Source organism: Purpureocillium takamizusanense, chromosome 10 (assembly GCF_022605165.1).
Source record: "Purpureocillium takamizusanense chromosome 10, complete sequence".
NCBI classification, from domain to species: Eukaryota; Fungi; Ascomycota; class Sordariomycetes; order Hypocreales; family Ophiocordycipitaceae; genus Purpureocillium; species Purpureocillium takamizusanense.
The window spans coordinates 956,869-1,068,479 of NC_063077.1; the positions used below are offsets into that span (position 1 = coordinate 956,869).

At 60.1% G+C, this 111,611-nt stretch overlaps 39 protein-coding genes across 40 annotated transcripts; 19 read left to right on the forward strand and 20 right to left on the reverse strand.

Annotated features, from left to right (window-relative positions):
• Positions 1 to 246: 246 nt before the first annotated feature.
• Positions 247 to 2,403, forward strand: JDV02_009807 (Homogentisate 1,2-dioxygenase). The gene is made up of 2 exons (XM_047991496.1): positions 247 to 939; positions 1,015 to 2,403. The coding sequence occupies exons 1-2, from the start codon at positions 628 to 630 to the stop codon at positions 2,227 to 2,229; spliced, it is 1,527 nt and encodes a 508-aa protein (XP_047847508.1). The 5' UTR covers positions 247 to 627; the 3' UTR covers positions 2,230 to 2,403.
• Positions 2,404 to 4,904: 2,501 nt separating this feature from the next.
• JDV02_009808 (uncharacterized protein) lies at positions 4,905 to 5,778 on the forward strand (the record flags this gene model as incomplete). Its single annotated transcript, XM_047991497.1, has 1 exon — positions 4,905 to 5,778. The coding sequence occupies one exon, from the start codon at positions 4,905 to 4,907 to the stop codon at positions 5,574 to 5,576; it is 672 nt and encodes a 223-aa protein (XP_047847509.1). The 3' UTR covers positions 5,577 to 5,778.
• Positions 5,779 to 8,447: 2,669 nt separating this feature from the next.
• TUS1 (Rho guanine nucleotide exchange factor) lies at positions 8,448 to 15,242 on the forward strand. Its single transcript, XM_047991498.1, has 3 exons — positions 8,448 to 12,713; positions 12,774 to 13,430; positions 13,482 to 15,242. Exons 1-3 carry the CDS (start codon positions 9,030 to 9,032, stop codon positions 14,457 to 14,459), a joined length of 5,319 nt encoding a protein of 1,772 aa, XP_047847510.1. The 5' UTR covers positions 8,448 to 9,029; the 3' UTR covers positions 14,460 to 15,242.
• Positions 15,243 to 15,435: 193 nt separating this feature from the next.
• On the reverse strand, positions 15,436 to 17,296 carry JDV02_009810 (uncharacterized protein). Its single transcript, XM_047991499.1, has 4 exons — positions 17,132 to 17,296; positions 16,509 to 16,803; positions 16,282 to 16,418; positions 15,436 to 16,159 (listed from the first exon to the last, which is right to left on the reverse strand). Exons 2-4 carry the CDS (start codon positions 16,800 to 16,802, stop codon positions 16,012 to 16,014), a joined length of 579 nt encoding a protein of 192 aa, XP_047847511.1. The 5' UTR covers position 16,803; positions 17,132 to 17,296; the 3' UTR covers positions 15,436 to 16,011.
• Positions 17,297 to 17,737: 441 nt separating this feature from the next.
• JDV02_009811 (uncharacterized protein) lies at positions 17,738 to 18,496 on the forward strand. The gene is made up of 3 exons (XM_047991500.1): positions 17,738 to 17,921; positions 18,130 to 18,236; positions 18,393 to 18,496. The coding sequence occupies exons 1-3, from the start codon at positions 17,836 to 17,838 to the stop codon at positions 18,491 to 18,493; spliced, it is 294 nt and encodes a 97-aa protein (XP_047847512.1). The 5' UTR covers positions 17,738 to 17,835; the 3' UTR covers positions 18,494 to 18,496.
• A 421-nt stretch (positions 18,497 to 18,917) lies between these two features.
• JDV02_009812 (uncharacterized protein) lies at positions 18,918 to 22,727 on the reverse strand (the record flags this gene model as incomplete). Its single annotated transcript, XM_047991501.1, has 3 exons — positions 18,918 to 21,669; positions 21,742 to 22,388; positions 22,488 to 22,727. 3 exons carry the CDS (start codon positions 22,725 to 22,727, stop codon positions 19,281 to 19,283), a joined length of 3,276 nt encoding a protein of 1,091 aa, XP_047847513.1. The 3' UTR covers positions 18,918 to 19,280.
• On the reverse strand, positions 20,971 to 24,777 carry JDV02_009813 (uncharacterized protein). The gene is made up of 5 exons (XM_047991502.1): positions 24,556 to 24,777; positions 23,587 to 24,502; positions 22,488 to 23,536; positions 21,742 to 22,388; positions 20,971 to 21,669 (listed from the first exon to the last, which is right to left on the reverse strand). Exons 2-3 carry the CDS (start codon positions 24,446 to 24,448, stop codon positions 22,770 to 22,772), a joined length of 1,629 nt encoding a protein of 542 aa, XP_047847514.1. The 5' UTR covers positions 24,449 to 24,502; positions 24,556 to 24,777; the 3' UTR covers positions 20,971 to 21,669; positions 21,742 to 22,388; positions 22,488 to 22,769.
• Positions 24,778 to 25,594: 817 nt separating this feature from the next.
• Positions 25,595 to 26,664, reverse strand: JDV02_009814 (uncharacterized protein). Of its 2 annotated transcripts, none has more exons than XM_047991503.1 (2): positions 26,537 to 26,664; positions 25,595 to 26,458 (listed from the first exon to the last, which is right to left on the reverse strand). In XM_047991503.1, the coding sequence occupies exons 1-2, from the start codon at positions 26,546 to 26,548 to the stop codon at positions 25,982 to 25,984; spliced, it is 489 nt and encodes a 162-aa protein (XP_047847515.1). In that variant the 5' UTR covers positions 26,549 to 26,664; the 3' UTR covers positions 25,595 to 25,981. The 2 variants fall into 2 exon arrangements, with proteins under 2 accessions (XP_047847515.1, XP_047847516.1); XM_047991504.1 differs by having other exon boundaries at positions 25,595 to 26,065; positions 26,141 to 26,664.
• Positions 26,665 to 26,897: 233 nt separating this feature from the next.
• Positions 26,898 to 28,688, reverse strand: JDV02_009815 (uncharacterized protein). The gene is made up of 2 exons (XM_047991505.1): positions 27,483 to 28,688; positions 26,898 to 27,417 (listed from the first exon to the last, which is right to left on the reverse strand). The coding sequence occupies exons 1-2, from the start codon at positions 28,548 to 28,550 to the stop codon at positions 27,097 to 27,099; spliced, it is 1,389 nt and encodes a 462-aa protein (XP_047847517.1). The 5' UTR covers positions 28,551 to 28,688; the 3' UTR covers positions 26,898 to 27,096.
• A 1,636-nt stretch (positions 28,689 to 30,324) lies between these two features.
• Positions 30,325 to 31,114, forward strand: JDV02_009816 (uncharacterized protein). Its single transcript, XM_047991506.1, has 4 exons — positions 30,325 to 30,658; positions 30,711 to 30,751; positions 30,815 to 30,877; positions 30,931 to 31,114. The coding sequence occupies exons 1-4, from the start codon at positions 30,349 to 30,351 to the stop codon at positions 31,027 to 31,029; spliced, it is 513 nt and encodes a 170-aa protein (XP_047847518.1). The 5' UTR covers positions 30,325 to 30,348; the 3' UTR covers positions 31,030 to 31,114.
• Positions 31,115 to 31,726: 612 nt separating this feature from the next.
• Positions 31,727 to 32,651, forward strand: JDV02_009817 (uncharacterized protein). Its single transcript, XM_047991507.1, has 3 exons — positions 31,727 to 31,835; positions 31,908 to 32,048; positions 32,124 to 32,651. Exons 2-3 carry the CDS (start codon positions 31,920 to 31,922, stop codon positions 32,436 to 32,438), a joined length of 444 nt encoding a protein of 147 aa, XP_047847519.1. The 5' UTR covers positions 31,727 to 31,835; positions 31,908 to 31,919; the 3' UTR covers positions 32,439 to 32,651.
• Positions 32,652 to 32,893: 242 nt separating this feature from the next.
• On the forward strand, positions 32,894 to 33,984 carry EGD2_1 (GAL4 enhancer protein). Its single transcript, XM_047991508.1, has 3 exons — positions 32,894 to 33,329; positions 33,412 to 33,470; positions 33,536 to 33,984. Exons 1-3 carry the CDS (start codon positions 33,093 to 33,095, stop codon positions 33,849 to 33,851), a joined length of 612 nt encoding a protein of 203 aa, XP_047847520.1. The 5' UTR covers positions 32,894 to 33,092; the 3' UTR covers positions 33,852 to 33,984.
• A 334-nt stretch (positions 33,985 to 34,318) lies between these two features.
• Positions 34,319 to 35,456, forward strand: EGD2_2 (GAL4 enhancer protein). The gene is made up of 4 exons (XM_047991509.1): positions 34,319 to 34,366; positions 34,510 to 34,905; positions 34,965 to 35,051; positions 35,108 to 35,456. The coding sequence occupies exons 1-4, from the start codon at positions 34,358 to 34,360 to the stop codon at positions 35,135 to 35,137; spliced, it is 522 nt and encodes a 173-aa protein (XP_047847521.1). The 5' UTR covers positions 34,319 to 34,357; the 3' UTR covers positions 35,138 to 35,456.
• Positions 35,457 to 35,458: 2 nt separating this feature from the next.
• Positions 35,459 to 36,824, reverse strand: UBC35 (E2 ubiquitin-conjugating enzyme). Its single transcript, XM_047991510.1, has 4 exons — positions 36,320 to 36,824; positions 36,125 to 36,213; positions 35,920 to 36,051; positions 35,459 to 35,849 (listed from the first exon to the last, which is right to left on the reverse strand). Exons 1-4 carry the CDS (start codon positions 36,370 to 36,372, stop codon positions 35,674 to 35,676), a joined length of 450 nt encoding a protein of 149 aa, XP_047847522.1. The 5' UTR covers positions 36,373 to 36,824; the 3' UTR covers positions 35,459 to 35,673.
• A 481-nt stretch (positions 36,825 to 37,305) lies between these two features.
• JDV02_009821 (uncharacterized protein) lies at positions 37,306 to 42,301 on the forward strand. The gene is made up of 2 exons (XM_047991511.1): positions 37,306 to 37,742; positions 37,796 to 42,301. Exons 1-2 carry the CDS (start codon positions 37,576 to 37,578, stop codon positions 42,060 to 42,062), a joined length of 4,434 nt encoding a protein of 1,477 aa, XP_047847523.1. The 5' UTR covers positions 37,306 to 37,575; the 3' UTR covers positions 42,063 to 42,301.
• JDV02_009822 (uncharacterized protein) lies at positions 42,152 to 44,660 on the reverse strand. Its single transcript, XM_047991512.1, has 3 exons — positions 43,682 to 44,660; positions 43,294 to 43,434; positions 42,152 to 43,154 (listed from the first exon to the last, which is right to left on the reverse strand). The coding sequence occupies exons 1-3, from the start codon at positions 44,653 to 44,655 to the stop codon at positions 42,449 to 42,451; spliced, it is 1,821 nt and encodes a 606-aa protein (XP_047847524.1). The 5' UTR covers positions 44,656 to 44,660; the 3' UTR covers positions 42,152 to 42,448.
• Positions 44,661 to 45,679: 1,019 nt separating this feature from the next.
• Positions 45,680 to 47,077, reverse strand: JDV02_009823 (uncharacterized protein; the record flags this gene model as incomplete). The annotated part of the gene is made up of 1 exon (XM_047991513.1): positions 45,680 to 47,077. One exon carries the CDS (start codon positions 47,075 to 47,077, stop codon positions 45,680 to 45,682), a length of 1,398 nt encoding a protein of 465 aa, XP_047847525.1.
• Positions 47,078 to 48,318: 1,241 nt separating this feature from the next.
• Positions 48,319 to 49,362, reverse strand: JDV02_009824 (uncharacterized protein; the record flags this gene model as incomplete). Its single annotated transcript, XM_047991514.1, has 3 exons — positions 48,319 to 48,506; positions 48,605 to 49,188; positions 49,247 to 49,362. The coding sequence occupies 3 exons, from the start codon at positions 49,360 to 49,362 to the stop codon at positions 48,319 to 48,321; spliced, it is 888 nt and encodes a 295-aa protein (XP_047847526.1).
• Positions 49,363 to 50,586: 1,224 nt separating this feature from the next.
• Positions 50,587 to 51,287, reverse strand: JDV02_009825 (uncharacterized protein; the record flags this gene model as incomplete). The annotated part of the gene is made up of 2 exons (XM_047991515.1): positions 50,587 to 50,734; positions 50,803 to 51,287. The coding sequence occupies 2 exons, from the start codon at positions 51,285 to 51,287 to the stop codon at positions 50,587 to 50,589; spliced, it is 633 nt and encodes a 210-aa protein (XP_047847527.1).
• Positions 51,288 to 56,152: 4,865 nt separating this feature from the next.
• On the forward strand, positions 56,153 to 57,756 carry GPI2 (D-stereospecific aminopeptidase; the record flags this gene model as incomplete). Its single annotated transcript, XM_047991516.1, has 2 exons — positions 56,153 to 56,429; positions 56,519 to 57,756. 2 exons carry the CDS (start codon positions 56,153 to 56,155, stop codon positions 57,754 to 57,756), a joined length of 1,515 nt encoding a protein of 504 aa, XP_047847528.1.
• A 1,298-nt stretch (positions 57,757 to 59,054) lies between these two features.
• Positions 59,055 to 59,851, forward strand: JDV02_009827 (uncharacterized protein; the record flags this gene model as incomplete). Its single annotated transcript, XM_047991517.1, has 2 exons — positions 59,055 to 59,287; positions 59,414 to 59,851. The coding sequence occupies exons 1-2, from the start codon at positions 59,204 to 59,206 to the stop codon at positions 59,849 to 59,851; spliced, it is 522 nt and encodes a 173-aa protein (XP_047847529.1). The 5' UTR covers positions 59,055 to 59,203.
• Positions 59,852 to 60,152: 301 nt separating this feature from the next.
• Positions 60,153 to 62,023, reverse strand: JDV02_009828 (uncharacterized protein). The gene has a single exon (XM_047991518.1). It carries the CDS (start codon positions 61,758 to 61,760, stop codon positions 60,456 to 60,458), a length of 1,305 nt encoding a protein of 434 aa, XP_047847530.1. The 5' UTR covers positions 61,761 to 62,023; the 3' UTR covers positions 60,153 to 60,455.
• Positions 62,024 to 62,192: 169 nt separating this feature from the next.
• On the forward strand, positions 62,193 to 63,253 carry soh1 (Mediator of RNA polymerase II transcription subunit 31). Its single transcript, XM_047991519.1, has 2 exons — positions 62,193 to 62,423; positions 62,588 to 63,253. The coding sequence occupies exons 1-2, from the start codon at positions 62,316 to 62,318 to the stop codon at positions 62,858 to 62,860; spliced, it is 381 nt and encodes a 126-aa protein (XP_047847531.1). The 5' UTR covers positions 62,193 to 62,315; the 3' UTR covers positions 62,861 to 63,253.
• Positions 63,050 to 63,876, reverse strand: RPC11 (RNA polymerase III C11 subunit). Its single transcript, XM_047991520.1, has 2 exons — positions 63,699 to 63,876; positions 63,050 to 63,582 (listed from the first exon to the last, which is right to left on the reverse strand). The coding sequence occupies exons 1-2, from the start codon at positions 63,706 to 63,708 to the stop codon at positions 63,260 to 63,262; spliced, it is 333 nt and encodes a 110-aa protein (XP_047847532.1). The 5' UTR covers positions 63,709 to 63,876; the 3' UTR covers positions 63,050 to 63,259.
• Positions 63,877 to 64,182: 306 nt separating this feature from the next.
• JDV02_009831 (uncharacterized protein) lies at positions 64,183 to 65,910 on the forward strand. Its single transcript, XM_047991521.1, has 3 exons — positions 64,183 to 64,644; positions 64,804 to 64,972; positions 65,102 to 65,910. The coding sequence occupies exons 1-3, from the start codon at positions 64,621 to 64,623 to the stop codon at positions 65,581 to 65,583; spliced, it is 675 nt and encodes a 224-aa protein (XP_047847533.1). The 5' UTR covers positions 64,183 to 64,620; the 3' UTR covers positions 65,584 to 65,910.
• JDV02_009832 (uncharacterized protein) lies at positions 65,811 to 67,260 on the reverse strand (the record flags this gene model as incomplete). The annotated part of the gene is made up of 2 exons (XM_047991522.1): positions 65,811 to 66,798; positions 66,856 to 67,260. 2 exons carry the CDS (start codon positions 67,258 to 67,260, stop codon positions 66,004 to 66,006), a joined length of 1,200 nt encoding a protein of 399 aa, XP_047847534.1. The 3' UTR covers positions 65,811 to 66,003.
• A 1,012-nt stretch (positions 67,261 to 68,272) lies between these two features.
• Positions 68,273 to 71,792, reverse strand: JDV02_009833 (uncharacterized protein). The gene is made up of 4 exons (XM_047991523.1): positions 70,473 to 71,792; positions 70,284 to 70,388; positions 68,857 to 70,228; positions 68,273 to 68,805 (listed from the first exon to the last, which is right to left on the reverse strand). Exons 1-4 carry the CDS (start codon positions 71,058 to 71,060, stop codon positions 68,606 to 68,608), a joined length of 2,265 nt encoding a protein of 754 aa, XP_047847535.1. The 5' UTR covers positions 71,061 to 71,792; the 3' UTR covers positions 68,273 to 68,605.
• A 2,094-nt stretch (positions 71,793 to 73,886) lies between these two features.
• JDV02_009834 (uncharacterized protein) lies at positions 73,887 to 75,290 on the forward strand (the record flags this gene model as incomplete). The annotated part of the gene is made up of 3 exons (XM_047991524.1): positions 73,887 to 74,096; positions 74,152 to 75,190; positions 75,250 to 75,290. 3 exons carry the CDS (start codon positions 73,887 to 73,889, stop codon positions 75,288 to 75,290), a joined length of 1,290 nt encoding a protein of 429 aa, XP_047847536.1.
• A 1,372-nt stretch (positions 75,291 to 76,662) lies between these two features.
• Positions 76,663 to 77,214, forward strand: JDV02_009835 (uncharacterized protein; the record flags this gene model as incomplete). The annotated part of the gene is made up of 1 exon (XM_047991525.1): positions 76,663 to 77,214. One exon carries the CDS (start codon positions 76,663 to 76,665, stop codon positions 77,212 to 77,214), a length of 552 nt encoding a protein of 183 aa, XP_047847537.1.
• Positions 77,215 to 77,261: 47 nt separating this feature from the next.
• On the forward strand, positions 77,262 to 78,870 carry GLK1 (Hexokinase; the record flags this gene model as incomplete). Its single annotated transcript, XM_047991526.1, has 3 exons — positions 77,262 to 77,358; positions 77,440 to 77,519; positions 77,593 to 78,870. The coding sequence occupies 3 exons, from the start codon at positions 77,262 to 77,264 to the stop codon at positions 78,868 to 78,870; spliced, it is 1,455 nt and encodes a 484-aa protein (XP_047847538.1).
• Positions 78,871 to 79,451: 581 nt separating this feature from the next.
• JDV02_009837 (uncharacterized protein) lies at positions 79,452 to 81,058 on the reverse strand (the record flags this gene model as incomplete). Its single annotated transcript, XM_047991527.1, has 2 exons — positions 79,452 to 80,636; positions 80,834 to 81,058. The coding sequence occupies 2 exons, from the start codon at positions 81,056 to 81,058 to the stop codon at positions 79,452 to 79,454; spliced, it is 1,410 nt and encodes a 469-aa protein (XP_047847539.1).
• Positions 80,499 to 82,836, reverse strand: JDV02_009838 (N-terminal methionine N(alpha)-acetyltransferase NatE). The gene is made up of 2 exons (XM_047991528.1): positions 80,834 to 82,836; positions 80,499 to 80,636 (listed from the first exon to the last, which is right to left on the reverse strand). The coding sequence occupies exon 1, from the start codon at positions 82,680 to 82,682 to the stop codon at positions 81,546 to 81,548; it is 1,137 nt and encodes a 378-aa protein (XP_047847540.1). The 5' UTR covers positions 82,683 to 82,836; the 3' UTR covers positions 80,499 to 80,636; positions 80,834 to 81,545.
• A 912-nt stretch (positions 82,837 to 83,748) lies between these two features.
• Positions 83,749 to 86,680, forward strand: JDV02_009839 (uncharacterized protein). The gene is made up of 4 exons (XM_047991529.1): positions 83,749 to 84,025; positions 84,200 to 84,309; positions 84,382 to 84,953; positions 85,153 to 86,680. Exons 3-4 carry the CDS (start codon positions 84,885 to 84,887, stop codon positions 86,209 to 86,211), a joined length of 1,128 nt encoding a protein of 375 aa, XP_047847541.1. The 5' UTR covers positions 83,749 to 84,025; positions 84,200 to 84,309; positions 84,382 to 84,884; the 3' UTR covers positions 86,212 to 86,680.
• A 662-nt stretch (positions 86,681 to 87,342) lies between these two features.
• Positions 87,343 to 88,364, reverse strand: cyp1 (Peptidylprolyl isomerase). Its single transcript, XM_047991530.1, has 2 exons — positions 88,222 to 88,364; positions 87,343 to 88,112 (listed from the first exon to the last, which is right to left on the reverse strand). The coding sequence occupies exons 1-2, from the start codon at positions 88,252 to 88,254 to the stop codon at positions 87,657 to 87,659; spliced, it is 489 nt and encodes a 162-aa protein (XP_047847542.1). The 5' UTR covers positions 88,255 to 88,364; the 3' UTR covers positions 87,343 to 87,656.
• Positions 88,365 to 88,848: 484 nt separating this feature from the next.
• JDV02_009841 (uncharacterized protein) lies at positions 88,849 to 91,028 on the forward strand. The gene is made up of 2 exons (XM_047991531.1): positions 88,849 to 90,047; positions 90,105 to 91,028. The coding sequence occupies exons 1-2, from the start codon at positions 89,077 to 89,079 to the stop codon at positions 90,922 to 90,924; spliced, it is 1,791 nt and encodes a 596-aa protein (XP_047847543.1). The 5' UTR covers positions 88,849 to 89,076; the 3' UTR covers positions 90,925 to 91,028.
• Positions 91,029 to 92,611: 1,583 nt separating this feature from the next.
• JDV02_009842 (uncharacterized protein) lies at positions 92,612 to 93,397 on the forward strand (the record flags this gene model as incomplete). Its single annotated transcript, XM_047991532.1, has 2 exons — positions 92,612 to 92,651; positions 92,715 to 93,397. 2 exons carry the CDS (start codon positions 92,612 to 92,614, stop codon positions 93,395 to 93,397), a joined length of 723 nt encoding a protein of 240 aa, XP_047847544.1.
• Positions 93,398 to 94,114: 717 nt separating this feature from the next.
• JDV02_009843 (Carboxymethylenebutenolidase) lies at positions 94,115 to 95,086 on the reverse strand (the record flags this gene model as incomplete). The annotated part of the gene is made up of 4 exons (XM_047991533.1): positions 94,115 to 94,444; positions 94,515 to 94,662; positions 94,716 to 94,887; positions 94,969 to 95,086. 4 exons carry the CDS (start codon positions 95,084 to 95,086, stop codon positions 94,115 to 94,117), a joined length of 768 nt encoding a protein of 255 aa, XP_047847545.1.
• A 1,068-nt stretch (positions 95,087 to 96,154) lies between these two features.
• JDV02_009844 (uncharacterized protein) lies at positions 96,155 to 97,498 on the reverse strand (the record flags this gene model as incomplete). Its single annotated transcript, XM_047991534.1, has 2 exons — positions 96,155 to 97,272; positions 97,447 to 97,498. 2 exons carry the CDS (start codon positions 97,496 to 97,498, stop codon positions 96,155 to 96,157), a joined length of 1,170 nt encoding a protein of 389 aa, XP_047847546.1.
• Positions 97,499 to 97,865: 367 nt separating this feature from the next.
• Positions 97,866 to 99,039, reverse strand: JDV02_009845 (uncharacterized protein; the record flags this gene model as incomplete). The annotated part of the gene is made up of 2 exons (XM_047991535.1): positions 97,866 to 98,517; positions 98,591 to 99,039. 2 exons carry the CDS (start codon positions 99,037 to 99,039, stop codon positions 97,866 to 97,868), a joined length of 1,101 nt encoding a protein of 366 aa, XP_047847547.1.
• Between the last annotated feature and the right edge of the window lie 12,572 nt (positions 99,040 to 111,611).

Genomic DNA, 111,611 nt, shown 5'->3' on the forward strand with positions numbered 1-111,611 from the left:
CGAAGCGAATGGCGATGCAACGTCAGTCACGCAACGCAACGCAACGCAACGCAACACTCGCGCGAGTCTGAGCCGTGGCACTGGGCGGGCCGCTGGGCGGAGGTGGGTAGCGTGTGTGAGTGTGTATGAAGTTTGGTAGCGGTGGATGGATGGATGGAGGGATGGTAATGGGCATGGCATGGATTGGCTTTGGCTTGAGCGACGATGGATACCTACCTACGGGCTACGGCACCAAAGCTGGACAGCGCCCGGCGTCAGCGGCGGCGGCGGCGGTCTCGCGAAGCCAATTCGAACAAAACTATCATCTATCCCCCTCGCCCGCCCCAGCGACAAGGAAAACGTGGGTTTCATTTTCTCGCCGACTCCGTTTCTTGAGCTTCATATGAGGTGCACCGTCGCCGCCGATATTGCTTCTCGTCCAACCTCCCCGTCGCTGCCCACGACTAACTCCTTACTACCGAAAGCAACATCAACAACACCGCCTTCACCACCGCCACCGGACTCTCTCAACTCGCCGCAACCCCGACTGCCCACCTACCTTTCCTTCCGGTCTCGCCCCATTCCTCCCAAGCATACTACCTCACATCATCGTTCGTCCCTCGCATCATCCCCCACCGGGCCTTGAGCATGGCGGCCTCGCGCGCCGCCGCTGCTGCTGCCGCTGCCGCTCCCGCCGCCTTCACCACGACGCCCTCACCCGCCGACCCGCACCGCTATCAGACGGGCTTCGGCAATCGCTTCGCCTCCGAGGCCGTGCCCGGCGTCCTGCCCGTCGGCCGCAACGTCCCGCAAAGGGTCAAGTACGGCCTGTACTCGGAGCAGCTCAACGGCGCCGCCGTCGTGTCCCCGCGCGATGCCATCCAGCACGTCTGGATGTATCGCATGCGGCCCTCGGTCGCCCACGGCCGCGTCTCCCCGGTCCCGGGCCTGAACCCTCACGTACGTCCTTCTCTGCCTCTCTCTCTCTTTCTTTCTTCTGCCGCTGCTCTGACTGACCCCCTTGCTTCTCACCAGATTGAGTCGTGCTTCTCGCGAGCCAACGACAAAGTCGAGTTTGTGGCGTCGCAAGAAGCCTGGGATCCCTTTCCCCTGCTAGAGAAAGCTCACGACGACGATGGGGCCGGCGTCGACTTTGTGTCTGGCATCCGCACCGTCGGCGGGCAGGGCGACCCGACGCTACGCCAGGGCCTCGCCGTCCACATCTACTCGGCCAACGCCTCCATGACGAGGCGCGCCTTCTGCAACAACGACGGCGACCTGCTCGTGCTTCCCCAGCACGGCCGCCTGCACGTCCAGACGGAGCTCGGCTGGCTCATGGTGCGCCCGGGCGAGCTCCTCGTCGTCCAGGCCGGCCTCCGCTTCCGCGTCCTGCTGCCCGACGGGCCGTCGCGCGGCTACATCCAGGAGGTCTTTGGCGCGCACTACCGTCTGCCCGAGCTCGGCCCCGTGGGCTCCAACGGCATGGCCCTGCCGCGCGACTTTGAGCACCCCATGGCCAGCTTCGACCTCGACGACGGCGAGGGCGAGGGCGCTCCGCCCTGGGACATCGTGTATAAGCTGGCCGGGGGCCTGCACTCGTGCCGCCAGGCTCACACGCCCTTTGACGTGGTAGCCTGGCACGGCAACCTAGCGCCCTACAAGTACGCCCTCGACCGCTTCGTCAACCTGGCCAACGCGAACCACGACCAGGCCGACCCGACCATCTACTGCGTGCTGACGGCGGGCGGCGGCGGCGGCGGCGGCCCGTCCCTGACGGACGTGCTCATCTTCACCAAGAAGTGGCTCACGGCCGAGGACACGTTCCGCCCGCCGTACTACCACCGCAACATGAGCACCGAGGTCATGGGCCTGATCCGCGGGCGCTACGGCGGCAGCAGCCACGGGCTCGGCGGAGGGGGCCTGAGCTACGAGGCGAGCTACATGCCGCACGGCGAGGCGTACGCGACGTGGCGCGAGGCGACGACGCGGGCGCTGCGGCCCGAGACGGTGTGCGACGACGCGACGGCCTTTATGTTCCACATCGGCGCGCCGCTCTACCTGACGCGCTGGGCGCTGCGCGGCGAGGGGGCTGCCACCCGGCACGGCGATGGTGAGGAGGCTGCTACTACTACTCACAAGTGGGACGACGTGAGGGCGCACTTTCTCGACCACCTCGACGACGTGGACGCCGACCTGCGCGCTGCTGGCTTACCGTCGCTGGTGCGCCGGAGCCCTGAGAAGCTGAATTGATATTTGGGTGCAGAGAGGGGGGGATTGAGGTGTCTCTGAATCTTGCGCTGTTGTTGCTATATAGGAGTGGTTTGAGCGAGCAGTATATCTAACTTGGCATAAGAGCGGCGTTGGGCACAGGGACAAAACATTATTATCAAGTGGTCTACGTCCATAATTCAACCAGGTTCGTACGGTCTTACACTTTCCCGCTCAAAGCATGCGGCCATGGAAACACTGCAAGTCTTCAGGGCAAGTTCAAAACAGGAGGCTCTGCGCGTTACGCATGCGCGTGCCCACCGTTGTTGGCAGCCGGTCCAACGAACGAGGCTTTGCGGAAGAACCCCATCGTCACCATGTGTTGTAGTATGCAAGTCCGGCCTCCGGAGCCGCAGGAGAAGTCGTCGTCTCCAACATCATCATCATGGCCCCCGAAACAAACGCCGGACGTTGGCCGAATTCAGAGCCTCCCCCCCTCCCCCTGTCCCCGTTTTCCCCCCATTGCTGTTTCGCTCGACTCGACCGCCCGGGCGGGCAGGTGGACCGGCAGGTGGACGAGACAGAGAGCGCAACTCACCGCCTTATTAACTCCCACTGTACACCCCGGGCCTCGGTTGCGACAAGAAAACGCGGCATGCATGCATGCACGCCGCCGCCTCCGCCGCCTTGTCAGGCATGGGTTTTCCGCGGGGGGGCGTGCGTGAGGATCAGATGGATCTGCAGCGCGCCTGGGCGGCGGTGATGCCCTTCCCTGTCACGATGACGATGGTGGGATTGGGTTGGCGAGACATGACTTCTGTGGTGGCTTTCCACATGGTGCTGCGCATGCGAGACCACCTAGTACGGTGACTTGGGCGAGTGTCTGGTTTTTGTCTGTCAGAAAAGCATCGTTCTGCTACTTTGGTGACCGTGCATGTAACAGTAAATCGTATACTGTACATTAGTACTTTGGCCCGGCGTCGTCGACACCCATCGCCTGCCGTTGGGTATTCTACAACTGGAGGTGCAGGGACAGACCGAGGGCGGTAATTACGTAGTAGTATGCAGCGGTGGGCGCAATGTCATCATCATCCAATCCATTTGTTTTGGTGCGCCCCCCCCCCCCCCCCCGTGATTTGGCAGCCATGCGACGGGCTATGCTCGAATTGGGCCTATCCTGCGAGGCTTCATGTTCGGGCTGGAGACGTGGTCAGATGCAACGCATCGCCGTGCCGGTCGTTCGGTGGCTAGCTTGCTTGCTGACTGGGCATTGAAGCTGGGGCCACGTACAAACTACTACTATTACTACAACGCCGCCCATGAATCAGGGTCCATGCATGCATGCATCCATATTCTTCGTATAATAGCTGCAAATATATGGGCATATACGACTGGGGCGACCACTTTCCGTCTTATTGATGTGGGGTACTGTATAGTACCTAAGCATGCCCATACAGTATACATATGTACTTCGTAGGTAGGGTCAATTAATACTCCGTAGGGACGCTGGCCTTGTTAGTCAGTTGCCCTCGACATACTCGTACAACGGCAGGACATATAATAGGGCATAACGACTATGTCTTCAGGCAGCCGTGAGCCCCAAGGGCTGTACGAGCATCGGTCGTCATTCAGCGGCGCATGTCTGGGGCAGACTAACTACAGCATTCATGCTCGCGCCGCGGCATCAACCGGGAGGGAGGAGAATGATGAACAAACAGGTGGATTCAAGAATCAAGAGCCACCCGGCTTGTCGGGCCGTGATGACGGCGGGGGAACCTGGGAGGGGGGCCGCCGCTATGGGGACCCACCATTTGATTCACAAAGGCATGGCTAAGCCCTACCAGCGAGACCCGTGGGGTGTAGGGATGGGCAAGGATGGGGTCAGCTTCACCTCTACCCTCCTGGTATCCATCATCAGGGACCGACCCGACCCTTCCATTGCAGCCCATGGCCGCATTTCGCCCGGTACGTACGGAGTACGAGTTTCGACGTCTGTGTGGATCAACAGGACGGCAGGTGTCTTGTCCGCACGAAATCCAGTGCTGCTCCTGACATGCCATGGACGCTCCAACAGTGAGTGTCTCGGGCCGCTGGTCGTTGTTGCGAATGCTCTTTGCCAAGGCATTGAGACTGGCCACGGGGTCGTGTACCCAAATGGTCAATGTGTATGACTTTGTGTTTATGACTACTATGGAACATATGTATTTGCGCCTTTGCAAAGCAACTGTGGCGGTTTGGGCAATGACTCTCAGCTGGAATGGATAGGCAACTACGATTACCCCAGCCACCGTTTTCTTGCATAAATACCAGCTCTTGACTGGCAAGCCCCGGAATGGATAGGCAAAGGCACCATCTCCCGTAGCTACCGTCCAGTGTCAATACTTACTCTTGACTGGAATCAAGCGCAATGGAGTGACCAATTAGAATGATAAGACCTGCCTTTACGCAGCCCGAAAACAAACTCTCTTGTCCAGCCGTTCCAGACTCAATCAATCATTGCGTTTCTATTTAATCATGTATAAAGAAATGGGTCTTCTTCCTCCTGTGGACATGGAAAAAGAAGTAAACACCATTTTGTCTACGTACATCCTTCGTAACCAAATCTAACTGATAATTTACAACCACTGATCTCCTTTCTTGGTCAAAACATCGAGTATTAACAGCGCCTTCCCCCCGCTTGATGACGACGACCGACTGATATATCTGCATCAACAGAAATGAAGGCCACAATCGCCGTACTTCTCGTCGTCGCAGGGCTGGCGGCGGCAGTACCGACGACTGCAAGACCGGAGAAGCGACAGCGCGAGATCACGGATTATGTTGACCGATGCAAACAAAAGTGCGCGGGCCAACAGGAGCGATCTCCCGGTCGTGACGACCCGGGTCGTGACCGGGGGCGGCTTCCCAGCCGTGACGACCCGGGTCGAGCCCCCCTGAGTCCAGGCCCGGGCTCAAAAGGACTCTGTCTGGAAGGCTGCCTGCAAGGCAACGACAGAGGAGGCAACGGCAGAGGAGGCAACGATAGAGGAGGCAACGACAGAGGGGGCAACGACAGAGGGGGCAACGACAGAGGAGGCAACGACAGAGGAGGCAACGACAGAGGGGGCAACGACAGAGGAGGCAACGACAGAGGAGGCAACGACAGAGGAGGCAACGACAGAGGAGGCAACGACAGAGGGGGCAACGACAGAGGAGGCAACGACAGAGGAGGCAACGACAGAGGAGGCAACGACAGAGGAGGCAACGACAGAGGAGGCAACGACAGAGGAGACAACGGTGGAAGAGACAACGGCGGAGGAGACAACGGCGGAGGAGACAACGGCGAAGGCGGCATCGGTGGAGGCCGCATCGGCGGCGGCGGCCTCGGCGGCAGCGGTGGCAACCTGTGATGCTGGCCCTGCCTGCCCGATTTGAGGGGCTTAGAGTGCCCGTCCGGGTACCTTGTTGGCTTGCGGTCGCTGTATGGAGTCCTCCGCTGGAGTTTAAGCTCGACCGGCCGTAAGCGCGGGCAAGCGAAACTACGATACTGCTCGGGGACTGGCGGGAGGGAGCGATGGCGGCGGCGAGCACCAGACCTTTTTGCGATTAGGGCAAAGGAAGAAAAGAGATACGCCCGCGCAGAGCCATTGACCAGCAAGGGACGCCGCGGGGGATTGGTCATCGTGCTTCAAAGTAAGCTGGTGCCAGTAGCCAGTACTTCACATGTACGTTGTGCCTATGTGTATTGTGTGTGTGTGCTATCCTCCGGGGTCCCAATATAGGGACCTCGTGGTCCTCGAAAAATAGAACCTGCGAGGCCGACCAACTTATCATCCATGGCATCATCCGGCACTGCTCAACACAACGCACTTACTTTTCTTGCCAAGGGTCCGTCCCTCGCCGCCGCAGTCACAACGGCCACGAAAGCCACCCCCAAACGTAGGTAGGGTCCAACGAGCAACGTCCCACCGTGCCGAGCTTTGCTTCCCTGCTTGCTTCCAACCACCCACGAGGTGATCAATGACATAGGGTAGATGCCGTAAGCATATATATAAAAAGTGTGACGCATGCATGTAAATACGTGTATATACGAAGGAGGTAGTAGGCGTAGTTGGTCGATGCCCCCCCGTGTGTGATCCGCCGCCAGGGTTGGGCTCCGTCCCGTCTCCACGGCCTCGTAGCACGTACATCAGACGCAGGGGCCACCGCCGGGCACGCCGACGACGTTGGCAGTGTTTCAAAGGGCTTGTTGACGCGCCACGACGATGTCGCGTGCGTGGCATGTTCCATGCAGGATGGCAGTAGTAGTAATGAGCGCCGCATTCGCCTCGACGCTGAACACATTGGTTCCAATGTTGGTGCTAGCACCCCGTTTGACACCTTGGTAGTTACTACGTACTGCGCTTCTGAACCACTTTCTTGAAGTCTAACCAGCAGGCAGGGAGGGCTCCGGGAGAAATCTTTGTGCGCCGAGGTCCCAAAGGCCCTCCTGCCAGTGCTCAGGTAAGGTGTCAGCACATGTAGCTCGGTAGTAAGGCGACGACGACACGGCGCACTTTGTACGCGTCTTTTAGCCGCGACACGCAGTTGCCGCATGGCCACTGCGGGTATATATGGTCGTTGCTACGAAGCACAAACAACAATATACGCCAAAATGCTGCCTTGTCTGCGCTTTTTTGGGCAAGGCGCGAGGGGCGGCGCACTTGTGCAACCTTAAAGTGTCAGAGTGCACGAGGCGTTCCCCCCCGGTCTGTTGCACCAGACGTGCGTCACATGCTTCCAATGCCCCCAGCGTCCAGAAATCCAGAAATAATGGATAAAACTTGCAGGTGCGGCACGCGTGCGTCTTGGCCTGGAGGGCAGGCAGGAGGAGCTTTTGGAAACAACCAATGCGCCACAGCATGATTGGTTGGTGTCATGAGGTTAGTTAGAGTGCCCCGGGCTGGGGTTCGTGCGGAGCCGGGCGTGGCCAGCCCCTGGAACGCCCCCGTCCCCTACCCTGGCCTGGCCTGCCCTGGCCTGGGGGTCGGTCGGACAGGAATGGATCCCTGGATTTTCGGTAGGTTAGGTTTTAGTACTTGGTAGGATCCCTTCTATTTGAATGGGGGCTTTGTTGGAGGTTTGCAACTGTAACAACTGTAGCCACCCAGAGAGAGCATGCCAGGCCAGAAAGACCTGCTGGTGCTTGTCGGTCGGTGCCAATCTCCTGCGCTTCATCCGTGTGGAGGCGCGCAACTGAGGCGATTGATTGATTGCTGCCGTTGGGAAGCTACCAATGCGACGGTTTCTGCACCGTCAAAACCCGCCACAGCCATCTACTTGTCTACCTGTAGTACCGACCTGTACCAATGATAAGCCCGCGCCCAAGGTACAGCAGGTTAGGTACCTAGGTACCTAGGTACTTTACAGGCCTCCGTCATCACCATCGTCAGCAGCAAGCACCAGCACGCACCAGCACTGGCATCTCGCCCAACACACCAACACACGGGCATTGGATTCCCTACCAAGTTACTTGCTCGCGGGGCCATGATCCCATCATCAGCTTGGCTTGTATTCTTGCTCACTGTTCACGTGCACACCAGCTTACATGGTACCTACGCGAAGATCGACACCGCCACCTCTGGCTGACGACCACGTACCAACGGGCAAGCTGTGATGTCAGTCAGTTCCTTGGTAATATCGAGCCCCCAAGATGCCCGCCCAACCTTTTGCCAACGCAGCCAACCCGCTGGCACACCACCACACTCCCTCGCCCGCCTCTGCCTGTGTCTGTGGCGGAGCTCCCGCAGGCCAAGCCCCAGGCTCTTCGGCTCCTCCGTTCGTCATTGGATTTGGTCGCGTCGCTGCTTCGTACTTCGTACTACCAGCTCTCAGCTTACCTACCCTACCTAGTATTTAGTAGTAGAAGGCGACCCGCCCAGCCTGGACCCTGTACCTGCGCCCGCGCCCGAGTGGAGTAGGTACGTAGTGAAGTACACCCCCGCTGTTCCTTGAGGCTGGGGCTGGATTGACGGACACGAGAGGCCCACGAGCAAAGTGGATGGATGCCACCTCAATCACCACTTGTTCCTCACCTCACTCCACAGTATCCGTCAGGTACCGCACCAAGTGCTAGGGGCCCCCCGTGCTCGCCCACAGCCCGTCTGGGCTCCAGCCGCCTGCCCTCCCGTTCTGTGCTTTTCCCTCAGTGGATGCCCAGGGAGCCCGAGAACTGCTCGGTGCTATGTAGACCCTCCTCGCCAGGCACCCGACACGACGCACTCGACACGCTACACCTCACACTTCGACATCGTCATCCGTTCCGTGCCCGTGGCGCTGCCTCGCCTCGCCCACAGACACCGCAACCCCCTCCGGAGGCCTGCCAGCCCTACCGCCGTCTGCTACCCCCCACGCGGCACTTGGTTATTGTTTTTTTTTTCCTTTTTTGCATCGGGGATTCGACTCGACGGCCTCGAGGCACCCGACCAAGGCGGCGGCAGCAGCAGCAGCAGCAGCCGCGGCAGCAGCAGGTGATTCCTCAGAACCCAGCCTCTGGCCGCCACCTCCACCCGCGTATGGTCGCCACAGACATCTCAACCTGCAGCCTCGCCGCCAACCTCACCTTCGCGATACATGACCAGCCCGCATCGTCGCGCCGCCGCTGTCAATGTGCCCGTCCATCGACCAGCACCCGCCGAGCTGAGCTCTGCCTGTGTCGCGACGACGACGACGACGACGACGACAACGCTTGCGCATAGCGGGGTTTCTTGTCGCCTTGGACCGCCCGCGCCCGCCCCCGTCAGCCGCCGCGCTCACGTCGTCTCCCCAGCGCGCCCAACCGTCCGTCCCTCCGTCGCAATCGCCGTCAACCACCATCGCCCGCCATGTCCTTTCGCGGCGACAACCAGCGCCGCTACGGCAGCGTGCCGCCCGTCCAGTACCCGGTCGCTGGGGACCAGCAAGGCGTCGGCCGGCGCCCCAGCTTCAACACGGGCGACGACTCGGCCTACCTCGCAAGACAGCCCGCCCACGACCCTCCCGTCGCCGTCCCCGCGCCCGTCTCGACTGGCGCCCAGCCGGCCACCGAGGATGAGCTCTTCCTGACCAGCCCGTCCTCCAACTCTGGCTCTTCGTTTGCCCGCTCACAGTTTGGTTCCACCAGCAGCGCATTGTCCGGCTTCCAGCATCACTACCAGCACCAAGACACGACGCCTTCAACTCCGGGCTCACAGACCACCAGCTACAACCCCCAGACCTTTGCCCATCAATCCGCTGCCGGCTTCCAGCGCTCCCAGTCCACCAACCTCCCCTACCATCATGCTGCCACCAGCCCGCGATATTCCAACTCCAACGCCGCCGCCGCCGCTTCCTCCTCCTACAACACGTCCCCCGTCGCCAACTTCACCCCGCAGGCGTACAACCCCGCCGCCTATGCCAGCACGCATGCGCCCCAACGGCACCCTACATATCACGGCTACGGCCAGGAGCACGGATACGGCGCCTCGGTCGGGTCTGGCGCTGCGCCAACCTACAGCCAGTCCCCTGCTGCGACGTACGCAGCGTCCTTCCAGCAGCCCGTGCGCGCGTCCGCCGTCCAGCAGCAGCCCATGCCCACGAGCCCTTCGTCCTACGCTGCTCCCGGCTCCCAGGCTCAGACCCCAACTTACGACCCTTCACATTACGCCGCTGCCCACCGCTCGAGCTACGACGGCCACGTCGACGGCCAGGCTGCCGCTCCGTACCCGACTGCAACATCCCCGGCTCCGTATCCTACCACCACCTCGCATATACCCGTCGGCCCCAACTATCAGCCCAGTGACCACCCTTCTTACTATAACCGCCAGTCTCGCTCGGATTCGCAAACGTCCCCCCGAACTTCGCCTCGGGTCCAGCCTCAATCGCCCTCGTCGGGGCTGCAAAGGCATCCGACGAATGCGCCGCTTCCGCGACGACCGCTGGAGCCCCCACTGCCACCTAGCAGGTCCATGGAGGACGTGCCAGAGGAACCGTTCTGGGACGAAGCCGGACGCCCGTTCCGTGCCGAGTACGGCAACGAACACCTGTCCACGGACAGCATCATGCAGGAAATAGAGGACGAGCTGCGCCGGAGCAGTGGCACCAATCAGGTGCAGTCGGAGCCATCGCCGCATGGCTCACAGGCAACAGCAGACGAGGTTGTGGACCAGCTCCGTCGACACGGCTCAGGAGCGCACGCCCACTCCCCGTCAGGGGCTCGCGTGTCTCCTGGCGCTCCCCGCCGTGCCTTCTACGAAGACTATGATGATGACCCGGAGGGAACTGCTGGCGTGCTGGCCATGCAGCAGGCCGAGCTGGACGACAGGCGCTTCAGTGGAAACACCCTAACATACGGCAGTGACGCGCCTCCGCCGGCTGTCCCGCAACCTCAGCTGCAGTCGCACTCGGAGGAACAGCCATACAGCTCTGGCTCTAGCGACTTTGGCGGTGCCGTCGACTTGGGCATGCTGAGCGGAGGATACGCCGGCAGCTTGACGTACGGGGCCGGCATTGGATCGCCGCCGGAGCAGACAACGCTGGCGGAAGGGGGTCGGCCGCTGCCGACCCCGAGCTACTATAATTCACTAGGTGACGGATACGACAACGCGCAGGCATACAGAGATGCCGAGGTCGACTACGGAGACACTGGCGGGCTACAGGCTCCCACAGAGCATCGCCTCAGCTTCGACGAGGGTAGGGAGGAGCGCGTGTCGGTCCATTCTCGGCAGAGCGGTACCGAGTCTCCGATCAAGGACGACTATCAGGATCTCTTCTACCACCCAGGCCTCACCAACAGGCCGCTGCCGCCGCTGCCACCCCAGGGGGTCGCTTCGGATAGCAGCTCGATGCTCTCGACTCACACCAGCATGCGCTCCCAGCATCCACAGCAGCATCAGCAGCATCAGCAGCATCAGCACACGCTCAGCGCCGAAGTTCGCTACTACCAGGCCGATAACCCAGAAGCGTACTACCAGACGGGGCAGCAAACGCTGCAGCCAGAGAGGTCGATCTCGCTGTCTGGACACAGCAACACACCTCAAGTGCAAGCGCCCGCCAGGTCGAGAACCGATGCCGCCGAAGAGCGTAAGAAGACGAGGAGCCAGCAGGGCCCCCCACAGCCAGGGGCTTTGCCGTTCAGCGACTACGATTCTAACGCAGGCACTGTCGGGGGCGCCTTCGATGGCATCACTCTGCCGAGTGGCGGTCGTAGGAAGAAGTTCGTGCCGTCCAAGCTCACCACCTCTGACTTTCGCAGGTGTGCGGAGCCTTGGGCGCTCAGCAGCATTGAGAATTGGATTCGCTTCATGGGCGAGGGTGAGCCCGATCTGAGGGAGAAGACCATCGAGGAGGCCATTACCAACCTCTTCACACACAAGGTCCCCACCATGAACGTGGCGGACGCCGAGGTCCTCAGCACACAAATCACCAAGCTCATGCTCGCATCCAAGGCGCTGCTCCCGGACGAGGAATGGGTCAAGTTCGGAGACGGCCACATCTCGGGTGTCCTCTGGCAGCTAACGGGCGCAGGCTGCTATGCCCCCAAGTTGCACGAGGTCGATATCATCGGCCGCTGCTACTCCCACCACTGCACGCGTACGCTCAAGAAGGTCGACCTGGACGACCTGCTACCGGAGGATTCCAAGGGCGAGGCGTGGAATGTATTTTACAACCTCAAAAAGGAAGACTGGGAGTCGAAGCCCAAAAAGGAGGTTGAACGCCAGAACATCCTACACGAGATCGTCACTGGAGAGGACAACTACATCAAGCAGCTGGACATTTTCCGCACGCTGTATCGTGACGACTTGCGGACTCCGCGCAACCCGCCGATCATTAAACCTGAGAAGCGGGAAAAGTTCTTGACCACCATGTTCGGCAAGCTCGACACCGTACTGCGCATCAATCGCGAGTTTCTCTTTGCCCAGCTCAAATACCGCCAGAATGAGCAGGGCCCATGGATCGTCGGCTTCAGCGATATCTTCCGAGAGTGGATCAGGAAGGCCAAGTCCGATTACATCGACTATGCTGCAGGCTACCCGTGGGCCACGTACATGGTGCGAAAGGAGGCTGAGAAGAACTTGCTGTTCAAGAAATTTCTTGAGGACAAGCAGAAGCACAAGTCTTCCCTAAAGCAAGACTGGACGCATTTCCTCATCACCCCGCTACAGCGCCTGCAACGCTACATCCTTTTGCTACAGAGCGTCGAGCACAAGATGATTGGTGACAGCGAGGAGAAGACCAACCTACAGAGGGCCATCCAGGAGATCCAAACGGTCACGCTCGAGTGCGACACCAAGGTTGCGGAAACGAACAAGAGGGTTCAGATCCTGGAACTCCAAAAGTCGCTCGTCTTGCGGCAATCCTTCCAGGCGGCCCTGAACCTGGACCACCTGGGCCGCGTCCTGATCATGCAGGGAGAGCTACAAAGAATGGGATCCAAGGGCATGCGCTGGGTAGACACCCACGCACTGCTCTTCGACCATTACCTTATCCTGGCCAAGGTCGTCGTGTCCAAGGACGGCAAGACAAACAAGAGATACGACGTCTCCAGAGAGGTAGTCCCCCTTCCCCCACCCCCTTGGCCTGCCGTTGAATATCGTGGCTGACCCGTCTAGCCCATTCCGATGCCGCTACTATTCCTGGAAAGCATGAACGACGAGCCTGTCACGAAGCAAAAGGGTATCACAGCTCCCCTCGGCCGCGCCACGACCGCTTCGGCTTCCAGCACGGGCCTCAGCAAGGTTGCAACCAACGGCAGTGGACGGCCTGGGCTGGAGCATACCGGCACGAGCTCTTCCATGAATTCCCTTGCGCAGACGTCGTCTAACAACGACGCCGAGGGCAAGGTGCTATATCCGTTCAAGATCAAGCACCTAGGGCACGAGGTGTACACCCTGTATGCGTCTTCTGCGCGCGACCGCCTAGACTGGTGCACGAACATCATCGAGGCCAAGACGAGGCACGCCAAGGCGCTCTTCTCGCAGAATGCAGAGCCCTTCCGTCTTCGTGTCCTTGCCGACGCCTCTTTCCACTACGACGCCACCTCTGCGTACGCCAGGGCGTCTGGCGTACCGGTCAAGGGAACACCCCTCGACCGGGCTATCCAGGACATTGAAAAGGTAATGGGGCCTGCTCACGGCACTCCTCCGGTGTGCCGAGCCCAAGTCAACTGCGCGACCGGGTTCTCTGCGTTTGGTAAACCCGCGATAGCTATTGGCACGGACTATGGAGTCTTTGTCTCTGACCCCTCGGACCCTCGAGGCTGGCGTCGAGTAAGCTCTCGGATTGACCCAAATCATTTTACAAGCAGCTAATGTGTGCAGACTGTCCCAATCACACGAGTCACGCAGATTGCCGTCCTCGAAGAATTTTCTGTATGCTTGATCGTTGCCGACAAGTCACTCATCTCCTACCCGTTGGATACGATCGCTCCCTTTTCCGACTTTGCGCCGCCAGTCAACGACAGCGCGCGCCGGGCGCCTCAGAGGTTGGCCAAGGACGTCACGTATTTCGCGACAGCCCGGATGAAGGACAGGATGCTGGTGTTTTATAAGCGCAAGGAAGGTCTTCACACGTCCTTCAAGGTCCTGGAGCCGATCCTGCACAAGGGTGGGGAGAAGAAATCCCGGCTGTTTGGCGGACGTAAGGCGGCCGCCGGGAGCACCGATACGTTCCGCGACTTTGATGAGTTTTATCTGCCGACTGAGTGCTACTCGCTGAGCCTGTTCCAGACGTACATTGCCGTGTCGACGGCCAAGGGCATCGAGATGCTCACACTGGACAAGAAGCAACCCATGTCCATCCCGGACATCAAGGCGCCGTCGATCGCCAACATCGCGGGCCGCATCCGCGACCAGCACCCGCTGGGTATGTTCCGGCTCAACGAGAACGAGTTCATCCTGACGTACGAGGACTGCGCCGTGTACGTGGACAAGCACGGCGACGTCAGCCGCGCGCTCATCATGGAGTACACGGGCAAGCAGAAGAAGGCGCGCGGGGCCACCATGTACGGGCAATACCTGATTCTCTTCAACGACGACTACGTGGAGGTTCGCAACGCCGAGAACGGACGCCTGCGGCAGATCATCGCGGGGCGCGACGTGCGGGTCATCGACTTTGGCATCCGAGGGCCGACGGGCGGCAACGCGGTGCAGTCCCAGCAGCAGTACGGCCAGAACGGGCAGCTTCAGACGGCGGGCGAGACGTCCAAGGGTACGGTCAAGGTCGCCATGTGCCATCCAGAGCTTCCGGGCCGGCAGATTGTGCTGGAGATGCTTCTCAACGATGGGCACGCCGAATAGGACGGTCAACGGACGCCGTCACGACGACGACGCTGAACCACGACGACGATGGCAACGACGATGACTGAGATGACAAAGCGATGTTACATACGTACATAACATACTTGGTGCACTCACCGACGACGGCGAGGCGTCGAAGAGGTGGGAAACGGCCTCTAGAGACGATTACGACGACGACGAGGCGCGCCCTCCAAGCGCGCCACTTGCTTTCATCCTTTCATTGCCCGGATTTCTCGCGAAGACGAGCGGGATATGCAGGGATCATCCATGTAGTTCCCATCGGGGGCGCAACATGACTATATACCATTTTTGACATTTTCCATGAAGACGCTCTCCTCCCCCTCCCCATATCCCGGAGCTGCTCGTTGTCTCTTTTCCGATTTTCTCACTTGTTGACTTTTGCTTCTCCTCCTTTGATGGCATGTATGGCGTTAGCGGAGGGGCGGCTGCTGTACGCACGCGGCGGCAAGCGGCGAGACGAAAGGTCCCATGTATCGCGGGGCTGGTGTCGCCGGCCGGAAAGGGAGGGCGTGTGACGGTTTTAGGGGGTTGTTGAGTCGAAGTGAAGTGAAGTGCAGTGGCCTTGACTTGAGGGCTAACCATAGTCACCCCTTCTGGGTTTTGGCTGGAAGTTGGACAGATCCCTGTGGCCTCCTTGGCTTGCTTGCCCAGCTACTACTACTATTACATATCTTACTTACTTTGCACCTGAGTGGACTCCGTTTTTCGATTGATGAATGCGCCCCTTCACATACGCGGGCGCGGGCGCACACGCATACACACACGAGCGCAAAGGGGGTCGGGTGTAGTGTCGGTATGAATGCTGATATATACTGCAGCAGCAGGAGCAGCAGCAGCGTTTCGTTTCGTTTCATGACACAAAGACCGGAAAATTTCCAACCGCGTGTGGCGCGTAGTTACATGATTGATCCGCGCCGTTGCTTCCTTGCCCCTTTGCATGCGAAATACGTGACTGTTGTTGGCACGGGTTGACCGCACATGCAATGAAAAATAAAAACATATGAATAGTAGTACCTATACTTGTACAGAGCCCGCGCAGGAGTATAGCCCTACCTGGAGTCGCGCCCCTCCGTGACAGCGCGATCTACAGGGCCCATGTTCTTGTCGTTTCTCTTTTGCGCATAAAAAGGGAAAAGGCCCGTCTGCCAGTCGCTCCGTCCCCCCTCGCAGAAGAGTTCCTTGCTCTACGAGGAAAAACACAAGATTCCATGCCCAAGGAACCAAATCAGGGACGACGGGGTCCGGCTGCTCCTTGTCCGCCACCAGCCCTCCGGTTCCGTTGTGAAGTAGTACGCCCTGGCTCCCAGGCTACGGAGCACCCCGGCCCCCTTCTCCTCCCCGTGCTCGTTTCGCTTAAGGACGACGTTGGGTGTCGGTCCATGTCTCCAACAGAGCAGCAAACCCGTCTCCCCTCTCGCTTCGCTATTTCGTGTGACTTCTTCCCAATCTTTTTCTCGGTTTACTCCTTTCTACTGAGTATGATGTCGTTGATGTTCAATGGTGCAGGGCTGGATAGCAGCGGGTGGAGCATCTACGCCTTGACGGCGTCCTTGACGTCCTGCTTCACGTCCTCGACGACTTCGGCGACGGGGTTGTTCTTCTTGGCGGACTCGTGCATGCCGATGCGAGTGAGCTGGACGATGCCGACGAGACCGAGGAAGAAGTTGACGGCGGCGAGGCTGCGGGTGGGCACAGAAAAGGTTAGTATGACTATTGTTGCAGCTACTGCTTCTGCGTCGAGCCACGGGTGACGACGACGCTGTGGGCACAGAGAGGGAGAGATAACTGGGTTGCAACGTACAGGTAGTTCTTAGGCTTGATGATGAGGCACCACCGGGTCCAGATGAGGCCGGTGCAGGTGAGGGCAAAGTTCTGCGTGAAGGAGAGCTTCTCGACGGGACGAGCAAAGTCGGAGATGCCGGCGAGGACGAGCGCCCACTGGATTGAACGCGAGTGTCAGCATGTACGGGTTTTCCGCGCAAGGAGATGGCGGCATGGTGGTGGTTTGTGTAGGAGAGAAATACGCACCTTCATGACGGGGGCCCAAAAGTGCACCGTCTTGATGCCCACCTCGCTCTCCCACGCGCGCTTGAACCAGCTCTGCTGCTGCTGCTGCTCGGCGCCGGCGCCGCTGGTGCTCTGCCACCGCTTGCCGCCGCCGTTGCTGTAGTTGCTGCTGCGGAAGCGGAACGCCTGTGACTGGAACTGGGGGCGCTGGCGCTGGGCGCCGCGGAGGGCCTGGGCGAGGGCGCTGCTGCCGGGCGTGGCGGCCTGGCGGAGGAACGGCCGCGAGGCGCGCATGACTGTGCTCGAGGGGACCATCCTATAGAGAGAGAGCGCGTCAGCAGGAGGGATTGATTGATCCGGACGGCACGGAGAGGCGCGATGCGTCAGACTGAGGAAACGAAGAAGTGATGCGAGTTATTGTGTATGTATATGTGTGTGTCTGTATGAGTGCGCTCGCGCGCGTTTCCCCCAAGCTCGACTCAACAAAATGCGCGATGTCTCTTGTCCAAGGCCGCCAGGGTCCGACACCCACGGGCCGGTCCGCAGAGAGAGAGAGAGGAAGTGACTTGTATGGAACTGGGGGTCGCGGGGCATGGGGGAGCCGGGGTTTAGCGAAAAGGCAAAGGAACTCGCGCCGTACGTACTTGACCTGAACCTGACGGTGAAGAGGATGCTGTGTATGGATGTTGATACCGTCTGGCGGAGGGCGGTGGGAAGGGTAGGTGGGTAGAAGAGGGAAGTCGTCGTCACACCCAATGACAAAAAAAAAGGCGAGGCAATGTCAGACAGTGGAGGGCAGTCAGTTTGTTGGATGGGATGGATCCAACACTTCCGATACAGGGCGGCGGCGCGCGGCGCGCGAAAAGGGACGACCAGAAGGCGATTATCTCCGGGGATCTGCCGCCGCGGACTTGCGAGACCGGACGCAGGTACCTCCAGGTGGCTACAGGCAGCCTGCTGCTGTCATTCGCCCCAGCGCAGGCGGTTTCAGCGCACTGCAGCTGGCTGGGATGGGGGGTGTTGCTCACTGAGGTGGCTGCAGCTGCAGGCCCTGTGGTCTTCCAGTACAATTAGGTTGGCTGCCCAGGTGCTCGACTGGCTGTGCAGTACGTTAGTGTTGTGTACTTCGTGTACAAGTCGTACCCGCTTTTATTTGTGCAAAGTTGCTCCCGCTTATCCAATCACGCGCGGCCGAAACGAAACCACCATCCATTGACCACTGACTGACCAGTAACGTCCCGGTCGGCCATCACCACCACCACCATCACTTCGCGGCCAAAACTCGAACCTTCCCCGAACCCCTCCCTCTCTGCGCACGCGCATCGCAGTCGCGCAAACCTCGCCCGTCATGTCGAGCAAGTACGCCTTCACCAAGAGCCTCAGGGAGGTGCGCTTCCTGTTCTGCCAGACGTCGGAGCACAGCGCCGCCGTACGGTACGTTCCTCCGCCCGCCCGCAGGACTTTATATACGCCGCAGCGGCCCGCGCAATTCAAAGGCCCGGCCCAGAACAACACACGATCGAGTTTCCCTTGTCGAATCTGCGGCTGTTATCGGGGAGGATGCAATGCGTCCGACATAACGGCAGGCTGGGGACCGCGGGGGACAAGGAGGGAAAGCTAACGCTCGCTCGCTCGCTCGCAGGTCGTTCCTCACGCGCGCCTACCCGACCATGAAGAAGAACAACCCCAACACACCCATCATGATCCGTGAGGCCGCCGGCACCCTGCCCAAGGTCTACGCCCGATACGGTTCGTCGTCCCGCCCGTCCTCCTCCCTCCTCCCTCCTTTCCCCCCGGGGGACAGTACTATCCCCCTTAAGCACAGCAATGTCACTCGGCGAGGGGGAGATACGGACCGGCTAGCTAACCACGGGAGCCCCATCGTCGGGGCAACGGCAAATATAGAGTTCGGCAACGAGAAGCAGCAGTCCCTCGAGGGCCTGAGTGACAAGCAGATCGAGGAGACGGTCACGGGGCTGGTCAAGAACGGCAATGCCGCCGCGTGAAACGCCCGAAGAAAAATACCCCCCGAGAGATGGAGTGAAGGGGAGTGAAGAAAGATGAGGAAGGGAAGGGGGGAGGCGAGGGTGCTGGATGAGGGATGTGGCGAAATAGCCTGTCGTGTGGGTGTGGCCGTGACGAGCGTAGGCGCGAGCGCAACTGGTATGAAGTCACGAGCGCGAGAACGGCGGCCGACTTGTGGGCGGCATGTCGCTGTATATACGGGATAGACTATGCATGTATCACCACCACTACCACCACCATCACCACAAGATACTGAGCATCCGTGCCAAAGTGCGTGACCGAGAATTCGCTCCCTTGGTCCCGTCGAGAACAGTACGGCAGCTAGATAGAGCATTGGGGACTCAATGCGTGTTACTACGGCCCAGGAGACTCAGTGGTTATCACGGCAGATGCGAAAAGCAGATGGACTCAAACAATTTTTTTTCGAGTTACAGTACTCCTCCATCCTATAACACCCACCACCCGCACAAGAGCCAAGGCCGCTCGCGCGAGCATCTCATCTCCACCGTCACCCCGCGTCCACCCGTCTACATCCACCGCGCAACCTCCCACGCCTCACGACCAACATTGACTCAATACACAGACCACCGCCTCTCACTCCGCGCCGTCCTCCACATCAGCTTCTCCAGCCTGGTCCCTGGCCGGCGAGCCATCCGCGCTGACGGGCAGCGCTGGCCACTCTTCCACGCTCAGGTCCTCCTCTGCCATCGTTTTGGGCGGCGATCCAGAAGCCAGGGTCGCGGTAGAGGAAGTCGTGGGGCTCTTTTCCTACTCGTTCTGTGGCTTCGACTCGCCCTCGATCTTTTCTCCTTCGACATGGGCCTCCTTCTTCTCCGCGTCGACGGTCGGCAGGCGCGGAGACACAAATGCCTCGGCGCGGGGGTTCAGCAGGATGACTTTTGCTGGGCTTTCGCCACCAGGGGAGGAGGCGTAGCTCTGCTGCTGTTGTTGTCCGCCGCCTTGCGGGGAGCCGACGCTTTGCTGGGCTTCAGCGTCGAGGCTCTGCGCCGTGGTTGGTGCGTGGGGCGTAGGAGGAGGTTGCGCACCGTCAGTCTGCTCGGCAGTCGGCGGTGCGTCAAAGAGCTGCTGCTGGACACGACCGCGACGGCTCTTGTTCATGCGCAGGGAGCCACCTGCGTCGGAGCGATAGTGGTGCCGGCTCTGCTGGGGCTGCGCCGGGCCGGGATGGCTTCCGCTGGCCTGCCCCTGGCTGTGACTCTCCTGACTGGGACTGGAGATCTGGTCGCCCACGGTGGGAACGTTGCGAGTGCGAATTGGAAGCTTCGTGGGAGGTCCCATCGATCCCGGCAGAGGGCGAGACATAGACTGGGCGGCGACATGAGAAGCCATGTCGTCTCCGCCTTGGTTGATGCCGGCGGCGGCTGGTCCTGGTGCGCCGTCGCCATGTGGCTGATGGGCTTCAGGAGCCTCTTGCATGGGCACGAATGTGGAAGACGCCATACCTCTGCTCTTCTTCTTGGGGTTTCTCTTCTTGCGAATGCTTCCCCGGCCATCAGCAGCACTGTTTCCGCTCTCGGTAATGCCGGGGCCGCTCTGCGACGCCTGACGAGAATGAGCACCTTGAGATTCGCTGTCAAATGCGCCGCTCTGGTTGGAATGGCTGCTCTGACGCGAGGATCTGCCAGACATGGGTTGGGACGGGTGGTGTCGCCGGCCTCGTGACTGCTGCCGGAAGTGACCGCGACCACGGCCAGCAGGTCCATGCGAATGCTGCGACGACATCGGAGCAGAGCTCTGAGCCGTCATGCCGCTGGAATCTCCAAGGTTCTGCGACGAGTGCGAGTCTCTGTGGATGCCGCCGCTGGGCTCTGTCGGATCGAGCTTTTCCCAGTCTGCGGTACTAGATGAGGATGCACGAGCAGGCAAGTTGGGGTTGACCACGTCGGAGCTCTTCACGGGGGCTTCTCCTTCGTCTTTGCCCACCCTGTTAGTAGATCGCACTTCGATCCACCGCACAAACTCTGGCTCACTTCCTGCGGACTCCTGGCCCTTTGCGGTGGCATTTTTCTCAGCGGCTGGAGTTGGCGCCGGGCCGCCGGACGCGTCGACCGGCTTCTTTGCCTTGAGAGGATCCAGCGGCATGGGAATCCTATCCCAAAGTCGCTTCCTGATTTTGATTTGATCTTCCGTGAAAATGCTGGGGGCGCGTCGCGGGGCCGCTGGCTTGGTTTCCTGTTTGTTGCCAACGACATCAGGGGCAGAGTCTTTGGAAGCGCCAGGAGTAGGCGACTGCGCGTCTTTACTATCGGCATTCTCTTTGGAAGGGTCCATCTCAGGCTCCTTGGACCGTTTCTGCTTCGGGGTCGGCGTTCCCGGAGCGGCGTCCCTGGCAGCTCGCTTCGTGTCCTGATAGCCCTGACCGCGTTCAGGTTCTTCGGGCTCTCCATAGTGCTCTTTCGCGCGCTCACTTCGACCACCCTTTGTCGCCATGGTTGGGGTTGTAGGTGCCGGCAGCACCACCCGAGCCTTGCTGGGAGATGCAGTGGCCCCTGCAGACTCGGGGGTCGTCACGGACGGATTGCCCTGGCGGTTAAGGTCATCCAAGGCTTCCTCGCAGGGCGGCTTGGATTGAGCCGTGGCCGTTTCCGAGACACCCTGATGTTGCTTGGTCGAAGTCAGGGCATAAGGCACCTGATGCTCAAAAGCGGACTGCGCGAGGTTCGGGCGATGCTCGGTAGCCTTGTTCGCATGGTGAAGCTGTGTGTCGTAGCTCGTGACGGCAACAGCAGGGGCATGCTGCGGACCGCTCGCGAAAGGATCGGCCACGACGGGAGCCTGAAGCGGAACTGGATAGACAGGGTAAGCGGGGAGCGGAAACATGCCAGCGTGCTCATAGATGGGCACGAAGGGAGGCTGAGGCTGCGTCCTACCGAAATCGGGCATCGTGGGATACGGGGCGTGAGAGGGGACCATGTTCTGATAACCGAACGGCATCGGAGGATGATTTGGCATCGGCATCGCCGGCTGATATTGCGCCTGCATGGGCTGATAGCCGGTGTTCTGCACCGCCTGAGGCCACGTCGTGTTGACCCATTTGGACTTCATGGCGGCGCTGATGGCCACAGACATGTTCCAGTGGTGGATCTCGCCGGAGCCAAAGGCCAGGGCATCGGGAACTGACGACTCGTAGCGGAACCTGTAGGGCACGCATAGAGGTCAGCCAAGGTCTTGTTCATATCAGGGATGGAACTGTGCAGGGTTGACTTACCGGACAAGGAAGCCAATGCCGTCTTGGAGCTCAGTCGGAAACACGGCGTCGACCTCGCCAAAGCGCTCCCCCAGGCCGTATTTGATCCTGGACTGGACTTCCATGATGGGAGTATCGGGCCTCTCATCGACGCGTACCATGACGCTCCGGTTGTTGACGTTGCACTTATAGCAGCTGCAAGGCTTGTAGCTGAACCTTCCGCCACCGGCGTTCTCGTTCCGGCATCCCGCCTGCGCATGGGCTTCGTTCTGCGGACCAGACTGCAGCTGCGCCTGCGCGCGGCCCTCGAAGCCACTGTACTCGTACGGATTTCCGCCGTATGGAGGCATGTAGTTGGAAGAAGAGCCTCGATGGCCCGAGTAGCCCCCGCGGTGTCGTCCCCTGCCGCGGCCGCCAGCCCACGAGCCGCCAATACGGGGCGGGGACATCAACTGTGCCGACTGATTCATGGACGAGTTCCTGGAGTGGACATGGCCCCGTCTGCCGTAGCTTCCATTGTTTGAGGCTCCTCGAGCTCCTCGCTGATACTCCGGGGCCGTATAGTTGCGCTGAAGTGCTCCAACGTGCTCACCTCGCGCAGACGACTGAGAGCCGTGGAACCTGGCCGCCGTGGCTCCTGGTCCTACATTGATCGCCGGGACCGGGTTCTGCAATTCCGGGCTGTTAGTACCGTAACGAGATCCGGTGCGGTCCTCCCAAGTCTCAAAGGAATAGAAGGAGTCATCCGCGCTCGAAGGAGTACCGACCGTGTTCCTGGCAGAAGTCTGCCTCGATGAGTCTGGCGACTCCTCCTTACCGACCATCGTGTCCCCTTGGCGAAACATCTGAGGTGCGAGGTGAGAAAGTCGTCGCCGGCCACTCTGCTGAGAACGCAGACGCTCGGTCGACCGCGCATAGCTTGGCGGAAGGCCACTCACCACTGCCTGGCCACTCTCATAGATCATCATCTGCTCAGTATTCATAGCACCGTGGATGTTCCCAGCCATGTTTTGCTGAGAATCTTGCTGCTGCTCAGATGCGCCAGATTGCTAGTCCGGCTGCATCTCCGCGACAGGCACCACAGATGACTGAGGCTGTACAACGGTAGGAGAGTCAGTCTTCCCATGCTCAGTGGCGGTCGAAGTACTGGCTGTTTCGGTGATGACCACGGGCCTGGTAACCGCATTCTCATCTGCACTTGCCTGGTCGTGGGTCACCTGTCCATGATGAACAGCCATCTCTTCGGGATTTTGCACTTCGTCATGGGCGCCAACGGCTTCTTTCTTCTTGTCCGTTGACCATAAGCTGGCGTCTTTGAGATCTGGTGAGCTTGCGGACGCTCGTGGCGTCTTGAGTACAGGAGCAATGCTGTTGTCATCACCAAGGGTATGGCAAACCGGCAGAGCGTCGGTCGCAGCCTGGCACTCTTGCGTCGTCGCCTGAGATGTAGTCGTCTCATCCGCGCTCTGGGCTGCTTCGGTGGCAACAAATCTTGCTACCGTTTCTGCAACTCTCTCGTCCCATCGGGGTGGGAGTTTGCTGCTTCCCATTGCAATGACCACACCGCTCTCTGTCACGACACCGGTAGGTGGCATCTTCTTCGTCTTCCTGGGAACCTCCAATTCGGAGGACTCACGGAGGGCCTCCACCGCACTCACTTTGGGTGGCTCGGCCACCGGGGCATTCTGGCCCAGTGGGTGGTAATAGTGGTTACCGTCTTGAACAAAGCAGGGCACTATCGGGTTCATTGTCGACTGGTGAGCTTCTGCAACTGGAGGCGAGGGCAATCCATTCTCTCCCAAGACCTGTGTGTCTGCTATTCGAGTGTTAGCAACATGCCCTCAGATGTGGTGTCAAGAAACTTACCGAGCCAGTTGACAACGGCACCGCTGTTCACGGCACTCACAAGGTCCTGGGGTGGCACAATATACTGCTTGAGACCACCGGAGAGGAGTAGGTCGCGACGGTAGTGAAGAGCGCACTTCAATAGACCCATTTCGTCGTCTTGAATGTCGCCAATCTCCTGCCAGTCTTCGGAAGCAAGAACGCAAACGATGCCACCCTTGAGACTGTTCCACTCGGCAAGCTTGTTGCGGTTCTCCTCTTTCTTGAGCCATTGATCGGCAAAGCGGCCAATCTCCATCATGGCCTCACCATTCCACTCATTGCCGATGAGCTTATTCTCGTCATACAAAGTGTTGATGACGTTCCAGAGGTTGAGCGCACCATAGTGGTAGAGGTCATGGGCATCAAAAAACTCCCAGAGGTCGTCCCACCGGTACGGGCGCGTCAGGCGCTTCATGTCCGCCCAAAAGATGACACGGAGCGAATTGCAAACGGACTGTATCTCGTCGCGGTTCCAGAGATGTACGCGGCGCTCCGGGAGGAGGTCGCCCGTCTTGCGAAAGGCCTGTTGGCCATACATGGTCGAAAACTTGCCTTGAGCTGTGGCTGGCGGGTGCGTGTAGAAGCGCACAGGCAGGTGGTTCTCAATGTATTGATTCGGCACACCGCCAGAGTCTCGTCCGTGAACCATGTTGTACGTCACCGGGAGCCCATTTGGGTAGAACGCGGCGAACGCCGCCTGGGTTCCAAGAGGCTGGTTGCAGGCGTAAGTCTTTGGGACACCGGCGGCGTCGAGCACGACGTGAGGAGCGTCCAAAGACATATAAGCGTCGGTCGCTCTAGAGGCAGAACCACCTCCACTATTGGTAGAGGTGTCGGCCATCGCGAGTTCGAGAGCACGCGAATTCAGACTAGTCAGGATGGACTTGCTGTAGACCTAACAACAGGTGTCAGCCTTGATCGTTGTTTCGATGGGGAGACCTTACAAACCGCGTCTTGAGACTCGAGATCGTCGATGATCTCGGGTATTTGAAGAGAAGACAGTAACAATCGTCACTTTCGGCAGGCGTCTACTGAAACAGTAGACTGATAACGAACGAGTGTTCGGTAGACAGCGTCGACTCAAATGTTGTCGTACAATATCAAAGCGACGTGACAATGAGCTGCCTCTTTGCTTTGGGCAGTAAATTCGCAGCGACGAGGAAGCCGGGCTGCTGTCTTTAGTTTTTCGGGTTTTTTCCAGTGTTTTTCGTGTTTTTTGTTTTCGAGTTTTTGTTGTTTCGACACAAGCTCTGGTGGTGACTTGTGTACGTCAAAAAGTCGGCTGCTGGGAACCGTCGAGACCTCAGTGCAGAAGAGCACTGATCGTGACAGGGAAGCAGCCAAGGCCGATCCGACGATGGTTCGCAAAAACCGATAGAAAGAAACAAGGAAAGAAACGACTTCAAAACAGGAATGACGCCCGGGCGGTCTTGTGAAGCAACCGCAGGCGTTTGGTAGAAACGAAAGGCGGAGAGGAGAGTCTGCAAGGAGCCGTTTATCACGCCAAACGCGCCACTCCTGTTTCGCGACCAGCTTCACAGCAAAATGCTATGAAAAACCGATCACTATCCAGGCGATGACACGCCGGCCTGCTTCGGACGCGATGCACAAAGCGATGAGAGGGGAGCAGTGTTTTTGATACAGGTGATAGGGGTTTGTGAGGTTGTGGCAACGCGGAAGTTTGGAGGGTGATGGTGAGGGTAGCGTGAGTGAAGGTGTGTGAGAGGAAGAGAAGAAGAGAAGAAGGAGATGCGTGAACAAGAGAGAGAAGTACGCGTCTTTGAACAGCGGTCGGCTGCCAGCTGTTCACTCGTGGCCGCGCACCCGTCGCAGGGCACGTCGCCACGGCCGTTTGAACAGGCGAGCCTCAAGCTACCGAGCAACGCAGCTGCGCTTCGAGCCGCGTTCAGGTGGCCCTCCTTTCAAGCACGACGTCCGTCACATTGGTAACGGGCAGCTGCGCCAGACGAGCGTTCAGGTCGATACCCCGACACATTGGAAGACGGCTGTGGCTCCGATATACATTTGTGGCTAAAGCTGGCCTTCCAGGCTTGTTTCAATGGCTCTGCGACCTGTAAATCAGTCTCTCGGAGGGGTTGCAGTACTAGCTTTGACTTGACCGTCTTGCATTCGCGCGATCAGCGCCCGGGCAAATCGGCCAAAACATTGAGCCCGTTTGCCTGGCAAGTCCTTGCCAACTTCATAACTCCTGACAAGTTTCACAGAGCACACGTGAGAAAATAGCAATTGAGAGTCATTTCATATCCGAAAACACCATCGCCACATATGGGGAGACAGTATGAGAGAGCGTGCAAAGCAGAGAGATGGGTATATGTACATATGGGATTTTACAGCGTCGGTGTCGACATCCAGACTATAGCTTCGTCGCGTTGACAAGCTTGAGAATCTCCGAATCGTTGGCGCCGGCAATGGCCTTGCCGTTGTTCCAGTCCACAGTCTGCAGCGCGTTAGCCAGCGTCCCGGCCGCCGGGAGGGGGTATCGATGCAGGCGCATAGGCCGAGCCACACTCACCACGGGCCGCACAAAGTTCTCCTTGCTCTCCTTGAACTTGCGCAGCGCATCTTTCTCGTCGCGGGCGCCCTTGATGATCTGCGAGATGTTGTCCTTGCCGACGTACTCGAGGATCGTCTGAACTTGCTCGGGCGTGGGCGGCTCCTCGGTGATGTTGAGGTCGAAGGGGTCGCGCTTGGGCAGCGTGTAGTTGCTGGCTTGGTCCATCGTCGCGCCCGTCTGCAGGTTGACCGAAATCTCCTTGAGCAAGTTGGCGACCCGGGTCGAGGCCGGGGATCCCGCCTTGTGGAAGACGGTGATGATGTCGAGGGTTTTGCGCTGCTTAGGGTGTTAGCCTCTTTCGCGGGATTCGGCGCTCGTGGGGGGGGACTATATCGCTGGGACTTTGGGACTTACGAATCCGAACATGTTGGCGGTCACTGGAAGGTCGTGCGCGGGAGACAATGCGATTGAGCTGATTGATGGCGAAGTTGTGAACGGATGAGGTTCTCGTCGGATTTCTCCAATCGGAACCAGGCTTTGGCCAAGCTCCACCGAGCTTCCCGAGCTGTGCTGCAGCCGTGGGCAGGCAGTGACGTCGTGCCTTTATGCTAGCGGGCGTGCCTGCCGTTTGCGTGTGGGTGGTCTGTGCGCCTACCCCCCCAAATCCCGATCAGCAGGGCGGCTTCTCGAAGTTCCAGCACGCATGCCAGCTTCACGACAGTTCCTTCCTGGCCGTACCATCTTATCAGATATGAATCGATATTGTCAGGCCAATCGTGCCAACTCTATTTCTCAAAGATTCCGCTGGTGTATGCGTTTGTGATGCCCGTCTACGAAACCCGTCCCATGCATGCATGCATTTATGATACAGTCTACGAAATATAGCCATGCCAGCAACACCCAGACGCCTGCGCATCGCCGCTCCATGACGGCGCCCCCGACCAGGAACCCTCGCCCACCTACCCTTCCGCGTTTCACGTATTCTTACGAAACTTATCACGAATCTCATCTTCGCTGAATCTCCGCGTCAGCGTCTTCAGCAGAGCGACCCTGCCTTCCATGGTGAGGTCGATCTGCGCGCCCATGGGCACCATGCACCGCGCGAGGTGCTCATAGTCCTTCATCATCAGCCGCGCCGTGATCATGAGGAAATCGATGTTGTGGAAGACGAGCGCCCCCTCTCTGGCGTACGTCGGCTTCTGCTCCAGGAAGGAGATGGGATGATCGCGCCAGTGCCGCAGCGGGTTGAGGTGGTGAGACGTGTGATAGCCGTCGTTGAAGCAGAATCGGTTGCTCTGTGTATGGTCATCAGCACGGACCCTCGAACAAGGGCTCATCTGTGTCGCTTGGCTCGACTTACCGCCACGTCAATGAGCGTTATGCTGGACCGAAAGTCCGAGTCCGGCTCATCTGCGTCCACAAAGGCGTGCTGACCCCAGTTTCCAACCATGAGGCCCAGCCGCAGGATCAGGAACGGCAGCAGGTACACAAACAGCGTCGCCTTGCCGCCGAAGCGCGTCGCCATGATGTAATAGTACAGGTAGGTGAGGAACTCCCAGCCCGCGGCACGCACGGCCATGGAGGGCCTGTTCTTGCGCAAAAAGTACAGCGGCAGGTCGACCCAGACGAGGAAGAAGAAGCGGCCCACGTAACGAACAAAGTCGGCGAGGCTGTCGCGCTGGTAGCGGATCGTCGAGGACAAGTCGTCCGGGCCGTTGCCCTCGACGTGGTGGTGCTTGACGTGATGGTAGTAGTACGTGTTCCAGCTATGGCCCATCAGCGGGTCGAGGATATATGGGAAGAGCTTGTCGAAAATGGCGTATTGCTTCGCCAGGATGCCCCGCTGGTGAATGTGCTGGTGCATCATCAACGTGTAGGTGCCGAGGAAGTAAAAATGCATGGCGACGTGGATGACGCCATGGACGTAGGAGAAGCGGTTGTAGAGCAAGATGGCACTCGGCAGCGAAGTCGTAAAGTACATGATGAGATGCGTGATCATGGCAACGTCGGTCTCGTGCCGCGTGATCCTTCTAGCCCAGGCAATGTACGGTTGCAGGACGTATCTGTTGAACGTCGGTGAGACGTATGAGGCACAATCGTCGACGGTGAGGAGCACTGTTGGCTCAAACTTGTCGCTGGCCGGATCCCTCATGGCCTTGAGGCGAGCAACATCCCCGGCGGTGTCATCGGGTGAGTCCTTCTCACAAGGCGTATTGATGGCTTCGTCCTCGTGGTGGGAGCTCTCCTCAGAGCCGATGCCCGAGTCGTGGTCAATGACATCGTCCACGGGAATGCTGAGCTGCTGCTTGTGCTGCTGGTGCGCAACAGCGGTCGCTGCGTCGGCAGCTGCAACGTCGCGGGCAAGGTTCTTCAGGACCACATGGTCGGCGCGGGTCAGGCCGGTATCGAAGACCAAGTGCTGCTCCATGGCTGGCGACTGCTGCTGGTGTTTCCTAGCAGCACAGCGCGGCAAAGCCAAAGGCAAAAGGGACACCGCGAAACAATAGACTCATGGCAGAGAAAGCCTGGCCTGCCCTGGTTATTATTTCTGGCAGTTGCACGTACGTAGCACACGGTCAGTCCGGCACATCCGCCGCTGGCACGCTCCTTTTAAGAGAAAGCGGTCCCCTTCTCTCCCACCATCCATCCATCCGTCTTTTCCATTTTGGTAAGCTCGCTCGAACCACTGGGTCCCATGCATGTCGCTAACTAGTAAGGGTCGCCGTGCCGGCAATACTAGGCCTAGTATGCTCCCGTCCGCATCCAGAGTTTGGCGGACACATCCGCCCCACGACCCACAAGTAAAGAGATGAGAAGTGATTTCGCTATCGTCGTCTGGAATCCCCATCGACCGGCACTTTCCTTCTCCTTCTGGTCCTAGGTCTGTCGCTCACGGCTAGGGCGGTTGGCAGGCACCAAGATTGGCATCTCTTTTTTTTTTCATTTGCCGTGTCGCTCTGCGCCCCTTCTGGAGACCCATGAAGAACTATTTCTAAATTCTGCCCCTCGTGGACCCTGGGGCGGACACGGCCATGGATCCTATAAGCCTCAAATTGAGTGCTGCCTTTCCTACCCAGTCATTGGTAGTGACCCTTGATGCCTTGGACACTCAGTGGCGGCGGCACCAACAGCACTGCAGATACCCCTGACATAGCTCCGACGCTCAGCACCTCATTCTCCAAGCCGGCAAGCGGGCCGTGTCGTCTTGCCGTGCAGGATAGGGGGACACGACCCCTACTACGCTCGCTCGTACGACTAAACATGAGGCTGAGGTGAGGGCCTGGGTGAGACGAAACTTGAATAGACTGTCCCGGCAATGGCGGAAGGATGGAAGCCATAACGCTCACGGCCGCGTCAGCCTGTGAAACGCGTAGCAGTCAGCCATGAGGAAGGGGCCTCACCCAGGTTGCGAATTCATCCCAGCCCCTTGTGCACCATGGCCAGGCCACTGCCCTGGTGTCACTTCGTGACGCGTACTGCCGCTCGTCACGCGCGAGTTGCGCGGGATCGAAGCTAGTGGGTGCAAGCTCGGCCATAAACGAGCTGCGCCATGTGTCTCGGAAGTTGCTGAAGCACTAGAAAACGAAGAGAAAACGACGTGCAGGCGAATGAGACAGCTTGGGCAACCACACCCCCTTGCCCATCGCGCATGTTACAGGCGCATAACACCAGGCACAGCCAAACAACAGAGGTCAGTATACAACCAGCCAGTGCTAGCTTCTCGTGATACGTTCAAAGTCACATATTTTCACATGTGTTGCATTGGACCTCGTCGGGTTGGGTTGCGCTGGTGGAGTGCAGGCGATGTAGGGTAGCCTACTTTTCATTGAGGGAGGAATCCCAACATGAAGCAACACAACGAGGCGGAACATACTTAATAAAGGTAATGCCCGACGAAGAATTCGTTGCATGCTTTTTTGCGCAATGCTCACGATTGTTTCGCCAAAATGTGCAATGTGCTCAGATTGCGTGGTGTGCTTCTCGAACCAGCCGTCTCTCCGGCTCAGATGTGTGTTCCACCTCAGCCACGGCACATCTCGATGACGGACAAGTCCGCCGTCTCAGTCTGCAAGCCACCGATTGAACGATGGACAGGTCCATAAAAAATTGAGCCGCCCGCCAAAGCGCTGCAATAATCAAATGACGCATCTCTGGTGCGGTTGCTGGAACCCAAGTCTCTGGGCGGCTTGTCGCGATGGGTCATTGTCAAAATCATGACGTAGGTTATGAAGTCAGGCTGTGGAGCAGATGGTCCGGCTTTCAACGCATCGCCGCGCAAACTACAAAAGAGTCTGGCGAGCACTTCCAGAATACCATCAAGACCGTTCTGCAGCAAATCTCGCCTAAATCAGCCATTTACCGTACTACAAGCTCATTTCAACCAAACCACCCAACTCAACATGTCTGGACACTCAAACGTTGGTACTTCGGCCGTGTACGAGGCTGGCGACCAGCGCAACGTGAAGCGCTCTGAGCAAGACACCGCTGTGCCCTACGAAGAGGGCAAGATCAACTCCCACAAGCTCACCGACCCCAGTGAGTGCGAACCGCTTCCCTACGTCCGCAGCCGGCGCTAACATGACTCCAGAGGACGAGAGGTCCATTTCCAACCGACTCGCCGCCGAAGAGGTATGAAGAGTTGGCTCTTATAGCAGGCATGCGAAAATGCATGGTAAGGCTAACTTGGAGTAGCGTCAGGGAGAGAAGCCTGATGACAAGGAGACTGCCATGTCCAAGAAGGACCCTACGCTTCCGGTGAGTGTTGCCGTCCATCACCACGCGCAAGTCCATACATTGACACTTTCCAGGCCAGGATGCACGGCAATGAGCCTTCCAAAGGAGCCAAGATTGACGCTCAGCTGCAGGCAGAGGACGAGCAGAGGCTGCGGGAGAAGCAGGGTAAATAAATGCATTATTATCTATCAAGATCTGCATGGGCGTTAGGTATGCGCCGCGAGCGCACCAGCGCAATCAATTCTCAGTGTTTGTCACTTGACAATGTTTCCAATTCCGCCACGACGTGATGTATGAATCAAGTCATGAGATGCCCCTCAGTATGCATCGATGCGCGTCTGGGTGCACCAAGAATCGACCGATCATGACGTGCAAAATCTGCAGTCATACATAGACGCAATTTGCACGGAGAACATGTCAATCTGCTTTGGCAATGTTAGCCAATTGCTCACCATCCACAAGATAACCAACATTAATGGATGAGAGAGTGCAAGGTTCAGAATATGTAAGAAATTGAATATCACCTATCCTGCCGATACAGCCACTCTGGCGAAGAGAGCCATCGGCAGGAATCAATCGCAAATTACCTCATCATAAAGGTGCAGGGAGCAGGAAGTGTGAAAGGGATGCGAGTGCAGGCTTACCTTGGAGTCTGTTCCCGCTTCAAGCTGCCACCGCTTCTGCGAAAACGCAGGCAGTGGGCGAGGGAGCTGGTACGAAGCAGTGTTGGAAGCTCTCCAGAAGGTTGCAGAGAAATTCTTGGGAGAAAAGTCAAGCGCTAGTTGGTCCGTGCGTCGTCTCTCGGCGCGTGGCGGCCGGAGGTGGCGGAACCAAAAATCCGAAAATTTTGCTTAGGGCACAGGTTTGAATTTCGCCCGCACACCCTAATAGCCGAGCGACAAAAAGTCATTGGCGACTCCACGGTGACAACACCTCAAGAATCCAACCACCTCCGAACGACAAACGTCTTCGACTATTGGTATGAGAATATCCTCCCGACGCGACGGCGCATCTCCCGAAACGACTCGCGACTGACACAGAACTGCGACAGACAACCGTCACCATGGGCGAAGCAGTGATTGAGGGATCCAACTGGCGCCTCGTTGAGGTCGGCCGCGTCGTTCTCATCAACGGCGACCACCCCTACGCCGGCCGCCTGGCCACCATCGTCGAGATCATCGACCACAAGCGCGTACGTCTATAGCGTTCCTCCTCCGCCGAGCCGAGCCGTATTTGTGGACCAAGAAGTTGACATCATTCATCGCAGGTTCTCGTTGACGGTCCCTCCTCCGACCCCGCGCTGGCCATTCCCCGGCAATCCGTCCCCCTGTCCAAGTGCCTCCTGTCCCAGTTCGTTATCGAGGGTCTCCTCCGCGGCTCCCGACACGGCACCGTCAAGAAGCAGTGGGAGAAGGCCGAGATCGACGCCAAGTGGAAGGAGAGCAACTGGGCCAAGAAGCGCGACCAGGTCAAGAGGCGGAAGGCCCTGACGGACTTTGACCGCTTCAAGGTCATGCGCCTTAAGAAGCAGGCGCGATTCGAGGAGCGCAAGGCTCTGGCCAAGATCAAGGCCTCGGCATAATTTGGTTGATCAGCAATCGGAGTCGGGGGGATGGATTCGAGGGGTGGCTGGCATTAGAACGAGCGGCATGGAACCGGAAAGGAAAACACGCTGCGGCGGCAAAGACCGTCGCATTCCTATTTTGCACCCGTTCTGGAAGGGCTGTATGTCACATTTCATCGCACGATGAACCGGCGTCAATACGGAAATTCAGAAATCAAGACGAATTCAACGCAACACGCGACCGCGTCCACATGTGAAATGACTGTATCTTGTAAATCTGAAGGAACATGCGAGTTCGCATCGACACCGGTCATGTCTGGTTTCCGTGCACATCGCTCTCCGTCTCTCCGCCTCATGATGCCCAGTGCTTCGGGCCATCTTCGCCGGAGTGGCTGATTACCTAATGCGGTTTAGCCGGCGCTGTCCACCAAACCCTAGAATTTCGCCGTACTGTTCCGCAGCACAAACAGCGTGACGACCATCACTAACGCAGCTCAGAACCAAGGAAACCGGGCTCAACAAATCAGTAAGTACCCAATTGCTGCAGCAATCCGCCGTGGGATTTGACAACGCATCGTACGCGAGAACGCTACCCGGTCGAATTTTTTCACCCCCGAAAAAGTGGTGGGACATCGAGGCTAACGGCGGCAACCCCCCAACGCAGCATTCAAAATGGCCAACCCCAGAGTCGAGGAGCTCCCGGACGACGAGACCCAGCGCCCTACCGTCGAGGAGCAGGAGGACAGCAGCGATGAGTCCGATGCTGAGGAGGCCGAGGGCAACCTGCCCGCTGGCTCGACCGCTGTAGTCCACTCCCGCAACGAGAAGAAGGCTCGCAAGGCCATCGAGAAGCTGCACCTCACCCGCGTGCCCGGCATCACCCGCGTGACGCTCCGCCGCCCCAAGAACGTACGTGCCGACTACAGGGGAGAGACTTCGAAGCTTGGTGATGAGGGAGAATGGAACGGATGAGCTGATGGGCATGAAACAGATCCTCTTCGTCATCAACAACCCCGAGGTCTACAAGTCTCCCAACAGCAACACTTACATGTGAGTCGCCCCCTTAGTGGTGGCAAACCTTACAGCACATGAGGAAGCTGACAAGCGTGACGCAGTGTGTTCGGTGAGGCCAAGATCGAGGACGTCAACGCCACTGCCCAGCAGGCTGCCGCTCAGCAGCTCGCCGCCGCCGGTGCCGAGGGTGACCACGCCGGCCACAACCACGGCGAGTCCAGCAAGGCCGTCGAGGGTGCCGAGACCAAGAAGGAGGAGGAGGAGGACGATGGCGAGGAGGTGGACGCCGAGGGCCTCGAGGACAAGGACATTGAGCTGGTCATGACCCAAGCCAACGTCAGCCGCAAAAAGGCTATCAAGGCGCTGAAGGAGAACGACAACGACATTGTCAACTCTATCATGGCTTTGAGTATTTAAGCACTGCGCGGCGCCGCGGCTGGGACGTTGTTTTCAAGGAGGCTCATGCAGCATGGGCGGCTTTGTATTTTTCGGCAAGAGCCTCTGGCCTTGCAGGACCATCTTCCTGAAGCAAATAAAGGGATAAATGGCGTCTGCCGGATGCTTAGTGACTTGGACGTGGCTGGGTTTGGGACCAGATACCCCAATATTTGGGATGTTGCCGAGCAGCCTCGCTAATGCGCTCTCATTGCCGTAGTTTGACGACTGAGCTACGATGATGGAAATACTCTTCAGCAGTCTTGCAACGAACATTTAGAGTACACTTGAGCTTTCCAGTGAAAGCTGTAATGCCCCGCGACATACGTGCCTGGCCTGCTCCTCGGCGCGCACGGCGCTTGGCGATCACGACTCTAATCACGTGACTGCGGTGGAGGGCGCTCCCCAGTCGGGCAAGTTCGGCAAAGTCAATCAACGCCCATCAACGACATCCTCTCCTCTCCACGAGACCCCCAGACATCATCAAAATGGCCACGGTAAGCGACACCCTGCCAATTGGCGCGCCCGAGACATAGACATCGCCAGTCAATGGCCCCCCGGAGTCTTCGTCGCTCCGCGCCGCTCCCCCCGCCTTTCCTCGAGAGGCCGTGAGCTAATTTTCTCTCCCTCTCCGAAACAGCGAAGCGCCGCCCTCAAGCTCGACTGGACCAAGGTCACCAGCTCGCTGGGCCTTCGCGGCCAGACGGTCGCCTCCCTGCAGGCCTTCAAGAAGCGCAACGAGGACGCCCGCCGCAAGATCGCCCAGCTGCAGGAGCAGGCCACGACGGTCGACTTCGCGCAGTACCGCTCGACGCTCAAGAACCAGGCCGTCGTCGACGAGATTGAGAAGCGCTTCAAGGCCTTCAAGCCCGTCACATACGACGTCAGCCGCCAGCTCAAGGCCATCGAGGCCTTCGAGGTCGAGGCCGTCAAGAACGCCGAGGCCACCAAGCAGGTCGTCGACCTGGAGCTCAAGGACCTGGCCGCCACGCTGAAGAACATTGAGGAGGCTCGTCCGTTCGAGGACCTCACTGTGGTATGTTGCGCAGGGTGCGAGGTTGTGAGGGGATGGAATGCTGACGCGTTGTTTTGCAGGACGAGGTTGCCGCCGCCGAGAAGTCGATCGACGAGAAGACCACCCAGCTCATCTCCAAGGGCCGCTGGATGGTGCCGGGATACAAGGTCCGTGGACCCAGCGTTCGAGAAACCCGCCGAGACAGTACTGACACACTCTACAGGAGAAGTTTGGCGACCTGGCCATTGTGTAATCGACCCAAGCGTCACGTTACCGGAATTCCCTTTGTGTACTCTAGCATTGTAGATACAAGAACTCGAGGCGGCAGACGTCAGTCTCCGCTATACCCAATCCACCGAAACTTTTCTGTGTGTAGAGACGCTTTGGTTCATAATTTGGTGCAACTAAATGTTTACCATGGTTGGACGCGCATGCGGTGGAAGTGAAGCCGGAGACCCGGCGACACTGGAGGCAGTGTCGGCTCCTGGCGTCCGCGTATATTGCGAGCGGAAAGAACGTAGACAGGCATCTTCAAACAGGATGCAGAGGATTACCACAACTAGTCAGTTTGAAGTGTGATCGATACGCGCGCAGGGCAGCCTAAGCTAACCCTCGGCTGTTTTTTACGCTACGATTGTCTAAACATAACAAGACCGGCGCAGCAGAATACAAGAAAACAAATAGGGGCCGTCAAACTCCTCCAGCAATGCTCATGCCTCGTCGCCTCGACGCCGTCATATAGCCGTCTGTCGCCATGCCTCTCTCTCTCTCTGACCTGGGCCGAGCATTCTATGGCTGCGCATACTGCTTGGTCCACTCCTTTGCCGTGGCGATGGCCGCCTGCTCGTCCTCCTTCCAACTCTTGGCGACGTCGGCGGCGAGAGGGTCGTCAGGGTTGGGGGCGCCGAGAAGAGCCTGGATGGACAGGAGGATAGTCCGGATTTGCAGCGCGGGGGACCAGTTGTCTGTGTGCGCACGTGTCAGCTATGCGCGCGCCCCAGGGAATATCGGGGAGCGGAGAGCGGCGAGACGGACTCTTCAGAACATCGAGGCAGATGCGGCCTAGCTTGTCCACGTTGGGGTGGAAAATCTTGGTCAAGAAGCGGATCTTGGGGGGTGTCATGGGGTAGTCATCGGGGAGGAAGAGCTCGAGCTTGAAGATGCCGCCTGTACAGTGTCAGCGACTGCCCTTCAGACCGTCGCGTGGGGACTCCTCGTTCGCGACGACGGGGCGACCGACCTTCGTAGGGCGACTGGGCGGGCCCGTGAATTTCGACATCAAAGTAGCGGAGGTTATCTTCGTGAGGGACGGCGCTGATTCCGGGGACCCTGCAGGCACGAAGCAAAACCTCGTCAGTCGGGTGGCCAGGCGCCAGGGCTTGCGCGCACCATAAAGAAGGCGGACCGGGAAAGGGTGGGGGTTCAAAGTGCATACGGCTCGGCCATGAGGCGCTCCGTCTCCTTCACGATGCGCTTAGGGAGAGCCATTTCGGCCTGTAATGGTGAAGAGGCCCAATGGACCGCGCAGCCAAGCCGGGCTCGTGGGAGGGAAAGAGGAGCGGCTCAGGGAAAATCCGCTCAGGCGGCAGGCGCTGCGAAGGGGTGCTCGGGGCCAGAGATTGGTGGGGGGGAGACGGCCACGGCGGTCGATCGAGGGGTGATGCGGGCGAGGTTGAAGTCTGCGGCGGCGGCGGTGACGATGGGAATCAAAAGTGGTGACTCTGGGCCGTGGTGGGAGGGTGATGCGGCGCGACCGAAGGTGGGGTTCACCCTTGCGACCGGGCCTGTGGGTGCAAGGCGGGCGGAGGTGGTCGCGGGGCTGATGGAGGCCCTGTGCTACAGCGGCCCAGGGCTCCAGCTTCCATCCTAGGTACTGTACCTCCAGGTGGTGACGGGAGTGTGAGGGGACTGCCCGCCCTGCCCTCCTTGGCACCCTGGAGGTGAGGCGATGCGCGGGCAGTGAGCGCGGCACTGCACGGCAGCGCTGGAGGCACCTTGCCCGGCGGCGAGTGTCCAGTGCCGTCGTGCTGAGTGAGGTCCCCAGGCGTGTTCCAGGCTTCCATTGGGGCTATGATGACAGGGAGCAAGGTCCATCCATGAAGCAGCAGAAGCAAAACCCAATGCGTGGCCGCGAGACCCTACCTACAGGTAAACGTGACGTGCCTACGTAGTTTGCAGCCATTTAAAGACACATGAAAAGAACGAACCATTTTCAGAAGCATCGACATCCGAGGCCATCCCATGACATGTGTGCCCATGGTGTGCCGCTGTCCGGACAGCCACACACCACTGGCACCCGCGAGGTATCATCGCGCCCGGATTCGCGGTGCGGGTACTTCGTACCTGTCCGCCTGACCGCGCCGGTGCAACGCCCACCAGTTCGGGCGCGGGAGTGGCCTGGAGCTATTCGTCACGCCCGCACCTCCACATCTGACCTCACTTCACCACATCAGCCATCTGCGCGCCCGCGACGCCTGTTCCTCATACCCGGCGGCGACTCGATGGCGCCGGAACGACGACACACGGCGCGTTAGCTTCCCGGCCAACAAGGCATCGAGGCTACCGACGCCCGCGGGTTGTCGCCGAGAGCTTCGCCGCCGCCGCCGCCGCCGCCGCGCCTGGCTCAGGACTGCAGCGCATGACCAGGCCGACCATGAGAGCCGTCGCGAGCATCGCGACATACAGCCGCCCATGATGCCGTCCTTTGACCAGCTCACCGACGCGTCCCCCAAGAAGGGCAAGATCATCAAGTCAGCCTACGACAGCGAGAGCTTCGACTCCGACGGCACCATCCACGTCGAGGGGCTCGTCGGCTCAGCCACCATCTCGCCGTCAGGTCGAGATATCGCCCTCGCCTCGTACGCACCCCCTGCCCTTTGGCGCATGATACCAGTGCTGACCGCGAGACCAGCCCCGAGGGCTTGGCCATCATTGACCTGGACTCTCCGTACAACCCGCCGCGCCGCCTCCGCAGCCATGGCATGCCCTGGCTGGTCTGCGATGTGCAGTGGTCTCCATTTGCCATGCGCGACTACTGGGTCGTCTCCACGGCCAACCACCGCGCGCTTGTCTGGAACCTCAACCTGAGGGAGGACTCCAACTCGGGCGCCATCGAGCACTCCCTCCAGGGGCACAGCAGGGCCATTACTGACGTCAACTTCTCCGCTCACCACCCGGACCTGCTGGCGACGTGCTCCGTCGATGGTTATGTTCACTGGTGGGATCTGCGTCGCCCCAGGCAGCCAGTTCTCACCTTTTGCGACTGGTTCGCCGGCGCGACGCAAGTCAAGTTCAACCGCCAGGACCCCCACATCCTGGCCTCTGCTCACGATCGCTGGCTCCACGTCTGGGACGAGCGACGGGCCTGCGAGCCCCTCAAGTCCATCAGCGCGCACACGTCCAAGATCTACGGCATAGACTGGAATCGCACCCGGCCCACCGGCATCGTCACCTGCTCGCTCGACAAGAGCATTAGGTTCTGGGACTATGGCAAGGACGACGACATGCTGGAGCACGTCATTCACACTGACTTCCCCGTGTGGAGAGCTCGCCACACGCCCTTTGGCTGGGGCCTTTTGGCCATGCCGCAAAACGAGCCCGGCGATCTCTACCTATATGACCGGCTGTGGAGTGAGGACTCGCCCTTAGAGGCCACGCCGAAGCCTGTGGCCGTTTTCCCCGGCCACGGCGACCACAAGGCAAAGGAGTTCTTATGGAGAACGCGCGGGGGCATATCCGACGACAACGTCGACCACCGCGAATTCCAGCTGGTGTCATGGGGCACGGACAACGAGCTCCGACTTCACTGCGTCGACCACAACTTGCTGTCTTCGGTTGGTCATGTCAAAGACGGCCCGGCGCGGAAGGGATTGAGCCTGACCCGACAGGGTGCTGCATACAAGACGTTCCGTACGGTTGACGACAGCTCAAACCGAGAGCGGAGAGCGGGAACCATGAAGGGAAGCAGAAGTGGCACCAGCACCCCACACCACAAGCAAAGCGCTCTGACGCTCGGGATGCGCTCCGGCGGTCCCCTGAACCGCCAAATGAAGCCAAGCTGGCGAGGCCCGTCCATGAAGGCCAAAGTTGGCACGAACAAGGGCGTCGATAGGAGTCAAGCGCAGCTTGGCTGGATGAAGGGCATCACCATGACAAAACGTAAGCCCTCCACGGACGGATCGAGGCGGCATGCGTCCAAAGATGCGAGCATGGTAGGGCACAGCTATCCAGACGATGAGTGGGGCCAACCCGATACGATACAAGAGGAACTATTACGCGTGAGCACGCAGATCCCAAAGGTCAAGTGGGAGAACATCGACATGGACAACCTGACGCTCAACGCATCCCTCACCGGGCCATGGGGTGTCGACGGGGAGCCCATATTCATCAAAGTCAAGATCGACATTCCCGGCGACTACCCCAAGGTGAGGGCACCAAAGTTCCTGATCGAGAAGACCTCCTTCATGGCGGAGGAAACGCACAAGAGGATCACGCGAGAAATGCACCAACTGGCAGAGCAGTTCCTGCAAAGAAAACAGAACTGCCTTGAAGTTGCTTTTACGTATCTTCTCGGGGAAGTCGACCTGGAATCCAGCACTACCTTCTTCAAGAACGTGCGAGATCTGGACGACGATCTGGACGGCCTCAGTGACGAGAGCTCAAGCGAAGAGGACGAAGATATTCCGGCGGGCGGCTCCGCTTCCATGTCCCAGGAACTCGTGCCTCACAGTGAGATTGATACGATACTGGCGCCGCCGAGCCGGAACATCATCCCACCGTCGCCACGAACGTGCGGTGCTCGCTTCTCCAACGACGGACGACTCGTTAGCTTCTTCCCGTCAAAGGAAGAAAAGGCTAGAGCCCTGTTCTCGACGTCTGCCGAGCTGTACAGCAAGGAGCGCGCCAAAGGAGAGCCCTTTTTTGCAGGCTTCGGACGTCTCACCTACGACCCGCCGTCGCGTCAGAAATACGCGACAGATGAAGCGTCTGCCACAGACGAACTGTCAGACTCGACGGATTCGGATGTCTCTTCGTCGTCGTCAAGTGACTCCGAGTCAACATCGATACATAAGATGAGCCTGTGGTATAGGCCCAGCGGCAGCAAGACGTGGAGCGTGGACCGCTCGGTCAGGTCCAGCGGTGGCGGCACGGGAGCTGGCACTGGTACAGGCACGGGCACCAGCCGCCGTCGGTTCGGGAGGCCTAGAAACCTCGTAACCATCCACGATCTGCAGGCCGAGCTTCCCTCCAAGAGAGAGTTCGCGGAGGAGTACGCCATATTTGGCGACGGAGCAGCCGTGTGCGACCACAACGCGAGCGTTGCCGAGAAATACGGGTATGACGATCTTGTTGACGTCTGGCGATACCTTGCGCTGTTGCTCAAGAAGGGGATACCTCTAGAGGTGCTGAGTCGCGACCAGCGAAAAGCGTCCATTCTCGTTATAGCGAGAGATGTTGTACGTGAGCACGACAACCTGGTTAGGGATGTGGTTGGAGGCGACCGCGACCTGCTTGGGCGTGTAAAATGGGGTCAGCACCCGTTGGCGAAGGAGTTCATCGCGGATCTCTTTGACCACTTCGAGAAGCTCGCGGACGTGCAGATGCTGGCGATGCTGTCGTGCATCTTTAGCGAACCTTCGAGCGACGACGGGGTCGCCTACATCGAGTCTCGCCTACCAGTGGAGGAAACACCACTGACACTTAAAGCGCCATCCTTCTCGCTCGACTACTTCCCCACGGACGCATCTGCGTGGGGTCTGTACCGAGGGAGCTACAGCAACTCAGCCGCAACGACGCCCGGGGCACTGCACACGCCCCTCCACTACGCTGGATCGCAGGCATCCGACGAGATCAACTGGGGTGTCGAAGGGCCAAACGGGTCCTACTCGTGTGGCGAGACGCCCCCAGCTAAAAAGTCTTTCCTCGGAGAACAAGACCAGCCATCACCAATTTCGAGATCACCAACCAACCGCGGTCTTTTACGTGGCAACACGGGACTGGCATCTGCCTTCGCCGCGGGCTTGCCGCGGTCTTTCACCGGCGGGAGCTCGTCGTCGCCTCCCAACCAGCCCAAAAAGAAGCCTAGCCCGGCGGAATACATCCTGAACAGCCTCGCTCCCAGCACCGGAAACACAACGCAAGGCAGCGGGTCCGCCATGGCGGACTCGGCGGGCGCACGGACTTCGGTATCCGATGACGACTACCGCAAGGATGACATGCTGGCCCTGGTTCCGATCAATGTGTCGGTGATACTTGAGGACCAATCCATGTTTGACGATGATGGGTGGCTCTCGACGCCACTGTTGGACGTGAACAAGGCCAACACGTTTGCCAACTACCGGTATGCGTATGCTGAGATGCTTCAGATGTGGGGCCAGCCGCTGGCGCGGCTCGAGATCATGAAGTTCAACGTCCTCAAGGAGCATCCAGCGGCTGGGGCAGTCGACGGCAGTTTTCATGAATCGACGACCTTGCACGAGAGCGCAAGCGGGACGGGGGGGCATCACAAGACGGGCTCGTCGCCTATTGTCATGGGGAAGAAGGACCAGCTGCTGACGCTGCTCGCGTCTGGACGAGGGCTCGACGTTACAGGCATCTGCAGGGTCCACGAGACACAGCTGGAGCCGGCACGGTACACGTCATCGGTGCCAAAGATTGGCGGCGCCGTGGGCACGTGCGACCGGTGTCATCGGACGCAGACGCAGCTGCAGTGCGTGTACTGCCTGGAGCCGGTGGACGCGCTGTTCCCGGCTTGCCTGTCGTGCGGCTGCGCCAGCCACGAGTCGTGCTTGGCCGAGTGGCACGCCGCGGGCGAGACGATGTGCCCGGCGGGCGACGAGTGCCCGTGCGTCGAAGAGGCCTCGAGCGGGCACGTCGAGTCGTGGGCGGCGCTGCAGGGCGCGATGCTCAAGGGGATGGGCAAGGCCCCGGCGCTATCGATGCTGCCGGCGGCGGCCATAGGGCTCAGCGACGACGAGGACGACGATCGAGGCAAGCCGGGAGGGTGGGAGCGCGTGGAGAAGAACGTGCCAAGCAGGATGCAGGGGGTGGGCACGGGGGCGCTGTCCCCGGCGACGCTCAGCTTCGGCAGGCTGAAGAAGTCTGCAGGGACGTGGTCGCGGGCGTCGAGCGTGCGGAAGGCGGCGACGACAACGACGAGCAAGAGGGGCGGCGGGTGAGTGGAGGAGTAATACGAGTGAGAAGTGGAGGTGGGCGACTGTGCCTACAAGTGTATAATGTCTTGTACGTGTGATTGTGGACGGAGTCTTGCGGGTTTCCATGTTGTGGTTTATACATCATTTATATACCTATGTAGTGAGTGGGTGGGTGGATGGCATGGGGGCATCAATGCCCTGTATACCAGCGCGTAAGGATAATGGTAAAGCTCCCCTCGGGTCTCAAATACAAGATGATGGAGAAGAAGAAGACACCTTCCAACGTACCATGAGGAAGGGGGGCCGTTCAAGTATAGGCCTGTATATGTACCTCCGGAGCCGGCTGCCTGTCTACCTGTTCCTCTCTTTTCTGGGCCTGTCCCCAAGCTAGCACCCCACCCCTCCCCCTTTCACTTCTTGATTTGGTTGAGCAGGGGACGGCCCTCGTCCAGGCGCGTCAGGTTCTCGAGGATCAGGCCGGCGATGCGGTCGATGATGCCGGTCGACTGCCAGGCGACGTGCGGGGTGATGAAGACGTTGGGGGCGGTCCACAGCGGGTGGTCGGCGGGCAGGGGCTCCGGGTCGGTGACGTCGAGGGCGGCGCCGCGAAGGGAGCCGTCGCGCAGGGCGTCGACGAGGGCGAGGGAATCGACGATGGGGCCGCGGGCGATGTTGCACAGGAACGGCGGGGGGCGGCGCATCGCCTTCTGTCCCGTGGTGCTCTCGCTACCGGTGGCGGCGGCGGCGGCGGCGGCGGTAGTGGTCGCCGAATCGACGCCAGCAACGCCAGCGGCAACGTCGCGCATGAGGTCAAACTCGCGGCGGCCGACGAGCCCGCGGGTCGAGTCGGAGAGGGGCACGGCGAGGACGAGCAGGTCGACGCCGAGGCGGAGCATGTCGGCGAGTGCGGCGGCGGGGTCGTCCTCGCCGTGGAACCAGCGCGAGGGGATGACGCCGTCCGGGTCGCCGGTGCCGGGGACGGCGTAGGAGCCCGGGTCGAGGCGGCGCGAGGCGGGCGTGGGGCGCGGGCGGCGCGTGTAGGCGACGACGTCCATGCCGAGGGCGCGGCCGAGCTGTGCGCAGTGGCGGCCGATGGCGCCGTAGCCGAAGACGGCCCTTTTTTTTTGTTGCCGCGAGAGTTAGCTAGATGCCATGCGGGGCGCAGGCGAGTGATGAGGGAGACGATCGATGGTGATGTGATGATGATGAGGGCGCGAGAGAGAGTGTGTGAGGGGGAGGGGAAGAGAGCACTTACATGCGCCGGCCCATGGAGTCGGTGACGGGGTGGTCGGCGACGCGGGCGGACCAGTGCCTCTGCAACTGCTGCTGCTTGTAGACGTCAAAGTGGTGCTCCGAGGCGAGCCAGGAGGCGATGACCCATTCGGCGATCTGGGGGCTGTTGTTGTTGTTGTTGGCAGTCAGCACAGCCATCCATATATCCGTCTATCCGTGCGTCCATTCCATCCGTCTCATACACATATATACAATGTATACTGTACGTACGGTCCGGTACAAGTATCACGTAGTATAGCCAGGACCCCCTCCCCCCGCGGGAGAGAGAGAGAGAGAGAGAGAAAGAGAGGCCGGGACAGGTACGTGAACATGAAAATCAAGACGGAAAAAGGGGGGGGGGGAGAACTCACGCGTGGCAGCCGCTCCCCGAGCAAAACACGACCCGGGGGTCCCGATACTTGTCATGCCCGACCCAGCGGTCCGAGCCGGCCGAGATGAGCTGCACGAAGCGCACGTCGGGGATGGCGGCGGCGGCGGCGGGCGGGTAGGCGCACAGCATGGTGACGCCGTCGAGGACCTCGGGCGGCAGCGTGTCGGCGCTGGCCAGGTCGCTGCGCAGGGGGTCGAAGCCCGCAATCTCCCACCGCACCGACAGCTGCGGGAAGCGCGCCGCCAGCGCGTCGAGGAAGCCCGGGGGCGGCGGCTGCGGGACGTGGATGAGGAGCTTGTCGCGGGCGGTGATGTTGCCGCCGGTGCTGCCCGTGGCCGCTGCTGGTGCTGCTGGTGCTGCTCCGCCTCCTCCGTCTGTGTCCGTCACTGGGCCGGCCATGGTGGTGTTGGTGTTGAAGGTGGTGGTGGTGATGATGGTGCGTGACTGCTGGGGCGACGGACAAGTCCACGACAACGACGATGCCGACAACGCTTGCGAGGAACGGCGAAAAAAAGGTCGTGACAAGCCGCGGAGGCGCCGGCGCTGAGGGTGGTGATGGTGCGGGCTGGCGAATTGGTTTCCCTGTCGCGACGCGAGCGCCTGAAAACAAGAAGATGACGATGACAATGATTCCACGAGACTGGCGGCGGCGTCAAAAGGCGTGGTGCTTGTCGAGGAGGGTGAGGAAGAGGAGGTGCTGGCGGTGCAGCTGAAGCGTAGCGTCGTTCGCTTGTTGGAGTTGATGGAGGCGGCGGAGACGCGATATCGGGGGCCGAGGTACGTCGGCCAGAGGGGAAGACGAAGAGACGCGCGGATGGTGCAGCGCGCGACTCTTCTGCTGCTCTGGAGGCTCATGGCCCACCACCACGCAAACGACTGGCTTATGTATACAGTATACACTTGATAAACGTGACAATGGTGTGTATACGTACGTGGAAGTGAAACTTGGAACATTGACGAGAGTGAGTGTAAGTAAGTAACTAGTGACATGTCCCGATTAGTAGTTACTTGCTCCACGACGCAAGCCCGCCAGGTCGTCAACCCGCCCTTTTTTGCCATTTTTGCCTCTCCCACTCATTCAAAGAGAGGGAGGGACATGAGCCACAACGCACCAACTACGTTACTACGCTGTAAAGCTCCGAGGCACACTCACTCACTTTTTCACTCACTCACACACAGGATTCTTTGAGAAAAAAAAAAGGACAATTGCCCCGAGTGAGACAAAAATGGCAATCGACGTTTTTTTCCTCATCTTGCATCTCCCCCCCCTCCCTCCCCGGATGCAGACATGCTGTGCTCCCCCACCAGCAACACCTTTATTCGTACTTGTAGTACTCGTCGTCTCCCCCCCATGCTTCGTCGTACAACATGACAAGAACTCCCCCAAGCGAATGAGACCGGGCGAATTGCGGCCAGGAAGGCACCGCAAACAAAAAGCAAAAAGGCGTGTTCAAACCTCTCTCCTCTTCTCCTTTCGACCCCCTCTTCCACCCCGCCCCCCCAGCAATGAACGGATCCCGATCGGATCCTTGGATGTGCGGAGGTGGGGACGGAGTGATGAGGGGCGCGCCTTGGCCCTGACGAAATATGGGGTCCGGCAGACGCCCTGCCCCATGCAGCTAATTACCTTTTACGCTTCTGCCGGCCCTCTTGCGCTGCGTGCGATGCCATCGTACACCCCCGACTTATACGGCGAGAGCTTGGCCGGAACACACGAGGTGCCAGAGAGGAGCAGCAAAGGCCCCGAGGGGGATTTGGATTCGATATACGCTTTCTATGCTTAGGCTTCTGTTCAAAAGACAAAGTACCGTTGCTTTCCTCTGTCGACGAGTAGAGATAGCAATGCAGCGAGCCATCCGTCTCACTCCCACGACACACGCGCGTCCCTCGTACTGTATTCACTCGATGGGCGCCTCTCGCGTTTCAGCATACACGCGTCTACCTCCTGTCTACCTCCCTGATATCTCGCGTTGGCGGCCTACGGCGCCGCCCCGTTCGACACGCCTCGTCCCCGACGTTGCCGCCACTGCCTTCGCCGAGGCGTCGTCGCCGCCGGTCCATTTCCCGGCGCCGACGCCGATGCCCCGTCCTCGACGTCGCCGAAACCCTCCCACCGCAGTGAAAACGTCAGTATTCGCTCCACGATGATCCACCGCATCCTGTTCTCCGCTGTGTCCTTGTGCCCGCCCTTGCCCGGGTCTGGGTCTTCCGACGTCGACCATGGCCGTATGCGCCTCCAGTCGTCCCCGTTCGCCTGTCCTTGTGCCCATGCTGCTGAGTCTGATGCCGCTGATGGAGATGCTGGTGCTGATGCTGAAGAAGAACAAGATGATGATGCTGATGCTGGCGGCGGCCAACGCTCTGCCTGCGCCCCCGGATGCTGATGCCACCCCATCCCCCTTGGCCTCTCCCCCCCGCCGCCGCCGCCACCGTCCCCGTATCGCCCATCCACAAACACCACTTTAGACACCATGGTCGGTCGGCCCCGGTTCAGCTCCCGGCAGTCGGGCTTGCCGCACCGTCCGTGGCGCAGTACCGCCTTGGTCTCGGGCTCGTCCAAGTCCAGGCTCGCCATCTCCACCACTCCATCGTCCACCCAGTAGCGGAATTGGCGCGCCGTCCTGCGCGCCCTCACCTCCGCCGGCACGCTCCTGTCGATGGCCACCGGCCCCAGCTCCCACGAGCGGTCCACCTCGCCGACCTTGACGATCCACAGGTCCTCGAGGTTAGGGAACCACAGCCGATCGAAGGCAACCCGGCCAACGACGGCCCCGGCCTGGGATCCGTCCTCCCCATGCTCCGCCTGCCCTTGACCCATGTGCTGCTGGAGTGAAAATTGCGGGCTGTGATTGTTGTTGCTGTCGCTGTTGTTGTTGTTGTTGTTGTAGCACGCCGCCAGGTACGCCGAGTACAGAGGCAGCCCGTCGACGCGCCCGTCATCCGGGAAGCAGTCCCAAAAGGCCAGCCGACGCACGCGCGGGGCCAGCGCCTCGAGGGCCCGCGCCCTGCCTTCCTTATGGTCTGAGATGCTCGCATCGCAGACGATGATGTCGCGCGAAAAGTCCACGTGCGAGCCCCGGCCGGCCGGCTCGTACCCGTGCCGTGACTCGGCCCGCGCCTCGGCATTGAGCTGCGTCACGGCCGGCAGCGGATACGCCCCCGCCCGGTGCACGAGGTCGTCGAGAATCACCACGCGGGGTTCCGTTGCGCAGGCCCATATCTTGAGGCGTAGCTCCGCCGGCAGCAGCGCGAACTTGGAGTGCAGCTCTGGCTCAGACGCCGGCTCGGCCTTGGCTGTGCGGCCCGGCAGCCTTGTCGTCGTCGTCGTCGTCGTCGTCACTGTCGGTGTAAGCGGGCGCTCCGCCGTCAAAGCCATGGCCGTCCACGACTACCCAAGGGGGTGAGACGGCGCGTGATGGCGGACCAAGAGCACACCGGGACAAGTGGAGGGGGGTTGGTACTAGGTGAAGAACAAAGTGGCGGCCATCAGCGCCCTTTAAACCAGGGGCGGCCATTCGACGGCGGACAACGACGTCGCCAACAACGACAGACAGCATCGACGAAAGCAGCGCGCGGTGCGGTGACTGAGACACCACCCACGCTACCGGGACTCAAGCCATCAAGACCTGGCTTCCCCGTTCGGCGTGGCCCGTTCCAGCCTGGCTGGGTGCCCCCGCCAGCTTCGTCATCGCCGTGTGCGTCGCGACCGTCTCGCTCGCCGCCGAATGGGAAAAATCGGGTTGCGTGGAGAGAAGCCATCGTCGGCCCCAGCCGTCGTCAACCACCCACCCCAGTCAGCCGGCCAGGGATCCGTCCACCTCACCGACCGTCTGTTCGAGGGCGGCGGCTAGCTGCAGCTCGCGTAGCCTCTGATCACTTGTACCCCCCCGGTCCGCCCAATGGCGACCCTTCCCACCGGCCGTCCATGTGACGGAACCTGGTCATTGTCTCAGGCACCTGACGTGGGGAGCCGCATATCCCAACCCAAGGGAACGAACCCACCACTGCGCAGCTCCCGTTCTGGCCCGTCGTCACCAAACACCATCTGCCGCCAAGTCCGTGGTACTAGCCACTATGGATGACATGGCGCCATGTCGGGGGTGCCATGTCACCGCCTCGCTCTTGACGACCTGCCGCCATGGCCCAAACGAGTCGCATCTTGCTTTTTCCACGACGCCCAGCTTGCCCGCAATGGCGATGATCTGGATGCATCAGTCCCGTCTCGTCACGGCCCCTTGCCCACGGCATGTGCTCGCTGCTGCTGTAGGACATGACGGTGTCTGTGTGTGCGAAGGTATTGTCAAGTAAGATGTCTGTCCCCTGCCTGATCCGTCGCCTGCATGGGTCGCACCCGTTTACCTGCGTGCTGCCCACGAGCCAATGCCCTGCGTCGATCGCCAAACATGCCCCCTTTTGAATCAGGTAAAGTCCACCATCTCGGATCCGATACGCCGGTCGCGACCACGGGACGATGCGGCCCGCCTCTCTCGTGGCGGCCCGCCCGGGCCAAGGCGTTCGGGCTCCAGATGCAACCTCGTTCATCGTGTCACGCGAGTCGCATCGCCACGTGCACGGGGCCCTTTCCTGGCACGCGGGCCCAAATGCCGACATAAGCGTTTACAGTCTGCTGGCCTGGTCAGGAGCGCTGTCGAGGAAAGTGTTGATGAGTGCCGCGAAAGGGCCGGCGTTCTGGAAGAGAAAACCGTGACCCGAGTCCGGGTATAGGTGCAGTTGGGCGCCGACGCCGCTCAGCTTCTTCCACATGAGGATGCTATTCTCTGTCGGTAACAGCAGGTCCTCGTTGCCTACACTCGCCAAGTCAGTGCGCTGTTACGTATGCATGCGTACGGTGTGGCCGGTGCCCGTGGGTTGCACCGGACGGCAAGAATGGCATGGCACATACCGTTGGCAATGAGGACAGGCAGCTTGAGCTCATGGAATCGGTTGTAAGATGCATCCTTGGCCTGCTTGGGGTCCATGAACTTGGCAAACGTGACGGCCTGTCGATGGGCGGCCTCGGCCGGGACGGCAGGCGTGCGGTTCGGGCGGGCGTTGACGATGCGCTCCCAGCTCGCCCTCCCGGCGGCCTGGCTCCGCTCCGAGCCCGTGAAGAAGGTGGACAGGAAGGCATCGCGGTGCTCGTCGTCGGTTGCGGCCGCTTTCAGCTGGTTGAAGGGCCCTAACGGCGCGTGCGTGACGCCCTCGCCCTCGCTCGGGATCGTGCCGCAGAGCACGAGACTGCGGACGAGTTTCGGGGCATTGAGGGCGACCAGCTGTGCGACGCATCCGCCCATGGAGAACCCCATTATGTCTGCACGCTTGACTCCGAGTGCGCAGATCACATCGACATAGTGCTGCGCCCATCCCGCAAAAGTCTTTGGCACCTCGCCTGACGAGCGCCCAACGCCGGCATTATCTATCAGGATGACGGGCCGTGCCGCGGCCAGCGGGTTGATCAAGGCAGGATCCCAGTGGTCCATGGTACCTCTGCGTATAGCAGGTCAGTATGCATTTGCGTCGCCAGGGGAGCGCCGGACCCGCGAACCTGAAGTGCATGAGCAGCACGAGCGGGATGCCGTGCCTCTGACCGAGCCATCGGTAGGCAAACCGAGTGTCGCCGACAGTGACGAAGCGATTGGGGGCAGATTCGTACGTGGTCATGGTGCCCGTATCGATCAAGCGTTGCTCTGAGGCTTCAGGAGCACAGTCGACTAGAGGAAGCAGTCAGTGCCTTTGCAGTTATGTAGTGTTTCATTATGAGAGCCGAGGTTCTCAATGTGCGGGGCCGGCGCGAGGGTGGAGCCAGAGCTAGAGCTTTGGGAACTTGGTTGTCAGTCACTTCCATACCTAGTACGAAGCATGATCGCCCAGTCAGTGGCGATGAGCAAACAACAGGCTTGGCGGACCAGGGAGAAGGGGACTTGGTCGATAACCTACATGCCTACATGTGTAGATACGCTGTATGAGGTGAGAGGCTGAGTGAGAATAGCAGGGGCCCGTCATATATGGACACGAGAAACCCGACGATGGACGGCAGAAACAATGGACAGCGGCGCAGACACGCAGACACGCAGAGCCCTGCGCTCGCTCTATCCCAATCCCTGATTGAAACAATGCCGCCGACTCCGCCAGTCGACTACCAAGTGCCAGCAAAGCGGGTACGGTATGTGTTTCCCCCCTTGCGCATCAGGTGATCAATCCGGCATCATCTCAGGAAGGAGCAACACGAGCACGACGATGGCCAGAGGAAGGACCCGGATGGCGCACCTGCCACTTTTGGTTTACCCGCTGTCTCTCGTCTCCCGTCTCCCTCAACAAAACCAGGTCCTGGGAGCAGGGATGCTACGAGTAAAAGTCTCTTATGAGCAGCTGCTTTACTTCACTCTTCTTGCGCTGTACTCCACGTGCCGAGCAGCTGGCTCAGGAGGGGCTCTCTGCCGAAAATAGCGTGATCCTAGCAGTCGTGCGTCGTGCGCCAGACAACTAGGGGACTGTCAGTCTCATCAAATTTTGACTGCTTCAGTAAATCTGAGTAAATTGGGTATCTGAGTGGGCGCCGGATCCCCTTCCATCATCCAAGGCGTTCGGCGCCCACAACAAGCCTCTCCGTAAAAGGCCCGCAGAGTTCGGCCAAGGAGTCGAATCGAGGCGTCATGCTCCTGGTTCCGTTGCGGCCGTGCTGTTCCATCTCGTTCCAATGCACATCGTATTAAGTGCCGTCTGCTCATCTCTCCTTGTGCCGACAATGGCCTCATCATAATCAATAGATATTGAGCCCTGTGTGGCTCTTGATCCAGACTCTATCGCTTCGTACCCTTCCAATGCCGCTGCAAATCCAAAACGCCGTGCTCAAAGAAAAGACGATACGTGGCCGCAATGCTCCTGTCAGCAGCTCTCAGCAGGCGAGACGACGGGGCCAGAGACCGTCTTCGCGCCCGTCTGCAAGTCCTCAAACCGCCGCTGCAGGCGCCCCTTTTCAGCCAGGGCAGAGTCGACAGGCGGGTTCTCTTCGCCCTTGAGCGCGGCAGCCGTCCTGAGCAATGTTAGCATCAGAAAAAAGAAAATGGGGAGACGACCACCGAGGGCGTTGCTGGCACTCACCTTCTCAACAATGAGCAGGCAACCACCACCGACAGTGAGACGGCCACAATGATAAAGGGGAGTCCGTCCTTCAGGCTCAGCCGGGGGTAGAAATGGAAAGGCTTCCGGTTATGACGATGGCGATGATGGCCGTGGCGGCCCTTGCCGTGGCCTTTCCTGCCGTAGCCTCCGCTCCAAACGTCGCCGTTGGAGTCGGCCACGGCGGTGGGCGTGTCCTGGTTGAAGACGGGCGCGACACGGAATCCGGGGACGTGGAGCCATCCCAAGGCGCCCGAAGCTAGCTTCGCGAAGTGGGAGATGACGGAGTGAGATGGCGGAGCGTAGGGGACAGCGGCGGCGGCGGCGGGGGTTTCGACCCGAACAATGTTGGTTCGAATGATGGGGATGCCGTCCTCGGTGGTGATGACTTGGTAGGGTTCCGTAGCGGGAGCGGTGAGGCTGACGCTGACGAGGCCGACGCCGAGCAGCACAGATAGCGGCTTCATCTCAGTTGAAGACTATTGCAGATGCTGCGGCAGGCGAAGAGGCACCGTTGGATACAGAGCACGTACAGCACGTACTCGCAACGATGGGGGGAGAGTGAGTGGGTGGGTGAGTGAGTTCCCAAGCGTTCAACAGGGTCCCAGGCGTGTGGTCTAGGCGATAAGAGCAATGTTTAGGGGGGAGCGCGTCTGGTTATATCACTCGCTTGCGGGCCCAGGGTATTGTGAGGGCGAGCCGCAGACAATAGTGGCGGAACGGGCGTGCGGTCGTTGGGTGGCCCGTGAGATGCCTATCGCAGTCTGACGGGCGATTGTCTCGAATACCGTGCGGTCGACGCTTGCCCTTGTTCTCGAAAGCTGCCTCGGCGAAAGCGCGAGTGTGACCAACAGACGATCTTGCGGCGGCGACGCTCGGTGCGCAGCACGGCACTGTCTACCTCAACGCCGGCAAGACGGGACGGGGGCTCCAACGGGACTGCTGTCAATCACACGGATTGAATGGGCCAAGATGGCGATAGACGACGACGAGTAAACGTGTGGGGAACGTTATATTGACAAGAGACGTGGTGGTGCGCGTCCCAGGAGTCCACGAGTATATGGGAGTTGACGGCAAGGGCAAGAGAGTAAGAGGGCAAGAGAGTAAGAGGGCGAGCAGGTCAGAGGCAGGGCGCCGTCGAGGGTTGGGCGGCCCAAGCAGGTGGGAGAGTATTATACACGGGGGCGCACAGACAGATGGAACTGGGGTTCGGGGCGTTCCTTTCTTAGGGGTGGGCAGGCCAGTGGATGGAGGAGAGGAGCCGCAGCAATTGAAAGGGATGGACGCCGACTGGGGACGCGCTGGTTTTCTGGGCCCGGCGCTAGAGGCAGTAGGTTGGGCGCAGCAGAGAGGAGAGTCGGCGGCGCGCCGAGGGGAGTGGAGGGAGGGCGTCAGTCCAGGCCAGGCCAGGCCGAGCCCTGCCCGGGCTCCAGCGACAGAGCAGGCACACAGGTGGAGTGGAGGTCGCCATTTATGGCGTTCTTACACCACCCCCAATGGCTGGCCTGGGCTGACCTGAACGGGAGCTACTTGCCTGCATCCTTGCTTGCTGGCTGGCTGGCTGGCTGGACCGTCGCCTCGACTTCTTGAGCGCCGCACTGTCATGCATGCTTGGGTACAGGTACGCATGTACACGTCCTCCATCCATCGGACACTTGCCGTTGCACAGGATCGTGCAGCAGGTGGGAAGCCACTGCGCTGGGCTGGCCTGTCTGCAAGGCAGTCGGGTGCCGCTCCCGCAAGCCCCTGCCATCCATCCTCCTAACAATAACATGCCTCCTCCCAATCCCAGGCAGCCAGCGTTAGCACGGGGGAGGGGGGGAGGCCGCGTGCCGGCCACGCACGCCTCCCGACAGCTCGAACCCTTGCCGCCGCCAGTGGTAGACGCATCCGTCCGTCTCGCACGCCAGACTCGTTGACCGACCACTAATCCTCCCCAGTCCCGTCCTCTCCCCTCCTCCACGGGCCCCCCCGCCCTTGAGATGCGGCTGTCGACAGCCTTGGGGTACGGAGACAGGCAGAATGTTTTGCACCGCTGACACCTTGGCATGCGCAGGGTTCCGCTTCGCTTGGCTCGCTCGCAGCAACACGCATGCACGGGACACGAGGCTTTGACGGGGGGACGGGCCGCCCAAAAATACCTGTAACTCGACCGTTGCAGGAGGAAGCGGCATGCATGGATGGTATGGAGCGGGCCCCAGCCATCACAGTCACCCCGTCGCGCGATCCACGCTGGCTCGCATCATGAGCCCCATTGATTGATGGATCCCCCGTCCAGCACCGCTTCAGCCCTGTGGCCGAGCAACTAAACTAGGGTGGTGGCTCCATTCGTCAATGCCCCTCCAGTCAGGTCCGTCATGGTTGTCGTTTCTCCACGGCAAGGACGGATGCGGCCAACAAGGAGAGAGGGGGAGGGAGAGATGATCCCGACACGAGGGCTCACCTCCGAACCGGTAAATAAATTTGCAGCGAGTTGCCTCAAGTCGCAGGCGGCCCGTGCCTTGGCCGCCCTTGCTTGCATCGGCTCGCCGCTGTCATCAGTGGAAAACCAAGCAAGGTCCAGAAAGGCACCACAAGGCCGCACAGGGGCGCGTGCTTCGCCCCCTCTGGAGTTGGTCCCGCCGCCCGAAGTGAAACGACGACGACGACCAGACGGCGTGAGCCCCCTCATCGTATTGCGACACCCCAGACACGCATGCACGCAGCCCAGGAACCCTTATTTCTTGTACGAGGGCCACAAGGAAGGCAAACGGGCCAGTAACCAAACCCAAAAGGGCTTCGGGAAGTACTCGTGATTGTGGGCCGTAGCTCACTTATATTAGTCGACGCTGTGGACGGGAGAGCGGCACCGCAACAGCGCCACGGTCGGCACGCCCGACCCGGCCAGGTATCCGCTGCGGAAGGGTACCTAAGGTACTTCGCAGCACGCATCGTCGGCCACGCAGCTGGACATGCAGAGACAGACAGGTGCGTGCGACAACGGGAGTGGAGGACAGGCCCTCTCGTTTGGCCCATGGGCGAGGGCTGCGCAGCATTGCAGCCAGCCTGCCCTCCATTTCGGTCGACAGCCGAGAACCCGCCCGCGCGCCTCGACTCACCCAAGGCGCAGCAGGACATCTACAAGTACCGCGAGGGCCCGTCATCCTCGAAGGCGAAGGCGAGAACATGGTGGCTCCGAGTGTGTCCAGGAAGAGAGAACGGCGATGGATCACCCGGCGGCTACTTCTCTGTCTCTCTGTCCTTGTCTCTCTCTCTCTCTCTCTCTCTCTCTCTCTCCCGTCCCCTCCTCGCTCCACCTGTCCCTTTGCAGCAGGGGAGTGACGCGTGGCCATCGTCCTCGTCGTCGTCGGTTGGCTTCCTCTATGTCGCAGATGCGATGCCAATGCGGGAATGCCCTTCCCCCTGTCACCCGGAGCCAATTTCACCAATCCGCGGAGATCATCAATCGCCTGTCTGGCCCTGCCCTGAGAGACGTCTGGACTCCTTCGTCGCGTGTGCGTGGGATTGAGGCGAGGTGCGCGTCGTGGTCCAGTCTGACACGTCTTGGTCGCCCTTTTCGGTGGGAGAACTGCATGACTAAATGTCACCAAGTATACTTCGTACTGTATATTTGATGACTCGGTCTCGATGTCCCGGAAAGCCACGCCGAGTCTGTCCCACAGCCCCGAGCCGCAGCAACGGCACTAATAAAGGCCCGTGGCAGCGCAACGCATTGAGTTCCATTCCCACCCGTTGCAAGTGCGAATTACGCAGTACGCACATGCGTACAAACGATGTAGTGGATTGTGGTTAGTTGCGCAAATGCGCAGCAGCCCGCAATTCCTCATCCGTCTCTCTCCCGAAGCGTTGCGCCACGGCACCGCCCAGTGCAAAGTGAGAAGCGCCGAGCAACCGCCCACATGATATTACGAGCACTACTCTACTAAGGCACTGTAATGAGGCAGAAGCACTTTCCCCACGGACTGGGCTTCGAGCTTGATCCGGCGGGCGGGCAAATGCAGTTTGCACATGTCGGGCCCTCCGTGGGGGCGGCAAGGGCCAGCAAAGAAAAGAAAGACGCAAAAAGAAAAGAGAGTTGAGGGAGGGAATGCAACGCTCCCAAGAGCATGATGCTTGATGGGCGGGGGGTTCCTTGGGGGCCACGCTATCAGAAAGCCAAGTTGCGCCACGGCAGGGGTCTGTCCATCTGCCCATCCCACTGGAGAAGTCAAGCTTTTGCGTGCGTGCGTGCGTGGAGGCTGCGAGGCCCGGCCAGCTGGAGGGGAAGGCTCGCTGGTGAGAGTGGGAGCTGGGAGCAACGGTACAACTCCACGAGCTGCAGCGATGGTATCAATGGAACCCGATGGTTCGGGTTCCATCTCGAGGTTCCCACTTGGTGTTACCGAGTTTTTGGTGGTCTAGAACAACCACTTGTCAGTGCAATCCCTACTGTAGAAATCGCCGAGCGATGAGCCTGAGCCCTCGCCCTCCAAGGCCTCGACGTCCGTCCATCGTCACCTGACGTGCCCAGTCCATCGTCCACTACTGGATGCGCTAGTGCCGAGCTCACGGCAATAGCTACCTGCACAGTGGGTGCAGATGCGCTAGGTGGGTACGTCCCCGTCTGCCACGGGCGTTGAACCACCCCAACGAGTGTGTTGAGGCTGGGGCAGGTGCGCGGACCGGAGCTCCAGACAGGCTGGACGGAACTGCCATTCTGTCCGCGCCATGCAAACACCACCACCTTTCCATCGTCGCTTCCCCCCGAATTGACGAGTGGCGGTGCCCTGACGCCCCACGTGTGTTTTTTGCCAGGCTGACAGTCTCGCCCCGACACGAGAGAAACCGAGACTGCTGCACCGAACCTCATCAAGCTTATCTGTCTTTGGAAAGTTTCCACCTCTCAGCAGCAGCACCACCGCCACCAGCAGCAGCAGCGGCAGCGCCCCCCCGGCCGAGTGTCGCGCGGTCGAGAACGGGGTTCCGTTTCCTGACGATAGCGGCTTGTTGGCCCGTGATGCCCTCGTCGGCTCCCGCGCCGCCGCCACCCCGCCTGCAGCAGCACGACTGAGAGAGAAAGAGCGCGCGAGACAAAGAGAGAGTGCCCGCCTCGATTGGCAAAGCCCAGGCGACCCTCCGGCACCGCGCCGGCGCTACCGTCCGGCCAGCCAGCAGGACCTTGCGCGCTCCCGGAGCGTACGAGCACGAAAACGAGGCTTCTGCCGTTCGGCCCGCAGAGCGACGACAGCCGCCGCTACGACGCGGAACCCACCCACGCCCGCAGCAGTAACCGTCCGTCCGTCTCGCCCTCTCCTTCTTGCTCCCTCCCGTCGTCCTGTCCCGCGGCACCAGCATGCCCTCGCCGACCGACGACGAGACCCCATTCCCAGCCCTCACCCACGCGTCCACCTTCAGCGGCTTCGGCCGCTCCCATCTCTCGCCTCACGATGCCGCGCCGCCGCCCCAGCACCTCCGCCGCGGCGCAGGGGCGTCCGGAGCCGCGACCAGCGGAGACTACGTTGACGGCGCCGCCGAGTCGCTACCCCGTATGAGGCACATGGCTTCCGATCGCAGTACCAGCCGCCGCCGGAAGCGCGCCTGGAAGAAGCTCATGTGGGTGAAGCAGTCGTGTACGCGCTCTCCTCCCTTGTCCCCACTGAGCTGTCCCCTTTCCCTGCCTTGCCGAGCCGAATTGACCCGCTGACGGTCCAGCTCGCAGACCCCGACAACTACACCGACCAGGCCACCTTCCTCGAGAACCTCCAGCGCAACCCGCGCCTCAAGCCCTACGACTTTTGGCCCCTCGTCGCCGACTCGACCGTTATCCTGCAGCACGTCTGCTCCGTCATCATATTCATCGTCTGCTTCGTCGGCATCTTCAAGGAGCGCGTCTCACCCGTCTCCGTCGCCAGCTGGAGCAGCTTCGGCACCTCTCTCGGCTGGCTCTTGTGGGAGCGATGGGTCTCCGAGGAGGAGGACCAGGACGACGAGCTCCTCCTCGCCGCGGGTGGCGCGGGTGCCGGCACCAGCAGCACCTCAACGGGTCTGGGGCGCGCCGGCAGCGTTCGTCGCAGAGGGCGCGCCGCGAGCATGCGTCGCCCGCCACCACATCCGCTGCGCACCGAGTCGTTTCCGTCCACGCCCGCCGCCTCGCTGACGCCGTCCGCGACGCCCTCGGCAGCCAGCTCCACGACCAACCTCCACCTCAACGGCAGCAGCGCCTTGAAGCAGCCTCGGTCGGCGTCTACGACGTCGCTCGGGTCACAGCAGCCGCAGCTCGGCCCCGGCGGTGAGCTACTGCCGCCGCCTCCCCAGCAGAACATGTCGGACCCGGAAGAGTCGCGGGCGCACCAGCGCCTCGGCACCATCAAGTCGGCGCTGCTCATCTACTGCACGCTGCTGGGTCTCAGCCCGATCCTCAAGTCGCTCACCAAGTCGACATCGAGCGACAGCATCTGGGCCATGTCATTTTGGCTGCTGGCCGTCAACATCTTCTTCTTCGATTACTCAGGCGGCGTCGGGGCCAAGTTTCCGGCGTCACTGTCGACCAACGCGGCGCTCATGGCGTCGACGGTGCTGGCCAGCCGGCTGCCCTCCACCAAGCAGGTCTTCAGCCTCACCCTCTTCAGCATCCAGGTGTTTGGGCTGTTCCCTGTGTTCCGACGGCACGTGCGGCACCGCAGCTGGCGCTACCACGTAGTGCAGACGGTGCTGCTGGTGCTCGGCGCCGGGCTGGGCGTGGGCATGGTGGTGTCGGACCCGCGCCGCGGGGATGGCGGCTGGCCGTGGAAGAACGGCACCGTGGGCATGGTAGTTGGCATGGTGGTGGCGGCCCTCGCCACGGGAGGGTGCAGCTGGTGGCTCATCGGGCTGCAGAAATACAAGAACGAAATTCGTGGGCCGTGGGACCCGGCGCGGCCCATCATCATGAGTAGGACGCGCTGGGACGACAGATAGACGGATAGAACAGCCCATCGCCGGCCCACGACGTATGGAGGACCGGCGAGGGGCCAGACAGCAATACGTTAATAGCATGAGGCCTACTAGATCATTGATGGGTCAATATCAAACTCTACTGGTCACCCGCTCGCCCATGTGCTCGGCCGACTTGACAGCGAAGACGACTGCTCGATCACAGATGGCCCCGTCTGCTCCACGGCCCAAGTCGCGGCTCATTCCTGGTTATGCGTGCCCTGTACAGGAGAACAGTATCCAGCGACGACCGTTTTGAGCTCGTGTTGGGGGGGCCTCGCTGCCGACCACCAACCACCACCCGTCAAACTCCCTTATTCATCGCCAGCAGCGGCAGCAGCAAGGCTCGCCAGGGGACCCAATCCGGACTCCAGCGTTGGGAAGGCTCAAGCAACAGAGCCCAAAGATTGGAGGTCGGAACGGCCACGGTGACGGGGGAGAGTGTTTATTAGTGTGCAGGACGCATTGATGATTCACGCGTCCCGCTATGAGGATCCGTTGGGACCCCCCCTTGTCGTGTGTTTGTTTGTCAGCGCCGTCTGGATATGTGTGTAGTGTTGGGGAGGGGGGGGAGCAAGCAAGCAAGCAAGCACGACCTTGGGCGTAATACGGCCCCGGGCGATCAAGTCGCTCTGCTCTCTCCTCTCTAGCCTCAACAATCGTCGAAATCAGCAGATGAACGGTACCTACTAACGCAACGCCCGCGAGTACTATACTCCGCAACGGGTGCTTAGCATAGACGCCAAGATGTAGATAAATGAAGAGTTCCAATGCAATCAAAGACTACTTGGTATTTTCCGGCCAAGATTATGGGCCTGTTGCCCAGGCTAGCCCACTGCCCGTGGAGAGCATTCGCGCCATCGCGGAAGCTCGGGCTTGCTGTTTTCATCACACAGGTAGTTATTTCGTACACGGAGTACTACTAGGTACTAACTAAGCAGGTAGTACCTAGTAGTAACGCGACGGAAAGAAATCACTTGGCACCGTCACGCGCCTTCGCTCGCCGCCACGGGTGCATCGCCTGTCCCATGTACTGTCCCATGTACCGAATCCATGCACTGCGGCCTGCCTCTTCTGGGTCCAGCCCACGCGTCGTTCACGGTTGGGTTCGCGAGTGAGTAAGGGCCTATGGGACAGGAGGAGGAAGATGAAGAAAGAGGGCGTGGAGGAGGGGGGGGCAGGAGCTGCCCCCTCCTTGCGATCCTCCTGTCGATAAAATGGAAGTGAGGCCCGCCCGCCCAACACGTCCGTCTGCCTGGGTTCTCCTCACCTTGTCCAGCCCTCTCTCGCTCACCATCGCTCGTTGCTTTTGCGTCTTCCGCCTTCGTTCACTCGCCCGCGCTGTGTTGAACATCTGTTTGACATCAACTCAAAGGGAAAAGCCGCGCCTTACTCCCTCCCGAGCTCACACTCTTTTTCGTCCTTGGCCAAAATGAAGACCGCCGCTGCCATCCTCGCCCTCTCCGGGCTCGCCGCCGCCGCCGCCATTGACTTTTCCAAGTTCCCAGCGTGTTCGGTACGTCGACGCCCAAGCTGCGACTAACGTTAGTAGGGCAGCCCGCCCCTACTGGGTGCCAAGCGGTGTTGCATGGTTTCCGCTATGGCTCCCCGTGTCGCTGACATGCCATGGGGCGCGGCGCAGGTCCCTTGCCTCCAGGAAGCCATCCCCTTGTCGGGCTGCACGGACCCCAACGACGTGGCCTGCTTCTGCAAGCCCGAGACGGTGCAGAAGATGACGGCCAACGCCCTCAAGTGCCTTTTGGACAAGTGCGATGCGTCCAAGATTGTGGAAGTCAAGAATGCAAGCGACGAGATTTGCGCCAGCGTCGGCAAGAGCGTCGACATGCCCAGCGGGACGCCGACGCCGCCGCCGACGGGCGTGGCGGCCCCGAGCTCCGCCTCGGCGCCGGCCGATGGCTCCACCAGCGCCGTCGCCGCCACCACGAGCGGGGCCGCCCAGCCAACCGGCACGGGCGCTCTCACGCCCACGGCAAGCCAGCCCGCCATCACGGCCGGTGCCAACGCCGGCCCTATGGTTGGTGCCATCGCCGCCGTTGTCGCCGTCGCCGTTGCCCTGTAAAGTCGCTTTTGGCCGCTCTAGCCCCGCCTCACCGGCGTCCCGAACAGTAATGGTACTGGAAAGAAAGTTGGGCACGATGATTGCTCACATAGCATGAGATGGATGCGCGCGGGACTTGATGCCCGTTTTTCGGTGACGCCGCAGTGCAGGGGAGACTCTATTTTGTACGGTACAGTGCCGCATACGTTTCGCATACGTTTCGCTGGTTTCCAGGCCGAAGATGGTGCCATTTGTTGGGACCCGTGCTTCTCGTCGCGCACGAGCGGAGAGTCGGTGGGATATCTTTTGCTTCAACGTATGATAGGTTCGTGAATACTCCTTTTGGCCCTATTCTATATATATATACTCGACTTTCGAGTGACTGTGTGGCAGACACTTCTAGCGCTCATGCAACCCAGCGTGATCGATCATGCATTCATCCAGGGCTTCCAAATTCAGGTTATTCTCTGACCAACCAATGCTGGCTGGTCCTCTAATGCAAATGTCGCAGACTCATAGTTTCCAAAACAGTAACGGCGGTTCAATGTCTAGATAATGGTATCACGTTGAAGCAACATCGCTGCTTCGTCAACGCCCGCCAAACCAAGTCTCGCACCCCCGCCATTCAGGTGGAGGGCCCAGCATCATCCTGCCGCGCCTCGGCTCGCGGGAGATCGAGGTCGACCAGCCACGGCAGCTGCGAGGGCCGGTAGTGGATGTCCATGATGGAGGCGTTGACGAAGAGCGTCTGGCGACCCTTTTGCAGGCGCGTTGGCAGACCGCCGCCGTCGGCGGTGGTGTCGACGTGCACGCACCGCTGCCTGCTAAGTCGGGCGAGGCGACGGACCTGGTCGGGCGTCACGGCGGGGAGGTCGGCGTGCGTCTGGGGCTTGAGCTCTCGGGCGGTGAGGACGAACTGTGAGGCAGAGGAGTCGATGGCGGAGTGCACGGTAGGCTGGTGCTGCTGGTGCCGCTGCTGCTGGAGATGTTGTGCGTCGGCCCTTTCGCCGTCGGCCTCACCATCGTCGGCGTTGTCATCGTCGTCGTCGCGCCAGGTGGCGAGGTAGGCGCCCCACGACTCGTGGATGTGGCCGAAGCAGTGGAGCTGCGGGCGGGCGGCGTGGACGGCGCGGAAGAGGGCGTCGCAGCCGGCGTGTTCGGTGGCCGGGTGCTCGGGGGGCAGGCCGCGGAGCTGGGCGACGCCGGCGCCGTCGAGGACGCCGAGGGGCGGGCCGTGCGTGACGACGACGTCAACGGCGGCGTCAACGGCAGAGGCGCGCGAGGGAATGCCAAAGGCGTGCTCGCCGGACGGGTACTGGAACGCCCAGCCGCCAAAGGCGGGCGTGTAGGGGCTGGCGTAGAGGGAGAGGCGCGCGCCGTTGGGCAGCGCGAAGGCGTGGGTGCCCTCGCCGGCGAGGTAGCGCACGCCGTGGGCCTCGGCGTGGGAGACGATGTCTCGCACGGCGCGGTAGTCGTCGCGGCACTCCTGCAGGGCACGGGCTTGCCACTCCTTGTGGTCCTCGTCCTGCTCCTCGTCCTCTTCCTCGTCCTCGTCTAAGCCGGCGAACCAGTGCTCGGCGTCGAGCGCGAGGTCGTGGTTGCCGGCGATGACGAGCTTGAGCGGGGCGCGCAGGGCGGAGAGGAAGGAGAAGGTGGCGGCGAACTCGGCGACGGTGCTGCGCCGGGTGAGGTCTCCGCAGTGGATGGCGACGTCGGCCTCGGGCAGGGGGTCGCGGAAGCCGGTGGGCGAGTGGTGGAGGAGCTTGGCGGTGGGGGAGGAGGTGAGCTCGTCTTCGTTGTCGTTGTCGCCGCCGTCGTCGCCGGGCTGGTTGTTGCCGTCGCTGGTGCGTGAGGGCGGCTTGACGTGGGGCTTGGCGCCGTGCGTGTCGGAGATGATGAGGATGCGTGTCTTGACTGTGGCGGAGGCCATGGCTGAGGGGGATGTGAGAAGGTGAGAGAGAAGGAGAATGAGTATGTAGGTGAGTTGACGTTGGACGGAGGGGGAGGAGAGCACTGTTGGGAATAAGACCGATTGTGCAGGGTAGTGTCAAGGCCGGTTACCACGCAGAGCCGTCCATGGCTTTTAGATGGATTATTGAAGGAAAAGGCAGCAGCCGCAAGATGAATAGTAAGAGTATGATTTTAAGTGCCCATGTTGCTGCCTGCGCCAGCATCGCTACACATTCGCTGCGGATATGAGAGAGTGCACCAAGTAAGATGTATACGAGGACGGAGCAGGCAGGCAGCGTCCCAAACGTTAACGGCAGTGGTAGGCGGCAGGTACGAAGTAGTGGTCGAGAGTGGGTCCATCCCGCACCACCACCACCCAGTCCGCATTGGCTTCGCTCACACACGCCGCTGCCTCCTTCAACTGCGTTCACAGCACACTTCGAACTTGGCGTCAATCCCAACGCGCGCACGCGCCCCCTTCATCACGCGAGCGACACCAAACGCTACCGTTTGAGAACCCCGGCGCAGCCGTACGATGGCCTCGCAGGACGTGTCAATGGACTCGCCGCCGCGACCCGCGGGCGACCAGGGCAGTGAGGAGCCCATGTACGGCGGCTACTCGCGTTTCGAGATTGAGCTCGAGGTATGGCTTCCTGCCCACACTTTTCTCCTCCTCTCATATAGATCGGGTCCAAAAAAAACCCTCCTGCGCAAGGGTGGTATAGACCCGGGTCGCAGGCTTAGAAGACGAGGACGAACAGGAAGAAGCGACAAGAAGCACGCGCTGACACTGTCCCTTGCCCGCAGTTCGTCCAGTCCCTCGCCAACCCCTTCTACCTCAACCACCTCGCGTCGCAGAAGCTCCTCTCGCAGCCTGCCTTCGTCGCCTACCTTGCCTATCTGCGCTACTGGTCCCGCCCGCCGTACCTCAAGTACCTGACGCACCCGGGCCCGACGCTGCGCCACCTCGAGCTCCTACAGCAGGAGCGCTTCCGGCAGGACATTATGAGCCCGGACTTGGTGGCTCGGCTGGTCGACGAGGAGATGCGCGCGTCGGTGCAGTGGCACCGCGAAGCGTGAGCGAACGGCTTTACCTAGCCAGCGCGCGGCCGCGGCAGCAGCAGCAGCAGCAGCAGCAGCGGCTCGCGTGCCTCGGGCCAGGCAGCATCCAGGAGACGAAGCTCCACCAAGGGCTCAACTACGACGACATGACGGCCTACGTGCTGCAACAATGTTACGAAATGATAAGATTTTTATCGAAGCCGACGGCAGGCTGCAACAGGGCCGAAGCTGCCAGTCTATGGATTCTGGTCTACCCATCAATGTCTACCATCGTATGTCATCGCTCAACACACGATATGCTCCAAGCCTCCAACAACGCCCGAAACCCATACCAAAAGAAAACCACCCAAGATAAACGCCAAACGTCTCTTCCGCCCAAAGACCGATAATAACAGCCGACAGCGAGACGGAACTAGCTCAGTTCTCGCGCCAGCGGTGGCCGCACGTCATGCACTTGAAAAAGCTCGTCATGGGCTCGTCGGCGCTGCGGATCTGGACCTGGAAGAAGGCAGCCTCGTCGCCGTCGCAGCCGTCGTTGGGGCACTGGACGCGACCCTTTTGCGCGTTGTCCCAGGCGCCTGGCCCGCCGAAGACGTCCTCCTTCTCCTTGCGCTCGTAGACGCGCCGCGAGAAGACGGGCTCCGTGATGCTGTGCTCAAACGGGCACGTCCGGCACTCGAGCCGGTTGGTGCGCATGTTGGTGAGCGACACGGTCAGGATGTTGGCGCAGTGCGGGCAGACTGGGCGACGTTAGTTAGTTGCGGATGAGCTCGAGCGACTTGTCTTTGCTTTTGGGGGGGATGGGAAGGTCAGGTTGGGGTCGGTCGGGTCAGGGTCGGGTCAGGGCACCACGTACAGAGCAGCATGGCGGGCGAGCGGTCCCCTTGCGCTGGGGGTTGGCGTCGTCAGCAGGGTGTGGAATCGAAGTCCAGTTACCGTATCTTGTGCGTCGTCGGTCAAGGCGCCGGAGCGCCAGTCGTTGTCAGTGTCGTGGTCGTGGTGATGGTCGTCGTTTGCGCGCGTGAATGACGATGGGTTTGCGGCGCCAGAAGAAAAATCCGGCATGACGGTCAAGCTTCCCGGAACGGAGAGGGCGGGCGGGCGCCAGTCGTGGTGGGGTTCGAGTCCCTGCCGAGCCCCGCCAGCAGCAGCAGCAGTTCATCAGCGAAGCGCTGGACACATGGACCTCACCACCACCTGGGCGGGCGCCCTACCTTGCTGGCGGTCGGAGGCGCTGCCCGGCTAGGTTGAACCTTGATGACGCCGGGACCTCCACTGCAACCCCTCTACCACCTCAATTAATTAGGTGCCCTCGCCCTGCCGTCGCCGCAGCCCCGAAGCGCCCACTCGAGAAGATGCTGGGGTGACCATGAGGCGCGTTACAGCGCATTACCTTATATAGCAGGGCAGCCTCAAGGGGCAGCCCACCGTCGCCGCGCCCCAGCCAGTGCTCACCCATCGTACTACGTACTCGCACGCGTTGCCCCTCCTTCCCGTCCCTCACGACCACCACCACTCACCCCCATCCTCATCCTTCCAACGACGACCGACCGACCGAACCGACCTCGACGCCGTCCACGCCGCACGCCGAACAGTCGAGTTTGTCCCTGCCGAGGACCGCCGGGCAACCATCCTCCACCTGGTACCACCCACAACCAACCACACCAGACGCCTGGCTCTGTTTCGCCGGCCTTCTGCCCCCGTTCCGCGAGGACAGACAAACCTGCAGAGCAAACGCACGCACACTACTAGGCCATCCGTCCTGACCGGCCCTCATCATGACCGCTGACGAGGAGCACGAGGTGCGTCCGTCCCCCGTCCTTTCTTCTGAGAACCCCTTTGCAAAGAACCCTTGGCTATTGGGTGGGAGGGGAGATCTTTGCTCCAATGTCCAAACGAGGGAGCTGTCAGTCCGCCCGAGAGATGGTTGTGTGTGCTGAAAACGAAGAACCCGAGGACAGGGCGCCTCCATCAAGGAGCAGCTCATCGCCGCCTGCCGCGGTAACAACACCGACCTCCTCACCGAGCTGCTCGACGGCAAGCCCGACGACGAAATCACCTCGCTCCTCAACAGCACCACCACCGTCATGGGCAACTACCTCTACCACGAGGCCGCCTCGCGCGGCAACTGTGCGTATAAATCCCAGATTGAACCCCCCATGCCCCCCCCCGTCCCACGCCTCAGCAGGCGGCGGGCTGACATGTCACCCGCCCTTCCTTTCGCGCGGCGACTGACTTTCCTTTCCCCCCTTTCCGCAGACGAAATCATCGACCTCCTCCTCGACCAGCCCGCTTTCGAGTGCGACCCCGTCAACCGCCTCGAGGGCGACACCCCCCTCCACTCCGCCATCCGCTGGCTCAACGCCGAGCCCCCCGCCCAGCGGCCCTTTGGCCTCGCCCTCGTCTCCATGATGCTCGAGGCCGGCTCCAGCCCCCGCGCCCGCAACCGCGCCCGCCTCACCCCCGCGCAGCTCGTCGACCCCGCCAACGTCCAGCTCAAGGAACTCATCCACCAGCACGAGTACGCCAGCCAAAACGCTGGCGACTTCGCTCACGTCGTCGAGAGCAACGGCGGCGGCAGCGCCGCCACCAATAACAACAACAAGAACTCCGCCGTGCTGCTCGACGCCCATGATGCGCGCGGCAGCGATGATGACGATGACGCGGAATTCAGCGGGAGCGACGACGAGGAGCGCGCCGAGTGGGAACGCAGGAGAAGGGAGCGCAAGGGGGCCAGGTGATTTGGGGCGAGACGTGCATGCCGCTGCCACCGCACCTCTACGTAGCGTCGCGAGCGGCAGGGGCGGCGAGCGGGACGGCGTTGAGCGTGCCATTTACCGCGACAGACATTGTGTTGGAGCAAGTACGACATGAGCGCTAGACATTTGCACGCCAAAGTGTATGACAGCACCGGGCAAGTACCTAGTAACTTAGGTACCTTAGTTATTCCCGAACCCCATGGTGCGATTTGGTACAAAAATAGAAATGGGTATATGACTCTAGGTACTAGGTATGCTGTTACTAAAGGTATCGTTTGCAGGCTAGACCTCAGGCCCGGCCAACCATCATGACATCGTATTCGCGTTCTGCAGCTGGGCATGGGCGTCTATCTGTTTCAGGAACCAGACCAGCTGGATCGCTGCTAAGAGCCGCCTGCGCACTCACAAGACGAGCCAAGCGGCGGCGACGGCGGCAACGACGCCGGTCGTCACCGTGCCAAGCGGCCGGTCCCTGCTTGCGGCTCCCTCCTTATTACCCTCGATATAGGTAACGTTGCGCAGCCGCTTCATAGATAGCTCCGATAGACGTCCGCCGCTGGCAATCTCAAACAATTCCTTGCCTAGCTGGCGCAGGATGTTAGTCGAGCGCCCAGCCGGGCACATGACCACCTCCCACCCGCCGCCCTTGGGGATGATAAAGGTTGACTGCTGGTCGTCAAAGGCAAAGCTGTACGCATCGGGGCACACGGCCTTGACCGACTTGCTGTATAGAGATGGTTTGCAGATCTTGGGGTCGTGGTACTTGCCCACGCAGCAGTCCTTGTCGGCGCCGGTGGCCGCGCAGGCGCTCTTGCAGGGAGAAAAGGCCGGGCGCTGGATGTTGTCATCGGGGTAGGGATAGACGCCGTCCCCAGGCTTGGTGGGGGGGAAAGCGAGGTTCGGCCATGGACACCAGCTACCGACGCTGTCATTCGTCTCATCGTGTTCCAAGGGAATCGGATACGTTGAATTGGCATAATACGTCCCGGTTTGGGCCGTGGTGTATAGCCAGCCGCTCGTTGCCACACAAGCGCAGTTGGTAAGGTTCGGGGGGATGTACGTTGTGTTCTTGGCCGGGATGTAGTTGATGCCCATTGGGAGGTTGTATCCGTCGACAAGGGAAATGTCGTAAAATGTCTGCATGCCAGTGACGCCGCCGGCGAGATTGAACTCGGCGAGAGTGGCAGGGGGCGCCCCCTGTCGAGCTGGTCAGGCTGGGGCATGGGAAGCCTCCCGAGCGGGGCCGGCACTTACGCTGAATTCGCAATCGAGCTTGGAGAAGCAGTCTCCCGTCTTGCAAGCGCACGAGTCTCCATTGACAGTACAGTTTGTTCGCCCCCACACGCGGCCTTGCCATTCGGGGCTCACCCAGAGCGTCTTGTTCGTCCCCGGTTCAAGCTCAAAGCCTCCGGTGCCGGGACCGGTGCCGGACTGAGTAGCGATTCCGGGCCAAATCGTTGACTCGCATTTATTCGTGACGATGAGGGGGATCTTGCCCTCCCAGTTCTGTGGCGGACCTCTCCTCGCTGGCAACGCACTCCCTCTTGGATCCCTGGGAGAGCCGACTTGCCGGTGGCGTTTGGTATGCGGGACCCGCACCGATTCGACAGGATGGAGAAACGACCCAAACGTGACCGCAACCAGAAGTAGCTGACCCATGGACCAGCTATGCTCTGGATGCGATTGCTGCTGTTGAGATGCAAGGAACATAACTCCATACACTGCTCTCGTCGTACGAGGTGTAGAAAGCTTGAGATCTCCGACAAGTGCTCGCGACTCCGGCTGAGTATTGGTAGCCTCGTGTTTTTATGCAGCACCAGTGTGTATGAGCGAAGTGTATGCGAGAGAAGGAACAGTTTCAGGATCCAGGAAGTAAAGCGGCGGCGCGAGCAAACAGTGACAGTGTTCAAGCTATACCAGCAAACAGCGTGACCGCGAGCGCCAGTGTCGTCGCCGTGATGGAGGGACGTTTCGATGGGCAACGTCACAAACCTGATTTGCCACTGTCGACGACACACGTCAGAGGCGCGAGGACGGACAACGCAAGGGCAAGGTAGAGCGAGAAAAAAAAAGGGCTGGCGGCCACGCGCAAGGGAGACGCGGAGGAGGAGGAGGCTAGACGACGTATATATGGCGTATAAGAGCTGATTTGGTTATTCCAGGTAAACAAAGATGGAGAAATATCTCGATAAGGGAAGTTATTTAGTGAAAACCTGCCCGGCAGGTCGCGATCGTCGCGGTTTGAAGGACAAAAAGACAACAGAGAACATCATGGGTGGCGGCGGCGGGCGCTTCTGCCATTGCGTTGCCGCCAAGAACCTGGAATCCTCAAGTTGAGGTATGACGCAGGAGCGACTGGCTCCCACGCGCGGTGCGCCTGCCACCCGTCAGGGGTCCAGGAACGGCCCAACCCCGCAGCAAAGAGTCTTTTCCCCATTAGGGATAGCGCCGCCTTGTGTAAAAGAAGGAGCTGCGTACTAACGTACTTCGTACTTCGTACTCAAGTCCAAGTTGCGGAGCATCTCAGGTTCAGCCACTAACAAGTTCTGCTGATGTGGCATTTGCACCTGGCGCCCGCCGCCGTGTGCGGTGGCCATGGCATTGCACTCAACCCTATACAGCCCAACAATCAACGGATCTAGTTCGAGTCACGCCCACGTTCACGCGCCGCGTCCGAAGTTGGGTACATCCCAAGTACAGCATTGACACTGTATATCTGCAGGTGCCTCTAAGCTTTCCATTCGGCCGCTCTCTATTGTCCACGGCAAGACACAAGGCAAACCATAAATCCGAGTCGAGGCCACATCCTGCTACCATATCACCCATCCAAGCTCGTTGCCTCGTCTCATCACAATCATGTCGCCCAATGCAGCCGGCCAGCTTTCACTTTCTCTTCCCATGCATCCAAGCTCCGCAGGTATCATTTTTTTGGCCCAGAGATGACATGCCGCCTCTATCGAAAGCCACGAATTTCATTACGCACGCTCTTGCCCCGCGCCACTCGTTACCTGAAGCGCGCTCGGCAACGTCCCATAACCTCGCCTTGGCACACCAGCTCGGCGCTGAACTCGGAGCCGTCGAGCGTCAGGTAAATGTCGAAGTAGACACGGTAGAACGTGCCTTGCGGGGTGTCCATCCGCTCAAAGTCCTTTTCCAGGTTTTTGCGCGAGAGGTCCGAGGTAAGGGTGACGACTTCCTTGATGCCTACTCACGGTTAGTGTCAGGTGTAGAGCCATTCATCACGGATAAACTCACGAGGGTCCTTGGTGTACTCCGGGCAGACATCGTCATCGCACGCATACAACACATCCTCGTACATGAGCGTGGCGCCAGGGGCGACCTGCCGGAAAAAGGACACTTTGACCGGCTCGCCGTTCTTGACCTTTTGCCCCTTCTGCACGAAAATCTGTCGCGTGAACTTGCACCGATCCTTGCCGTCCAGTGAGGGCACGCGATACGCCTCCGGATGGTACCCTTCCTTGAAGGGCTGCAGCGTCGCCATGAGGTAATGCCGACGGGCCACGCGATGGGTGATGATACGCTCCGTGATGCCGGCAGTGACAGCGCCCTTGACGATGGCGGCCACAGAGTCCATGGGGCGGACGACCTTGGATTGGAACTGCGGGGGCACGTGGAGCTTGATCTGCTGGAACAAGTACTCCGACGCACCGAAGCCACCGACGACAAGAATGTTCTGTAGTGTGCGGTTTTGCGCCTGGATGGCGATGATCTGGTTGCGCACCAGCTCGAGGATGCGGTTGACCACCGGCTCGAAGCACTGCAGAATCTCTTCGTTGGTAAAAGTCATGTATCCCTCCTCGATACCGGCTTCGGGGAACTCGGCCTCGATGCCCACATCGACGGCCCATTTTTGACCGTTGTTGCGGAAGTCGGCCTTGATGCGGTTTTCAAAGTCCATGATGCACTTAGCGTAGACTCGGCCAGCGGTCTTGGACCCGTCCGGCAGCTTCATCTTGCGGATCTTGGTGCGCAGGATGTTGCTGAAGTTGCGATTCAGGGCGGTGGAGCCGCACGAGTCTCCAGATCCCGCCGTGCACTCGGCAACAGTGAAGGGGTTCTCCTCCTCGACTTCATAGGCGATCAAATCCACAGTGCCGCCACCGCAGTCGACAATGAGCACCGCGTCGTGGACCTTGAGGTTCAGCAGACCAGTCTTTGAGCAGAAAAGAGCGGCAGCTTCGGGCTCGGAAATGAGCGTTAGGCGGTTGTCGTTCTCGTCGCGGAGGAATCCGGCCTGGATAGCGGCAGCACGCGTCGCCGCCTTGCCGGCGTCGTTCCAGATGGCGGGCACCGTTAGGTAGTACCGAATGTTGCGCTCCTCGCGGTTGAAAACCTCGCCCAGTGTCTTCTGCAACGCCGACCGCATAGCCTGACGCAGCTTGAAAAGGTAGTCGGCCGCGACATCGATTTCGGACTTGCCCGGGGGCAGGGGGGGCAGGTTGATGGGGTCAATGTACGTGTTGCCGCTGAGCATGAGCTGCAGCTTGAACCACTCGACCTTTTGCACGCCGGGCTTGGGGTAGCCCGTCGGGGCCAGGGCGTCGGCGATATCGGGGCCCCAGCCCACGACCTTCTGATACTGGTCGTAGTACAGAACGGTTGGGATCTGCAAAGGGTGCGTTAGCGGTGACGGAGCCATGTCCAACGCGCCGGGAATTCACCTTTTGCTTGGTGTACGAGCCAGCACCAGGCCACTCCGTGATGATGTCCTCCTTGGCCTCATTGTTGGTCGCAAAGGCAAATGCGACGCCAGAGAAAGTGGTGCCCTGAGAAGGTGGTTAGCCGCAATCACATACATGTGCGCCGCCGTTGTCCTCATCGGCGGGAAAGGGGGTTTCGGGATGACTGACGAAATCAATGCCGACAATCAGTTGAGCCTTGCTTTTGCTCGCGCCCTCAACCTCGGCGGCGGGGTTGGTTCTCTGGTACTGCTGGGCGATGGGACCTCCAGCGGGGGGCGGTGCGCCGGGAGGATATCCCTGCTGGCCACCAAAGCCGGGGGGACCACCACCGGGCGCGGGAGCTCCCATCGGCGGCGGCCCCTGGCCCATAGGGTTCATGTTCGGCGGGTAGCCGACGGGAGCGCCTGTGTTGATGGGAGGCGGCCCTCCGGCCATCTGGCTCGGCGGAGTGCGGTTGAGGGGTCCGGGATGAGGGCTGGTGCGGTCGACGGGGGCGCCGGGAGGGCCCTGAGGATAGTTGGCCGTGTAGCTGGGCGGCCGGTTGCCTGGGCCTGGGTGGTTCATGGGGAGACTGGTCGTCGACGACGAGGCGCCGAGGGGAGGCGTCGGGCCGGGGTGCGGAATCTGCTGGTGTTGAGGTATTTGACCGGGCGGCGGGGTGCTGGCGGGAGGGACCCCGTCGGTGGTCTGGATGCTTGCGGCTGATTTGCGTTTCCCGAACCCGAAGCCTTTGAGGCGGGAGTTCATAGAGCTCATATGGAAAAGCGAGGGAGGGAAAGGACAAAACGGGGCAGATGGGAATGGGAAGGGGGAGAGGAGGCGGAGGGACTCGAGAAAGCCCTGACCTGACGGGACGGAGCTGAGCAACAGCCGCAAAAGACGGGGGAGGGACTTGGGCTGGGGGCGCGCGTCTGGCGGCGGCGGGGGCGGCGAGCGTACGTGCGTGCGTGTGTGCGTGCGTGCGAAGAGGAGAAAGAGAGAACGGATGGAGGCGTTGACGGGTGAGCCACACGACAGGACTGGGGTCAGGGCCCGGGTCGGGTCAGAAATTAGCAGCCCTGGGCGAATGGGGGTGGGCTGCTTGGGCGCGCCGCTGGCCTGTGGGCTGAGCCGCAGGCCGGGACGAAGCGCTGAGGTGTAAGCTGGCAGCGACGGGTTTTGTGGTTCCGCGTGGCTGAAGGCGATGGAGCTGATGATGGGAGGGGATGGATGGATGGATGGGGGGTGGTGAATGGCGGGCGGTGGCGGCAGGGCCTGGCTGACTCTGACTGACTCTCTGGAGGGGTCTGTTTGGCCCGATACCTCTAGGCGGCGTCGTAAATGGGGAGGTATCCGTGGGGCGGTTGCACGTACTGTACCTATGTATGCGCCGGGAGGTAGTGGTTATAGTAGGAGCAAACTGAGGCGCCGTTCGGCCAAAGACGCACGAGGAGCGAGGCCGGAGAATGCGCACGAGGCCGGCGAGGATGATGCGATCCTGCAATGGCGAGATGTCGATGAAGAAGACGATGATGAATGCTGCGCGCGCGTCGTGCGGCTGATAAATCTGTTGCGCGGCGGGGTCGTCAGTCAGGTCCATCCATCCAGTCCAGCAGGGCAGCCGGTCGCTGCCCATCAAGTCCTCCTCATCCTCAACCGGCGAGAATGTACTAAGATGGGGCCAGCCCTCTTTCATCCGCCCAGTCAAAGAGCCCAAGCTAACACCAGGTGCGAGGTCCTGCAGCATGGCCTCACACACAGTAGCTTCGACTCTGCCGACAAGAGTCCTCCTCATCTGCCTGGTGTGTGCAGACCATCAGGTCGAAGATGATGGTACCGTCAGACCTGCAGTGGTTGGCTACTAACCTGCTACCAGGTGCTCCGTATCCGTGCCTACTAGTACTAGGCCCACAGGAAAGACGGCGCAGCTGGCCAGAGACGTCGACAGCTCCCCACGTTTTCCAAATCTCGTCGCCTCTTGGGAGACCTGCTGGGCTATTGGGCACTGCGGCGACGGGACTGACTCCTGAGCGTTGCCTCGCTACGAACTTGATGCGCCCAAGACGACCGTCCCCTGGGCGGAGGCCGAGCCCGGGGTTACTACTGTGAATAGTATGTGGGTTCCGCGACGAAGAGCAGAAACCCCGGACCTAAAGAATACCCTCAATGGCCCCTCTCGACTCTTCGCAAGCCGGGGCGAGCCGTTGGATAACGACATCGGGCAGCTGGCGTTGTTGCGCAACACAAGGTCCGCCTGCACGTCCTCGACTCCATTGTGGGTGGGGTTGGGTCTGAGACGCACAGGACTTCCATCTAGGACTTGCGCCACCTCGAGGACCTCGTGGGCGGGGTAAGGCAGCCGGCCAGGTATCGAAGGCCTCGTGTTTTCTGTGGGCGGCCTGTTATGTTAGTAGCAGTTGGGCCTGGCCTCTCATGGTGGCGTATCCACATCGGCCAGGGATTCGTCCATCCACTCAAGCTCCCGACGCCCAGAATAGTATGCGTTCGAAGCCCTCGCACATCATCTGCGTGGTACCCAAGGCCGCAAGTTGAAGTACCGGCAAGACATAGGGACAGAGGCTGCCCTGTGCGGACAACGATGCGCTGCGCTTGTCTTGTTCATTCATCCGGATCCGCAGCGGCCACGGCAATCGTCTGTACGCACTTGTCGCGCTTTGTGCATCGCTGACGCTGGGTATGAAGTCATCCGTTCATCCTTGAGGCTGACCGACCGCCGGGTATCGCTCTGGCGTCCGTTGGCGCAGCCCAGTGTCAACCCATCGGCACAGACCACGTGCCAGGCGAGCTTGCTTGTCCTGACTCGACTCCAGAGCGATTGCACCGTGCACGCAAACGAAACACTTTGCCAGGGCCAAGCCATGTGGCACTCATTGTCCCGTCTGCGATGGAACCCAACCCGTCGTCGCGAGTCTCAGACGTCAACGTTTTGGATCGGCTGGTGGCTTAGGGGGCTGACTCCTGCATCGCCTCGCTCTCCATTCTGTCAGACTAGTGACGATCGATCCGCCGTCCTGACTGGCTTGGAAGGCCAAGATGAGACTCTGATTGCGAAAACCGTCTTGCAGTGTTGCTGGGCCTGGCTCAGCCGCAGGAAACAACCCTGCACGTGACCAACTGTCTTTCGACTTCGACCGGCCCCGAGTGTCCCGTTTGTGAGTTTTATGTCCTGAAGAGTACGGTGATGGCCGCATCGTTAGGCCTGGCGCCTTGTGCTGTATGCTGCGAGGGGGAAGGAGATGTTCTGGGTGAGGATAATCGTCCGCACGACGAACAGGTGGGAGAGGGTGTCCTTAACTCGTTACCCACAGGTAGGTATTAATGCCATTGCCTGTGTACGAAATAGACCGGTCGCTCGCTCTTGCCTCCCGATGCTCCCCCTTGAGCGTTCCTTCCAAAGTTCAGCTTGTAACCGTGCGCTTGCTTCCTCTGGAAGCCGGCGAGGAAGTCGCGACCGAGTATGTGCCCCGTACTTCATAGCTAGATTCTCCTGTGAAGGGGTCTGTACCGCTGGGGCCATGACATTCCTCGCGCCGTTGTCTTCCTCAGCCGGCCCCGCGCAAGCGATTCTGCGATGTGCTCGAGATGGACTTCTACCTCGCAAACCTCGTTGTCCTCTGTGCTATCAACACGAGCCTCCTGTACTGCCAGCGTCGATGCAGAGTCCAGGCGGCCCTGCCCTCGATCAACGACACGGCCCGAGGAAGCGAAACATTACAATTGCATCGTGCTGGAAGCCTCCAAGCCCGTTTCCTAGTAGTCTACGCCTTTGCCGTCGCGGCCGACTGGCTCCAGGTCAGAGACTTCAGGAACTATTTAAATGAAGGGCATGGGCTGACCTGCGACCAAGGGCCCCCACATATACGCCATTTACAAGTACGAGAAACATCTTCCCGAGGAGAGTGTTGCGCTTTTGTACGCCGCCGGATTCGTGTCCGGAGCTGCGAGCGCGCCAATGGTCGGGCAGCTGGCAGACCGGTTCGGCAGGCGGCTCGCATGCCAAATCTATTGCTTTGCGGCCTGTACATCATGCTCGCTGATTCTACGTGACAGTCTATCCCTGCTTCTCCTAGGTCGTGTGTTCGGAGGAATCTCGACGACACTCCTGTTCAGCGTGTTTGAGGCTTGGATGATTGCCGAATTCCACCGCCAGGGTCTAGACAGGTCAGGCACCTCCCTGGATCAGATCTTTGGACGCATGACACTGGTCAGCAGTACCGTGGCCATCGTTGCTGGAGTCGTCGGTAATATCTTGGTTGAAGCTACGGGTACTCGCCTCTGGCCCTTTGCTGTTAGTTCGCTGAGCGCTGTGGTTGCTTTTTGCACAATGTCGGTGCTCTGGCAAGAGAACTATGGCATTGTACCAGTGGGCAAAGGCCTCATCATCTGCCTACTTCACGGCGCGCGACAAGCTCTTTCGAACAGGCGAATTGCGGCTTTGGGCCTTGCGTCGTGCTGTCTGGAAGGAGCCATGTACTTGTTTGTCTTCTTCTGGTCGGCTGCGCTCAAGAGCGCCCGAGTGCGTATTCGACCAGACGAGGACGTGCCGTACGGGCTCATCTTCTCGTGCTTCATGTGCTCCATGGCATTGGGGTCGCTCATTTCACAAACGGTCAATGGAGTTTCCTCGGCCAAGACTGCGGCCACCAACTTGGTCATTGCGATGCTGGCTGCGAGTGCGAGTCTGTCTGGCGCCGCTGTACTTGACAATGAGCCACTTCTGTTTTGGAGTTTTTGCCTCCTTGAATTTTGCTTCGGAATCTACTTTCCAGCCATGGCTGCTCTCAAAAGTCAGTTTATCGAAGACGACTTTCGCGGCGCCGTCTACAGCTCCCTCAGGCTACCACTGAATTTATTTGTCGTGATCGCCCACAGTCTCGACTGCGAAGGTGAGTCGTTCAGGGAAGCAAAAGAAACCTAGCTAACAAGGCCGGACCGTAGGCGATAGCCATCGAAACCTCGTCTTTCTGGTACTTGCGGCCCTTTTAATGGGAGCTTCGCTGGTGAGCAGGATGTGCTTGATGTGAGTGGGCAATGGGGGGCCTTCACAATGAGCGCATGATGAGACAACCTGACACGATAACGGACTACCGACGCTGGAATGAAGCAGAGTCATTGGCCTCGCTGACAAGAGCGCGATTTTTTGGGGTTGGAGTCGGACCTACTTACTTTCGCTGCCGCCCCAGTTTCCCCATGGGTCAGGTGGACTCAGGGGAGGAGGGGGGGGGGTTCTCTGCTTGAATTGTGTGCCATGCGGAGTTTGGCGACCGAAGACAAGGTAGTGACGAACAATGCCTGCAGTTAAGCTTGTGAAATCATTCGCTTATACATAAGGGGTTTGAGGGCGTGGGATCACCATTGTCTTGCAATGTTGGTCGTGTCACTGACAGTCCAATGAGCTGGTGACGGAAGGTACGTTGGTAGGCGGTATGTGCCTGAGGGCGATTCGCCAATCGCTGCAGATGGCGCGGACCAGCGCGTCCCCAACCACGATGATGCACTGAGATGAAGGGAGCTGCCCGGAAGCCAATTTGTGCACCGGGTCGGGTCAGACCTTAGACACGCGACGTTCGAAGCAGCGCCACCCCTTGCGAGAAGGCCAAGCAGTCCAAGCCAACCTACTCTCCACCCATCTTTCTCCTGCCCACTCGCCAACCCAGCACGACCAGCAGTGCTACTTATTACTACGGACGACACTGGCCGAACACAGGTTGAGGCCTTGGCGCTTGCACCGTCGACGTTGACGCTCGTTCTGTTGCATCAGAAACGGTAGCAATTAGCACCTGACTCGTCCAGGTGGGACGGCGGGCAAGCGCTGCAGACAGCTCTCACCAAGGACCGACGCCGATCGCCAGGAACAAGAACGATTTCAGCGTCGCATCTGCCGTCGTCGGCCGTCCCTCGGACAGATCCAGACGCGGCCGCAGCCGCAGTCGCATGCCGTGCCGCCGACGCCGCCGGAGGCGTCGATCCTAGCCAGCTAGCCACCTACATGCCGATATACGTACGCGCAAAAGCACGACCCCGACCGTGAAGTCGTCCATCCCTCACGTAAAGCGAGGGTGAGCCAGCTCGCCCGCCCGCCCGCCCGCCCGCCCGCCCGCCTCTCGACTCGTGACAGCGCCGGGGGTGGTGCCACGGTGCTTTGCTGGTCGTGACTGAGATCCACTGGCATAGACGGACGGGGATTGAGAGCACGGGGAAATCCGGACAAATACGTCGGCGGCTTCTGAGGGCATTCGACCAGGCGCGCGCGACAGTTGTCGGAGCCGGAGATCGGGGCCACGGCCACCGCGCACCCACTCCAGAACGGGGGGACGCGGCGCCAGATGCGGAAACCAAGGTCCGCCAGTGGTAGGCGATGTCGACTGACGGGACGGGGCATCTGGCCGGTGGTGATAGTGGCGGTTGCGGCAATTGTAAGTCAGCGCTCCTCGTCCTCGTCGTCCTCCTTGCACACCGCGACAAGACTACAAGGCCAAACCAAGCATGCTCCCTCCCTGCTGGTTGCGGCAACGTCGAAAAGAAGCCGGCCCCCCGAGAGCTCACGCCACGCCAACTCTGGCCGCGACGTGAGGCTGCGCTAGTGGAACAGCTCTCGGCGATTCTCGATGCTGGGCCCCCGCAATGGAGCCAAACACCCCTCCATGTCCTGGGCCGCCGGCCGCCCATTGGCACCACTTGCATCACCATCACGGCCGTCATAATTAAGTTGCTGCAGTATATTACCCAGACGCTCGCCGCTAACACTGCAGCAAGCTGGCGCAGCTCGTGCTCCACGACGCCAAGCTTCGTCTCCTCCAGCTCGCCTCGCCCGTCGCCGTTTTCTTCTCTCACCACTCTCCTCGCCTCCCGCCCAGACCTTGTGCTTCGCCTGCCGCCGATTCCCTCGACATTGGGCCCGTTTGCCTGAATCCCGCCCCCTTCCCGACCGTCCCACCCGCGTCCCATCCACTCACCATGGCGCTCGCAGCCGAAACGAAGCGGGTTGTCGCGCAGTTTGACTTTTCCGACAGCGATGTCGACCTTCACGTCAAGGAGTTCTTGCGACAAATGGGTAAGTCGTCAGACGACGCGCCCGGGCGTTCCGCACGCAAGCGCAGCTGGTGGGGGAACTATAGCTCACCTTCACACACAGACGAGGGGCTGGAAAAAGATGGCACCAGCCTGAGCCAGATCCCCACTTACGTCACCGGAGTCCCAAACGGCACAGAAAAGGTACATCATTGTGAAGCTTCGGACTCAATGCTCGCGTGCCGCGCTGACTTGGAATGTGCTGCGCTCCCAATAGGGTCTGTACATGGCCGTCGACCTTGGCGGAACCAACTTTCGCGTTTGCGCCATCCAGCTCAATGGCGACACGACCTTCAACCTGACCTACTCCAAGGTCGCGATTCCCCCAGAGCTTATGGTGGCCAAGACATCGTCGGAGCTCTTTGCTTTTCTCGCTAAGCAGATTGAGGTATTCCTCAAAGACCATCATGCTGAGCGTTTTGCCAGCAACGCCAACGAACACATCTTCCGCCTCGGCTTCACATTCAGCTTCCCAGTCAAGCAGCTGGCAATCAACAAGGGCCTGCTCATAAGATGGACAAAGGGCTTTGACATCCCCGAGGCGGTCGGCAAGGATGTGTGTGCCCTCCTGCAGACTGAGATTGACAAGCTCGGTCTGCCGGTCAAGGTGGCTGCCCTGGTCAACGATACCGTTGGCACGCTCATGGCGCGTTCCTACACGTCGAACGGCAAGCATCGATCCCTCATGGGTGCCATTTTCGGCACTGGCACCAACGGTGCGTATATTGAGAAGACGGCCAACATCAAAAAGCCGATCGAGGGCGAGTACGACACGTCAACCGGTGAGATGGTTGTCAACACCGAGTGGGGGTCGTTTGATAACCAGCTCAATGTATTGCCGACGACGCCGTGGGACAAGGCACTCGATCTCGAAACGCCCAACCCCGGCTTCCAGATGTTTGAGAAGCGAATCTCCGGCATGTTCCTCGGCGAGCTGGTGCGCCTGGCGATTGTGGACATGATGAAGAATGAAGAAATCTCCCTGTTCAGGGACATCAATTCGAGCTTCAATGACTGGATGACGACCACTAGCATTCCCAAGGAGTCGGGTCTGCTTAGGACGGGAGGTCTGGATAGCGCCATCCTGTCTGTCGCCGCCGCGGATAACAGCCCAGACCTGTCAACACTGCGGCAGTCTCTCGAGAACGACCTCCACGTGTACAACCCCGCCCTAGAGGACGCCCAAGCCTTCAAGGCCGTCGCCGGTGCCGTCGTCCGCCGCGCGGCGCGCATGTCGGCTGTCGCCATCGGCGCCATCGCCCTGAGGTCGGGCCTGCTCGACGACCCCAAGGAGGAAGTGCTGGATATTGGCGTGGACGGCAGCCTGGTGGAGCACTACCCCTTCTTCCGCGAGATGATCTACGAGGCTCTCCCGGCAGTCGAGGGTGTTGGCGCCGCCGGTGCCAAGAAGATTCGCATCGGCATCGCTAAGGACGGCAGCGGCGTCGGCGCCGCGCTCATCGCGCTCGTGGCGCAGCAGCAGCAAGGAAAATGAGCCGAGACGAGCATCAAGCGTGCCCAAGTGGCCCATGGGTGAGGCCGTGGCATAGTTATACGCCTGGCCTAACATGGTGGCAACGACGGGGCTACGCTAGAAATACGACGAGGGGTTGTCCTGGAACAGCCCTTATTGTGGGTGCTGGTGCTCGGGCTCTGGCGTTACTTGTATGATTGATGGTGTCTGAGGCTACATGAGGAAAACAACACTTCAAAGCATGGAATGGAAGGGAGGGGGAGTTCTATCACGACGCCGTGTACGAAGCGTCCATCATCTACATACGTTTATAAAGAATACCGTACAAGATGTTACCCAAGTGAGCTCGGTTCTTTGGTAGTTGACGGCGTGAGTGCCATTGCCAACCCAGGTCGCAGGATGTCCAGCGGGAGTGTCTTTACAGTCTCTGGCACATCGGTCTACAGCGGCCGCGTGTGCCGTCCATTCACCCTCCCCTCCGTTGTTCTCAGAGGATAGCCTCGCCGTCAGCCCATGCTATGATACGCCTGTTCTCATAACGCTGTGACATAGTACTAATGCGCACCTCGCCGCACCTGTCCTCGCGCGGCCACGTGTCGCGCCTATGTCTGCCTGTCCGCCGCTTCTGCCTCGACGAGCACCTGCTCCAGGTCGAGCTGCACAAACGGGCTCGCCAACGTGTCCGCTGTTGCGTCTTCTTCACCTTGCTCGCCGCCGCTGGCGCAATCACGCTGCTGCTGCTGCTGCTGCTGCTGCTGATGATGATAATGATGATGATGACCCCACCGGACAGCCGTGCAGACCATGTACTCGTCGCCGAGGAGCCACTCGAGGCGCACGTCGGCGTCGCGCACGCGCTCTCCGTGCAGATAGATTTCGAGTCCCAATCCTGCGCCCCGTGCCGCTTCCGTTGTTTTTGCTGCTGCTGCTGCTGTTGCATCGTCACCACCACCACCACCACCATGGGGAACGGACGCAAGCGGCGGCTTCGGAGGCGGGGCGACGTTGCGCATATCAAGGTCGCGCAGCCATGGCGCCAGCAGCGCATCGCCCGTCATCTTGACATACCCCTCGCGGAGACACCACAGGGCGTAAAAATGCGCGAGCATCACGTCCGTCCTGTCCTCCTCCTGCTGCTGCCTGCCGCCGCCTCCAGCGCTTGACGGCGGCGCGCAGTCTTCTTCTTCTTCTTCTAGGGCGCGAAGGCGGGCGGCTTCGCCGGGCGAGAAGACGTCCTCGTGCATGGCGACGTAGCGCGGCCAGCCCTCGCGCGACACCATCTCGCGGTCGCGCGCGCGCCGCTCCGAGGGGCAGACGATGTCGACGCCTACGGCGGTGGCGGCGCGGGACGGGGGCGCGGCGAGGGCGAGGAGGACGACGAGGCCGGCTTGGTGGGAGACGTTGAAGAGGAGGGGCTCCGTGTAGTCGTCGTCGCCGTCTGCCGACTGGCGCTCTGCATCATCATCACCGCTGACGGCCGCTGCGGCCGTTTCTGACGACGCCATACCTGCCGATGCAGATGCCGCGGACGTCGTTCCGTAGCTGTCGGCATGGCGAGGAGGAGCAGGGACAGGGACACGGAAGACGGGCTTGTGCGTGCGGGCGTCCCGCGTGGGCACGGCGTCCCGCGTGGGCACGGCGTCGCGCCAGGGGACGCGTGCGCAGCGCACGATGGCGAGGCGCTTGAGCAGGGCGGAGCCGAGGGCGAGCTTCGCGTCCTTGACGTGGTAGTAGCGCAGGACGTTGGAGCGCTCCTCTGGCGTGAGGAGGTCGAGTGCGCGGGCGGCCTACTTGCGGCGGGGCCCTCCCTCACGGCGTGTCAGTCAGTCAGTCAGTCAAGACAAAGCAGCAGCAGCAGCAGCAGCAGCCAGAGCGCGTGGCCTGAGGCTCCGTACGCAAGGTTCGTACGTGCAAGGCGTTTTGGGATGGGAACGCGGGGATAGAAAGAGAAGAGAGGGGGGAGGGGATGGGGAGCCATGCGCACCACGGAGGAGAGGTCTTTGGTCTGCTTGGCTGCGGGCCAGAGAGGCCGCGTGTCGAGGACCCATTTGATGAGGGCTGTGGTCGTCGTCGTCGCGGAGGCGCCTGGCTGCTGTTGAGGCGTTTGGCCGCCCATAGTGATGGCTTGGGGGAGAGGGGGGTTGCGGATAGATGGATGGATGGGGATGCTGTGTGCAGAACGAACTATGGATGATGAACCGTGGAGCATGCAAGCGACGATGGCCGTGGGTTGGCTATCAAAGGGAACAAGAGGGCAAAGCAAGGGACGCTATCGCGAGAGAGCGTGGTGCGGAGGGGCTGCAGAGGACATGCTTGGGCGTTTGGTGTAACTGCGTGGGCGCATGAGGTGAGGCGGAGTGAGACGAAGTGAGGTTGAGATGCATGAGTAGCACTTATTAGGCATTGAGGTGGTTGTATGGGGACCTCTGGTGGTGGTGGGCAGTGCACCGCCGCGGCCCGCTTGCAGGCGGACCTCAAGGTTGCAGCGACAGCCACGGCCCGGCGGCCAGGCATCGCCCATCACGTTAAGGCGAGGTCCAGTATCAGAGTGCATTAAGTCACGGTGCTACATCTATCTTTGGTCTTTCCCAGAGTCCCTCCCGTCTATAGTCATTGGTATATATGTGTCATGCCATTCAGTCTCGTCTGCGTCCAGCAACTCTCCGCCCATCTGCTACGGCGTGCCGGTGCGCACATCAGCTCCCAAACGCCGCGGCGGGATATGACCGGTCCCGCTTCTTGCGCACCGTCGAGCTGCTTCTCGAGCTCGCGCTGGATCCGGGCTCGCTGCCGTTCTTCCGCGGCGGCGCGAGCATGCCGGGGGCCATGTCAGCCGGCAGATCGTTCCACTCCGTCTCGGCCCGTTGGTTCTGGTACGACTGGCCGCGCGAGAGACCTGGCGGGGGCGTCGATGTGCTGCTGTCGGATGGAGGAGGAGGGCCGCCCGGGGGAGGCGGTGGTCGCGTGCTTTGTGGCGGCAAGTTCACCACGGCTGCGGTGATGCTGGCCGGTATTGTGGATGGGGCTTCAGTAGGCGGGGACGCGCGAGGGAGCGCGCCTCGCAGCGATGCGCCGACGTCGCGGTGAACAAGGAACGCGGAACCGGGGCGGAGCTTGAGGTAGTACCCCTCGATTGCTGGTTCCAGGCGACTGAATCCTCGTGCCTCGTACCAGTGGAGGGCCTCCTCGTTCTCGGTCCACACGTGCGCCGTGACGGTACGGACGCCCAGCGCAGGGTTCGCTATGACCGTCCCGACGATGTTCTCCAGCGCAGTATTGATGAGGCCCAGGCCGCGATACGGCGAGAGTAGGCACAGCGACTGGATGTATAGGATCTGCGGGACCAGGCCATCATCCTGGCTGCTCCCCGACAGCAGCGCAGGCTCAACGCGGCAGACGACGCCGCCAACGACCTTGGGCTCCTCGCCGTCGTGCGCCCAGGTGATGACGCGGGAGAAGGGTCCCGACTCGGTTGGGTCGATGGCGCGGGCGTAAAAGGTGTCGGGGTAGCTGACGGGCAGCAGCAGGGAGTTGATGCGCCGTAGGGCCGGCGTGTCGGAGAGGGTAACGGGCCGGATCGCGGCCTCGCGGGGGAGGGACTCGGGTAGGGGGGGCCGGGAGGCTAGCGCGACGGTAGGGGGCTCGGCTCGCATCTGTGATTGCATCTGGTCTGGCGCAACGTGTATCGCTGTCGCGCCGCTGGCCGTGGGAGCTGGGGCGTCGGAGGAGGCATCTCGTGATGTCGGCGGCGGGGCATACTTTGGTGTTTTGGCGGTGAAAAAGGAGCGTATCGATGCCTGCGCCGCAGGGCCTCTGCTGGATGGCAGCGACATGGTGCCCAGGCGGCGAGCGAGCGATTCACCGCGCGAGACAGGGCGACGAGGAAGAAAAAGAGCGAAACGTGGGTGGGAAGGGAAGAAGAGAGTTGGACCCGGTGTCGTGAAGCGAAAAGACGTGGGTGATGGAGGGGCTTATACGTGGAAAGTGCCGAGGCGGGATGGGCATGGGCTGCCCCTGTGCAGCGTGGCAACACCTACGATTGGAAGTATCCGTCTATTGATCGAATGGAGTTTAGCGGCGCATTGAACCACTGGTGCTGCACGTTCAGTGGCCCTGGCGCACACCTCACTGACCCTCAGTGGGCACCGGGCCTGCCTGCAGTGGTCTGGGCCGCGACCCGACGCATGCGGCCAATCACAAGGGCTGCAACGAAAGGGCTTCCCATCAGCTTTTGAGGGACGGGTGACGGATACGATAGGAACACCTTTTTCAGGTTGCCGTGTTAGTGCTTTGTGCTGCCTCGCAAGCACTTTATACGAGTAGTGTTTTGGGACGTATTGAATATAGTGAATGGGGAGCAGCCGACAGTTGTGGTGACCGTGTTCAAGATCCATTCCATGCTCCCCTCCAAGAAGCCCCGACGTCATTGACTGGGCGAGCTGCTTTGCATAGGCGGTTGGTTGGCTGTTGCGGCTGGGGAGACAAAGCAATGGAAACCAACCTAGAACAGCGCCGCAACTGGGTGTTGCCTGCGACACAGGAGTACGGGGAAAGGGGCGAATTGATGCGTAGCGACTTGTTTACCTTTTTTCGCACGCAACAACTGTGTAAGACGGGCGGTGCCTGGTGGACGTACCATGGCACAATACAACCAAGAGGTATACGGTACACGTCGTATCCCGTAAGCAACCCGGAGTTCATTTCCTCGCCATGGCCTGGAACATCCATTGGCGGGGGCGACTCGGCCTGCAGGGCGGCAGCAGCCAGGCGGCGCAAGGGCGGCAGTGGCGGCCCGTCAGGGGCGATGGCACTGGGGACAGCTACCTACCGGGATCAAGGTGCGGAAAGATAGGTAAGGTCTGTACTGTAGTATGCATGCATGCACTCTTTTGGTATGTGGTGGAATCAAAAACCGCCATTATTACCAATCTTCCTCTCAGGGTCCTCATCCGTCATCATCGCATCGGACCTCGTCGCATCCCATCGGATCAGATTGCTCGCCACCTTGCCGGCCCTGGCTCTCGGCTGCCGAGCCGCACAGCCCCCGATTTGTCGGCTTGATTGACGTGACGACGATACTCGTTGCGCCATCACAGTGCTCGACCGTCCTGCCCAGGACCCTTGCCGGTAGACAGCACCGAAACCCCGTTGAACAAAGTGCTGTAAAGGCGAGCAGGTAGGCGGCACCCGGACCCTTGCTGGTCGATCCGGCCATCCCCCATCCTGCGAACCACCGCCGCCACGCACACACGCAGGTGCTCGCTCTGAAGGGCGAGTCAGGACAGACATAGCCCGCAAGAGTCCCAACATGTATGGTATGCGTCAACGGAACCTAACGCCTGTGTCCTAGTAGTCTTGCATCCTTCCAGCTTGCACGCAGCGTCCGCGCTTTCTACACTCGTTGTTACCGTCGTCGCCTTGCCGGCGTCGAGGTGCTGTTTAGTACTTACCATCTGGAAGGTAGGGACTGACTGGACGTGATCCCAGCCCAGGGACTGTGGACGGCAAGCTGCAGCACTAACAGCCCGGAAGAGCCCTGGAGGGGCCCCCCTAAGCCAAGACGCCCACCCCCGAAAAAAAAGCTATCCACCCCCGAGACTCGAAGCGCAATCCACCAGCCCCAACATCAAATCCACCCGCCTGGAGCACATCAGAGAAGCGCACCCGACGACAACAGACCACCACACCAGCAGACACCACGCCGGCGCCCGCGCGCGCTCACACGCACACGCACACAGACACACGCTCGCTCGCTCGCACGCCCCGAAAAAAGCCACACCCCAAAACGCTGCCACCCAGCAGGTCTCCACCGCCCAGCCAGCCCAGTCGCCGCCGCGCTCGCTGCTGCTGGCTGCTTGTCAGATTGCCCCGGCCGATAGTAGTGAGTGACCTTAATTCCACCCTGTCACCTGGGTCTGGTCGGCAACAGCATCACACGACTGCCGCTGCACGCCGTCGACGAATCCATCAGCCTCTCTCCATCCCTTGCTGCATCGGGGGAGGCGTCCTTTTTGCATCGAGGGCAAGGAGGCGCCATGAACTCTACCACGGGGCGGGCCGGCGTCATCCGCGCCCGTGATGATGCAGGCAACATGGACAAGCTGGTAAGTCCTTTTTTTGCCCGTCGCTGCTGCGGCCATCCATCGTCGCCGTGCCCTGCCCGCGGCGACTTTGGCCCTCGTCGCCCGCCTCCCTCGACGAGGGCACCCCCGTCTGCGCTCGCCGCGGCCTCGTCGTCGTCGCCGCGCTCGAATTGAACCCTTCTCGCTGACCCTGTTGCGCTTGCTCCCTCCCCGCGACTAGGCCCATGCCATCCTCGACGATGTCCTCTACAACGTCCTGTCCGACCTGGTCATGAAGACGCATCGCGAAGAGAAGACGGCCCGCGCCAACACGGCCGCCATCCGCGTCGAAAAGCTCGCCAGCGACGCCTCGGACACCTCCGTCCCCGACGCAAAGCCCGACGTCCGCGTCGAAACCGACGCCGCCATCTATGAAGACGGCAAGGTCCTCCTCAAGGGAAACCCCCTCCAGACGACCCAAGACATTCTCTGCCCCAAATGCCACCTCCCACGGCTATTATACCCGACCGACGGCAAGGGCGCCCGGAAACCCGACCCGGCCGTCATCTACTGCAAGAAGCACCCTTATATAGATAAGCCCGGCTGCGACATCTACGGTCAGAGCTGGGTCGCCCCGGGGCCCGGCCGCGGCAAGAAGAAGAAGGATATGGAGAAGAAGGACGGCACCGACTCGCCCGCCACTCCCGAACAGCGACCCCCCAACGTCCTCTCGTTCCCCTCGGCCACCTGCAGCAAGTGCAAGCGCTGCATCCTCGTCACCCGACTCAACAACCACATGGGCTCGTGCATCGGCAATAGCGGCCGCAACGCCAGTCGTGCCGCCGCGCAAAAGATCAACAACGGAGGCTCACAGCACGACTCGACGCCGCCCTCGTCTCAAAAGGCCACACCCGCCCCAGCCTCCCGGGCCTCGAGCCCGCGGAAGCGCGATGCCAGCGATGACGACGGCGCCGACTCGGACAACAGCCACAAGAAGAAGAAGCTCAAGCCCTCGACCAGTATGACAAAGAAGGTCATCATCAAGAGCAAACCGATGCTGAAGAAGGAAAAGTCCAAGGGCGCCTCACAGCTGAGCCAAGAGCAGAAGCTCAACGACTCCGACACGCCACACCTGACCCCCCGCAAGGGCACACCCAAGCTGGCCCACAAGGACGGCAGCCCGTTAAAAAAGGTTAAGGCGGCCAAGCCCGTGACGAGTTCACCGGTGTCCAAGAACGGGCGGGAACCGGATGGCGAGTCGGAATCATCAGGCACTTTGTCGTCGCCGCCCGGCAAATGAGCCAATGCCGATGACGGCAAACGGCACGTACATAGCATACTGCCACGTCGGACTTCGCGGCAGAGTGCTTACCACCGAGAAACGGGCGCTCGACATGGCTCCCATGCGGGCTCGCCAAATCTGTCACCTCGGTTGCGCATCGCCGAGGTTTGGATATGATTGACTGTGCGGCGCCCTCGACGCACAACTATACCATTAAAGTGCCGCACGTCGCTTCATTTTTCCTTCCACCTTGTTCTCGCTCTTCGCGACTCATGTACTATTTTCCCCTCTTTTCTTTTTCTTTTACAACTCTGCATTGGACGAGCGGCCGGGTTGGCTAAAGAGGGGCGACGGAGAGACATAGCATCCACGGACGGCAAACAGGGTCCACGGCGTCTGGAGTGTGAACGAGTCTTCTTTGTTGACGTGATAACTTATGACACCTGGTGAATAGAACACCGAGGATTTCCTCAGCCGCGTTGCAGACTTTGAGACGTTTGTGATGATGGCAATGTTGGAGACGTGTGCCCGTGACCTTGACGTGAAGAGGCACATGGCCACAGCTCGCAATGCGGGGCTGGTTGTGAGTCCTACTGGATTTTCTTTTGCTCAGGTCGAGCGCGTCGACTGCGAGAATCGTGCCGTATTTCGCATATTCCGTGGGGTATCCTTTCACTCCACGCGTCATGACAAAAACAAGTCAGGGTCGATAACGAAGACGATGACGCTCAGCCATCGGACCGCCACAGCACATTTACCCCGGCCGGCCTTGATTCATGGGTAGGGGGGGAAGGTTTAGGTTTTGTGATATGAATACTCGTTGGCACTCTTTGATGTGAACGTGACGAGGCTGTAACAGGACAATGTCAAGGTAGCTCGCTGGTAAAGAAGACATGTTTGATTGAACTTCCACCTTATGCTGCTCGCCTCTTGTCCATTTCTTTCATATGGCCGGAGTTATGGTAGGAGTCAATAGCCTGTACGACACTGCGGCTGAGCGGAAGATTGTCGTCGTGACCAGCCGTCTTGATAAGAGGTTTTGCCTCTGCGGTGCTGCACAAGCAAGACCATCGCTTTGCGCGGATGGCGTGGGGCGGAGAAGGGCTAGGAAAAGAACAGATAGGTGATGGAAGAAGAAAAGAAGGAAGGTGAAAGAAGGAAAGAACTTGGCGGTTGGCAATCAGTGACAAGTTGACGGTGTAAAGTCGCATTGCTTTTGAGCGTACGCCTCGCTACCATGAGGCGATGTGCTCTATTGGACCTCTAGCTATTACATTGTAGCTTGGATTCCCACAGCAGATTCATGTACATGAACAGGTCTTTTTCCCAGACGTCCCCAAACGCCAAACACCGCGGCTCGCTCAACGATTCAAGCCTAGAAGCTGCCGTCCCTCGCGGGTGCACCCGCTCAGAGGAGGCACGCGCACGCGCTATGCACACGCTTCACACACGCGCCACGAGACCTAAATCTCATTCTCGCCCTCCACGACGCGGGCCTGCACAATCTTGACATCCTCGACGGGCCTGTCCTCGGGCCCCGTGGGGACGAGCCCCATGCGCTTGACGGTGGCGAGCCCGGACTTGACGCGGCCAAAGATGGTGTGCTTGCCGTCGAGCCAGGGGGTGGGGGCGAGGGTGATGAAGAACTGGGAGCCGTTGGTGTCGGGCCCGGCGTTGGCCATGCTGAGGACGCCGGCGCCCGTGTGCTTGAGCGCCGGGTCGATCTCGTCCTCGAAGCGGTCGCCGTAGATGGAGGCGCCGCCGCGGCCCGTGCCCGTGGGGTCGCCCCCTTGCACCATGAAGTTGGGGATGATGCGGTGGAAGACGGTGGACGTGTAGTAGCCGCGCCGGACGAGCGTCGCGAAGTTGTTGCACGTCTTGGGCGCGTGCGAGGTGTAGAGCTCGAGCGTGATGGAGCCCTAAAGGTTCTCCCACCCCTCTTGTCAGCTGCGGCTTTCGGGTGTGTGCGTGCGCGTCTCTCGTGAGATATTCCCGGGGGGGGGCTCAAGGGTTTATTTGTTCACGAACCATGGTAGTGTCGAGGACCACGTCAGTCGTCATGGTGGGCACGCCTCGTGGCTCCGACCCAATTTGGCCGGGCGCGGTTTGGCAGCTCGAGAATGCGACTTCGCGGTAGGAGAGTAGTCGGGCCACAGAATGTGGTGATGGTGTTGCGTTGTGGTTGCGCTCGAGGCGGGACGAGGCTGTGACTTTTTTGCCCGGGGTCCTCGAAGCCCGCCTGCCATGGAGAAACGTCACTGGCCCGAGCCACTGCCAGGGGCCTTTTGGGGGGGCGGGCCACGATCAATGTGTGGCGCAGGCCCCGCAGTGGGTGCCAGCCCAGATGCTTGCGTTTCTCAAAGAATGGATGCCACGCCTTACAAGTCACTACTAGTCCGACCTCCACTACCAGCGGCCCATCTCTGCGGCATCCGTTTACCGTATAAACTCGCGAAATTCGGCACTGCCCCACTTTCAAGTGAAACCACTATGACAAGGGACTCATTGGCTCAACTCTCCCAAGAATGAGGGTGCCGACTGCCTTCTCTGAGGTAAGTGCTTGCCATGAACCCTGACCTCCCGCTGTGGGGCAGTGCCGAATTTCGCGAGTTTATACGGTACAGACCACCTTGCCTTTGTAACGTCAACGTCGGTCGCCCTGCCGCATGCCCACAAACCTACAGAGGCCTGCTGGTCTCGTCGAAAATCTCGATTTATTTTTATTCTTCTTCATTCTCCTCACACAGGGATGGCCTAGTCGCGGCAAGGCTCTCACTCCAAACCCTCAAGCAACGCCTAAGCTTATTGGGCTCTCTCACAGCACGTCGCCACAATCGTCGGGAAACTCACGCTTGAGCGAGGCGCTGCCGCTCCCGCCTCTCTATGTCGACCAACGCAACCGCCGGTGGCATGGGCCCGGGCGAGGGCATCCTCGACGGCGTCAACGCTACCCTCAACGGCAACGGCACCGACTCCGCCTCGTCCGCCTTTAGCCTCCTGCGCGACCTCGACTTCATGATGCTCGAGCTCAAGCTTGTCACCGGCGCTATGGGAATCATCTACCTCGGCGCGCATGCCGCTCTGCGTCGCCCGCCCTCGGCCTCCCCCGCCAAGTCCAAGAGGTCCCGCGGCGACGGCCGTGAGGACGAGGGCGAGGATGAGGATGAGGACGAAGATCGCTTCTCGCAGGGCCTTGAGCTCACCGACGCCATCGTCTTTCCGCTCGTCGCCGGCGTCATCCTCGTCGGCCTGTACTACCTCATCCAGTGGCTCAAGGACCCGGCCATGCTCAACAGGATCCTGCGCTGGTACATGTCCACCATGTCCATCGCCAGCTTGCTGACGCTGTACGCCCACGCCATGGAGCTCGCCACCTCCTTTGTCTTCCCCCGCTACTGGCGCGCCCGGGACGGTGTCCTGAGAAAAGTCGTGCAGCGCGCTCGGGCCGTCGCGCTGTGCGACGACGTGGGAAATGTGGTCGAGGGGCGCAACGCCGCGACCGAGTCCAACCCCCTACCCGGCCTGCTGGCGGTGCTGGCCTGGTCCGACGGGGCCAAGAGCGCGGCCTGGGAGCTGCGAAGCCTGCTCACGAGGCATTGGGTCGTCAGGTTCTTCGTCCATGGCGTCGTCGGCAAGCAAAAGGCCAAGATCAAGTTTGCCCACATGATGTCCCTGTTGCTGGCGCTGGCAACGGCCCTCGTCTACTTTTCGACCTCGTCGCCGTTGCTGTCCAACATGCTCGGGTACGGCATGTGCTACGGCTCGTTCCTGGTTCTTTCGCCGACCGACTTTCTCATCGGGTCTCTGGTCCTCACTGGCCTGTTCTTTTACGACATTTACATGGTCTTCTTCACGTAGGTTCCCCGGTATAGCAACGTCATTGTGGCGGCGCACGCTGACACGAGTGACAGGCCATACATGGTCACAGTCGCCACCAAGCTGGACGTGCCTATCAAGCTCACCTTCCAGGCTGTCACGAGGAAGAGCATCCTGGGTCTCGGCGACATCGTTATCCCCGGCATGGTCATCGGCTGGGCTTTGCGCCTTGACCTATGGATGTACTACCTGCGCAAGGTCAAGTACGAGTCGACGGATCTCAAAATCGTCGAAAAGGACGCCGTTTCGGGCGAGCTGGTGACGCGCAGCGAGACCAAGCACCGCGAGATCAAGCCGCGGTACGTCAACGTCAAGGCTTGGTGGGGGGAGAAGCTCTGGACGCGGGGCACCTTGTTCGTCACGGGAGCACGGCAGGTCCCGGCGGACCTAGCGGCGGTCAGCTTCCCAAAGACGTACTTTTACGCGTCCATGGTCGGGTACGCGCTGGGCATGATGGCGACCCTGGCCATGTTGATCGTCTTCAAGCAGGGCCAGCCGGCGCTGCTGTACCTGGTCCCCGGCGTGCTAGGATCTCTGGTCGTCACGGCCCTCGCGCGCGGCGAGATGAGGGACATGTGGACGTACACCGAGGACGGGACACTTGACACGGCGGACGTAGTCGTGGACCTGGACGGCGAGGGCAGGGCCATCAAGCGGATCGGCAAGCTGGAGAACGGCGTCGTCGACACCACCAAAGAGGACGCCGGCGGCGACGCCAAGGACGGCAAGAGCAGCGACAAGGCCAAGGATGGCAAGCCCTCCGACGCCACAGAAAGAGGCGGAAGGGGAAGGAAGGGGCATCGGGTGTTTTTGCTGTCGGTCGACGCGCCGTCCGATGGGGAGTACGAGGATTAGGTGCCGCCACACGCCGCCGCGCGCGTGGCATAGAGGGCTGTCCATAGGGATGATGCATGTAGATGGAATAGACCATAGAACACGGAGACTCGGATTGAGCGGCACGTCACTCTTGCTCCTAGTCGGAAAGGGTTTACTCCCTGATCTGACCGTGCGAGTCACTCGTGTCCTCGTCGTTGATTTGTACTCGGTCTACGAGCCGCGGCGAGACTAAGGCGTGGGACATGACTAGCGACGCTCCTTGAACCCTAATCTTTGGCTTTGCAGTGTACGCGCCTAGCTTTAGTCAACCGCGTCGCGAGGGAATCTTTGAAATGGTGCGTGCGTGCGTGCCTGCGTGTGTGGTTGCGTGTGTGTGTGAAGACGGGGTTGAGGTTGGAACGCCCAAGAACGCGATGGGATGGCGGTGATATGCGACCTGGCTTCGACGGGGGAGGAGGCAACGCTGCACTTGCTGTTCGATCTATACAAAATAAAAAACCGTACAATACACGTCACGAGGCGATGGTATAACTGCACTGCACATTTAGAGGAGCGCGTCAGGGCATGCGCGTCTGTGACGTCGGAGTGTCAACGCGGCGCCCTATAGCGTGTCAACAACAACGGTTCCCATCGCGCTCGCTGACGCAACCGGCCCTCGCGAAGCCGACCCCGGACAGGAAGCCTTCGACCCAGCAGGGCATGGAGTACTATCATAAAAAGAAATAAAACAAAACTTCCTTAGCCATGGCAGCTTCCAGGCCGTCTCAACCAGTGGGCTTCCTTCCCCATCTGTGGGCGGCCGCCCCACGCGCGTCAGGTGCGCGCAGCTGCCCCCCCCCTTGAATCGGAACGGACCGGACCGCCGACCAACCTTGTTTTCTTTTTTTCTTCATCTTCAAATTTCTCTCTCTTCTTCCAATTTCTTCTTCTTTTCCTCTTCCCATTAGTCGTCGATACAGGGCGCCTCCCGCACGGATATGGAGGAGGTACTCAAAGGATGACAGATATCATCAACATTCTTATTTGGCTTGGCTTGGCTTGGGCCGGCCGGACGGAGCCCTTGCTAGCTCGCTTCGTTGATTTGTCCCTGCCTCCGTATAGAGTTCTCCCGCGGGCGCACTTAGTACGACTTCCCCGTGGGGAAAATCAGCCAGCCAGCCAGCCGCAGCTTACAAAAACAAGAGACTTGCCTCTCTCTCTGACGTTGACGATGACGCTCTAGGCTCTCTCGGAAACCCTATTTCTCACGCGTTAATCACGGGACGCCCACGGGACGCCTTGTTGTTTTTCGATTCTCTTTAAAAGACGGACGTGTGTCGCGTAACTTCTTATCCCTTCTTTTCTTCTTCGCTATACCATCTCACTTCTTCGGTTGAGGACCGCTTCGGCATACAAACACACGCTGCTTGCTCTACCGTATACGACTTATACGCGCGCGAAAACGCTGCAAAAGTACCCCTTACTCTTTTCTCTACTGCCTCAAGGCTCTATATCACATCTTCCCCACGACCGACGTACAGGCCTGTCAACTGTTTCCAGTCGTCGTCACATTCGCATATCATATTCCCGCACCGAGAGACAGACACACAACACACCTCCTCCGTCTCCCTTCCTGCACACGCGCTTCCCCTATATTTCGGCTCACTGTTTATACGCCGTCTTATATCACCCATCCTCTCTTTCCCCACGCGTCTGCGAGAACGCAATGCGCGGCCTCCCGTTCAACATGGGCAGCAACAGAAAGCGTGCGGGACCCGACTCCGACGCGCAGCCGTCCACGGCGCGCCCAGCTAAGATCTCCCGACCAGACGGCGCCCAAGATGTCGTGGGCGCGGCGGCTTCCATGGCTGATGCCGTCGCTGCTGATACAGCAGCCGTCGTCACGCCGCACCCGGAGAACGCGCAGCAGCCCGCAGAGGGGGTGAAGGTAGAGGACGCGGACGAAGAGGCCCAAAATCCTCCCGTCGAAAACGAAACCCTGGAGGACATCATCGCGGCCCTGTTCCCCACCGCCGCTCCGGACGCCGACACCATGGCCTCCACCTCCACCGTCGACGAGGGCTACGCCACCAGCACCACCGCCGTCGCCAGCTCCAGCGACACCGAGGTAGAGCAGCCCTCCTCCCCCCAGCGCCTCGAGGGCTTCTTCTTCGTCCTCTCCTCCAACGGCAGCATCGACTGGGACGCCGTCAGGGACCTCACAGGCTTCTCCCCCCTCGCGGACTTGGCGCTGCCCTCCCCGTCCTCCGACGATGACGACGAGCGTACCTCCTACTACCACCACGGATGGGACGACCGCCACGTCGACTGGGAAGTCCTCAACAACATCGCGGGCCTGCCCTCCCTCGCGGACCTCGAGACCCCCTCCGACCCGCAGGGCGACGATGACGACGACGACGACAACGTCGTCCATACGTCCGACTACTACCACTGGCGGGATGACGACAGCGTCAGCGGCTTTGACTCTGACTCTGACTCGTCTATACTTTGATGGTCACGCAGCCCGCTCAGGACCCGCGTCTGTGTCTGCGTCCGTGGGCGTGCCGCGGTGTGAGCGCCATCCTCGTCGTCGAAAGGGGCGCCCGCACAGCCGCCCGTGCGCTGGCCATCCCATCGTCGTCGCGAGCCCACACCAGCAGGGTAGGGCAACTGGGTGGTACTATATGAGGACAAGAGCATGGAGAGAACCTGGCGGTGAATCTGGCGGAAGACGACAAAGAAGGTGGGCGGAGGAGATCTCGGGAGGTTGCTGTCGGGACAGGGGGTGGATGAGTGAGTAGTAACTGGGGACGAGTGAACGAGTGAGCATGAGACAGCACGATGGAAGGGTAGGATTGGATAACTTGCATTGAGGTGACTAGTCTTTCCGGCAGTCCTTCAGCGGCGGCGATTTGTTTGAAAGCGAGGGGCGGGTCTGTTGTCGGGAGGTGGCGGTGATTTGGTTTTGGTGAGGATGACGATGACGGCACACCAAACAAACGACCATGGGCCCCAAACGGACACAGGAGTAAAGTCGGTACAAATAGACAAATATTGTTAACGTCTTGTGGTTATAAGCAAGTCCTCCAGGGCCACATGTCAATCTACACGACATGACCCCGGTTGGCAAAATGGCGATCCCTCACACGTGGTCAAATAACACATGACGACGCGGGTCCGTGCTCGCAGCTTCGTTTCAACGATTCAGCTTTCAATTTGGGTCCAAGCCTTAAAAGTGCTTGGCGAAGAAGTTCAGGACCGTCTTATAGCCGCGCTCGTACTCCTCCTTGACGCGTGCGTCGCTGAGGTCGCCGCGTGCGCCCATCCAGCCGTGAATCTGGTCCGAAAAAGTCTCCACGTGCTTGGGCACCTTGAGCGCGTCCTCAAACTGCTTAACCGTATCGGCGGGTTCCTCTTTGGAGGCGAGCAGCGTCATGGGGATGGTGATACCCTCGGCGTCGGCCGGGTCGACCATGGCCGGGTGGATGGACGCGGCGACGGAGAAGGGGTTGGTGTCGGCCTTTATGGACAGGGCCACGACCTTGCCGCCCCAGCACATCTGAGCAGTGTGAGCATGTATGCGCTGGAGAGTGGAAGAAGAGCCCTGAACGAGGCTGGGGGAAACTCACACCAAGGATGCCGTACTTGGAGACAGAGGGGTTCTTCTCCTTCAACGCCTTGACATAGTCGGGCATGTAGCCGGCAATCTTGGGAGGCGGGAAGGTCCCAAAGAAGTTGCCGAGCTTCTTCTGCTTCTCCTCGTTGTCGGGAGGGTAACTTTCGCCATCAGCCTGGTTCAGATGCAGAGGATGCACTGGCACTCGACTCACCACTCAATAGGGCAGGGCTCGCCCTTGAACCAGTCGGGGATGAAGACCTTGTACTTTTGCTTGTCGTCGCCGTAGGCGAGAATGTCGGCGCCCTGGACTGTCTGGTCAAAGTAGCCAAAAATGTCGTAGATGAGAACAATGGCCTTGTTGGCGTCCGCAGGGCCGGTAACGTCTGCGTCCCGTCGCGAGTCAGTGCCTCCATTCCCAACAGCAACAACGATAACCCGGGACAGGCGCGGTCAGGCAAGCATACACGTCTTCCAGCCGCCAATCTCCTCGTACGAGCCCTTGGGCTTGTACCCCTTGGACACGACGGGCGGGATATTGCAGCAGGCCTCGTTATGGCCGTGGGTAGCTGGCATGGACGACATCTTGGGTGGTGGTGCGGTCGTTGTCGCAAACGTTCGACGGGAGGTGGCGCCCGAGGGCAAATGTCCAATCTGGCGGAGCTGGTGAGAGTGTGCCGCGGTGGAAGCGCAGGTAGTACTGGTGATGCCGTGTAGCTGCGGGACTCGATGTGCAGATGCAGATGCGCGTGACGAGGATGTTCTCAAGAGGGGTGTTGCACGCATGGGAATCAGCAATTGGGAAGCGGTTCCTGTTCGTAGTGGTGGGCGTTCTGGGTGGAGGCGTCGTCGCATTTTATTTGATAGAACGGTGCTGCTGCCATGGCCTCTGGGGGGGAGGGGGGAAGGGCGGGGAGGGGTGGTGGCGCTGGAGCTCTGGTGGGGGCGCGGGGTCGTTCCCTCAGCGACAGGGGGGGAAGGAGCTACGGTGCCGACCAAAACCCATGATGTCACGGCTTCCTACGCAACGAAGCTAAATCCATGACTTCATGGCGACACGGAAGGAGCGATGCAACGGGTGCTCCTCAGTTGTCACAGATTCCAAGACCAGTGTTCGCCGCGGTCCTGCTGGGTCCGGCCTACAATAGGCATCAGCACCTGGTCAATCATGACGCTTAAGGTAGCAAATGCCTTTGCGGCCTGGCATCTGGGTGGCGGACTCGGCTGCCGGCAATTTGCCCATGGACAAATGTCGTTGGCCCCGCAGTGCCGCGATCGTCTCGGCAAGCGGCCAGCCACAAGACGTCCGAACCCCCGTTCAAGAGTCTCATCACCGGAAGAGACTCGGGACACGCAAAATCACCAAAAAAAACCTCATGGCAGTCAAAAGCAAGCTACGGGGAACAATAGTACACGTTTGTGGAAGCGTCCAAGATGCCTGTGCGTAGTAAAAGTCCAACGGCTCACACCCAATTCGCCTCCAACCCGCAACCAATGCCGGCCCGAGCAATGTCCTTCCTAGCCTGTACCGGCAAGTTCCATCGTGCAATTCTCGCTCGAGAAAATAAAACCCTTAACGCTCTCCCGTCTGTCGCAAAGCCATGAGGCAGAGCCCATGCTCCTCCAAATCCAGGGTCGAACTCAGCGTGTGGCTTAGGCATAGCCGTAAAACTCGGGCTCAATGAGGCCGCCGACTCGTTCCTTTCCGCCGTGCCAGCGCAGGCAGGGAATCATATCGGTGCGCTCCTCCACAAACATCTTGGAACCCTCGGGCAGCTCGTCGACGACGAGAGACGCGGCCTTGGTGACCTGTTCCGTGGGCTCCCACATGACCACCTCGCGGAAGCCGAGCGATGAGGCCGCGGCGGCGGCCACCTTGAGGAGTTCCTTCATGCCCTGCTCCATGCCGCTGAGGCGTACCGTGATGAAGCGTGCGATAAAGAGGCGGCGGGAGCGATAGTCGGGCACCCACCAAGCCCACACCTGCGTGCGGTTCTCATCGCTGACCCACGAGGCGCCCAGCCAGCCGTCGTCGCCGGCCACCGCATCGCCGCCGGTGAGAAGGCCCTTCATGGTGACGGTCCGCACCGCGTGCCAGCGCAGCAGCTTATGCGTGGGGATCAGCTGTGCGACGATCTTCTTCTTGTCGCGTATGTACGTGAAGCGGCATTTGGTCATCTTGATGTCGCGCTGGACAATGTTGGCCATGCGCGGGCCGGTGGCGTACGCGAGCTGGTCCGTCGCGGGCGGCATCTCGATGGGTGCACCTTTGGGGAGGCGGATGCGCAGCGTGTTGGCGGGCTGCGCCTTCCAGCCGAGCTCCTCAAAGAACTCGGGGCGGTTGTCGCTCCAGATGACGCTGAACTCGATGCGCTTCTCCCGCTCGTCGAGCTTCTCCTGCACCTTTTGCAGCAGCTTGGTGGCCATGCCCTTGCGGCGCTGCTCAGGGATGGTGAAGATGTCGGTGATGACGACGGCGTTGACTGACTGCATGCCATAGCCCACGTTGATCATGGCATCACGAATGTACGCGGTGCAGCTCGAGATGACCGTCTCGGGCTTGTCCTTGTGGGTGAGCACCCAGTAGGCCGTGTCGCCGACGCTGGCATCGGTGATGGCCAGCTGGCGCTGCAGCTGCAGGTAGTCCTCCTTGCTGAGCGGCGCGGCCCACATCTGGGCGTTGTTTTCGAAGTGCTGGGTGATGAAGGCCGGTGTGGCACGCTGGAACCTGAGGCCGTCGTCGAGCTCCTGGGTGCGCATCTCGTCGGGCTCTGCTTCGTTGTCAGCGCGGTTCTTGGGCGGCTCAGGCTCGGTCTCGGTCTCGGGCTCTGTGTCGGAGTAAGCCACGATGGCGCCCTCAGCTAGCCGCGCGACCGAGCGTGCGTGAGCGCGCCTGACTGCCGCGATGAGGGCAATGTAGGGAATGCCGAGATTGGGATCTGTACTCTCTGCACTCTTCTCCTCGTCTGGAGCAGCGGGGGCCGAAGGATCAGCCATGAGGGATGGATGGAGGGCCGCGGGTACGGGATGTGTCGATGCGTTGCGGTGTTTGTATGTAAAGGTGCGATGGCGGATTTCGAGTGCGGTGAGGAAGGGAGGAGAAGGAAGCGTTTGCAGGCAGGCACGGGCGGCAGAAATGGCCTTGAAACGAACAGGCCGCCCAGGCTGCCAGCTGCGCGCATCTGCCCGGCAACCTGCCGTCGCGCCCCGGCCTGTTCGCGGGCATACATGGCTATATCGGATCGGCCAGAGCTGATGGGGTGCACGTTCACTGTAAGGCGGCTCGTGCGGCCATGGCCATTTTCAAGGCCTTGTTCGGGGGGTACGAAGAACCTACTTGTGTGTGCATACGGAATGTACCTCATCAATACGTGTTGCCCTCTGGTGTTCCCGGATTCCCCCAGTCGTGCTCGAACCGTCCCCAGCCTCCATACTCAAGCTCATCCGCCATCCACAAGGCGCACACAACCATGTCATAGTAGCCGTTGGCGGGCGTCTTGCCGGCGCACACGTTGCCGCCCATGGCGACGTTGAGCAGAATGGTCATGTCACGCAAGGGTCGCGTGCCGGGCGGCACCTGGGCCTTCATGACAGGGCGGCCGTCAATGTACCACAGCATGCGGCCTTGGCCGGGTTGGCCACCGGGCTGATCCCAGGCAAAGTCGTACCGCACGGGGCGGGTGTGCATGTCGGGGATGCGGGTGCCGAGGACACGGTGCTTCTGCGGCTCGTGGTGCTGGCCCCAGTGCAGGCAGGTGTGGTTCTCGAGGTCGCCGTTCCACGTCTCGGCAATGTCGATCTCGCCGTCGGTGGGCCAGGCAAAGGGCTCGCGCGGCAGCAGCCAAAAGGCGGGCCAGATGCCGGCTGCGCAAGGGCTCACGATGAAGCCCGTAAGAACGCCACGGTCGCGGGAGAGTGTCTGTCGGCTAACGAGGCGCGCTGAGGTGTAGCGCTGCTCGGAGCTCGAGGCGGCCGAGTTGGCGAGTGCGCGGATGACCAGGCGGCCGTCGGGTGTGCTTCCTTGGAAGTCAGAACAACAGCAATGTATAATACGAAGCAATCCGCTTCTGCAAGCAAAAAGGGGCGTACTGAAAAGCATTTTCCGGTTTGGCCGTATAGTGCTCGAGCTCCTGGTTGCCCCAGCCGTCGGGCCCGTTGCCCAGCTTGGCGTCCCACTCGGCGGCGACGGGCACGTCTGGTCGGAACTGCGGGCGCCAGTAGACGGGGTTGGGGGCGGCTCCGGCGGCCGGAGGATGCGGCGGGACCGGCGGCGGCGGTTGCTGGTCATTCTGCTGGTCAGCCGGGCGCCCCTGTTGCGGAGGGTGAGGCGGGACCGGCGGCGGACCGGTCGAAGGTGGCGGCGCATTACCGGGTCCAGAGCCGTAGCCATAGCCCGGTGCCTGTTGCTGATGCTGATGCTGTTGCTGCTGCGGGTAGTATTGGCCTGGGGGTGGCGCCTGCGAGTGCGACTGGCCGCCGCCCGACACAAGGCTGTCGAAATCGCCCTTGAGCTGCTTGAGCTTATCTTTCCAGGGCATGTTGGGTGGCTCGTCAATTATGCAATGGACGGCAAGCAGCCGAGCGGGGAGGAGAGAAGGAACCTTGAAGGGAGAGAGGGAGGGGGTGGGTGTGACGCGGCGGGACCGGGTCGGGTTGGGTTGGGTCGGGTTGGGTTTGGGGAAAGAAGACCCGTTGACTTCTCTGCTGGCCCCTGCTCTTTCCTCCTTCCAGAAGGCCGAGCGCAATCTCTCTGTCACGGCGTGTGGGGGAAAGTGCTCGAGCAAAGCCAAGGCAGGCGCCTACCGACAGAAACAGAAATGAGTACGGAGTACCTGGTACTGCTGTCATTGAAATTTTCAGATTTCATCCCACGGGAGTACCTACCTATGAATAAGGTAGGTACCTTACCTATCCTTACCGTGGAGTCTACTGCCGAGCCAGCACCGCCCCAACCCAAGGACCCCATCCTCACCACTTGAGCACTGCCCTGATGTCACATGACTGAAGATGGCTGTCCCCAAGCTGCAAGGAACCTCTAGGGATTAACATTCAGATCTACTACGTAGTAAGTTAGTTCTTACATACCTACCTTAGCAGGCACAAAAATGCTGAGCTGCGGCTCCTGAGGGTTAGCGACCCCCCTTGCTTGGAGCTCTAGGTGAGTGCGGAACGTTGCCGACGGCCTCGACATTTGCATGTCACCGCACACGAGGCTGAGGTGAGCATCCATCCGCACTCGCAAGCTCCCATCGTCTGGGGATGTGGCTGTCGACTCCGCTGTGCACTCCGCGTATGCACGTAGTTAGCTATGTGCCGAGCTTAGCACGTAGTTGGCGCCTTGCAAGTTGCAGCGGTCCGCCAATGCAGCCGCCCCAAGCAACAGTCAGCTCGCCAGGGGTCTGGCACTGGACGCTTAGTGGTAACTTGTGACCCATGCACCTTCTTCCTTGCAGGCGAACCCACACATGCACGCACGACGTTTATTACTCCTACCAAGATGCAGCATATGCCCTTGTTCGCACAGTACGTACCTGTATCCGACTCCGTTCAAGCTGCCTGTCCGTCCGTCTGCAGATGGATCTGGGTTCGTGCTAGCGGTGACGTGGACTAGTGGCCCCGGCCAGCCGGCGCCGGCAGGCCTAATCCCACTGCCCTCCGGAGTTAGTCCCACTGTGCTTTGCACCATTTTAGCCAGGTCAGGTGGGGCGTCTGCCAATTCCCAAGCTTATGAGTGGCTGCCATATCATTCGATGGGCGCTGAGACCCGTGAAAGGTACCTACTAGGTGCTGCGGTCGAAAGGTTCAATTGGCATTGCGAAGACTACGCTACGAAGACTACGTTGCGAAGACTACGCTACGAAAACTGTAATGCGAAGCCTACGCTGCGAAGCCTACGCTACGAGAATTGCTTGCTACCCGTTACGAGAATGGCTTCGAAGACCAACTGCGATTGTAGGCGTGACTGCCTCAAGGCGCCTTGCGTTTAATGATCCGGGTTGCCTATTAGGGTGCAGTACACAGTGGGACTAACTCCGGAGGGCAGTGGGATTAGGCGTGCCGGCCGGCCGCCGCCCCTGGTCCCCCGGCTCTCGTTCCGGCTGGCCGTGAACAATTGCCTGTTTGGGTAATCGACGACAGCCGACTGTCCAAGTGCCACCCACTCCCTTCCTTGGCTGCTTTGGCAACACTCCCATCCTCATCATCATCATCATCATCATCATCATCATCATCATGGTCAGCCCCAGCAGCGACAGCAACCCCCGAACCAACCGATCCACAAACACAAAACGCACAACGTGCGTCGGATATGCATACGCATCTGCCAGGCACACGCCCCCACGCCCCGTCTGCACCCAAGGCAATCAATCAGTCCTCGCTTCTCCCCGACGCGTGCGGAGCCGCACCCTTCATGCCAACCTCATCATACGTGTTGGCCCGTCCTCGCCGCACTCCCGACCTTGATCGGACACGATGGCTCTTCGCCCTCGTCACATATCGCAGAGAGTCTCCGTCCGATTAGGCCTGCTCGTTGGCCACGGCAGAACAGGACACGCATTCAATCGCGCCTGCCCGCCGCCCCCGCCCAGGCACAATCTTCTTCTTCTTCTTCTTCACCGGTACCCGGCCGACCCATGCGTCACAGAACGTGGCAGCCGCGCGAATCGAAGGACCAGCCCGTGCTGCCACGGGCGTCGGACCTCGCGCTCGCTCCCCTTGTCGCCACCTCACACCCTTTTTCAGTCCCGTCCGCGGATGGGCGGACCGGCCATGCCGAAGCCGACATAAGGCCTAGGCAGCAAGACATTCTTGCATCCGCCGCGCTCACTCCGTTGCAACACGGGGCGCTGTGGACTTCCGGGCGGCTCGTTGCCCGTCCCGCTACCGGAGGACACGTGCACCACGCAACAGATCGACCCGGGTCCCGTGTGTTGGGTGACCGCCTGACTTCTCCTGAACGTCCGTCTCTTCTCCTGTGGGTCTTCCGTCCAGGACGGAGTATGTCACTATCCGAGTCTCTTCTCCCGCCAGGCTTGACGCCACTTGTTCGGCTGAACCGGACGTAGCGCGTTTGCCAATCGTCGCGAACCTGTGGCAGTTCAGCCCCTGCGGAGCTGAGAAACAGTCGCATTCAGCATGGCCGCCAGCTGCTCAAAACCCGAGAATTCTGTTCCTCACAGCGATCACGAGGTGCCAAGGGCAGGCTCTTTTCGTCATGGCACGGTCCTCTCTTCTCCCCCCCGGCCCTTGATACTCACATATCACACGTCACCTGCCGTTGGCTAGAGCCCCCGGCTCTTGCAACAATGTACCAAACAGTCGGGGTTCCCGCCGTTACACGAGTCGGCCCCGCGGCTCGTGCTCCTGGGCTGGGCACACCCACTTGCACACACGCCCTGCCAGGCCCAGGTGCACACGCCACCCTTGCTCAGCACTGACGGGGGCATAAAAAGCAACTGCTACACGCGAAGACACAGGAACTGTCACCGCAAACTCCACCGTGGCAAAAGAGACGACGGGGTCTCTTGTGTTCTTCTAAGAATAAACGCTTGGCAAATCTAAATAACGCGTACTTGCACACGGAAAAGGCGAAGAGTTAGACGAGCCCCAAAGCGTAAAGCAAAAGAAAGAGAGCTGTTATACGCAAACCTAGCTATGAGGGCGGGCAGAGGAAATGCTGTAATTTCGACATCGACGCGCTCCGCATTCTTCGCAAGGAGAGGGAACAGGACGCAGGACACTTGACTGCTTGTCCACGCAAGGGTTGCGGATGCCTAGGTTTTTGGGCGATACCGACGCATCTTTCACTCCCTCTCTCTCTTTCTTTTTCTCGGCCCCTGACGCGCATGCGGGCTCCGAGCGCCGATGCGGACATCACCAACACTTCTTCAGCATCGCGACCTCAAAACGAGCCATGTTTTCTATCCAGCTGCGCTCATCTCTTTTTCTCGTGTCGTTCCCTCTCCCTCGATGCGATATGAAGGTAGCTAATGACTTCGAGAGCCGTCATCGGTGACCAAAACATCGGCTGGGGGTGCTGTCGATCATGGTACTTACACAGCTCACCAATTACCCTACTCTGCCTGGTTATCTACAAGTATACGCACGCACGCACGCACTCGTGCACACAACACACGCGACATTCCGTTCATCTTTTGACCACTCTTGTCCCAGCGGCAGACAAGAGTAGTGTAAAACTAGAATATTTCTTCTTCCTCCACATCACTCTAACCTCTCTTCGGGCACCTTTGCGACAAAGCTTTCATGCCGAGTGTGAAAAGAGACCAGGACGCAGCGCAAACTGTCCCAAGGTGGCCGCGCCACGCCCTAATGAGCCCTGTTAGCATGCAGCAGGAACCGCTGATGGGGCACCAGCGCCGACGGCCAGTAAACACGATGGTCACGCGAGTAGTAAGTCAGGAGAGCGAGCACACGGGCCCCGATGCCATGACGAATCCCATCACATCACGGCCCAGAGGCTTCATCACCTCTCTCAAAGGATTTACAGCTGAGACCTTGCTGGTGTTTGAGTCAGGTTGCTCAAACACATTGGCGGCAGCTGGTGCCTCTCTTTCTAGACAACAGGACCCGAGCGCAGAGTCAGTTGGATGCGCCTGGCGTCAGGTAACATGCGCCATTTCTCTCTCTTTCTCTCTCTTGTCCAGAGAGTGTGTGTAGGCGTGTGGGCATGTGGATGAGCGAGCCGCCACATAGTATCGGCTCTGTCCCCTTCTCTTCGCTTTTACCGCCATCAAACTCAAATACGCACACGGTCAACTCCACGCCCTTGTAGCAAACATCAGCCCTCCGGTTCGGGGGTTACCTCGTATAGCCTTGGACGAAGTTTAGTCCCCGGGATCTACGACTAGTAGTAGTACTTGCAGTAGGACGTTCGTTCCCCAGCGCCGGGACAGCCCTAGGCAGGCAGTCTGGCTAGCAGCCGCCACACCGGGCCGCGTGCCATCCTATCCAACCCCCCCTCCCCACCACCCTCTCTCTCTCTCTCCCCCCGCCTCGGTCACTCCCCCTCCCCCTCCCCCTCCCCCTAACAAGGTACAGCACCCTCCCTCCATCTGGAGAGGCAATAACTATATCTCATGCTATTTCGTACTACTGTGCATATCGTAGCCAGGCACACCCTGCTCTTCCCGATCTAGGTAGCGCGCAATGCGTACGTAGCACGTCGCCCAAAAACTACGACCGTGTTCCCACCACCGAGACCGAATCTAGTAATACTACTTCCTCCATGATGCATACGCCTAGATTCTCTAGTCAGCCCTCGCGAGTCGACTCCATCTACAATCCGCCGCTCATCATACATCTCGCCCGTGGTAAACTTTGACAACAACAGGAATCAAGCCGCCACCCGCACTCCATTCACCACCTTCACCGGCCCCCTCCTCCTCACCCATCCCACGCTGAATGTCTCTGTATGCCCACTCCCCCCCCTCCCCTCTCTTTCCCCGCCGCCCGTCATTTCCCCGGTACATGGCCATACCGCACTGCACCGCGTTCCAAACCTGCTACCTTATGTACCTTAGTACTTCGTACCTATGTATGTATGTACGTACCAACAAGAGAAAACTCTCCATGTGCCGCATAACCTGAACACCTGCATACATCCATCTACATACTACACAGCCAATTAAAAAAGAGAAGCAGAGGGAGAGGGGGGAGGGGACATGTTCAAAGACAAAGTTCCCCGGTAGCCGGTGGTATACGAAGGCCTTTGAAACCCCTCCAATCAGTAGGTACGCATACGTCGTCATGTGCCGCAGCACACATCCCGATCGCGTCGGATGTGCGTCTTTTCCTTGTGCGAGAGGCGGAAATAAAGGACCAACAAGACGCCAAGGTGGACGGACGTTCATGGTTCCGGGGGATCGATGATCCAGCAACCTTCATCCAGCCCTTAGCCCTCGGATTCTGGTACATCCACCAACGCATTGTTACAAAGCCGAAAAGTTGACCAGGAGAGGCGGTCTGCCTCCAAGTCACAGTAATTTCGATCGTCTGCCGACAGCCACCACCGTGGCCATCGTCAAGGTCGTTCAAGGGTCGTGCTTGGCGATACTAGCGGGACGCCGGGTCCAAGACCCACGTCCGACAAGACGCGGGCGAGCACCAAGCGGTCGTGCGGCACGTTTTGTCACTGTTCCGTCAGAGGCCGTCTCAGCCGGGCGAGGGCATCTCGACTATGCAGAGAAAAAAAAGCATTTATCTCATCTAGGGTATAACGCAATTTAATAAATTGCTCCGACGCAAGTCAAGTCGTGTGCCGTTCCATCGGTAGGACCTGATAGTCCTCTCATCGAGGGACACAATCTCGAGTCATGATCCCGTGTGGTCGACACCAGCGACCCGGCTCGTAGTCGATGCATACTTCCCCTTCCATCGCCCGAACGATTCACCTGGCTGCAAAGCTGGTGGTCACGCACCAGTGTCGCTTTGCCGAAACCGAAGTGCGGGGGACGCTCTGCCGGCACTCATCATTGCCGGTGTGTTGAGCTTCGGTAGATCTCGACCTCTGTGGGCCGTGGTGGCTTTCCGCAATTCCAAGAAACTTCAACGCGGCAAGTAGGGAAGACCCTGTCATGCTGACGGAAGACGACCAAAGTCTCTCCCTATGCTAACTGAGCACAGCTCAACTAGGGGCTCGTGCGGTGAATTTGGCCCGCCCCGAACCAATGCTAGGTTGTGGTGGCTTCGGGGCCAGGTTTCCTGACTTCACAGCCACCAGTTAGCCTGACGCTGATCTGGTTTCTGGGTGGTAAGGAGCGAGGTAGGCACCAAATCTCTTCTCATACCTAGCCGCAGGGCGTGCCGCATTCACGACAGCATTTCCCGGGAATCACCCATACTTCGATGCCGCGAGCGAAGCATTTTGGACACCGAATGCCTGGCAACTGATACAGAGTCAGCCTGCTGTTGCTTCAGGCGCGTGGCAAGGAGTAATTGGACAACAAACCTTGGCAACCCGCCGTATCATGGCCCCAGTGCTAAATGAGAATGTTCGCATCATATTAGACTCCCCTTCGATTGCTCTTGCGATTGTATGAGACTGGATGATGTGGAAATCTCGAGGTACGGTCATGTTCGTGTGAGAGGTGCACAAAGATAGCCCGCTGCCAGAATAGAGTCTTGTAGGCGATTATTGAGGGATGCCCAGGATGTCTGTTGGTTGGCTTCCTGGTAAGACTGGCGCGCCGTGTCCCGTTTTATAGTTAAGAGTGCAAGGCAATGTGGGCAAGGGATTCAGAGGTTCGTCCGTGACTGAATCACTTCCAACGGCTGCAGAGTCGTGTTTCCTGATAACCGGGATGTGATCCGCCGCCAACGAGCTTCGCTATCGACGTTGCGTGTGAAGCACTTCAGCGGGCGTGTCTCAAAGGGTGAGGAGGAAAGTGTCAAGGTGAGCCGAGCAAACCCCCCGTCAACAGGGCGAGATTGAAGCGAGGAGGTTCGACACTGTCGAGACACTTTTGTGTCGAAGGACTGTGATAGAGGCTAGATGCCGTGAACAGGATGTGGGGGCCATTGACATTTATGGTTTTGGGACGAGCAGGCATGGAGAAGTCGAAAAGGGTCAGAGACAAGGGGGTGTGCAAGGGAATTAGGCCCAGACAAAGTCGTCGAGACTGGTGCGGGAACGACAGAACCAGGACTCTGGTTGAGGATGGACCGTGCTGTCAGTGACATCGACTAAAAGCGGTTCGTAGGAAAGGCGTGTCTGTCGTCTGGGAGCGATCGGTAATAGGCTGGCTGCCGCGCGCGACGACTTAGGGAGCGCGTTGGACGAAGACGGGCGCAGAGCAGACCTGTCATATCGACTGTGAGACGGTGGAAAGAACGCTCTTTCTGCGAAAGCCTTGGGGGCGTGCGACTTGCGTGTCCGGGGCCCGTGGCGTTCGCCCTTGAGAAACACTGTGGAGCGACGCAGGCATGGATGCCGGGGGGAGGGGGAGGAGGGGGGCGAAGATTGGAAGGGGGGAGGGGTGCCGTTCGGCTGATCGTGGGCCGGGGATGGAGTGGGATGGATCCTGGGGATGGGGATTCACACAACCAGCCTGGATGGCTTGCTCTGCCGGTGTCTGTTGCTTTCTTCTCGACGACATTGGCGTCTTCCAGGCGGGACGGTTTGGCGAGCCTGTTGGTTTACGCGAGCGACCGGTCGGCCACTAGTCCGGGCAGCTTCTGCGCCTCGCCCGAAAGTCGTCGTTCGCCTGTCGGTGGGTGTCTGCCCTCCAGATGATGACGACGACGGCAGCACCTGAGGGCGCGCCTGGGACCAGGCCCTTTCTGTCTGTCATGGCGGTGGTACCCCGGCTTCCGGTCCAGTTTGCTTGGGAAACGCCTGGGTCGGTAGCAAGTCCCCTGCCCTGCCCTTCACTGCGCTGCAATTTGTTCCCTGTCCGCGTGCATGACCGCCAATTCATCGATTGCCCCGAAGCGCCCCCGCCAACCCGACTCCAAAGCAACGAACGACTGCACTTCGCGGACATGAACCGGCGATATGCTGGGGGACGCAGGGCTAAACAGGGGACTCTCAGAGCAAGGGTCCCTTGTCCGTCGCTCTCCCACCCATGGCTGTGGATGTGGGCGCTTGCTTTTTTCGGTCCTCGTCTCTGGCTCGAGGGGGCGGCACAGCGGCTTCCGGGGTGTTGGTGGCTTGCCAGGGCATGTAGGCTGTTTTTTCTTGTCCCGACGATGTGTGACGGCGATGGCGATGCGGGCAGGGGGCCGCGATGGTGTTGCACAGAGCTCTTTTCCACGATCGCAGCCACGACGTTGGGCCTGCCACCCATGCGCGGGACGGGATGCATGGATTGAGATGGCGACCGGCCGCATCGGAGCTGCAAGGCAAGGCAAGGCAAGGCGTGGTGAGGCGATGAATGGGTGTCAGATGCAGGTGCTACGAGACCTGGTTCTGTTTTTCCTTTGCCTTTGTCGGTTCTGCATCCGTCTGTCACAACCCGACCCGACTCTTCTTCCTCTTTCATACTGCAGGCAGCCCCGTCCGTCTTGCGGCCGCTCCTGCCAGACGCCGGACGTCCATGAAGGGCCCACGCTACGACACGACACGACGCGGCGCGACAGTGCGGGCGCCAGAACTGAGTGCAAGAGCGAGGGAGGGGCCGAGGGTATGTACCTGCCCACCATCGGTAGGGTACTCATTACTTCCGTACCTTGCATATCATAGCGATGGCCTGAGGTACTGCCTGGTACCTAGCACCCACCTTGGAAATGAGGTACCAGCTTTCCTTAGTACTAGCGACGCCGCCATCCCAGACCTGTCCAAATGCCAAAAGAGAGCCTTAAACAGGACGCTCTAGGTACGTTTGATCCTGCTGGTACTGTCCTATTCTGTGCTGGGGTCATCCTCCACGAGATTCAGTAGTGACGTGAAATGTTAGTACTACTCGTTCGAGGGCGGGCATGGGTCGACCGAGATATTACGAAGGTTCTGACCAAGGGACTGGCGCCAGTCTACGCTCAGTCTGTTGCAAGGCGTGGTTCCTGACAGGGAGGTGACTTGGTACCTTGCGTACCTCACCTTGGCGCCTGCTACTAGGTAGTACTAACTACAGTATAAGGTACCTTAGTAGGTACCTATGTACCCAGGCCGGTGACTGGAAGGCAGCCTGATTACAACTTGGAAGGAAGCACTCGAACGCAAGTGCCTGCCTCATCTTGCTGCTTCATGGATGCCTGGGCCGCCTGCTGGGGCGTCCGTAAGATCCATCCATTCATTCATGCTGCCTGGCGGCGAGACATTCACAGCACCCGCACCTCGTCTCGACACAGACGGGATTCGCTGCGCCTTCACGAGTCTGCACGCACAATCGTGCAGTACTGACAGTTGCGCATTGTCCCATGTCAATCGCTTTGTTCGCCAATTCTGGCACATCTGGACTTTGTTTCCTAACGTTACCCGCGGACCCACGTCACCACCTCTAGCAGACACTGGCCCCTCCTCGGCGGCGGGGAACTCGGCGCCCAGCCCGCTTGGGCTTCCGTGGAGCTTGCAAGCGTCGTCCCACAGGCGACTGGACCAGGGCCCAGGTAGCTGGGATTGTGGCTCCGCGTCCCCGTACATCTCCAGCCTGTCGTTTGTTGACTTGATGCTCGACATGGCCAGTTACCCGCGCGAGCATCACGAACTTGTGTGCGGAGACTTGGACGCGCCCGGTTTCTATTCCCTACCGAAGGCGCACGCAGGTCACGACAGGTAGGGCTCACTTGCCTCACTCCGACAACAGTCGCTTCCAATGCTCGTGGCCGGAGCCCCACCACCTCCCCAATCAAGCATTGTAGGTTAGCCGCCGCCGCGGCCCCCAAGCAACGGAAGAGCCGCCCTTGATGCAAGCCATCGCTGTGATCCAACAGCAATCTTTCCTGCCGGCCCAATTGGCTTTCTGAGGCCACCCCGCAGCCTCGCCATCCTTGGCGTCCGTCTCTCGTCTCTCACTCGACGTTCGAACCGGTCGACACGCGGTGGCAAGGCTGGCTTCAGCACATTGCACCGTCGTCACGAGCAATGCCACCTCGGGTGCGCGGCCTCGACGGGACGGTACGGCTACCCGCTGCAGCCACAAACACAAGCTAGTACGTACGTACTGTATGTACGTAGTGGTATACTACAGTCTTAGTACCTACCTGCTGTGTCGTGGCTACGATGCGAGTCTGCATGCCGGCGCCCTGCTTGCTTGCTTGCATGCAGGCTGCAGCCCCAAGGTCACCACCCCTCCTCGGACAAGACCTGCGGCTGTCACGCAACCAAGACGCTGACAGGTTCCCGCCTTCCTGGGACCCAGTCTCAGTACAGGGGCACCTCAGGCATCTCATTGGGCCACCCAGGATGGATTGTGATGTGGACACTCAGCCTCCAGATGCAACCATGCTTGTCATGTCAACTCGAGACCCGGTCCACAACCACCACCAGTCGGGCCATTCGCGAGACCCCCGCAACCTTGGTCTGCTCTGGAGCAACGGCCTGGTCTACGTATTCCAACCGTCCCTGCGGCTGCCTTGGCCAAATGTCAGATTGGCAAATAACGCGAGCGGCAACGTCGGCCACATATCGAACAGGGACCGCGCCAATACTCCCTGTGGCCTCAACCAGCAAAGGCCAAGCCATGGCAAAACGCTCGGACAATATCTGCAGGTTCCAGGATTTGGTTCATCAACGCGATAGGGTGGATTCCTCGCCTATGCAGACGTCGGCCGCGATCCTCGCGGGATGGCAGCATCCAACCAAGGAGACGTGCACTGGCACCGTCTGACACCACACCCCCTGCGCCGCCCCGTCTTGTCTGTCACCCTGGGGTTTCGCTTTTGGCACAAGCACGGCCCCAGGGGAAAGTCCCCACCACAATGGTTGCTTTTGTTATGCCGGTCCAAGCTCCGCCTACCGTCTTCTGAGAATCTCCGCCTCGACGGCTTCGCGCGAGCCTTTGACTCGAACACTGCCGCGCGGACGCTCATTCCCTCGCTACACCAGCCAGCCAAAGCAACAACACAACTCTGTCAATAGTGTGCAAATTCCTCCTGCAGCTCCAGGTTCGACCACTTGCTTTTTCGCTGACCGGATCCCACATTATGTTCCGGCCCAGGATCGGGCCCAAATACTCCTTTGATGCCATCACCGTGCGTAATCCTGATCGACGGGCAGCCACTCCACCCACCTTGCCTCAGCCAGGAGCGCCCAGTATCTCGGCTCGACATATGTGTACCCTTGGCCTGCGGCTCAAGGCTCAGGGATTCGAGGTGGCCGAAGGGGTTGAATGCAGGGCTTGATCCTGATCTCAACGATGGGCCGGGCACCCTTGATATGCATCCTTCGTTGACGCCTTTATTGCGAGCGCTGCCAGATCATGCCGCATGCTGTGATCTTGGTGTCGGTGTTGCGGTCATCGTGCACCTTGCTCTTCAAGATCGAACCTGCCTGCCAACCACGACGGCGCTTGCGGCAAAAAGTCGGCTCCGAGGTCGTCTCAAGCATCACGCCTGAACAGTGACAACGACTAGAAGGCGAGTTCGCGCTGCACTTGGTACCGCACAGTTTCATACAGAGCGCGACGCCATATCGTGAGACCACACATCTTGGACAGTCGGCCAATCGCGCTCGACATCGACATGGGATGACACCGTACTCACAGTTAAAAAAACTTGGTCATGGTTTCCGCCAGCCACTTCCGCTGCCGCCTACCCCAAGAGGCTGCTCGATTTAGTTCCAGGTCTTCCCGGGTCGTGGGAGGCAGAATCCACGTTCCTTCTGGGGCCCCACCGTGTCATCTGAGTTGAGCAACCTGCAATGACCCGGCGCCGTCGAAACAACCCTGGTGAGGCCCCCGACTCTACAAGCCCCTTGTTGCTGCAGCATGATTTAGGCCGGATACGGGATAGTCGTCGTCATGGTTTACCATATGAGGCCTCAGCCTGACTCTGTGCGGAAAGCCGAAGACTGTCGGCTGACGTCGCTTGTAACCCCTGCAGGAACGACTCTGCTCAACGTTCACGGCCAATTGAGTTTGCATTTGCGCTACCTCGCCTTCGTCTCTGGCACTTGATGAGCGTGCGTCTCGCTCGTGTTGGGCATAGAGGACGGCCAAAGAGCTTCCCAAGAGACGATATTCTGATTACTGAACTGCATTGTCGACAAGCAGTTGCTGTCTTATCGTGTAACTGGGACGTCCCAAGCCCTACTCGCCTCGTGTTGGTAATGCCGAGCCAACGGGCCAATGCAGACATGCTACCGCTCAGGAGCCACACACAGTGATCGCGGAAAGCGGCTGTCAGCCCCGGGCCGACCAATGCAGAGGTCCCGTAGCCGATGGGTTGGCAGTTTTCCCACGGGTCTCCATACAGCCTCAACTGAATGACCAACGCCGGCAATACGGATCTCGCGAACAACAAAGCACACGCAGCTGCAGCATCACTCACTGTTGGCTTTAAATGGAGCGTTGCCTAATAATGATGTCATGCTGCGTTTGTGGCCTTGATTTTCGGTGGACGCTCAATTGTGTGACCATGGTATACTGTACGAAGTACGCGAGGTACCAAATAAGTGACGACTCGACTGCCGAGAGCAAGAACGACAGACAGCTGGGCT

Excerpts from the sequence above, each read along its gene's own strand:
- JDV02_009807 (XM_047991496.1), top strand. The coding sequence starts at position 628 with ATGGCGGCCTCGCGCGCCGCCGCTGCTGCTGCCGCTGCCGCTCCCGCC. Across the intron at positions 940-1,014 it reads TCCCGGGCCTGAACCCTCAC|ATTGAGTCGTGCTTCTCGCG; the intron begins GTACGTCCTTCT and ends GCTTCTCACCAG.
- TUS1 (XM_047991498.1), top strand. The coding sequence starts at position 9,030 with ATGTCCTTTCGCGGCGACAACCAGCGCCGCTACGGCAGCGTGCCGCCC. Across the intron at positions 12,714-12,773 it reads GATACGACGTCTCCAGAGAG|CCCATTCCGATGCCGCTACT; the intron begins GTAGTCCCCCTT and ends TGACCCGTCTAG. Across the intron at positions 13,431-13,481 it reads ACCCTCGAGGCTGGCGTCGA|ACTGTCCCAATCACACGAGT; the intron begins GTAAGCTCTCGG and ends TAATGTGTGCAG.
- JDV02_009810 (XM_047991499.1), bottom strand. The coding sequence starts at position 16,802 with ATGGTCCCCTCGAGCACAGTCATGCGCGCCTCGCGGCCGTTCCTCCGC. Across the intron at positions 16,419-16,508 it reads TTTGGGCCCCCGTCATGAAG|TGGGCGCTCGTCCTCGCCGG; the intron begins GTGCGTATTTCT and ends CGTTCAATCCAG. Across the intron at positions 16,160-16,281 it reads ATCAAGCCTAAGAACTACCT|CCTCGCCGCCGTCAACTTCT; the intron begins GTACGTTGCAAC and ends GCCCACCCGCAG.
- JDV02_009811 (XM_047991500.1), top strand. The coding sequence starts at position 17,836 with ATGTCGAGCAAGTACGCCTTCACCAAGAGCCTCAGGGAGGTGCGCTTC. Across the intron at positions 17,922-18,129 it reads GAGCACAGCGCCGCCGTACG|GTCGTTCCTCACGCGCGCCT; the intron begins GTACGTTCCTCC and ends GCTCGCTCGCAG. Across the intron at positions 18,237-18,392 it reads CAAGGTCTACGCCCGATACG|AGTTCGGCAACGAGAAGCAG; the intron begins GTTCGTCGTCCC and ends CGGCAAATATAG.
- JDV02_009813 (XM_047991502.1), bottom strand. The coding sequence starts at position 24,448 with ATGGCCGACACCTCTACCAATAGTGGAGGTGGTTCTGCCTCTAGAGCG. Across the intron at positions 23,537-23,586 it reads TGCCGTTGTCAACTGGCTCG|CAGACACACAGGTCTTGGGA; the intron begins GTAAGTTTCTTG and ends ACACTCGAATAG.
- JDV02_009815 (XM_047991505.1), bottom strand. The coding sequence starts at position 28,550 with ATGGAGCAGCACTTGGTCTTCGATACCGGCCTGACCCGCGCCGACCAT. Across the intron at positions 27,418-27,482 it reads TAACGCTCATTGACGTGGCG|AGCAACCGATTCTGCTTCAA; the intron begins GTAAGTCGAGCC and ends GACCATACACAG.
- JDV02_009816 (XM_047991506.1), top strand. The coding sequence starts at position 30,349 with ATGAAGTCAGGCTGTGGAGCAGATGGTCCGGCTTTCAACGCATCGCCG. Across the intron at positions 30,752-30,814 it reads ACCGACTCGCCGCCGAAGAG|CGTCAGGGAGAGAAGCCTGA; the intron begins GTATGAAGAGTT and ends AACTTGGAGTAG. Across the intron at positions 30,878-30,930 it reads AGAAGGACCCTACGCTTCCG|GCCAGGATGCACGGCAATGA; the intron begins GTGAGTGTTGCC and ends GACACTTTCCAG.
- JDV02_009817 (XM_047991507.1), top strand. The coding sequence starts at position 31,920 with ATGGGCGAAGCAGTGATTGAGGGATCCAACTGGCGCCTCGTTGAGGTC. Across the intron at positions 32,049-32,123 it reads AGATCATCGACCACAAGCGC|GTTCTCGTTGACGGTCCCTC; the intron begins GTACGTCTATAG and ends CATTCATCGCAG.
- EGD2_1 (XM_047991508.1), top strand. The coding sequence starts at position 33,093 with ATGGCCAACCCCAGAGTCGAGGAGCTCCCGGACGACGAGACCCAGCGC. Across the intron at positions 33,330-33,411 it reads CGCTCCGCCGCCCCAAGAAC|ATCCTCTTCGTCATCAACAA; the intron begins GTACGTGCCGAC and ends GGCATGAAACAG. Across the intron at positions 33,471-33,535 it reads CCCAACAGCAACACTTACAT|TGTGTTCGGTGAGGCCAAGA; the intron begins GTGAGTCGCCCC and ends AGCGTGACGCAG.
- EGD2_2 (XM_047991509.1), top strand. Across the intron at positions 34,906-34,964 it reads CGTTCGAGGACCTCACTGTG|GACGAGGTTGCCGCCGCCGA; the intron begins GTATGTTGCGCA and ends GTTGTTTTGCAG. Across the intron at positions 35,052-35,107 it reads GGATGGTGCCGGGATACAAG|GAGAAGTTTGGCGACCTGGC; the intron begins GTCCGTGGACCC and ends CACACTCTACAG.
- UBC35 (XM_047991510.1), bottom strand. The coding sequence starts at position 36,372 with ATGGCTCTCCCTAAGCGCATCGTGAAGGAGACGGAGCGCCTCATGGCC. Across the intron at positions 36,214-36,319 it reads GAGCGCCTCATGGCCGAGCC|GGTCCCCGGAATCAGCGCCG; the intron begins GTATGCACTTTG and ends TCGTGCCTGCAG. Across the intron at positions 35,850-35,919 it reads CTGCCTCGATGTTCTGAAGA|ACAACTGGTCCCCCGCGCTG; the intron begins GTCCGTCTCGCC and ends GTGCGCACACAG.
- JDV02_009821 (XM_047991511.1), top strand. The coding sequence starts at position 37,576 with ATGATGCCGTCCTTTGACCAGCTCACCGACGCGTCCCCCAAGAAGGGC. Across the intron at positions 37,743-37,795 it reads CGAGATATCGCCCTCGCCTC|CCCCGAGGGCTTGGCCATCA; the intron begins GTACGCACCCCC and ends CCGCGAGACCAG.
- JDV02_009822 (XM_047991512.1), bottom strand. The coding sequence starts at position 44,655 with ATGTTCCAAGTTTCACTTCCACGTACGTATACACACCATTGTCACGTT. Across the intron at positions 43,435-43,681 it reads TCGGGGAGCGGCTGCCACGC|CCCCCAGATCGCCGAATGGG; the intron begins GTGAGTTCTCCC and ends CAACAACAACAG. Across the intron at positions 43,155-43,293 it reads GACTCCATGGGCCGGCGCAT|GGCCGTCTTCGGCTACGGCG; the intron begins GTAAGTGCTCTC and ends ACAAAAAAAAAG.
- JDV02_009828 (XM_047991518.1), bottom strand. The coding sequence starts at position 61,760 with ATGGCCTCCGCCACAGTCAAGACACGCATCCTCATCATCTCCGACACG.
- soh1 (XM_047991519.1), top strand. The coding sequence starts at position 62,316 with ATGGCCTCGCAGGACGTGTCAATGGACTCGCCGCCGCGACCCGCGGGC. Across the intron at positions 62,424-62,587 it reads GTTTCGAGATTGAGCTCGAG|TTCGTCCAGTCCCTCGCCAA; the intron begins GTATGGCTTCCT and ends CCTTGCCCGCAG.
- JDV02_009831 (XM_047991521.1), top strand. The coding sequence starts at position 64,621 with ATGACCGCTGACGAGGAGCACGAG. Across the intron at positions 64,645-64,803 it reads CCGCTGACGAGGAGCACGAG|GGCGCCTCCATCAAGGAGCA; the intron begins GTGCGTCCGTCC and ends ACCCGAGGACAG. Across the intron at positions 64,973-65,101 it reads GGCCGCCTCGCGCGGCAACT|ACGAAATCATCGACCTCCTC; the intron begins GTGCGTATAAAT and ends CCCTTTCCGCAG.
- JDV02_009833 (XM_047991523.1), bottom strand. The coding sequence starts at position 71,060 with ATGAGCTCTATGAACTCCCGCCTCAAAGGCTTCGGGTTCGGGAAACGC. Across the intron at positions 70,389-70,472 it reads TGATTGTCGGCATTGATTTC|GGCACCACTTTCTCTGGCGT; the intron begins GTCAGTCATCCC and ends CCACCTTCTCAG. Across the intron at positions 68,806-68,856 it reads GGAGTACACCAAGGACCCTC|GCATCAAGGAAGTCGTCACC; the intron begins GTGAGTTTATCC and ends AACCGTGAGTAG.
- JDV02_009838 (XM_047991528.1), bottom strand. The coding sequence starts at position 82,682 with ATGTCGCTGCCATCCAGCAGAGGCCCTGCGGCGCAGGCATCGATACGC.
- JDV02_009839 (XM_047991529.1), top strand. The coding sequence starts at position 84,885 with ATGAACTCTACCACGGGGCGGGCCGGCGTCATCCGCGCCCGTGATGAT. Across the intron at positions 84,954-85,152 it reads CAGGCAACATGGACAAGCTG|GCCCATGCCATCCTCGACGA; the intron begins GTAAGTCCTTTT and ends CCCCGCGACTAG.
- cyp1 (XM_047991530.1), bottom strand. The coding sequence starts at position 88,254 with ATGACGACTGACGTGGTCCTCGACACTACCATG. Across the intron at positions 88,113-88,221 it reads TGGTCCTCGACACTACCATG|GGCTCCATCACGCTCGAGCT; the intron begins GTTCGTGAACAA and ends GAGAACCTTTAG.
- JDV02_009841 (XM_047991531.1), top strand. The coding sequence starts at position 89,077 with ATGTCGACCAACGCAACCGCCGGTGGCATGGGCCCGGGCGAGGGCATC. Across the intron at positions 90,048-90,104 it reads ATTTACATGGTCTTCTTCAC|GCCATACATGGTCACAGTCG; the intron begins GTAGGTTCCCCG and ends CACGAGTGACAG.